The 138,589-nt window shown below is 44.7% G+C and overlaps 1 protein-coding gene across 1 annotated transcript; it reads left to right on the top strand.

Moving 5' to 3' along the window:
- Window positions 1-35,692: 35,692 nt before the first annotated feature.
- Window positions 35,693-77,647, top strand: LOC141144068 (lymphocyte antigen 6E-like). Its single transcript, XM_073629427.1, has 3 exons — window positions 35,693-35,857; window positions 63,885-64,004; window positions 77,381-77,647. Exons 1-3 carry the CDS (start codon window positions 35,722-35,724, stop codon window positions 77,587-77,589), a joined length of 465 nt encoding a protein of 154 aa, XP_073485528.1. The 5' UTR covers window positions 35,693-35,721; the 3' UTR covers window positions 77,590-77,647.
- Window positions 77,648-138,589: the final 60,942 nt, after the last annotated feature.

The raw sequence follows: 138,589 nt of genomic DNA, 5'->3' as shown, positions 1-138,589 counted from the left end.
TTCCTTTTTTCTCTCTTTCATCTTTCTCTCTTTTTTCTTCTTCTTCTCCTTTATCTGTCTGTCTCTTCTTCTTCTTCTCCTTCTCCCCCCTTTTCCCTTCTCCCTTTTTCCCTTTTCCCTTTTCCCTTCTCCCTTTTCCCTTCTCCCTTCTTACTCCCCATCCTTCTCCAGTCCCCTTGGAATGCATCTATTTAATCCCCTTCTACCCTCATGCCAGCACAAATCCTCTGTAGAGCTGCCTCTGTGGGATGGCACCAAGACCTTAGGCTTCTAAAACTGGGTTTTGGCCTTGTCCCTCGCACACTGAGATGTATCCAGATTCTTAATCTTGTGATAATGTACGGTAGATGTTTATAAAAATATTTGAAATTTTTGATATTGAGGAACATTTTTCAAGATTGACTATTTTTCTTAGCTCAACAACCTTTAGTGTTTGGTTACCTGTGACATTTTGCACTAAAACTGGTTATACATTATACAATTTTCTTATACAAATCTTTAGATTTACCCAAAACCATATAATATGAGGTCAAAGCTAAACACAATTTGTATGCAAGCAGCCAGGCTTTGCACTACATAATGGAAGGTAAATCTAAATGAAATAGAAACAGAAAAATTGTATAATGTATGGCCAGTATTAGTCAATGATCTGTGAAGGCTTTGGGTGATCTGGCTCAGGTCAGCCTCATGTGCCCTGGCTGTAAAAACCATTGAATACCTCAATTATCGCTATTAGATTACTTCATTGGAGAATTCAATCTCAAGGAGCTCACTTTCACTCTTATTTGCCAAAATGTCCAATTTAGCAAGCTTGAACAGAAATTCAATGTGCAAGATGACGCTGACAACCTACATCAAATACTGACGGTTGTTGCAATTTCACTCTGCTAAGTAAACTATTATGCCTTCCTATTATGACACCTGCACTGTCATGTTCTCAATCACTTCATTGAACGCATTGAATATATTTTTCGAAGTTGCCTTGTTACAAGGGAATGTATCCAGCAATGATGTAACTATTACTGGAGTTCTTTTTCATGATGCGTGACAAAAATTGGGAAGAGTTAATCCGGTTGTCGCTACTTCCGTCAGTAGCAATAGCAAACCAGCCATCTTCTGTATCCGACAATGCATTCAGCAACAATTTTAAATGCAGGGAAAACCAATAAAAATACTTCTATTATCTCTTTAGATTGACTTCTCCAATGAAGCAATCTCCAGCAGCTCACTTTCCACTTTTTTGTTTGCTAAAATGTCCAATCTTACAAGCTTGACAAAGTGAATGTGCAAGATGACACGGACAAATACTAGAGGTGGTTGCAATTTCACTGCTAATGATACTATTATGCCTTCCTATTATGGCAACTGAACTGTCATTGCTGTCCGCTACACTTTTTTTTTTTTTTTTCCCAATTAGGCCTGTCTCAATCGATTTATTGATATTGAATATATTTTCCGCAGTTGCCTCGTTACAGGGGAACATAACCTGCAATGATGTAACAATATTCATGATGCGTGAGAAGAATTGGGAAGAGTTTATTCTGTCACTACTTCCATTGGTAGCAATAGCAAACCAGCCATTTTTTTTTCCTGTCGGTACACCGCTCCAGTGTATAAGCCCTCGTGGCTTTCACATTGGAGAGACAGCGGCTCTTTCAGGGCGCTTTGCAGGTGCTATTTTTAGCGTTATAGTGCCTGCAAAGCGCCCCAGTGTGAAAGGTGAAAGGGGTCCAAGATGAACATTTTTCTCAGCTGAAAAGTTTGATATTTTCTATTGAGAATTAAAATGGTTGAGATTTGGAAATCATTGCATTCTGCTTTATGTGCACATAACATACCAAGTTTTCAGGATATTGGGTTGTAGTTTTTCAGGTTTGACCATTAGTGGACCAAAGTGTTAAACTTTTTGTTGTGCTAAAATTAAAACATTTATCAAATGTTATAACACTCGATGTGCAGTTGTAAACCACTATGATAGCTTAAGGTTCTTTAGTCTGTAAAATTTTTTGTGCAATTGTTAGATATTCTATATTGCACTTAGGAAGTACTTTGAATGTTTGGATATTGCATCTGTGTGGCATTCTACATGTAGCCATACAAGAGAGTGAAAAGAACAGTGACTTGTACCCCTTTCACACTGAGGCACTTTGCAGGCGCTATAGCGTTTAAAATAGCGCCTGCAGAGCGCCCTGAAAAAGCAGCTCAATTCACTTAAAATAACGCTGCTTTACAGCTGATGCCTGGGGCGGCACAGTGTGAAAGGGGTCTTTAGCTTCTTCTGAACTGTCTCTTGAAATTCAGATATTGCCTGAACAAGAAATCATATTATTTGAACAGGAAATCATAGAGGAGGAACTCATTGAGAGTGCACCGGCTGAGGAAGATAAACGCCAAGGTTCTCAGACTTTAGCACAATTAAAACCAACCAAAAAAAGGTCATGCAGCTTTATGTGCACATAACATACCAAGTTTTCAGGATATTGGGTTGTAGTTTTTCAGGTTTGACCATTAGTGGACCAAAGTGTTAAACTTTTTGTTGTGCTAAAATTAAAACATTTATCAAATGTTATAACACTCAGCGTGTGGTGGTAAACCACTATCATAGCTTAAGGTTCTTTTTGTCTGTAAAATTTTTTGGGCAATTGTTAGATATTCTATACTGCACTTAGCAAGTTCTAAAGGCATATTTTGTCAGCCATTCAGCATTTTTTTATTTTTGGTTGCTTTTAATTGTGCTAAAGTATGAGAACCTTTGCGTTATCTTCCTCAGCCGGTGCACTCTCAATGAGCTCCTCAATGATTTCCTGTTCAAGCAATATGATTTCTTGTTCAGGCAATCCAATTTCTTATTCAGACAATTTCTGAATGTCAAGAGACATTTCAGAAGAAGCTAAAGACCCCTTCCACACTGTGCCGCCCCAGGCGTCAGCTGTAAAGCGGCGCTATTTTAAGTGAATTGAGCTGCTCTTTCAGGGCGCTCTGCAGGCGCTATTTTAAACGCTATAACGCCTGCAGAGCGCCTCAGTGTGAAAGGGGTTCAAGTCACTGTTTTCACTCTCCTGTATGGCTACATGTAGAATGCCACACAGATGCAATATCCAAACATTCAAAGAACTTCCTAAGTGCTTCCTAAGTGCAATATAGAATATCTGTAGCCATACAGGAGAGTGAAAAGAACAGTGACTTAGACCCTTTTCACACTGAGGCACTATAGCATTAAAAATAGCGCCAGCAGAGCGCCCTGAAAAAGCTGCTCCATTCACTCCAGTACACTGGAACGGTTAGTTGACAGGGCATCAGAAAGTCCTGCCAGCAGCTTCTTTGGAGCGGTGAACTAACCGCTCGTCACCCATTGAAATCAATGGGGCAGCGCTGCTATACCACCGGCAAAACGCCGCTGCCGCAGTGTTTTTCGGGTGGATTTAACCTCTTTTCGGCGGCTAGCGGGGGTTAAAATAGCGACGCTTTACTGCTGACGCCTGGGACAGCACAGTGTGAAAGGGGTCTTTAGCTACTCTGTTCTTGATGCCCTGTGTTGCTATAGCACACAATAGCTGTATCTGTAAGGGCTGAGCTGCTGAACAGCAAGAATTCCATAAGGCTAAGGCTAGGTTCACACTAGTGCAAATTGGATGCAGATTTCCCTACATCCAATTCACATGATCAGAGATTGTGGGAGCGGGTTCACACATCTGTGTGGTGGCTACAGAGTGGCTTGGACAGAAGTCCTGTGCATCTTCGGCTCAGTTTCAGGGATGACTTCAGGCACAAATTCAGCCCCCAATTTGTCCTGGACACTGTGAACAGGAAAGCACCAGACCCCTGCTGCGAGCCGCATCCGCAAGCAGTGTGAACCCAGCCTAAGTCACACAGATATAACTGTTAAGCAGGTCACCAATGTAGGGCAGCAGCTATAGAGAACAGCTGCAACCATTGTTTCGACAATCTACATTCTTAGCCAGGCACCTTCATACAGAAATACTGTATTTTGTACAGTTGCGCTTCAAAAATATTTCCCATTGCACTATGTTTAAAGTGGAACCATGCAAAATCCAAAATCCCTACATCTATAGACAACAGGGATCAAACACTAACCTCTCTCTGTCCCTGTAAAGAAAATATGAATAAACATAACTTTTTTGGAAGCCGGTCTGACCTGCTGCGACCCAATCTCCACATCCGAAGCTCTGCAGAAGACACAAGCTGCTGTGAAATGAATGGGATGTGACATCCCCCTTATGCCCCGTACACACGGTCGGACTTTGTTCGGACATTCCGACAACAAAATCCTAGGATTTTTTCCGACGGATGTTGGCTCAAACTTGTCTTGCATACACACGGTCACACAAAGTTGTCGGAAAATCCGATCGTTCTGAACGCGGTGACGAAAAACACGTACGTCGGGACTATAAACGGGGCAGTGGCCAATAGTTTTCATCTCTTTATTTATTCTGAGCATGCGTGGCACTTTGTCCGTCGGATTTGTGTACACACGATCGGAATTTCCGACAACGGATTTTGTTGTCGGAAAATTTTATATCCTGCTCTCAAACTTTGTGTGTCGGAAAATCCGATGGAAAATGTGTGATGGAGCTCACACACGGTCGGAATTTCCGACAACAAGGTCCTATCACACATTTTCCGTCGGAAAATCCGACCGTGTGAACGGGGCATTAGAGTTACTATGGGGCTTCTGTCTGTCTCCTCTACACCTGTCTACACAGAGAAGCCACAGCTGACAGCTCAGCGTGGGATCCGGTAAGAGCGGGTCAGATTGGCTTCCAAAAAGGTATGTATACTTATCTTTTCTTTACAGAGATAGATAGGTTAGTGTTCGATTCCCTGGTGTCTATAGATGCAGGCATTTTAGATTTTACATTGACTTCAACTTTAATGCAAATCTTGCACTTTTTGGGGCCTGAAGTGATTTATTTATATTTGATTCATTTTATTTTTTGTACTCGGACATGTTAATTCAGGCTGCTTGTATCAAACAGTGTGAAGATAAAAGCACTTGGGGAAAATGTTATAGCAATTTTCACTACTACTGTCTGTGATGGCTGCTATTTTTTCTGTAGCTGGTAATAGTTTATTCTCATTTTAGTTGATTTTTTTGGCACTGTATCTGCATTGTGAAAGTTTGTTACTATTTATACATTTTGTACTTTATTGCCCTGTGAGGTGTTGCTACCGTAATCTGAAATGTTTTTTTTTTTTCATTTATGACCATTTTGACAATGTTTGTTAAAAATTTAAAATGGACAAAATAAAATATTTTTCAAATATACAAGGTTTGGTTCTTCTGTCTTGGTGTAGTTCTTGGAAGGTGTTCTTACTAGAATACTGAGTTTTTGGATAGATTAAGCTTTGGCAACAACACCCGGAAGCTGGTTGGTTTCTAAGCAGAGCTGCATCAGATTTTGTACCATCCAGTTTGTTACTAAACCCCCTTTAGGAGGTAAACCATCTCATGGATGGTGTGATAAACAGCACCATGGGCTACGAAAAGAAAGGAGGTAGATTTTCTCTACATCTTTTGTGATCCCTATTTTGGAGGATTTATTCCACTGTCCTATTTTTACAATGGGAGATACACTACCCTACATTCTACGGGCCTCTGTACAATGCCCTATATCTTAGACCTGCTGTACATACTACAGTCCTCTGTAAAATGCAATATCAACATTTCCTATTTAACATTACCACATTCTCCACTATGCAAGCTATATCAATTCGACGAGCAGCAGAACCAAGGGACTCTGTTGGGGGCACCTGATGGCATCTGGGGGCAAGTGCGACTCAGGGATCCCACTGATTCTGCATTATGGTGAGTTGAACTATTTTATTTTATATTGCAATGTAATAGAAATAATGCACTTCAATTATCACAGCACCATGGTTGGTATGGTGTCTGGATGACTGCATACTTGCCAACAGTCCCAATTTTATATATATATATATATTTTTTTTTTTTTTTTTTCCCCGGTAAAATCCCGATTTTGGGACCCTTGTCCCGATCGGAGCTCGTCCCGATTAATTTCCTAGGATTTTGTCTGTCCCGGGAAAATCGGGAATGTTTTAGGGAAAAACATTCCCCTCCCCTTGTGTTCAGTGGAGAGGGGAGGGACTGGCTGCCCCCCTCTCCACTGAACACACGAGAAAACAGGGAACTGTAGCTGTCGCACTGCTGGGGGACACAGATTGCTCTGTAAGGAGGGCTCAGCTGCTGCTGCCAGGAACCTTGAAGTAAGGTGGGCTCTGTTGCTTGGGGGCACAGATCGCTCTGTAAGGAGGGCTGCCAGCTGCTGGTGACACTGATGTAAGGAGGGCATTGTTGCTGGGGGACACAGATCTGTAAGGAGGGCTCCGCTGCCAGGGACACTAGATGTAAAGGAGGGCTCAGCTGCTGGGGACACCAGATGTAAGGAGGGGCTCTGCTGCCAGGGACACAGATCTGTAAGGAGGGCCTCTGCTTCTAGGGGTACCTGATGTATAGATGGACTCTGTTGGGGGCACCTGATGTAAGGATGGACTCTGTTCGGGGCACCTGATGCAAGGACAGACTCTGTTGGGGGCACCTGTTGGCAGGCGACGTGGCAGGTGACACACTCAGGGGTCCCACTGATTCTGCATTATGGTGAGTTGAATGATTTCATTCTATATTACAATGTAATAATAGAAATAATGCTCTTCAATTACACTGACGCCATAACAACCATGGTCCCGGGATGATTGAAGCGCTAACACCAGGTGTTTGGAGTATCTTTAGCTGCTAAGTGTTAAAATCTGGAATACACATCTATTGTGGTGTAGGATCTGGGGCTGCCGTCCCTCCATCCCTTTCCCGCTCCATCCCTCATTCATCTCACGCTAACCACACCCCCTTTGAGCCACGCCCATTTAAGTCACACCCACTATTCACGTAAACCACACCCATTTTTTGGCGCAGTGCGCTGCGCGCGCCGTATGTCTACTTTTCTATGTCACACCCACAAATGCATGCCCCGCCCCCTAATTATAATGTGACTCCGCCCACGGCCAAAAAAGTGTCCCTAAAAATTTTTTTGCAATGTTGGCAATTATGTGAGAGATGAAAAAGTTTGATGGAAAATCAGGTCACCTGTTGTCTGTTTAGTGTTCTGCAGAAGTCTGTTGTATATTTTCGCTTTGTGCATTCACTGAAGTGCTGAGCGGAAGTGTAATACTTCTAATCCAATATGAATACTTTATCCAAGATGATAGTTGCCAATGCAATCCCAGCCTGTGCATCCCCTTGGTAAGGCCTAAATTTATACTGAGTTTCGGTGGGGGTATTGCCAATTAATTAGTCAGGATTGCATAGGAGGAACACATGGCTAACAGAATGAACTTCTCACACCAGGGCTCACTACAAGACACAGCAAAAAGGTCAGAGCCGTAAAGATAGGAACAGCTCATAATTTAGACAATAAGAAAGTAAAATAAACATTACTGTGCTATGGACAGAGGTAAAGAATTTGAAGGCAGCATAGATCACCAAAAGCACATACACAGAATTAGCAAGCAGATCCCAGTTTCAATTAAAGGTGGAAGATGTGGTTGAGCTGACACATACCCATAGGAGGGGTAGAGAAGAGTCGCGTTAGATAGTGCTGAGCGGAAATGCAATGCCCTGTACACACGATAGGATTTTTCGACGGAAAATGTGCGATCTGAGTTTGTTATTGGAAATTCCGACCGTGCGTGGGCTCCATCTGACTTTTTCCATTGGAATTTCCCACACACAAAGTTTGAGAGTTGGCTATAAAATTTTTTGACAACAAAATCCATTCACGTAAATTCCAACCGTGTGTGGACAATTCTGACGCAGTGCCACGCATGCTCAGAATAAATTCCGAGACGGAACTGCTCGGTCTGGTAAAATTAGCGTTCGTAATGGATATAGCACTTTCGTCACGCTGCAATGTTTTAAATTATTTAATGCAGCGCACTCTCTTCTTTATAATACTAGAAGAATGAAGTTGTTTTGCTGCTTATATTCACACAGACTTCTCACAAACTTCATTCTTTATTATTTCTCATGTTTTCATGAATATAATATTTGTATTTGTCAGATCTACCAAATTTTTTCGGGGTTTTATGTTTTTATATTTTTGTTAATTTGTTGTTTTTTTTTTTTAATCAAGATCTCCTGTTTTTGTTTTGTTTTGTTTTTTTGATGATCTCCATAATTATTTTTGTGGGTTTTGTGTGTCAAGTTACCACAACAACATTATTATACTGTATTTTATAATCTCAAGGAGATTGGTTGGTGTTGGTGTCCCTTGTTAATTTCACGTTGTATTTTGGAAATGTACCTGCCTACTTACAAACAAACTGTCTTTTTTTAAGTAAAACACATAGGCAAGTATTTGTAAAAAATAAATAGCCATTTATTCTGGGTCATAACAAAATAAGGAGGAAGGCAACACTGGATAAACTGGTGAAATTAGCGAAGCCTTTGGCCCCGAGGGCAGACATCAATAATTTTACAGTCAAAATTTGTGGCCTGAGGAGTCCTTATAATAGTGAGCACAATCTGGTCCAGGACTACAAGAGATCAGGAACAGCAACAGATGACACATATGTCCCCAGGCTGCATCTTTTGCCAGACCAGACTGAACCCAGGCCATCACTCTCTTGTCTTCCTTCCAAGCTGTGGCTCTCATGTTGGAGGTGTGGCAGGAGGTGGAGAAGGAGGACCTGGAGGAGGAGGTGGAGGACCATGGTTGAACTCACAAACATGGCTTTGGCTTGTGAGTTGGCCCCTCAACCCCTTATTTAGGGCTTGTAAGATGAGATTCTCACATATTAGGCATTGGCCCTCCTCCATTTCAAGCATTTTGCAGGCTGTAATACAGGCAAAGTCCTCTTGAAGACTTGGGGGGGTTTCTGTGGGCCGCAGTAGCCGTCCAAAATAGGCCAATTGCTGCCTCCTCCAGGTTACTCCTCTTCCTGCCACTTTTTTGTGTAAGGCGGAGAGGACGGACCTGGGTATCGGGCAGGCTCCTGGCTGCCACTTACCCCCGCCACCTCCTTGCTGCCACTTAACCCCCGCCACCTCCTGGCTGAGACTTTCCTGTGTATGAAAAAGGGACATAGTTATAGTTTTTGGTTCATCAATCACACACAATTTTCAGCTCATGATTGTTGCAAATTGAATGTTAATAGAAAAGGGGGGGCGTGGTTTGCCTTGTGAGAAGATGGCTGCTTGACTCCCTAGCTCCCTCTCACCACAGCCTATAATTCGCTGTTAACGGGGTTCCTGGCTATCATCTACCCCTCAATAATGGGAACATCCTCCCGTGGAACATCGCACAGTAGATCCCGGTCACCGAGAGAACCTGCGAACAACACAAACCAAACCATACCAGGGATCTTCCGGTCCCAGCGGACTGCAATGGCGTCTCATCATCCCGCCACGACTTCGCCCTTACCTCCTGCCGACATCATTCTAACCCCCACCGACAACACCCGCTCTCTACCAGAACAATCTCCGCTCTCCCACCGGCAACCGAGCCTCCTAGACCTGCAGACAGTGGCGGCTGATATAAAAGACACACTGTTCTCTGCGATCACAGACCTGCGTCATGAGCTGCAGGCCATCACAGGCCGCATACAACGTGTGGAGGAAAAGTCTGCCCACCAACAAGCCGCAGTAAAGATCATCCACAATAAGGTAAACTTCCACACAATACAACTACGAGATCTTCAACGCCATGTTGAAGATCTCGACAACAGGGGCCGAAGACATAACCTGCGGGTAAGAGGTATACCCGAATCGGTTGAACAAGACAGAATTATCCCGGTGGTGACAGGCCTGTTTAACCACCTTCTAGAACGCCCAGAATCCACAACCATTACTATGGAGCGCATACATAGAGCGCTTCGCCCGAAAGGGAGAGACACTGACCCCCCAAGGAACATTATCTGCCATGTGAATGATTTTTCTGTCAAAGAAGAAATACTGCAAAAAGCCCGCGAAAACATGACACTGAAATACGATGGCTACCCCATCCACATATATCAAGACCTTTCTGCCATTACACTGCGACACCGCAAGGATTTACGCCCCCTGCTGGAGGTCTTGAGAGCGAAAAGCATCCGTTATCGTTGGAAGTTTCCTTTCGGCCTCTCCGCCTCACACCGAGGCCGCACAGCTCTACTCAGAGTTCCGAAGGAATTGGATGCGTTCTGCCGCACACTGGATATACCATTCACCCCTGTCCCCAACTGGTACTCTGAATTCGACCTACAACATCCCAATGGATTCCCTCAGACAGAAGAACCAATGGACGTGCTCAACGCCAGCTTCCGCAGGAGATGTTCACCTTCAACCGTCAGAACCGACTCCTCTCCAGGTTCCCGTCACCCACCATCCAGCCCCATGACGGCACCCCTGCCTCGCCGAGCCCGCCGAGACCGTTAAGGGTATCCACCTCTGTCGAACAAGAAACCTTTACCGCAACATCTACCCACGCTATACACCGCTAAGAAGATTGGAAGACCCACCTCATCGCACCACATATACTAGACCTCGGACTCCCACGCAACTGACATCAACGAAGGAAGAACAGCCAAGAACTGATCACAGACACGGACATTATACCGAGACACTTCTTCACCCTTGAACACCGACGGACATCTATCAAGCACTTCCAATACCAGCTTCAACACTTTCATCTCCTCCGACAGACATATTGCTGATCACCTACCGACCGACATCTACAGAGACGTATGTATCACCTGCACTACCTGCATGAACTTTACCATTATATAGTCTGCCTCACTTCTCAAACAAAGTTACTATTTAAACATCACCACACACACACACATCTTACACCCAGGATAGCCCCCTGTGGATGCGGGAGTATACACACTTGCTGACTATCCCAGTTCACAACTTTATTTCCCCACTTCATCTTCATCTTTTTAAAACCAACCTCATTTACAACACACCGTTTTACATTACACCTACACTAAAGTCACCGCCACATCCTACATGAACAGATAAAGATAAATGCACGATACCTTGTAAAAACACACTTCCCCTAGCCACACGTTGCTCCCCATTCCTACTAACAATCGGGTAGATAACAGATCTCATACCCTACCCACCGAAACACGAAACAAACAACGCTAATCACAATTGGAATTTATTACATGTAAACTTTGCCATTCACACATGTTGCTTTCTCCACTACCCCCCCCCCCCAGGAAACACATTAACTATTTCTATAATATATTGCACTTCTCTTAATCCAAAGATACACCCTCCCTTGCAGACTAGCAGAAATGGAAGCATGCAGGCGCACATACTGGTATTCATTACCCATGCCAAGACATTTTCAAAAATTACTTGAACTCTTGATTACAGATTGTATGTGCTTTATAGATTTGACATTCCCATTATTACTTCCCTCAATCACCACATACCAGGCACACACAGCCAATGTCATATACACATAAAACACCCCCTCCAAGACTCTCCGCAAACGAATAAAAACCAACACACAGCAAACACGCTAATCTGGTTATACTCAGATAAGCCGCTTATACTTTTGGTTTATTATGCTTTTATTGTATTTTATTGGTTACAAAAATTGTTATAATTGTTATAATTGTTATCATTGTTATAACTGATTGAATACACACGTCTTTCTTGTGCACTCTCTCGGAAATGCTCAAATGCTGCAGACAAAACGGTCATTCGTTGTCTATGTCTAGACAAATAGCACTGAATAGTACATGCTACTCTTTTTGCAAATACCCTCCTCTCCATCCCACTCTCCTACCAGCCTGCTCACAGGTAACACATGCAATGTCACACCTTATAACACCAATACCTTACCTAACCACCTACAAACCGCAATCTACTACACTTATCACACCAGTTTTCTACACATAAGCCAATACATTCCTATAATTGCTCAGTATATACGCCACCTACTAATACCCATTACCACATATATACCCCCAGTCTCATGACATAAGGCTGCTGATGAGATGGACCAATTTGGTCAAATCTATATATACCTTTTCTTCTATCATTATCTTCTACTGACTCCATACCTCTCATTTGTCAAACCAACCCCCACTCAGTGGACAAACATACTTCACTTAACCCCTACACACACTTTTATACGATTGAAACCACTGAATTTTTACCGGTGAATACATATTTGTGGCTTGGACCACCGTTTAGGTGACCAGAACGCCGGCCCCTTTTACCTGCCCCCTCTGCAAGCTTTCCCCTGCCTTACTACCCAGACCTTACCCCACCCCACACTCAACCTCCTGCCACAGCCCACACCATACCGTAAGACTACATAAAAATTACCGTCACCATGTTACCAAAAACCATAACAAAAGATAAACCAGTACTCAAAATAGTATCCCTTAATGTTCAGGGACTTAATACACCAGAAAAACGTTCCAAACTCCTCCTTACCATGAGCAGACTAAAAGCAAATATCATATTTTTACAAGAAACACACTTCCGTTCCAACAATATTCCGAAACTATGTAATGCTCAGTTCCCAACAGTATTGCATGCCACAAACCCCCTACACAAAACGAAAGGTGTATCGATTCTCATTGCAAAAAACTGTCCCTTCCAGATCCAAGACTCGCTTCCAGACGCAGATGGCAGATATCTTTTCATAAAAGGCTCTCTACATAACAAAACGATAACACTAGCAAACATCTATGCACCTAACAAGCACCAAGTCCCTTTCTTTCGGTCTGTAACAAATGCTCTCACGATGTTCAAAGAAGGCGCTCTTGTATTAGGTGGCGACTTTAATGTCCAACTGACACATCATCAGGATCCTCTACACTTTCCTATAAGGCCCTCAGAGAAATCAAATCCCTATTTACAAGACTACTACTCCATGACGCATGGCGTACGATACATCCAGACACTAAAGATTACACCTTCTATTCCAAACCACACGCCAGATATTCCAGATTAGACTATATTTTTCTATCACAAAATGAATTGCACCGGATTCAGCAAGCATCCATTGAACCCATGACCATTTCAGATCACCATCCTGTCTCATTATCACTTCAATTCCCCGAAACAACACCAAGCTCGAGAATTTGGAGATTAAACCCATCGTTACTCACTGATCCCTCCATCACAATGGCAATAGATTCCACCCTACAAAATTTCTTCAAAGAAAATAACCCAGAAGACACATCCCCGTTAACTAACTGGGAAGCACACAAAAGCGTAATTAGGGGCGCCTTTCTCGCAGCTGCAGCAAAACGAAACAAAGAAAGAAGAAAACAACACTTAGATTTGATAGCTAAGATTCACAAACTTGAAAAAGTCCACAAACAATCTCAAGCACACACCATTCTTCATGACCTGATACAAGCTAGAAAAGATCTTCTAGAACTACTAGACAAACAAATACAACGCAAATATATCCTATCCAAGAAAAAATTTTATGAATTTGGCAACAAAGCAAGCAGAATGCTAGCCAGGGCCCTGCAAATATCTAAATCAGACACGACAATACACCATATCATAGACCCCGCAGGCAATAAACTAAATAAAACCCCAGACATTGCCCAACAATTTGTGAAATATTACAGTAAATTATACAATCTAGATAAACCCACCCCCCCCCTCTGGCGACCTCACACGCACTCAATTGATATCAGAATTTTTAAAAAAATACAGCCCATCCCCTATATCGGAATCTGTAGCCCAGGAATTAAACACCCCACTTACCCGCACTGAAGTCGAACAAGCCTTAAAGCAGATGAAAACGGGCAAAAGCCCAGGCCCAGATGGCCTCACTGCAGGCTACTACAAAACGTATGCAGACCTGCTTATACCGGCCTTCTTAAAAGCTTTCAACTCTTTCACACAACCAATTGAGCCCCCAAGAGACCTCCTTTCAGCCCACATAACTGTAATTCCCAAACCTGACAAAGACCACTCCCTAGTCTCCAACTACAGACCTATCTCACTCCTCAATGTTGACCTCAAATGGTATGCAAAATTCTTAGCTAACCGAATCCTACCTAACTAGTTGGCCTTGAACAAGTAGGTTTTGTCCCCGGAAGAGAAGCGAGAGATAATACTCTCAAAACGCTCAACATCCACCATTGGCTTACTTCTACCAAAAACAAAGGCTTTATGCTTTCCCTTGACGCGGAGAAGGCTTTCGACAGGGTGGCATGGGACTACATGCAAGAAACTCTTAAAACTATAGGCCTTCCGCAAATAATGCTGAACTACATATCAGCTTTATACTCCAGTCCCACTGCAAAAGTCAAAATAAACGGCCACCTGTCGGATGCCTTCTCCGTGTCGAATGGAACACGTCAAGGCTGCTCACTGTCCCCTTTAATCTTTATTCTTTCTCTGGAACCTCTTCTTCGTTGTCTCAATTCTAACCCAGACATCATAGGAATACAAATCAAAAAACGCACCTATAAACTAGCAGCATTCGCGGATGACATCCTCCTATTCCTCACTGACCCACTTACCACGATCCCAAACCTGCTTAAAGACTTCCGAACCTTCCATACCCTCTCCAATTTCCAAATCAATTTCTCAAAATCCAATGCTCTGAACATCACCCTACCACCAGATATTTGTCAACAATGCCAACTCAACTTCCCGTTCACATGGAAGAAAAATGCACTTCCATACTTAGGCATCCAAGTGCCGACCTCTCTAACTAATTTGTACTCCATGAACCATGCCCCTCTTCTTAAAAAAATACAAGCGGACTTAAAGAAATGGTCCTCCGGTTACTTCTCCTGGTTCGGCAGGGCAGCCATTATCAAAATGAACACGTTACCCAGAATTCTATACCTCCTACAAACTATCCCGATCAAACTACCATCCATATGCTTTACTACATACCGAAAAGCTTGCACGAAGTTTATATGGGGTAAAACGCGACCACGACTGAGCTTCTCAAGACTGACCGCACCCAAACTACTAGGAGGCATAGGTACCCCAGACATACGCAAATATCAACAAGCATGTCACTTGACTAGGATCATTGATTGGAACATACACTCCGCACACAAAGATTGTGTTCACTTAGAACAAGCATTTTCAACAATACCCATTCAAAACTTACCGTGGATTGAATCCCGCACATTGTTCCTTGAACACGCCCAACACCCACTCATCAACCCTACACTAACTTCTTTCAGGGACACCTGTCACAAACACAATATCTCCTCAGTAAAAGGACCGATGACACCCATTAGACAAAACCCTGACTTCTCCCCGGGAATGCATGCATCATTCCTGACATCTATATGGCCCCACCAGACTATCAGAGCCGAACATTTCTTTGAAGGAGGCCACCTCCTATCACAAACTGCTTTAGCCGCGAAACTTAAAATAGACGCCTTCCCTTTTTGGACATATGTCCAATTACGTAATTTCTTCAACAAACCAACACCCAAACCGAACTGGTCCAGAACCACTACTCCATTTGAAAACCTATGCCTAAGTAACTGCACCCAAACCCATCTGATCTCACAAACGTACACCCTCCTCTTCAGTGAACACAACTTGACAACACATTGGACTAATAGACAATGGGAACGAGACCTCTCAATACAATTAAGCGATCAAGAATGGGCTAATGTCCACTCCTTAATCCACAAAGGTTCGATGAACGTGCAAGTCCAAGAATCCGCATATAAACTATGCTCCAGATGGTATAGAACCCCACTCCTTTTGCACCGCTTCAATCCAACAATTCCCCAAACTTGTTGGAGATGTAACGCAGACATAGGTTCATTCATACATATCTGGTGGTCATGCTCCAAAATCCAACCTTTCTGGAAAGAAGTGCACTCCCTCATCACACGAATCACCACTTACACCCTAAACTTTGATCCCGCAATGTTTCTATTACATCATTCTCCCTCTCACATACCAGCTTACCATCATTCCCTGACCATGCATCTGGTGAACACTGCAAGAATGTGCATACCCCCTAAATGGCGCTCACCTGAACCACCTACCATCAAGGACTGGTTCCATCGTATACAGCATACACAAACAATGGAAGACCTTATCCACCAATCCAACGACACTCAAGCAAAGTACACCAGAACATGGGCATTGTGGATACACTTTACCACAACAGATGTATACAAACAATCCATGACATGATTACCCTCACTGGGCTGTGGCAGGAACTAAACACCTCCCGATTCCCACATCCCACTCTGTCCCTGGACTTTTCCATATATGTTTCTACATATCAATTTAATCAGGGACTTATTGTCCTCTTCAAATTTTTCCCTCTTCCCACTACCCCACCCCAATGAAATTCAATATTCATCCGTAACCATGAACCAGACTGTTAAATACTGCACTAATCTGTTAACTTATCATACCAACCTCCCCTACCTGAATACCTCTTAGGCCTTTCTCATACCCTGTCTCAACCCTAGCTGGTACCCAGACATTGGATACCACACTGATATGATCTATCGAAAATGCTGAATTTACCCAGAGTTAAACCCCATACAGTACCCACTGAGATATCAGGATTTACCTATACTTTTATTCATACACAATAACATATTTGTTACCAAAAAGAACACACATTAAAGTCCTCAGATCTAATGTAATAAAAAATTGTATCTCCCTGCTTTTTCTATTACTCACAGCATAAAATGTTTGTACTGTTACTGTTTAAATCTTCAAAACAAAGCGGCTGCGTCCGCATTACTGTATTTACAAGCAATTTCTTTTGACTTTTATGTAACATGTTGACCCATGTTTGAAAATTCCAATAAAAACTTGATTGAAAAAAAAAAAAAAAAGAAAAGACTATTATTCTGAGCCCAGCATTTTTCATTCTTGTCACAATCATTTGTGGCCACTACTGTCTGTTGATATGTAAAACACTTTGTGAAATCAGAAATTAGTTATCAAAACTAACATATATTTTACATCATTAATTTGACAAACAGAAATATTTTGAAGAATGCTATACCTGACTCAAGCTGGGCTCCTCCACATGTTGTTGCCTGGAAGGCCCAGGTTGGGCGTCGGAAGCCTCAGCTGGGGGGGAAGGAAGACTGGAGAGTGCTGGCCTGGGTTCTCTCTGGTCTGCCAGAAAATGCAGTCTGTTATAGTACCACAGCCTGGGGAGATAAATGTCATCTGCTGCAGCTGCTGATCTCAGGGAATCCTGGGCCTTTTTGTGCTCCCTAAGATAAGAGCTCCTCATGCCACCAATTAGGGCCTTCAAATAAAGGCTTTCTGCTGTGGGGACCACCGGCTTTACAAATTGCACCAATTGATCCAGCGCTGCCTTGCTCTTTGTTAGGGATGAGCCGAACACCCCCCGAACCTGCGAACAGACCGAAAATTTGCACGAACGTTAGAACCCCATTAAAGTCTATGGGACTCGAACGTTCGAAATCAAAAGTGCTAATTTTAGAGGATAATTTGCATGGTATTGTCCTAAAAATGGTATGGGGACCCGGGTCCTGCCCCAGGGCACATCTATCAATACAAAAAAAAGTTTTAAAAATGGGCGTTTTTTCGGGAGCAGTGATTTTAATGATGCTTAAAGCGAAAAAAAAAGGTGAAATATTCCTTTAAATATCATACCTGGGGGTGTCTATAGTATGCCTGTACATTGGCACATGTTTCCCATGTTTAGAACAGTCCCTGCACAAAATGACATTTTTAAAGTAATAACAGTAATTTAAAACTGCTTACGGCTTTAATGTAAAGTCCGGTCCCGGTAATATGGATGAAAACCAGTGAGACAATCGGCATGGGTACTCCCCCCATCCCCAGTCTATTACCAGGCCCTTTGGGTCTTGTTTGGATATTAAGGGGAACCCCGCACCCAAATTAACAAAAAGGAAAAGCGTGGAGCCCCAGGCCCTCTGAACAGCAGTATACAGGTGGTGCAAACAAGACAGGGACTGTAGGTTTGTTGTTAAGTAGAATCTGTTTGTAGTTTTGAACTGGTTCATTTTTAAAGTGTAGCTCCAGCCAAAAAATCTATTTTAAAGCTTTTTGGAAAACATAGGGAAGGGTTATCACCCCTGTAACATTTGTTTTGCTGTCTGAGCACCTCTTCAGAAAATTTCACCTCACTTTCTGTCCCAATGACAAATGTTTTTGAAAATTTGGGGGTTTTAGTGAAACAAGGATTGGTGATAAAGCATCAGTGGAGAGGAGACACGTTTTGCCCATATTAACTCTTACAGGAGAGAATTTAGGGGTAGATTTCATCTCACTTCCTGTTGTCTCCTTCCGTTTGCAAGTAGGAGTCCTTTGTAAGTTAGATGTTTGAAAGTAGGGGCCTGCCCTATATACTCTGCAGAAATTGGGGCCTTAGGTGTTGGTGTTGCCACGACACTGTAAGCCCTCACAGTTACTCTTGGTGGGCGCAGGAATGGGCCCTGCTGTGAAATATTAGATCAAGAATTGTAATTACATGCACCTGTTGAACAGGGGCAGAAAGATTGGGCCTTTGTTGGTGGTGGTGCTGGTGCCACAACACGGTAAGTCCTCACAGTTACTCTTGGTGGGCGCAGAAACAGGCCCTGCTGTGAAATATTAGATCAAGAATTATAATTACATGTCCCTGCTGAACAGAGGCAGAAAAATTGGGTCTTAGGCACTGGTGCCACAACACTGCAACCCCTCACAGATACTCTAGTTGGAGCGCAGGAACAAGCCCTGCTGCAAAGTATTGCATCAAAAACTGTAATTACACGCCCCTGTTAAACAGGGGCTGAAAAATTGTAGCTGCCTGCCTGTGGTATTAATACAGGATCAGAAGAACACCACCAATTTTATTCAGGTAGCTTTAGGTGCACACTGTGCAGAGGACACAGTACACTAACTGTAAATACTGTAGCTGCCTGCCTGTGGTATTAATAGGAGCAGGACAACAGCAATTGTCTCCAGGTAACTTCAGGTGCACACTGTGCAGAGGTCACAGTACACTAACTGTAAATACTGTAGCTGCCTGCCTGTGGTATTAATATAGGATCAGAAGAACACCACCAATTTTATTCAGGTAGATTTAGGTGCACACTGTGCATAGGACACAGTACACTAAATGTAAATACTGTAGCTGCCTGCCTGTGGTATTAATAGGATCAGAAGTACACCACTAATTTTCTTCAGGTAGCTTTAGGTGCACACTGTGCAGAGGACGCACTACACTAACTTGTAAATGCTGCAGCTGCCTGCGGTACTGTACTAATAGGTTCAGAAGAACACCACTAATTTTCTTCAGGTAGCTTTAGGTGCACACTGTGCAGAGGACGCACTACACTAACTTGTATGTACTACAGCTTCTTGCGGTACTGTACTAATAGGATCAGAAGAACACCACTAATTTTCTTTAGGTAGCTTTAGGTGCACACTGTGCAGAGGACGCACTACACTAACTTGTAAATACTACAGCTGCCTGCCGTACTGTACTAATAGGATGAGAAGAACACCACTAATTTTATTCAGGTAGCTTTAGATGCACACTGTGCAGAGGATGCACTACACTAACTGTAAATACTGTAGCTGCCTGCCTGTGGTATTAATAGGATCAGAAGAACACCACTAATTTTCTTCAGGTAGCTTTAGGTGCACACTGTGCAGAGGATGCACTACACTAACTTGTAAATGCTGCAGCTGCCTGCGGTACTGTACTAATAGGTTCAGAAGAACACCACTAATTTTCTTCAGGTAGCTTTAGGTGCACACTGTGCAGAGGACGCACTACACTAACTTGTATATACTACAGCTGCCTGCGGTACTGTACTAATAGGATCAGAAGAACACCACTAATTTTCTTCAGGTAGCTTTAGGTGCACACTATGCAGAGGACGCACTACACTAACTTGTAAATACTACAGCTGCCTGCGGTACTGTACTAATAGGATCAGAAGAACACCACTAATTTTTTTCAGGTAGCTTTAGGTGCACACTGTGCAGAGGTCGCACTACACTAACTTGTAAATACTGCAGCTGCCTGCGGTACTGTACTAATAGGATCAGAAGAACACCACTAATTTTCTTCAGGTAGCTTTAGGTGCACACTGCAGAGGAAGCACTACACTAACTTGTAAATACTACAGCTGCCTGTGGTACTGTACTAATAGGATCAGAACAACACCACTAATTTTCTTCAGGTAGCTTTAGGTGCACACTGTGCAGAGGACGCACTACACTAACTTGTAAATACTACAGCTGCCTCTGGTACTGTACTAATAGGATCAGAAGAACACCACTAATTTTCTTCAGGTAGCTTTAGGTGCACACTGTGCAGAGGACACACTACACTAACTTGTAAATGCTGCAGCTGCCTGCGGTACTGTACTAATAGGTTTAGAAGAAAACCACTAATTTTCTTCAGGTAGCTTTAGGTGCATACTGTGCAGAGGACGCACTACACTAACTTGTAAATACTACAGCTGCCTGCGGTACTGTACTAATAGGATCAGAAGAACACCACTAATTTTCTTCAGGTAGCTTTAGGTGCACTCTGTGCAGAGGACGCACTACACTAACTGTATATACTGTAGCTAATAGGGCTAAAAGGATCAGAAGAACACCAGCAATTTTCTTCAGGTAGCTGTAAATACTGTAAAAACACCTGCCTGCCTGTCAGTAGTAGGAAGAGAATAACAGGAACGGATCTAGCTAAACTGAATACAGTGTATATATATATATATACATCCTAGGTGTTGTATATGTATGTGTATATATATATATATATATATATATATATATATATACACACACATACATATACAACACCTAGGATGTATATATATATACACAATACACTGTAAGTGCAGCTAACTGACTCGCCTGCCTACTCTATCTAACTTAAATCAAATGACACTGTCTCTCTGTCTATCTATCTCTCTCTCTCAACGCCGGAACACACTACACAGGGCCGCCGTGCAGGCAGCCTTATATAGTGTGGGTCATGTACTAAACCCCCTGAGCCATAATTGGCCAAAGCCATCCTGGCTTTGGCCAATGACGACTCTCTGTACAGACGGCGCTGTGATTGGCCAATCATCAGTCAGCAATGCACTGCGATGCCGCAGTGAATTATGGGCCATTACGCGCCACTCGAACTTGGCGCGAATGGCCCATATCATTCATAATTCGGCGAACGACCGAACAGGCGATGTTCGAGTCGAACATGCGTTCGATTCGAACACGAAGCTCATCTGTACTCTTTGTTTGATTCTTATAATCAGGGTGGTTTACCTGCCATAGACAGGGCAGCTCCCTGAACATATCAATGAATATTGGCATGAATTCATGATCATTGACTAGATCTATTTTCTCTGCAAGACACAACACAAGACAAACCCTAATGTCAGGCTAAACTCTCATAATCTTATCCCAATATAGGCCTCGATCTATAAGCAGTATAGGCCCAAGTTAAAATTGTACCTTCGTTATCACGATCTGCGCGTGTTATGCTTTGAAACTTCCGCCCGCCCCTGACGCTTTTTCTAGTCTATTCCCCACCCCTTCTCTTTCGGCGCAGTGGGGGAGAGCACATGGCGGAGACAGAGCAGGTGCATGATAATAGCAGCAACAAGGAGGAGGAAAGCCCAGAGCCAGAAACGTCACAATCCCGCAGGAGATTTAAGGCATCGAATACGTCCTTTGTAGAGATGGTGGATATGGTGAATATGGTGGACATCTTGAAGAGGGCCGACTACTACGGGAAGTATGGACCTTACCCAAACCCAAATGTCAGAAAGCCAAGATCATGACTAAAGTTGTGAAGAGTCTGCACAGAAAGTTTGGGGTATGACGATCCAAGGATCAACTGAGGAAACGGTGGTCGGACCTCAAATTAAGGGAGCACAATCAGTATAGAAGGATCAGGAGAGTGCTGCAAAAAAGTAAGTAGTTGTCCTGTGTTCCTATTCTTTATTTTTATTACGTTCATGCTGCTCCATGTGCTTTTCTTTACTGTTGTACAGTTTAAAATGGCAACTTTCATGTTCATGGACACATTATTCGTTCATAGGAAACATTGTTCGTTCGGCCACTAAAACACCATGTTTTGGATAGATGCAGTTCAGTACATTTTTTCTGGCCTACGTCTCTTAAAAAAAGTTGGTTGTCTAGATGGGTTTGTAACTAGAATGAAATGCAAACTAGATTCTGTGTAAGGAGAGGACACATCTGGACACTGGAGCACTAGCGTGGGACAACAGAACACCCTTTTTATTAGGGGGCCCACACAGGTGCTCCAGTGAATACTATAGGGGTGTCTCCATCTGTGAAGCTTGCACAAAACAGGTAAGTATTCAAGCTTTACAAAGGTCCAAAAATATTTCTTCAGCTTGGAACTCTGCCAAAACAGACAATTGTACAACACTTCCAAGCAATGTTTCATATTCCTATTTCTGCTATCAAATATCTGTGTGCTAAGTATACCTATTTTTTTTCACATAGGGGAGAAAAGACTCAGAGGACACCCCTCATCAGAGGACACCAGGGACCCCCCACCTCAGGAAGAACGTGAAATCCCCCAAACCCAACCAGAGGATGAGGAGTGAGACGTTGTAGAAATTGTGACCACAACAGGTGAGTGTCTGCGACCACAGCTTCAGGTAATAGATGGATGACTGCATATTTATAATACATGGTGTGTTTTTTTTTAGGTGATCGGGATGTTGTGGAAGAAGAATGTCATTTCACAAGTGAAAGTGCCCAGATTCTCATTGGGGAGATAATGGGGTGTAATAGGGATTTAGAAAACCTAAAGCAAAACATCAATGATGTTCAAAACAAAATGAAAAACATCATCATCTAAAACACCCAGAAATCCCTAAATTTCTTCAGCTTTTTTGTTTTTTTTCTGACTAATTTTTTATGTATTAAAAAGCCAAATTTTGAAGATGCACACAGTGTGTCAACATGTGCCATCACGGAAGATTAATGTACGCGTTTTGTGGGTGCAACCCCTTCCTCGATTATAAAGTAGATGAGAGAAAGGTGTTTCACCCCCAAAACACGTCCCTTGATCCCCCATGATGGCAGCTAGCACATGTTGACATTAGGCAATTTGTGTGCATCTTCAAAATTTGACTTTTCCGGGGGTGACATCACCCCATATGATGAACGCAATATCAAACACAGTTTGTACATACTCATGTCTGATATTGCCTTCACTTTCTAAAATTTGAACTTTGTAAGTTCCAGAGCTGTGTCTTGTTTTATGGTTTTAAACATACCTGTTTTACCTATTAAAGGCTATTTAGAATAAATGTGAACTAACAAAATTGTATACAACAAACATGTTGGTTTGTTAAAAAACCTTTTTATAAACGCACATGTGATTGTGCTTTAGGTAAAAATTTGGATAATGACCAATGTGTGGCTTCTTCTTTCAATGCTCAAAAGCAGTTTTTGTAGTAAAGTTATTTTTTTCTGTGGCAATAGGGGCTATTTACGAAAGGCAAATCCACTTTGCACTACAAGTGCAAACTACAAGTGCAAAGTGCACTTGGAAGTGCAGTCGCTGTAGATCTGAGGGGGACATGCAAGGAAATTAAAAAAACAGCATTTTAGCTTACACATAATTGGATGATAAAATCAGCAGAGCTTCCCCTCATTTCAGATCTACCCTTCAGATCTACAGCGACTGAACTTCCAAGTGCACTTGTAGTGCAAAGTGGATTTGCCTTTCATAAATAACCCCCAATGTGTGTTATTTACTAAAGGCAAATCCACTTTGCACTACAAGTGCAGTTTCAAGTGCACTTGTAGTGCAAAGTGTATTTTCCTTTAGTAAATAACACCCACAGTGCTTTATAATTTTACACAATCACGCCATTTTCATGACTACCCAAATTTCGGCCATGGTGCTGAAAATGATGAATATTTTTGTCAGTAATGCATTACATACATTAACAACAAAAACAAGGTGTGTGTAGCAGACCCACAACATACTTTTATAATATTAGCCGAAGAAGAGATTGTCACCTCATGTCTGAAATAAATTTTGTTTGCACCGTTGAATCAAAAGGCCAACTAAATAATACCATTAAAAGAAAACCAAGGAGACAGCTAAAAGAAAGGCAAGATAAAATATTTCTTAAGTTTAAAAGTTATTTTTTATTAAAAAATGTCTCAGACATTGTCTGGCATATTGATGGCCCCCCTACCCACAAAGTATTCCATGTATCTTAGACGGACCTCGGGGGCACTCTGGGGGGGCAAGCCAGGACGGCCAGTTTCAAGCGCCGTCAGCGTTTGTTTATTATGAATTACGGCCTCAGGCCCAACTGAGGCAGCATAGTTGAGAGAATTTCTCCTTAAAAAGTTGTGTAGAACACAGCGAGCCAGGATGATGTGATTGAGTTTATATTCTGCCATCTGTATGGGTGTAAAAAATAAGCGGTAATTAAAAACCCTCTGTTCCATGGTGAGGGTCCTCATCGGGAATGGCCGCATAAGGTGGTCCCTCAGTGCAAATGCTTCATCCGCAACGAAGACGAATGGGAGTCCTTCCGCATTGTCTTCTGGAGGTGGCAAGCCCAAGCTGCGATTCTGGAGACGCCTGTAGAACTCTGTCTGGGCGATGACTGCACCATCCGACATCCGGCCATTCTTCCCCACGTCCACATACAGGAACTCGTAAGTAGCCGACACTACCGCCAACATCACAATACTATTGAACCCCTTGTAATTATAATAGTATGACCCAGAGTTGGGGGGTGGGACTATGTGGACATGTTTCCCATCAATTACCCCTCCGCAGTTGGGAAAGTCCCTCCACTGGGCAAAGTGGGAGGCCACAGTCTGCCATTCCTGTGGCGTGGAAGGAAACCGTGGGGTCAAACAAGAAAAAAAATTAGTAATTTTGCACAAAAACATTGAAAACAGATTAGACACAAACATTCTTGGCCAACATCAGTATAACATTTATTGTAGGGAGTATTTAAAGACAAAAGTATAAGGTCCACCTATCAGATTCCTCACCCCCTCTGATGGCCCATTGCACAAATTTTAGGGGGGGGGGGGAATGTTTTGGACAGGTAACCCTCTCCACTTCATTGAGAGCTGAATGCATAAATAATGTGTGTTACTTTGGACAGCCCCTCCTTACTTTACACTATTGGACGCCCACTGGACAGGTAAGAAGTGTCATAATTCAAATATATGAATACACACTGTAAAAATTTTAGCACATTTTTACATTCTGCTATTACCTACCAAGATAATAATAGGAGAAAAAAAAATTAAACAGTACCATTTGAAAGTATTCAGGCAGGCCCTTTAACTACATGCTTTGGGTAATTCATCCATAAATATGACCACAAAAGAGGTTGTTATAGTGTGTATAGGTTTGGCAAAGTCAGCAGATAGAGGATTGGTATTGGCTGACTTAGCAGTTGGGGGGGAGGGAGGGTTCCAAATGATTTTGGCACCCCAAAAAAAAGCCTCTGGCACTCTGCATGAATTTAAGGACACAAATAACATTTTTACACATTTTAGGGGGTGTTTAGGGTAAAGCACTACAATGGAGCTGACAAAATACATTGTTAAGTTACTAGACGAGGTGGATATGGGCCCAGGATAGCATGCTGGGGAGGTTAGTGATGGCAAATATGCAGGAAGGACAAAAAACAAACTTTTAAAAATTCCACCATGCATGTGGAAAAGGGGACATTCACAGCATATTACAATCATGGTAATTAGGGAATGAGGAAAGAAATACAATACATTATCAAACATTAAATACAATAAAATATCATGTTAAAGGATAAATCTTACCTTAATATACTCCTTCTGCAGGACCTGAATGATGGCAGAACAGGTCTCTGGGATAATGATCCCCAGAGCCTGGGGGGAGATGCCTGTCGAGAACTTGAGGTCCTGCAGACTTCTCCCCTTCGCCAAGTACCGCAACGTGGCGACTAGCCTCTGCTCCGGAGTGATGGCTTGCCTCATGCAGGTATTCTGCCTGCTGATATAGGGGGTCAGCAAAGACAACAAACGGGGTACGTCATCCTGAAAAAGTTCCTAAAATCATCAGGATTATTCTCACGGATCTCACGGAGCAAAGGCATGTGACCGAATTGGGCACTCTGGAGCAACCAATTCTTGGTCCATGAACTCCTCCCCACCCTGTTCATGGACTGGGCTTGTGTCAAAGTAAGAACCCCAGCACCAAGCCCTCACACAGCATGAACTCTACAATGAGTACGTACACGCAACATGGCTAGAAAACGGTCGGCTGGTCAGAACGATATAACAGAACGCACTGAAGAACAGCAAGGCCTGTGAAGAGCGACCTGAAAAACAGCAACGAACGTACAAGAACACAATGAATAAATCAATGCGAACTCACTGCATGCACTGAAGACCGGATACAAACCCACAAGCACAAACTGAACAGCAGAAAAATGATCTGAAAACCACGAGTCTGAAAAGCGCAAATCGTCTCTCACCAACCTTTTACTAACACGAGATTAGCAAACGGAGCCAAAAGGGTGGCGCGCTTGGTATTGAACTGCCCTTTTACAACCTCATCATACGTGTTGTACGTCACCGCATTCTTGACGTTCGGAAATTCCGAGAACTTTGTGCGACCGTGTGTATGCAAGACAAGTTTGACCCAACTTCCGTCGGAAAAAATCCATGGATTTTGTTGTCGGAATGTCCGATCAATGTCCGATCGTGTGTACAGGGCATAATACTTAATCCAATATGAGTACTTTATCCAAGATGATAGTTGCCAATACAATACCAGCCTGTGCAAACCCCTGCCTGTCAATGTATGGGTGATTGGAGAAGACAATGCAATGTATGGGTGATTGGAGCGGACAATGTAATGTATTAGTGATTGGAGAAGACAATGCAATGTATGGGTGATTGGAGCGGACAATGCAATGTATTAGTGATTGGAGAAGACAATGCAATGTATGGGTGATTGGAGCGGACAATGCAATGTATGGGTGATTGGAGCGGACAATGCAATGTATTAGTGATTGGATAGGGATGAGCTTCGTGTTCGAGTCGAACCCATGTTCGACTCGAACATCGGCTGTTCGATCGTTCGTCGAATTGCAAATGATATGGGCCGTTCGCGCCAAATTCGTGTGGCGCGTCACGGCCCATAATTCACTGCGGCATCGCAGTGCATTGCTTGCTGATGGTTGGCCAAGCATGCACTATGACCCGCATGCTTGGCCAATCACAGCGCCGCCTTAACAGAGAGCCATAATTGGCCAAAGCCAAGGAGGCTTTGGCCAATTATGGCTCAGGGGATTTAGTACACGCCCCACACTATATAAGGTCGCCTGCACGGCGGCCCTGTGCAGTGTGTTCCGGTGTGCTTAGAGAGAGAGAGAGACAGTGTCATTTCATTTGAGTTAGCTAGATTAGGCAGGACAGTCAGTCAGTTAGCTGCACTTAAAGTGTATTGTGTATATATATGCATCCCAGGTGTTGCATATATATATATATATCCACTGTATTCAGTTTAGCTAGATCCGTTCCTGTTATCTTCTAGACTATTTACATTTAGTACAGTGCGTCCTGCTCACAGTGTTCAGCTAGATCCGTTCCTGTTATATTCCTACTGACAGGCAGGCTTGTCTTGTTACAGTATTTTGAAGAAAATTACTGGTGTTCTTTTGATCCTATTAGTGCCACAGTCAGGCAGCTAGACTATTTACATTTAGTGCAGTGCGTCCTGCTCACAGTGTTCAGCTAGATCCGTTCCTGTTATCTTCTTACTGACAGGCAGGCTTGTCTTGTTACAGTATTTTAAAGAAAATTACTGGTGTTCTTTTGATCCTATTAGTACCACATTCAGGCAGCTAGACTATTTACAGTTAGTGCAGTGCGTCCTGCCCACAGTGTTCTGCTAAACCTACAAGTAAGTGGGGTGCGTCCTGCTCACAGTGTTCAGCTAAACCTACAAGTTAGTGGGGTGCGTCCACCTCACAGTGTTCAGCTAAACCTACAAGCTAGTGTAGTGCGTCCTGCTCACAGTGTTCAGCTAGATCCGTTTCTGTTATCTTCTTACTGACAGGCAGGCTTGTCTTGTTACAGTAAATACAGCTACCTGAAGAAAATTGCTGGTGTTCTTTTGATCCTATTAGTACCACAGTCAGGCAGCTAGACTATTTACAGTTAGTGCAGTGCGTCCTGCTCACAGTGTTCTGCTAAACCTACAAGTTAGTGGGGTGCGTCCTGCTCACAGTGTTCAGCTAAACCTACAAGTTATTGGGGTGCGTCCACCTCACAGTGTTCAGCTAAACCTACAAGCTAGTGTAGTGCGTCCTGCTCACAGTGTTCAGCTAGATCCGTTTCTGTTATCTTCTTACTGACAGGCAGGCTTGTCTTGTTACAGTAAATACAGCTACCTGAAGAAAATTGCTGGTGTTCTTTTGATCCTATTAGTACCACAGTCAGGCAGATAGACTATTTACAGTTAGTGCAGTGCGTCCTGCTCACAGTGTTCTGCTAAACCTACAAGTTAGTGGGGTGCGTGCTGCTCACAGTGTTCAGCAAAACCTACAAGTTAGTGGGGTGCGTCCACCTCACAGTGTTCAGCTAAACCTACAAGCTAGTGGGGTGCGTCCTGCTCACAGTGTTCAGCTAGATCCGTTCCTGTTATCTTCTTACTGACAGGCAGGCTTGTCTTGTTACAGTATTTTAAAGAAAATTGCTGGTGTTCTTTTGATCCTATTAGTACCACAGTCAGGCAGCTAGACTATTTACAGTTAGTGCAGTGCGTCCTGCTCACAGTGTTCTGCTAAACCTACAAGTTAGTGGGGTGCGTCCTGCTCACAGTGCTCAGCTAAACCTACAAGTTAGTGGGGTGCGTCCACCTCACAGTGTTCAGCTAAACCTACAAGCTAGTGGGGTGCGTCCTGCTCACAGTGTTCAGCTAGATCCGTTCCTGTTATCTTCTTACTGACAGGCAGGCTTGTCTTGTTACAGTATTTTAAAGAAAATTGCTGGTGTTCTTTTGATCCTATTAGTACCACAGTCAGGCAGCTAGACTATTTACGGTTAGTGCAGTGCGTCCTGCTCACAGTGTTCTGCTAAACCTACAAGTTAGTGGGGTGCGTCCTGCTCACAGTGTTCAGCTAAACCTACAAGTTAGTGGGGTGCGTCCACCTCACAGTGTTCAGCTAAACCTACAAGCTAGTGGGGTGCGTCCTGCTCACAGTGTTCAGCTAGATCCGTTCCTGTTATCTTCTTACTGACAGGCAGGCTTGTCTTGTTACAGTATTTTAAAGAAAATTGCTGATGTTCTTTTGATCCTATTAGTACCACAGTCAGGCAGCTAGACTATTTACAGTTAGTGCAGTGCGTCCTGCTCACAGTGTTCTGCTAAACCTACAAGTTAGTGGGGTGCGTCCTGCTCACAGTGTTCAGCTAAACCTACAAGTTAGTGGGGTGCGTCCACCTCACAGTGTTCAGCTAAACCTACAAGCTAGTGGGGTGCGTCCTGCTCACAGTGTTCAGCTAGATCCGTTTCTGTTATCTTCTTACTGACAGGCAGGCTTGTCTTGTTACAGTAAATACAGCTACCTGAAGAAAATTGCTGGTGTTCTTTGATCCTATTAGTACCACAGTCAGGCAGCTAGACTATTTACAGTTAGTGCAGTGCGTCCTGCTCACAGTGTTCTGCTAAACCTACAAGTTAGTGGGGTGCGTCCTGCTCACAGTGTTCAGCTAAACCTACAAGTTAGTGGGGTGCGTCCACCTCACAGTGTTCAGCTAAACCTACAAGCTAGTGGGGTGCGTCCTGCTCACAGTGTTCAGCTAGATCCGTTCCTGTTATCTTCTTACTGACAGGCAGGCTTGTCTTGTTACAGTATTTTAAAGAAAATTGCTGGTGTTCTTTTGATCCTATTAGTACCACAGTCAGGCAGCTAGACTATTTACAGTTAGTGCAGTGCGTCTTGCTCACAGTGTTCTGCTAAACCTACAAGTTAGTGGGGTGCGTCCACCTCACAGTGTTCAGCTAAAGCTACCTGTAGAAGGTTGGTGGTGTTCTCATACTACAGGCAGGCAGTTGATTTTGCTAGCTGCAGTATCAGTACATATATATATATATATATATATATATATATATATATATATATATATATCCCAGCTTAGTGCAGCTACAGGCCATTAGTATGTCTGGAAGGCCAAGAAGGAGAGGCAGACAGTCACAAGCCAATAAGAGAGGGCAAGCAGGCTCTGTGTCTAGTGCTGGTCGTGGAGACGGTGCATCCTCATCAGCACGTGGCCATGGGACATGCTTGGCCTTTTTTTCGGCAGCTGGCCATGTTGAGCCGCAACATGCGGAAGACTTGGTCGAGTGGATGACCAAGCCGTCCTCATCCTCCTCATCCTCTCTCACCCATGCCCAGGGTACTTTGTCTGGCAAAGCAGCGGCCTCTTCCCTCGGCTCAATGTCATCAGTGACTCCTTCCCTAGCCCCACCATGTCCTCCTGAGGAGTCCCTCGAACTGTTTGACCACAGTGTTGGGTACATGCTCCAGGAGGATGCCCAGCGTTTGGAAGGCTCTGATGATGATACTGAGCTCGATGAAGGCAGTAACACGAGCACGGACAGAGGGGGTGCCCAAGAAGGACAGCAATCTGGCAGTCATGCTCCCCCTGCTGCAGTATACTGCCAGGTTTGCTCCAGTGATGAGGAGGGAGGGGATGATGAGGTCACTGACTTAACGTGGGTGCCTGATAGGAGAGAGGAGAAGGAGGAGGAGGCGGCACATCACCAACGAGGCAGGATGCCCTCCAGGGGCCAGCCTAAGGGCAGCACATTGACTGCATCACACCCCAAAGCTCCACATGTGCAGGGCGCTGCAGTCTCTGCGCGTTATTCAAAAAGTTCTTTGGTGTGGGCCTTTTTTGAGACGAGTGCATCAGATCGCACCGCTGCTATTTGCAACATATGTCTCAAGCGTATCTCGCGTGGCCAAAACATCTCCCGCTTGGGTACCACATGCTTGACCAGACATATGTTGACCTGCCATGCAGTTCGTTAGCAAGCGTATCTAAAAGACCCACACCAAAGAACAAAGAGGACCTCTGCTTGCTCCTCATCAGCTGAGATTTCCAACCCCACTAGACCTTCAGTCCTCTCTGAGACCTGCACTGAGAGTAATGAAGGTGTAGAATTAGGTGTGTCACAGCCACGTACTTGTGGGCAATCTGATTTTGGTACACCGACGTCAGATTTTACCAGGCAAATTTCCCTGCCCCAGCTGCTGCACCGCCGAAAGAAGTTTGCTCCCAGCCATCCACATGCCCAGCGGTTGAATGCTAGCTTGGCAAAATTGCTAGCACTTCAACTGCTGCCTTTTCAGTTGGTAGACTCTGCCCCCTTCCGTGAGTTTGTGGAATGTGCAGTTCCTCAGTGGCAGGTACCCAAACGCCACTTTTTCTCACGGAAGGCGATTCCGGCTCTCTACCAGCATGTGGAAGGCAATGTCCATGCCTCGCTGGACAGGGCGGTCAGCGGTAAGGTGCATATTACCGCTGACTCATGGTCCAGCAGGCATGGACAGGGACGTTACCTAAGTTTCACGGCGCATTGGGTGACTCTGCTGGCAGCTGGGAAGGATGCAGGACAAGGTGCAGTAGTGTTGGAGGTTGTTCCGCCACCACGCCTCCAAAATGCTAATGATTGTGACACACCTCTCTCCTCCACCCCCTCCTCTTCTTCTTCCTCCATGGCCTCTTGCTCGGAACCAGCGGTGCTCCGTAGTCGTTCAAGGGGCTACGCAAGTACGCAGGCCAAAAGATGCCATGCGGTGCTTGAGCTGGTGTGCTTGGGGGACAGGAGCCACACTGGGGCAGAGGTTCTGTCAGCTCTGCAGGGGCAGGTTCAGAGGTGGTTGACGCCACGCCAACTTAAGGCAGGAATGGTGGTTTGCGACAATGGCACCAACCTCCTCTCTGCCCTCCGACAGGGACAAATGACCCATGTGCCCTGTTTGGCTCACGTCCTTAACTTGGTGGTGCAGCGGTTCTTGGGCAGGTACCCGGGCTTACAGGATGTCCTGAGGCAGGCCAGGAAAGTCTGTGTGCATTTCCGCCGGTCATATAATGCCAGTGCTCGGCTGACGGACCTCCAAAAGGAGTTTAACCTGCCCAAGAACCGCCTAATCTGTGACATGCCCACCAGGTGGAACTCAACGTTGGCCATGCTGCAGTGGCTGCACACGCAGCAGAGGGCCATCAATGAGTACCTGTGCGACTATGGCACCAGGACAGGGTCAGGGGAGCTTGTTTTTTTTTCCCCACGCCAGTGGGCCATGATCAGGGATGCATGCACTGTCCTGTCACCATTTGAGGAGGCCACGAGGATGGTGAGCAGTGACAGTGCATGCATCAGTGACACTGTCCCCCTTGTCCACCTGTTGGAGCACACTCTGCGTGGAATAATGGACAGGGCACTTGAGGCAGAACAGAGGCAGGAAGAGGAGGACTTCCTTAGCTCTCAAGGCCCCCTTTATCCAGACAGTGTTCCTGCGTGCCCGCCGATCACACAGGAAGAGGACGAGGAGGAAGAGGAGGAGGAGGAGGAGGAAGATTGTGTCAGTATGGAGGTGGAGCCTGGCACTCAGCATCAGCAGCAGTCTTTAAGGGATCAGTCCCAAGAAACACATGGACTTGTACGTGGCTGGGAGGAGGTGGCTGCGGACCATGTCGTCCTTAGTGACCCAGAGGACTCCGGACCGAATGCCTCAGCAAACCTACGCTGCATGGCCTCCCTGATCCTGCAAAGCCTGCGTAAGGATCCTCGTATTCGTGGTATCAAGGAGAAGGACCAATACTGGCTGGCAACCCTCCTTGATCCACGTTACAAGGGTAAGGTTGCGGACCTTATCTTGCCATCGCAGAGGGAGCAGAGGATGAAACATCTTCGGGAGGCCTTGCAGAAAGGTCTGTGCAACGCGTTCCCAGAGACTGGGAGGTTACAAACTCCTGTTTCTGGACAACGTGTTGCTGAGGCTTCGGTCAGTCAAAGAAGGAGCGGTGGAGAAGGTGGCCGTCTGACCGATGCGCTCAGACAATTTTTTAGTCCGCAGCCCCAAGGTATGATTGGTTCCAGCAACCATCGCCAGCGTCTGTTTTACATGGTGCAGGAATACCTAGGGGCAAAATCTGACTTGGACACCTTTCCCAAAATCCTCTGGGTTACTGGGTCTTGAGGATGGATCACTGGCCAGAGCTTGCACAGTAGGCAATTGAGCTACTGGCCTGTCCTGCATCCAGCGTTCTTTCTGGAACGCACATTCAGTGCTGCTAGAGGCTTTGTAATCGATCACAGGGTGCGTTTGTCCACCGACTCAGTAGATCGACTGACCTTCATAAAAATGAATGAGTCTTGGATCACCACCAGCTACCAAGCACCTGATGCTGATGTAACTGAATAATTTTTTTTGAAATCTCAGATCCCTTCAAAGACTGCCTATGCTGATGCTGAGTGACTATTCCTGAGTAATTATCCTCTTCCTCCTCAATCATCACGCTGATAGCTTGTAAGAGCATTTTTGGTTCTGGGCGCCACCACCAGTGCCTAAGGCACAATTTTTCAGCCCCTGTTTAACAGGGGCGTGTAATTACGATTTTTGATGTAATACTTTGCAGCAGGGCTCGTTCCTGCATTCCAACTAGAGTGTCTGTGAGGGGTTGCAGTGTTGTGGCACCAGCACCAGTGCCTAAGGCCTAATTTTTCAGCTCCTGTTCAACAGGGGCATGTAATTACAATTCTTGATCTAATATTTCACAGCAGAGCCCTGTGAGGGCTTACAGTGTTGTGGCCACAGCAACACCTAAGGCCCAAATTTCTGCTGAGTATATAGGGCAGGACCCTACTTTCAAACAACTAATTTACAAACGACTCCTACTTGCAAACGGAAGGAGACAACAGGAAGTGAGAATAAATCTACCCCTAGGAAGGGAAATTCTCTCCTGTAAGAGTTAATATGGGAAAAACATTTCTCCTTTCCACTGATGCTTTCCAATCCATTGGGACAAAAAGTGAGGTGAAATCTTCTGAAGAGGAGGAAAGACAGCAAAACAAATGTCACAGGGGTGATAACCCTTCCCTATGTTTTCCAAAAAGCTTAAAAAAGATTTTTTGGCTGGAGCTAAACACGTTAAAAATGTACCCGTTCAAAATTACAAAGAGATTCTACTTAACAACAAACCTACAGCCTGTATACTGCTGTTCAGAGTATATAGGGCCTGGTGGCCCCACACCTTTCCTTATTTTAATTTGGGTGCGGGGTTCCCCTTAATATCCATACAAGACCCAAAGAGCCTGGTAATGGACTGGGGGGTACCCATGCCGTTTGTCTCACTGATTTTCATCCATATTGCCAGGACCCGACATTACATTAAACCCGCAAGCAGTTTTAAATGAGATTTTTTCCTTTAAAAATGACATTTGGTGCAGGGACTGTTCTAAACACGGGAAACACGCGTCACTTTACAGGCATACTATAGACACCCCTCAGGTACAATATTTAAAGGAATATTTCACTTTTTTTTTTTTTTTACTTTAAGCATCATTAAAATCACTGCTCCCGAAAAAACGGCCGTTTTTAAAAGTTTTTTTTGCATTGATACATGTCCCCTGGGGTAGGACCCGGGTCCCCAAACCCTTTTTAGGACAATACCATGCAAATTAGCCTTTAAAATGAGCACTTTTGATTTCGAACGTTCGAGTCCCATAGACGTCAATGGGGTTCTAACGTTCGTGCGAACTTTCGGTCCGTTCGCAGGTTCTGGTGCGAACCGAACCGGGGGGTGTTCGGCTCATCCCTATGATTGGAGAAGACAATGCAATGTATGGGTGATTGGAGCGGACAATGCAATGTATGGGTGATTGGAGAAGACAATGCAATGTATGGGTGAGTGGAAAAGACAATGCAATGTATGGGTGATTGGAGCAGACAATGCAATGTGTGGGTGCCATTCACAGCGGACAATGCAATGTGTGGGTGCCATTCACAGCGGGCAACACCTGGATGGATGCTCAGCACCAGCGATGAGATGTCATCATGGGATCTTCATTGATAGGATGATGGCCACAGAGTGAAGATGCTGTGGGTGAAACAGCCGGCAACCCAGTGGCAACACGCCTGGATGGATTTGATGCCCGCACCAGCGTTGTCATTGGCTGCCCCCCCACACCACACACACACCACACCAGCTCACCAATCAGGGGAGGATTCAATGCACCCAGATAGTTAGGGCAGCAGGTTTCTGTATTTAGAAGTGAAAGCAGTGAGAGCCTGAGAGGAAACCCCACACAGGGCTAGCACAGGAGGTGGCTGAAAGGCGGCATGGGGGAGGCAAAAGCTCTGCCTCCCCCATGTCGCCCCTGGGAAGGTGTCACCCTCTCTGGCAGGATGTTACCGGGTTGCGCTCCGCACCCCCCACACCCCCCATAGTGATGCTACTGGGGTAATGAAAACTGTTGCTCACTCCTAACAATACAGCATGTTGTAGATTTCAGTTGGTCACAATGAGGAAGGATTGTTTTTTCACCTTTGTTAACGTCAAGTTTATCAGGTAGATGTTATCTCTGTGATGACAGCGATGAGCAAAAACTGGAAGATATTTATTTTTCCCTCTTTTTACAGGTCCGCATACCAAAGGGTCACAGAGGCAGAACAACCCATTGGTATGACGATATGAGAGGGGTGAGGGTGGGCATGGGTGTATATATAAGGTATGGGTCTTGGGATGCCACACTCACAAGCCTCCTCCAGCTTACAATGGCAGCACACACAAGCATCCTACTGCTGGCAGCTCTCTGTATAGGATCAGGTAAGGGGCACCGGACATCATTAATAGTGTGATTTTTTTTTTCTGGGGAATTTTACAATTTTATAATAATTTTCTAAAAACAAATTAGCAACAAGCGATCTGTGTAAATTAGATATGTGCAATACCGATAGGTTAAGATAAGATTAGAGAAGATACAATAAGATGTATTGTCATTGTGAATAAAATCCACAACAAAACTACAAAAAAGGAAGGGCCCCAACACAGTTTTAAAACCACAACCAATTGTGCACATATTCATAAAACATTTTACAAAAATATTACAAACACCCCCCCTCCCAAAAAAAAAAAAAAAATCATTCTCCCCAAAGATTTGTTACTTAACCCCCCCACCCGGGCCTAAGGGTAAAACAATTTGTAATGCCTAAGCACAATTTTGCAACTTTGACATGTATTAGTAAACTCTACATATCCTCACAAGTACTTTGTGCATCCAGGTGGATTATATTGTGTTTTTTCAGGACAAATTGGGCTTTCATTTGGTGGTAAATGGTAAATGGTAATGGATATGAGGTTATAAAGAAGTGAGGTTTTGTTAATCTGCTTATTGCGGCCACATCCCCTAATTTTAGAAAATAGAGATATCCCCTATTGACCACAGGACTTTATAGGCTCAATGACTGTACAAACGTATGAATGGAATTACAAGCCGTGCTTGACGAGGAATCCCTAAGGTTAAGGGATAAATATAGAACACAGTGGTATCAGTATGGAAATAAGACTGGGAAAATACTGGCTAAAGCATTGAAAGACCAACAACCCTCAACCTCCATAGTAAAAAATTTAAAAACAAATGTGGATTTGACATATGATCCAAAAGAAATATCAAAAGAATTTCATACATATTATTCTAATCTGTATAATATTAAAACACATCAAGGGAATAAGGAAAAGGAAAAGGAGCTGGAGGGGATTCAAAAATACATTGAGGAGACAGCTCTGCCTACGTTCCCTAAAGAAACAATTGAGGATCTGGAAAAAGATATCTCAACAGAAGAGATTCAAAAAGCTTTTGCAGAATTGGTCCTAGGGAAAAGTCCCGGACCTGATGGTTATACTACTAAATTTTATAAGACTTTCCAGGATATAATTACTAATACACAAAGTTTTGTACCACAAAGCACAGAAGCTCATATCACCTTAATTCCAAAGCCAGAGAAAGATCATACACTATGTAAAATTATCGACCAATTTCCTTAACTAATATAGATATAAGATTATATTCTAAAATCATCTCAAAAAGATTAACACCAATCTTACCTAATCATATAAAGTTAGATCAAACGGGGTTTACGAAAGGAAGAGAAACTAAAGATAATATTAAAAAAGACTTGTACACTGGTGGAATATGTTCAAAGAACCGTCATCCAGACATGTCTTTTGGCCTTTGATGCAGAAAAAGCATTTGATAGGGTAGGATGGCGGTTCTTGGAAGAAACAATAATACAGTTAGGTATGGGTCCAAGAATGCTTTGTAGGATTGTTGCATTGTACTCCAACTCAAGAACTAAAGTGAGAACAAATGGAATATTATCAGAAGATATAAAAATATCAAATGGAACCCGTCAGGGATGTCCCCTTTCCCCCTTGTTATTTATACTAGTAATGGAACATCTAATCACAGCAATAAGAAAAAATAAAGATATTAAAGGGATAAAGGTGAAAGATAAAGAATATAAGACTGCTGTATATGCAGATGATTTGTTAATAGCATCATAGATCATAATAAAGAAACTAAACAATGGGTTAATCTAGAAGAAGAAATAATAGGACCTCAACTAAAGGTTCTCCCATGGATAAAACCCCACTTAAGACCAAAAAAAATGCATTAACAAATTTTGTAAGCGCTACATTAAAAATATGGAATACAATAATACAAGGGGGGGATCTCTCTACAATGATCGGACCCTGACACCTTTGTTTTTCAATCCCGAATTTCCCCCAGCTCTGGAAGCCACAAATTATTTCAAATGGAATAAAATTGAGCACGTAAGAATGGTACAGGTCCTTATGGATGGGAAACTACCAAAAGCTGCAGAATATGGGATTTGAAAACAAAAATAAATGGTTACAATACCAACAATTAAGGACATTCATAGAGGTGAAAATACCTAAGATAAACAGACCTTTAACTAAATTTGAAAAAATACTAGTTGAAGAACAAGTTCCAACTAAAAAACTATCGAAGATGGTTGTCAGGGGGTGAGAGGATTCTGGAATAAGATATTTGGGATCGATCAAAAAGTGTCAGGAGTAGAAGAGATCCCAAATATGAAAATCTTGTTATTTTCTCTGATACCAAACTCAATAAAAGAAATTAAGACAGATATCCTCCACCACATGACATCCGCAGCTAGAACACTAATAGCAAGAAATTGGAAAGATATAAAGTGCCCAACAATAGCGGAATGGATTTGTGAAATGAACGAAATTCAGTATATGGAAAAACAGATAAGAGATGAAGGGTACATAATAAATCAATTGCCAGAAATATGGCAAAAATGGGATGAGTTTCGGTTATCAAAAGGAATGTTAGAATTTTTATAAGTGGAGAGAACAGACAATAATGGGGTGTGGTTTTTTTTTGAAAATTAAAAAAAAAATCTTTTTTTTTTTTAGTGTGTAAGTGGTATGAATGTATCAGGTGTATGGAATAGTGGAAGAGGTGAGGGTAGGAATATAGAAATAGAGAAGATGAGGGATAGTGATCAAGATCATTTATTTATCTATGGTTATGTATATGAAGATAACATTATATGTATTTTTGAAAGTGATATGAAAGTGGTATAGATGTTAATGTCTATTTTTTTAAAAAAGAGAAAATCTAATAAAGAGAAAATTGAAAACAAACGTATGAAACATTAATAATTCAATATTTATTAGGATCAAAAGATGAATAAAATGGTGAAATTAAAAATGTACATACATAACATGTGAATGATCATAGGCATGCGCAGCCTATTGGATTAGGGTGTGCACCCCAAAACTCAAAACACGCACGTGTGGGTATGTGTGTGTAATATATATATATATATATATATATATATATATATATATATATATATATATATATATATATATATATATATATATATATTATATATTATATATAGGGGGAGATGGAATCAGTTGGCAGTGGTGGGGGGGGAGGGCAATGGGATCAGTGGCAGTGCTGGGGGGATGGAATGAGTGGAAGTGCTGGAGGGCATGGGATCAGTGGCAGTGCTGGAGAGGTGTGGGGGGGTGATCTGTGGCTAGGATCTAGGGGGTTGATGGGATCAGTGGCAGTTGTGGTGGGGGGTAATGGGATCAGTACTGGGGTGGGTGGGATGAGTGGCAGTGGTGGGAGGGTGGGGATGAGTGGCAGTGCTAAGGGATTGATGGGATCAGTGGCAGTGCTAGGGGATTGATGGGATCAGTGGCAGTGTTGGAAAGTTGATGGGATCCATGGTGTTGATGGTGGTTGTGGTGGGGGGGGGGAATAGGATCAGTGGCAGTACTGGGGGAATGGGATGAGTGGCAAGGTTGGGGGGATCATTGGCAGTGCTGGGGGTTGATGGGATCAGTGGCGGTGGTGGGGGTTGTGGTGGCGGGAATTTGTGGCAGTAATGGGGGGGTGGGATGAGTGGCAGTGGAAGGGGAGGTGGGATCAGTGGGAATGCTGGGGGAGGTGGGATCAGTAGCAATGCTGGAGGAGGGGGGAGATGAGTGGCAGTGTTGAAGGGCATAAGATCAGTGGCAGCAGTTGTGGAGGGGTGGGATCAGTGACAGTGCTGAGTGGGGGAGATAGGATGAGTGGCAGTGCTGGGGGGCATGGGATCAGTGGCAGCAGTGTGGTGGGGGGCTGGGATCAGTGGCAGCAGTGTGGTGGGGGGATGGGATCAGTGGCAGTGCTGAGTGGGGGAGATAGGATGAGTGGCAGTGCCGGGGGCATGTGATCTGTGGCAGCAGTGTGGTGGGGGCATGGGATCAGAGACAGTACTGGGGGGTATGGGATCAGTGGCAGTACTGGGAGGCATGGGATCAGTGGCAGTACTGGGAGGCATGGGATCAGTACTGGGAGGCATGGGATCAGTGGCAGTACTGGGAGGCATGGGATCAGTGGCAGCAGTGCTGAGGGAATAGGATTAGTGGCAGTGCTAGGGGGGGAGATAGGAGTGTGTAGCAGTGCTGAGAAGCATGGGATCAGTGGCAGTGCTGGGTGGGGGGATGGATGGATCGTGACAGTGCTGGGTGGGGGGGATGGATGGGATCGGTGGCAGTGCTGGGTGGGGGGATGGATGGATCTGACAGTGCTGGGCGGGGGATGGATGGGATCGGTGGCAGTGCTAGGTGGGGGGGATGGATGGGATTGTGGCAGTGCTGGGTGGGGGGATGGATGGGATCGGTGGCAGTGCTGGGTGGGGGATGGATGGGATCGGTGGCAGTGCTGGGTGGGGGGGTGGATGGGATCAGTGGCAGTGTTGGGTGGGGGGATGGATGGGATGGATGGGATTGGTGGCAGTGCTGGGTGGGGGGATGGATGGGATTGATGGCAGTGCTGGGTGGGGGGATGGATGGGATTGGTGGCAGTGCTGGGTGGGGGTTGGATGGGATCGGTGGCAGTGCTGGATGGGGGGAGTGGATGGGATCGGTGGCAGTGCTGGGTGGGGGGGATGGATGGGATCGGTGGCAGTGCTGGGTGGGGGATGGATGGGATCTGTGGCAGTGCTGGGTGGGAGGGATGGATGGGATCGGTGGCAGTGCTGGGTGGGGGGATGGATGGGATCGGTGGCAGTGCTGGGTGGGGGGGATGGATGGGATCGGTGGCAGTGCTGGGTGGGGGGGATGGATGGGATCGGTGGCAGTGCTGGGTGGGGGGATGGATGGGATCAGTGGCAGTGCTGGGTGGGGGGATGGATGGGATCGGTGGCAATGCTGGGTGGGGGGGATGGATGGGATCGGTGGCAGTGCTAGGTGGGGGATGGATGGGATCCGTGGCAGTGCTGGGTGGGGGGATGGATGGGATCGGTGGCAGTGCTGGGTGGGGGATGGATGGGATCAGTGGCAGTGCTGGGTGGGGGGATGGATGGGATCGGTGGCAGTGCTGGGTGGGGCGGCATATAGAACAAGCGATGCTCTGCATTTTCCTCCATACAGCACCTGAATGCTCACTTCCCCTCCTCTTCCTCCCAAAAGCATTCAACGGGTGCAGGGAGACAAATGCAGAGCATCGGTTGTTCTATATGCTGCCCCTCTCATCCAGGTGTAGACAAGTATGGCAGGGGAGCCGCAGGCCACTCAAAGCATGGGGCCAGGTCGCAAATGCAAGCCTTATAGTTACACTTCTGCTTGCACATTTCGGTACACTGAATGGCACTGGTGCCGGGGTGATTAGGGTGTGCCCAGGCACACCGGGCACCCCCGTGCGCACGCCTACGTGAATGATATATTATACCACAGAAGAAATACAAAATATCTGGAATGTCATGAACTCAAGTTGTTGCATAAACCAAACCGCCAACGAGCTTCAGAGTTCTTAAAACTCCTTCTTCAGGGAGAGTTTAGCAATTGTTTTACATGTAGTCTCTAAAACAAATCATATTTTGAAGCGGAGGTCAGCAACCTGTAGATCGGGATCTACTAGTAGATCTTAGACAGGTAACTGGTAGATCGCGGTCTGGGCTTGCTGACCCCCCATTCCAGAGCATCAAACAGAGTGCAGTGCAGAGGGACTACTTGTAAAGTTGGAGCTTTAGTAGGGAGGGAGCAAGAGCCACATAAGCCGATGCCTCCTCTGTAGGGATGAGCCCGATGTTCGAGTCGAACGTAAGCTCGACTCAAATATAAGGTGTTCGCCTGTTTGCCGAACAGCGAACAATATGCAGTGTTCACGGCAAATTCGAAAGCCGCCGGAAGACAATTAAAGTCTATGGGACACTAACATGAAAAATCAAAAGTGCTAATTTTAAAGGCTTATATGCAAGCTATTGCCATAAAAAGTGTTTGGGGACCCGGGTCCTGCCCCAGGGGACATGTATCAATGCAATTTGTTTTTTAAAAACGCCCGTTTTTTTGGGAGCAGTCATTTTGTTAATGCTTAAAGTAAAACAATAAAAATGAAATATTCCTTTAAATAAATTAAATAAATAAATGCCTGGGGGTGTCTATAGTATGCCTGTAAAGTGGCGCATCTTTCCCATGTTTAGAACGATACCACAGCAAAATGATATTTCTAAAGGAAAAATTGTCATTTAAAACTGTAATGAATTGTCGGGTCTTGGCAATATAGATAAAACTAATTGAAAAAAAAGAGCATGGGTCGCCCCCCCCCCAGTCCATTACCGGGCCCTTTGGGTCTGGTATGAATATTAAGGGGAACCCCGAGCCAATTTTTTTTTTTAATGCGTGGGGGTCCCCCTAAACTCCATACCAGGCCCTTCAGGTCTGATATGGAAATTAAGGGGAACCCTGCGCCAAAATTGAAAAAAAATGGCGTAGAGGTCCCCCCCAAAATCCATACCGGACCCTTATCCGAGCACGCAACCTGGCAGGCCGCAGGAAACCATACCAGGCCACATGCCCTCAACATGGAGAGGGTGCTTTGGGGTCTGACCCCAAAGCACCTTGTCCCCATGTTGATGGGGACAAGGGCCTCCTCCCCACAACTCTTCCCTGGAGGTTGTGGGGGTATGAGTGTGGGGGGCTTATCGGAATCTGGAAGCCCCTTTAACAAGGGGACCCCAGATCCTGGCATCCCCCCTGTGTGAATTTGTAATTGGGTACACCGTACCCCTACCATTTCACAAAAAAAGTGCCAAAAATGGTAAAAAAGACAAGAGACAGCTTGGGGCAAGTCCTTTATTAAAAAATACAAAAATAAAAATGTCCCCCTATGTAAGTTCACGCCGCCAGATGGACCGAAAAACTAGACCAAAGCACCCTACTGTCATTAACAGGTGTGACCAGAACCATGTGATCTGCGACAATGGACACCAAAATGTATATAAGTGAGTAATATAAAGTTTATTAAGATAAGTGGTAAATAAGTAACACCCCAAATACAAATAGTGCTCAACCAACCAACAGAAACCCACAGACAACAAATAATTCCAAACAGCCAGGGGAAGCACCAAAATCAAACACGTTAGCCAGGCCAGGGTTATACACAGCAGATCAGCAGATAGAAAAAGGGATGTTTCCGAAACATAAACGTAAGCCAGGCCAATGTCATACTCAGGGAGTCAGTAGATGAGGGCAGGGAACAAAACAAGACAGGGAGAGGATGGATTAGACTGCAGGGCAGGGATGCAAGGTAACGGGTGGGACCGGATGGGGATCAGGAAAGGGAGACAGGATCGGGTAAACCGGTAACAGGTTCAGGTTCAGGGTACAGGAACAGGCTCAGGCTCAGGATAAAAAAGTTGGCCACTGCCCCCACCTATTACTGGCCTTCACAGCAAGGAGCTGTGCTCCTTGCTGTGAAGGCCAGTTATAGGTGGGGACAGTGGCCAGTTTTTTGTTACTGTTCGTATGGTCCGGGGCCACACTGGGCACCTTCGCTGCCATTGTGCTCTTGCTGGGTGACCTGTTCCTTTAAGGGGGCTTGGGCTGCCTCCAGGCTCACCTGCCCCACATCTATCCATTCCATGCATTTGCTTCCACTGTGGAGACACTTATAAATTTGTAGTGTTAGGACTACAAGCAACACAGGGTGCCGTGACGAGGCCTTGCAGCTTTTACATGCGTTTGCAAATGTGTGCTAACTAAACCCCTGCTTTTAACAGAGGGTTAGACAGGTAATTTGGTTGGTCAGCAGACTGGTTGGTGAGTTGAGCTATGGAATAGTTTTTGTCTTTCAGGCTCAGGATCAGGATCAGATAACAGGCTAGCAGATCAGGCAACAAAGACGAAACCAAGGCAAACATTTGAATGCTTGCCGGGTATTTATATGCCTGTAATTGGCCTCAAGTGATGCCTGATTGCAGGAGGCGCTGTCTGCTCCACACTGCCAGGATCCATCCGCTGGTGGACGCCAGTACTGCGGCCCAAAGATGACATAACATCAAAAGCTCCTCTGACAGTTCCAAACTGCCAGGAGACACCTGCTGGTGGACCTCAGTACTGCAGGCCAAATGACAGATATTACCAGCGGATGGAACTTTTCTTGACAGTACCCCCGTCTCAAAGGAGTGGCCTCCGAACACTCCAACTGGTTGTAATTGTCCATAGTCTATGGCATCAAGCAGAACAACGGATGGGGTATGTCAGGCTGGGCAACAGGCACTTCAGGCTGGGCATCAGGCACTTCAGGCTGGGCATCAGGCACATCAGGGCAGACAGTGGGCACATCAGGGCAGAGAACGGGCACATCAGGGCAGACAGCAGGCTTCGGGTCATCAAGCTGGGCAGCAGGCTCCAGGTCATCGAGCTGGGCAGCAGGCTCCAGGTCATCGAGCTGGGCAGCAGGCTCCAGGTCATTGAGCTGGGCAGCAGGCTCTGGGTCATCGAGCTGGGTAGCAGGCTCCAGGTCATCCAGCTGGGCAGCAGGCTCCCGGTCATCGACCTGGGCAGCAGGCTCCCAGTCAACGAGCTGGGCAGCAGGCTCCAGGTCATCAGGCTGGGCGGCAGGCTCCGGGTCATTGGTCTGGGCGGCAGGCTCTGGGTCATCGAGCTGGGCGGCAGACACTGGAACATTAGGCCGAGCAGCGAGTGCCGTAACGGCAAGCTGGGTAACAGGCACCGGCTCAGCAAGCTGAGTAACGGGTCCCGGCCCAGTGAAGTGCACGGACACTTCAAGCTGGGCTGCAGGCACGGCACTTTAAGCTGGGCAGTAGGCACAGGCACTTCAAGCTGGGCAGCAGGCAAGGGCACTTCAAGCTGGGCAGCAGACAGGGGCAAATCAAGCTGGGTAGCAGACAGAGGCAAGTCAGGCTGGGCAGCAGACAGTGGCACATCAGGCTGGGCAGCAGACAGGAACACATCAGGCTGGGCAGCAGACAGAGGCTCATCAGGCTTGGCAGCAGACAGGAATACATAAGGCTGGGCAGCAGACAGAGGCTCATCAGGTTGGGCAGCAGACAGGGATACATCAGGCTGGGCAGCAGACAGTAATATATCAGGCTGGGCAGTTAACACTGGCATGACAGGCTGAACATTAGACACTGACACATCAGGTTGAACAGTAGGCACATCAGACTGGTCGGCAGGTATTGAAACATTGGACTGGAACATGGGCACAGGAACATCAGACTGGGGCACAGGAATTTCAAGCTGGATAGTAGGCAGAGAGTTGACAGGATTAGGTGGGTCATCAGGTTCAGCTGGCATGAAGGCAGACTGGCACAGGTTGGTTGGTGTGGAAGCAGGTTGGGTTACTGGCAGGATCGTGTGAGTGGGGAAGAACTTCCTTTTCTTCTTGGGTTTAGCCACTGAATTTTTATAGGTGACTGCAAGGCTGTAAGAAAGGGATGGAGCTGGTTGAAAAGAAGGGCTGGAATGTGGTAAAGCAAAGGAAACAGTGGTTAGAGGAGGTTTCTGTGGGGTTGTTACAGGCAGTAGGGAAGAGGCAGGTGGATTAAAGGCAGGATATGTGCAGCGGGTAGAAACGGGATATTGGTATTTGGTTGGAAGTGAAGTCTATTGGGCTGAGACTGAGGTTGCCGTGAGAGATGGGGGAAAAGACGTTTGGGCAGGCAGGTGTCTAATAGCAGGTCCAGGTTGTGGAGAGTTGACAGAGGTTGGAAATAATAAGTCCGACCATGTCTGTAGTACAGGTTGAACAAAAGTGGGTTCACATACTGCCTGTCTAACCAGGGACTGCACTGAATATATACAAACCACTAGCACCTGTTTAGGACAAGCTGAATAATGCTCCAGAAAGTATACAGCATCATCCTCCAACAGCCATACCAGAGACTCCACCTTATCACTACTGAAGGGGGGAGAAAAATCGTCACTTCCTTTAGGACTGCTAGACAAGGCTAGCTCAGCACACACCTGTATCAGGGGCTGAACGTTTTTAAACAGTAATCTACCCTGTTCAACCAGAGAATGGGCCAGACGGATACACTCCAGGAGCTGATCCCTGGCCCACTCTTTCAATACCAGATGACAATAATTGTTATCCAACACCAGTGAGGCAAGGAGAACAACTGTTTCTGATTGCATTTTAGTAGCAGTAACAGCACTACAATGGTTCCTCTGTGCAGTCACTTCTGGTCAGTGATGGCCTTGGTTTTCTGTCATGAACAGGTGTGACCAGAACCATGTGATCTGCGACAGAGGACACCAAAACGTATATAAGTGAGTAATATAAAGTCTATTAAGATAAGTGGTAAATAAGTAACACCCCAAATACAAATAGTGCTCAACCAACCAACCAACAGAAACCCACAGACAACAGATAATTACATACAGCCAAGGGAAGTACCAAAATCAAACACATTAGCCAGGCCAGGGTCATACACAGCAGATCAGCAAATGGACAAAGGGATGTTCCAGAAACATAAACGTAAGCCAGGCCAAGGTCATACACAGGGAGTCAGTAGATGAGGACAGGGAACAAAACAAGACAGGGAGAGGATGGATGGATGGATCAGACTGCAGGGCAGGGATGCAAGGTAACAGGTGGGACCGGATGGGGATCAGGAAAGGGAGACAAGATCAGGTACACCGGTAACAGGTTCAGGTTCAGGGTACAGGAACAGGCTCAGGATCAGATAACAGGCTAGCAGGTCAGGACGCAAGGACGAAACCAAGGCAAACATTTGAGTGCTTGCTGGGTATTTATATGCCTGTAATTGGCCTCAAGTGACACCTGATTGCAGGAGGTGCTGTCTGCTCCACACTGCCACTCTGCACAAAAGCTACCTGAAGACAATTGCTGGTGTTCTGATCCTATTAATACCACAGGCAAGCAGCTGCAGTATTTACAGTTAGTGTACTGTGTCCTATGCACAGTGTGCACCTAAAGCTACCTGAAGACAATTGCTGTTGTTCTTCTGATCCTATTAGTACCACAGGCAGGCAGCTGCAGTATTTACAGTTAGTGTACTGTGTCCTTTGTACAGTGTGCACCTAAAGCTACCTGAAGACAATTTCTGGTGTTCTTCTGAATCTAATAGTACCACAGGCAGGCTGCTGCAGTATTTACAATTAGGTAATGTGTCCTCTGCACAGTGTGCACCTAAAGCTACCTGAAGACAATTTCTGGTGTTCTGATCCTATTAATACCACAGGCAGGCAGTTGATTCTGCTAGCTGCAGTATATGATCAGGGATGCATGCACTGTCCTGTCACCATTTGAGGAGGCCACGAGGATGGTGATCAGTGACAGTGCATACATCAGTGACATTGCGTGGAATAATGGACAGGGCACTTGGAGCAGAACAGAGGGAGGAAGACGAGGACTTGCTTACCTCTCAAGGCCCCCTTTATCCAGACAGTGTTCCTGCGTGTCCGCCGATCACACAGGAAGAGGACGAGGAGGAGGAGGATTGTGTCAGCATTGAGGTTGAGCCTGGCACTCAGCATCAGCAGCAGTCTTCAAGGGATCATTTACAGTCTGAAGAAACCCATGGACTTGTACATGGCTGGGAGGAGGTGGCTTCGGATCATGTCATCCTTAGTGACCCAGAGGACTCTGGACCAAATGCCTCAGCAAACCTACGTTGCATGGCCTCCCTGATCCTACAAAGCCTGTGGAAGAATCCTCGTATTCGTGGTATCAAGGGGAGGGATCATTACTGTCTGGCAACCCTCCTTGTTTCACGTTACAAGGGTAAGGTTGCGGACCTTATCTTGCCGTCGCAGAGGGAGCAGAGGATGAAACATCTTCGGGAGGCCTTGCAGAAAGGTTTGTGCAACGCGTTTCCAGAGACTGGGAGGTTACAGCTTCCTGGTCCTCCTGGACAACGTGTTGCTGGGGCTTCGGCCAGTCACAGAAGGAGCGGTGGAGAAGGTGGCCATCTGACCGATGCGTTCAGACAATTTTTTAGTCCGCAGCCCAAGGTATGATTGGTTCCAGCAACCATCGCCAGCATCTGATTCACATAGTGCAGGATTACCTAGGGCAAGATCAGACTTGGACACCTTTCCCACCGAAAATTCTCTGGGTAACTGGGTCTTGAGGATGGATTACTGGCCAGAGCTTGCACAGTATGCAATTGAGCGAATGGCCTGTCCTACATCCTGCATCGTTCGGAACGCACATTCAGTGCTGCTGGAGGCTTTGTAACCGATCACAGGGTGCGCCTATCCACCGAATCGGTCGATTGGCTGACCTTCATAAAAATGAATCAGTCTTGGATCACCAGTTACCAAGCACCTGATACTGATGTAACCGAATAATTTTTTTTAAATGTCAGATCCCTTCAAGACTGCCTATGCTGATGCTGAGTGACTATCCTGTTATGCTGTGTGACAATCCTCTTCCTCCTCAATTTTCATGTTGATAGCTTGTAAGAACATTTTTGGTTCTGGGCACCGCCACCAGTGGCTAAGGCCCAATTTTTCTGCCCAGGGCGTGTAATTACAATTTTTGATGCAATACTTTGCAGCAGGGCTCATTCCTGCGCTCCAACTATAGTATCTGTGAGGGGTTGCAGTGTTGTGGCACCAGTGCCTAAGGCCCAATTTTTCTGCCCCTGTTCAACAGGGACATGTAATTACAATTCTTGATCTAATATTTCACAGCAGGGCCCATTCCTGCGCCCACCAAGAGTAACTGTGAGGGCTTACAGTGTTGTGGCAACACCACCACCACCAAAGGGCCAATTTTTCTGCCCCTGTTCAATAGGTGCATGTAATTACAATTCTTGATATAATATTTCACAGCAGGGCCCGTTCGCGCGCCCACCAAGAGTAACTGTGAGGGCTTACAGTGTTGTTGCACCAGCACCACCACCACCACCACCAAAGGCCCAATTTTTCTACCACTGTTCAACAATGACATGTAATTACAATTCTTGATCTAATATTTCACAGCAGGGCCCGTTCCTGTGCTCACCAAGAGTAACTGTGAGGGCTTACAGTGTTGTGGCAACACCAACACCTAAGTCCCCAATTTCTGCAGAGTATATAGGGCAGGACCCTACTTTCAAACATCCAACTTACAAACGACTCCTACTTGCAAACTGAAGAAGACAACAGGAAGTGAGATGAAATCTAACCCTAGGAATGGGAAATTCTCTCCTGTAAGAGTTAATATGGGAAAAACGTGTCTTCTCTCCACTGATGCTTTATCACCAATCCTTGTTTCACTAAAAACCCTACATTTTCAAAAAACATTTGTCATTGGGACAGAAAGTGAGGTGAAATCTTCTGAAGAGGAGCACAGACAGCAAAACGAATGTCACAGGGGTGATAACCCTTCCCTATGTTTTCCAAAAGGCTTAAAAAAAGATTTTTTGGCTGGAGCTACACTTTATAAATGTACCAGTTCAAAATTACAAACAGATTCTACTTAACAACAAACCTACAGTCCCTGTCTTGTTTGCACCACCTGTATACTGCTGTTCGGAGTATATAGGGCCTGGGGGCTCCACGCCTTTATTTTTTGTAATTTGGTTGCGGGGTTCCCCTTAATATCCATACAAGACCCAAAGGGCCTGGTAATGGACTGGGGGGTGGGGGGTACCCATGCCATTTGTCTCACTGATTTTCATCCATATTGCCAGGACCCGACATTACATTAAAGCCGCAAGCAGTTTTAACCACTTCAGCCCTGGAAGAATTTACCCCCTTCCTGACCAGAGCACTTTTTGCGATTCGGCACTGCGTTGCTTTAACTGACAATTGCGTGGTCGTGCGACGTGGCTCCCAAACAAAATTGACGTCCTTTTTTCCCCACAAATAGAGCTTTCTTTTGGTGGTATTTGATCACCTCTGTGATTTTTATTTTTTGCGCTATAAACAAAAAAAGAGCGACAATTTTGAAAAAAATGCATTATTTTTTACTTTTTGCTATAATAAATATCCCCCAAAAATATATAAAAAAAATATTTTTTTCCTCAGTTTAGGCCGATATGTATTCTTCTACATATTTTTGGTAAAAAAAAATTTGCAATAAGCGATTATTGATCGGTTTGCGCAAAAGTTATAGCGTTTACAAAATAGGGGATAGTTTTATGGCATTTTTATTAGTAATTTTTTTTTTTGTAAATGGCGGCGATCAGCGATTTTTATTGTGACTGCGACATTATGGCGGACACATTGGACACTTTTGACACATTTTTGGGACCATTGCCATTTATACAGCAATCAGTGCTATACAAATGCACTGATTCCTGTGTAAATGACACTGGCAGTGAAGAGGTTAACCACTAGGTGGCAGTGTAGGGGTTAAGTGTGTCCTAACTGTGAGGGGGATGGGCTGTGTGTGACATGTGACTGATCTCTGCTCCGATGACAGGGAGCAGAGATCTGTGACACTGTCACTGGGCAGAACAGGGAGATTCTTGTTTACATTAGCATCTCCCCGTTCTTCCTCCCCGTGAGGCGATCGCGGGTATCCCCGCGGCTATCGAGTCCGCGGGACCCGCGACCCAACTCACGGAGCTTGCCGCGCGCCTGCTGGCCGCCTCTTAAAGGGGAACGCACAGGTACGTGGTTTTGCCTGTACGAGCCCTTCTGCCGCAGTATATCTGCGTGAGACGGTCGGCAAGCTGTTAAATTACTTTTATTCCTTTAGAAATGTCATTTTGTGCAGGGACTGTTCTAAGCACGGGAAACACGCGCCACTTTACAGGCATACTATAGACACCCCCCAGGTACAATATTTAAAGGAATATTTCACTTTTTTTTTTCACTCTAAGCATCATTAAAATCACTGCTCCCGAAAAAATGGCCGTTTTTAAAGCTTTTTTTTCCATTGATCCATGTCCCCTGGGGCAGGACCCGGGTCCCTAAACCCTTTTTTAGCACAATAACTTGCACATTAGCCTTTAAAATTAGCACTTTTAATTTCGAACATTCGAGTCCCATAGACTTCAATGGGGTTCTAAAGTTTGCACAAACTTTTGGTCCGTTCGCAGGTTCTGGTTCAAAACGAACCGGGGGGGGGGGGGTGTCCGGCTCATCCCTATTTAAGATTATTAATACATAAGAGCCGTCGGCGTCGGCGGTAAAACGCCGCTATTATTAGCGGCGTTTTACCGCCAGTATGCGGCCGCTAGCGGGGAGGTTTTACCCCCCGCTAGCGGCCGAGAAGGGGTTAAATACCACCGCAAAGCGCCTCTGCAGAGGCGCATTGCCGGCGGTATAGCCGCGCCGTCCCATTGATTTCAATGGGCAGGAGCGGTAAAGGAGCGGTATACACTCCGCTCCTTCACCGCTCCGAAGATGCTGCTGGCAGGACTTTTTTTACCGTCCTGCCAGCGCATCGCTCCAGTGTGCAAGCCCTCGGGGCTTTCACACTGGAATGCAAGGAGCGGCACTTTCGGGGCGGTTTGCAGGCGCTATTATTAGCGCAATAGCGCCTGCAAACCGCCCCAGTGTGCAAGGGCTCTAAGGGGGATATGATCTCCATGTATTAATACATAAGTGGTCCATATAGTGAACTTGGTGTTGAGTTATTCACTTACAGGTCATTACAGGGGACAAGTGGGTACTCTTTACACCTGGTGATAAAAGAGACTGAACTTCCACATATGGAAAGGCTTCTGCACAGTAAGTGCTGTGAAAATGTGAAATAGACTCCCTCAAGAACAAGTTCCGGCCCGCTCAGTAGATTGTTTTAACCACTTGCCCACCAGCCGTCACAGTTTTTCTGCAAAAGAATGGCACAGCTGGGCGAAACAACGTTATGTAACGTCGCTTCGCCCTGTGGCCACTAGGGGCGCATCGGCCCCTGGAGCCGATGCGAGTGCCCGGCGGACTCGATGAAAAAAAAAAAAATCATAAAAATGCCATAAATCTTTCTCCTATTTTGTAGACGCTATAACTTTTGCGCAAACCAATCAATATACACTTATTTCGATTTTTATTACCAAAAATATGTAGAAGAATATGCATCGGCTTAAACTGATGAAAAAATTAGCTTTCTTTAAAAATAAAATGGGTATATTTATTATAGCAAAAAGTACAAAATATTGAGTTTTTTTCAAAACTGTCGCTTTTTTTTGTTTATAGCGCAAAAAATAAAAACCACAGAGGTGATCAAATACCACCAAAAGAAAGCTCTATTTGTGGGGAAAAAAAGGACGTCAATTTTGTTTGGGTACAGCATCGCATGACCGCGCTTTTGTCAGTTAAAGCGACTCAGTGCCGAATCGCAAAAAATGGGCCGGTCATTCAGCAGCCAAATCTTCCGGGACTGAAGCGGTTAAAAAAAGAGCTGGATGCATTTCTGAATGCACAAAAAATAACTGGATACTGGCGCTTATAGGTAAAAACTTCAGGGGTAGTTGATCCAGAGAATATCCGGTTACTTTCAGGGGGGGATCAGGAAAAGAAAAAAATTCTCTGCCGTTAGCACAAATTTGATCAAGCTTTATTGTTTTTTTGTTTTTTTTGTTTTTTTTTAGCCTTCCTCTGGATCAATTGGGGTATTGAATTGTATATATGGATGTTTTCTATTTGTACGTTATACTTTTTTTCTATTGATTGAACAAGATGGATTTGTGTCTTTTTTTAGCGAGACTAACTACATGACTACCATATGTAACCTTTGTTACCAACAAGGGTGGATGGAACTTTTTTGAGGAGTGCCTTATGCCGCGTACACACGACCGGACTTTACGGCATACTTGGTTCGGCGGACCGGAGCCCGTTGGACAATTCGATCGTGTGTGGGCTCCAGAGGACTTTTTTCCCCAAAAAGTTCGACGGACCTAGAAATAAAACATGTTTCAAATCTTTTCGACGGACTCGAGTCCAGTCGAAAAGTCCGCTCGTCTGTATGCTAGTCCGACGGACAAAAACCGACGCTAGGGCAGCTATTGGCTACTGGCTATGAACTTCCTTGTTTTAGTCCGGTCGTACATCATCACGTACAAATCCGTCGGACTTTCATTGATCGTGTGTAGGCAAGTCCGTTCATTCGTAAAGTCCGTCGAAAAATCCGCAGGACAAAGTCTGCCGTAAAGTCCGCTAGTATGTACGCGGCATTAGACTATAATAGATATAATAATAGAAATGATTCGATTTTTCTTTCTCTGCTTTCTTTAAGCCAGCATACCAAGGTGTCACAAGGGCATGGCCCATTGGTATGCCGATATGAGGGAGGGGTGGGCTTAATATATATATTTAAGGCATGGGTCTCGGAACACCACATTCACAAGCCTCCTCCAGCTTACAATGGCACCACACGTAAGCATCCTACTGCTGGCAGCTCTCTGTATTGGATCAGGTAAGGGACATCATTAATATTATGATTTTTTTTTCTGGGGAATTTTCCCATTTTATAATACATTAAAAAAAAACTTTTTTTAGCAACAAGCAATTTATAAAAACAAGATACTTGCAATTCCCTTTGAGATGACTGCAGTGCAGTACCATTGGTATCCTGCTCAATGGCTGCAAGCATGCTGTAGTCTGGGGTTGGAAGAGAGAGCCCTTAGGTCCTCCTCCATTTATTTCTTTTGCCTCTACCCCCAGGCATTACCAACATCCCCCAGTTACATCCCATTGCCTCTCAGGATCTCTTCCAAGCCTACCACCTCTATGCCCTTTTCCTTTCCATCCACTCTGGACCCCTCTATATCCCTACCTACCCCAACTTGACCCTCTCCTACTTAGTTGCACTGGAATATGATTTTCCTCCACACATCACTTTCACACTTGCAGCTGGTTGTCTTTTGTGCTAAAAATGGCCTTACACCTGTTGAATTTTGTTAGAAAATAGTCCTATTTAGAACGTTTGCTCAGTTAGAGAGGGACGATTCGACAATTCGTTTTGACCAAGCAAGCAAAACAAATTAAAGGGCAACGATGGAAAATCTTTGTAGAATCCAATGGGAACACATTTCTAATTGTTGAATTCACTCACGTCGATAAAAAATTGTTATTAATCGGACAGCCCTTGTCCCTCCTACTTCCTTGGTCCTCCCTTTCCTTTCCACCTTCTCCCTTGTCTAACCCCCTTCTTTTCTTTCTCTTCTTACCTTCTCTTTTTTGCAGCCAGTTTTTCTTTTCCATGGGTCTATCCTATTAGTATAGGCCTGCCGGTAGGGACTGACTTGACAGGATGCCAACCACATCTGTCTCACAAGACCGAATTGTCCTACCTACACACGGTAGTTGCTCCCCTTTTCCCATTCCTTTTTATTTTTAGGGTCCCTAGTGCCCATTTTTTTTTTTGCTTTGCACTAGGTCTGTTTTCCTTTGAGTCTCATGCCATAGGGCCAGGACCATCTTCAATATTGATTGGACCCTGGGCAAACATTTTCTTGACCCCCCGCTCTGAGACATACAGTAATTAGCAGCTAGACTCATAATGAGTTTAATGCAGCAGACCAGGCAGCGATTTCGATTGGTTGCCAGAGGTTACAGCATATCATTACCACTCGCTGACTGGTTGCTAGAGGTTACAACATATCATTACCACTCGCTGACTGGTTGCTAGAGGTTACAGCACATCATCACCGCTCACTGATTAGTTGCTAGAGGTTATAGCACATCATTTCCGCTTGCTAATTGATTGCTAGAGATTACTGCACATCCTTACCACTCATTGATTGGTTGCTAGAGGTTACAGAACATCATTACTGCTCACTGATTGGTTTCTAGAGGTTACTGCAAATCATTATTTCTCACTGGTTGCTAGAGGTTACTGTACATAATTACTTCTGCATCAGGTTGTGAGTGTGACCAAACTGCACTCACATTGAGGGTTGTCCTATCTATAGAGTGCAGGATTGAGGGTCACACTACATAAGGAGTGCATAGTTAAAAAGAGCAGAACTCCAGCGGGTAGCGCGGGGCTGGAGGAGGCGGGTAGCGCAGGCCCAGGACCCCCAACATTGACGAGACCCTGGGCAGATGCCCCTTTTGCTCTGCGTTAAAGACGGCCCTGCATAGGGCATTGGTTTGCACAGCCTATAGCATTAGGGTGCGCACCCCAGAGCACAAACACACATATAGTAGTGCAGTAGAGCAGAGATTGGTGTCAGTAGGGCAGTGCATGGTGTCAGTTGTTTTTATTTTTATTATTTAAAAATATTTTTTACAATTTAATTTTTTAAATGATTTTTCACAATATTATTTTGTATTTTTTTTTTTTACAGTTTTTTCAGGAGCCCCATTGGGGGCTGTGGTGAAATATCAGGGGTCTAAACAGAGAGAAAGGGACACTGGAGGACAGAGGTTCCCCAGTTTCTTTCTCTGCAGCCTTAGCTGCACTTGAAGGGGAACTGCTGTTTGCTGAGCGGCTTCCTGTTCATTCACAAACTGAAACATAGTAAACATAGTTTGCTATGCTTCCGTTAAGAATGAACACAGGAGCGAATGCTCACTGTGTTCATTCATTCATCCTGAAACATCCCCTGCAGCAGCCAGCAGGAAAGGACGGAGAGACGGGGGGGGCGCCAAGAAGCAGGGGAAATCGGCAATGCACAGGGTGATGAGGGTGTGCCCAGGCACACCCTGTGCGCATGCCTATGCCATAGGGTATTTTTCAATGGTTCTGACACTTTACTAATATGCAGTTATATCATGCTGTTTCTTTCTCAATTATAAGTACTGTACTGTTTAACAGTTCTAATGTGTGTACCTCTCCACTTACCCCATGGGCTGCGTCCCCGTCATTGGACTGCACCAATGTGCATCCTGTTTTGTCCCCTTTTCTTTCGGGGATAATTCTTACTTATCCTCTACCTTTGTATGCTTACTTTATTCTTTACTAAAACAAGAACAAGAAAAAAAATGTTAGGCGCATGCACTTGTCAAGTCAGTTTATTTCGGAAGTAGAACTTTCCTTCTATGATAATGGAGACATTGACATGGCACTTGAATGAAAAGCCATTAGAAATCAGTCAATCCCATGAAGGGATCATCAAATGGGTCAGATGAGAGATTTTTATACTTTCTATTATGAACGAAATTCTACAATGATTAATAAATGTACCATGCCTGATATTATATCGGAGTTTTTCAGGGCTTTTTTTCCAGCGGGAATGCGGGGGAACGCAGTTCCGGTGTCTTGCCGAGAAAGTTCCCCAGGCGGATAAGGACCCCCCTGTAGTGCGCAGGCGCAGCGCTTGCGCAGTAGGAACAACAAGGGAGCCGCCGAAAAGAGCCAAAGAAGAACAGCTGATCGTCAGCTGTACACGGCGCCTGCGCACTACATTCTAACCTAAGTCCATGTTAAAGCCCCACCATCCAAGTGGACATAGAGTTAGAATATTAAAATGCCGAGCGCAGTGAGGCCGTGCCCGAAGCGTGGCGAGTGTAGCGAGCCCGCGAGGGGCCTGTTACAAAGTGGGTTTTTTTTTACTATAGTCTTGGCACGCAGGCGCCGTGTACAGCTGACTCAGGTTTTCAGCTTCGGCTCTTTTCGGCGGCTCCCTTCCTGTTCCTACTGCGCAAGCGCTGCGCCTGCGCACTACAGGGGGGTCATTATCCGCCAAGAGGAACTTTCTCAGCAGAACACTGGCACCTCCACAACTGAATGTATTTTTTGGCAAAGATTGCTGGGGTGTGCTGGAGGGTCTATTGATGCTGGCTTCTGGGGATCTGTTGTCATTGTTGGGAGTCTATTGTTATTGGGCAGGTCTATTGTTGCTGGCAGGGGGTCTACTGTTGCTGGTAAAGATCTACTATTGAGGGAGAGGTCTACTGTTGCTGGCTGCTGGAGAATCTGTTGTTGCAGGTGGGGTCTATTGTTGTTGGGGTGGTATTTTGTTGCGGGGGAAAGGTCTGTTGTTGTGTGGGGGGGTCTATTGTTGCTGGAGGGTCTACTGTTGCTGGGGTGGGGTCTATCAAATTAAAGAAAATTTACTTAGTAGCACAAAATGATACTTGGTTTTGTATTCTCTAAAAGGGACGATTTTGGGAAGTGGATAGGGGTTGGAGCCAAGAGACAGTGTTCAGAGGTGGGTAGGGGCCAGAGACGAAGGGCGACTCAGAAGGAGGGAGTTCCTGCACCCTAGAAAAAAAGCCCTGGAATTTTTACACGTCCTGATATACTCATCCTTGGGATTTACCTGACCACTGTGCTGCTTCTACAATGTATAAATGAAAAATAAGAAGAAATATAAGAAGAAGATGGATTATAAAACAATTTATTATATTTAACATGTTATAACATATAGGGCTACATTTACAAAACTTTTTTCTGTTGTTCTGGTGCTTTTTTCATTGATACAAATTCAAAAGCACTCACAATACATTTTATATCAGATCTGTATATAGTAATAGTATATAGTGATATTATATCCCTATTAACCGCTTCAGCCCCGGGAGGTTTTAACCCCTTCCTGACCAGAGCACTTTTTGCGATTCGGCACTGCATCGCTTTAACTGACAATTGCGCGGCCGTGCGACGTTGCACCCGAACAAAATTGACAGACAATTTTGACACATTTTTGGGACCCCTAGTGGCCAAATCAGGAAGCGACGTAGCATGACGCCGATTCGCACAGCCGAGCCATGTTGACGCAGTACAAGTGCGGCGGCTGGTCGGCAAGTGGTTAATCTTTCTTTTAATCAACCCTTACGAAAAAGAATTAAACTTAAAAAAACAATTCACAAAGATTCACCACACAGGTTATCAACCCTTAACCACTTTGCCTCTGGAAGAATTCTTTTCATTTTTCGCACCCACGGTAAAATCTGCATTTTTATTAAAAATTTAAAAAAATGTATTTGCCATAATAGAGAAAGTGGAGCATCTACAATACATGTGATGAACAAAGAAGTTGCTGTATATAAGATTCAAAAGTATTAGGATCATACTTGTAATAGTATATAGTTGCATAAATAATTAGTCTATTGTGCCCTGTTGGTCATCATGGTTTAATGACTATTCTGACAGACTGCTTTTGTAACTGTGTATTCTAAACAGTGGTTTTTTTTTAGTTTTTTTTTTTTTTTTGTATTGTACTTTACTAAAATTCTTCAATAAAGAATAAAGTTAGAAAAAAAAATTACAACTCGTAAACAGAACTCTGCACTTTTGACAAGTAAAAAGTTATGTAAAATCCTCAGAACATTATATATTTTGGGAACACAGAGGACCCATGGAATAAAAAGATGGAAAATATAATTTTTATATTGTTACACAATATTTGTGCAATTGTTTAGCAAATCTATATTTTTCAAGAACATTAACAAGATTCCTCCAGAAAAAAAAAAAAAAAAAAGAATTTAAAGGTGACAATATTTTTCAAATTAAGTAAAAAACATTAAAATATTTTTTTATTATGCCTATTAAAATTTGACAGAAATTTTTCACTCTTTGTTATATTGCAGCCATTTGCTAAAATTATTTACGTTCATTTTTTTTTTCTCATTAATGTACACACAGCACCCCATATTGACACAGAATTGTTGACTTTTTTGCAGATTTATTAAAAAAGAAAAACTGAAATATCACATGGTCCTAAGTATTCAGACCCTTTGCTCAGTATTTAGTAGAAGCCCCTTTTGATCTAATACAGCCATGAGTTTTTTTGGGAAAGATGCAACAAGTTTTTCACACCTGAATTTGGGGATCCTCTGCCATTCCTCCTTGCAGATCCTCTTCAGTTCTGTCAGGTTGGATGGTAAACGTTGGTGGACGGCCATTTTTAGGTCTCTCCAGAGATGCTCAATTGGGTTTAAGTCAGGGCTCTGGCTGGGCCATTCAAGAACAGTCCCGGAGTTGTTGTGAAGCCACTCCTTCATTATTTTAGCTGTGTGCTTAGGGTCATTGTCTTGTTGGAAGGTAAACCTTCGGCCCAGTCTGAGGTCCTGAGCACTCTGGAGAAGGTTTTCGTCCAGGATATCCCTGTATTTGGCCGCATTCATCTTTCCCTCGATTGCAACCAGTCGTCCTGTCTCTGCAGCTGAAAAACACATCCACAGCATGATGCTGCCACCACCATGCTTCACTGTTGGGACTGTATTGGACAGGTGATGAGCAGTGCCTGGTTTTCTCCACACATACCGCTTAGAATTAAGGCCAAAAAGTTCTATCTTGTTCTCATCAGCCCAGAGAATCTTATTTCTCACCATCTTGGAGTCCTTCAGGTGTTTTTTTTAGCAAATTCCATGCAGGCTTTCATGTGTCTTGCACTGAGGAGAGGCTTCCGTCGGGCCGCTCTGCCATAAAGCCCCGACTGGTGGAGGGCTGTAGTGATGGTTGACTTTGTACAACTTTCTCCCATTTCCCGACTGCATCTCTGGAGCTCAGCCACGGTGATCTTTGGGTTCTTCTTTACCTCTCTCACCAAGGCTCTTCTCCACCGATAGCTCAGTTTGGCTGGACGGCCAGCTCTAGGAAGGGTTCTGGTCGCCCCAAACGTCTCCCATTTAAGGATTATGGAGGCCACTGTGTTCTTAGGAGCCTTAAGTGCAGCAGAAATCTTTTTGTAACCTTGGCCAGATCTGTGTCTTGCCACAATTCTGTCTCTGAGTTCTTCAGGCAGTTCCTTTGACCTCATGATTCTCATTTGCTCTGACATGCACTGTGAGCTGTAAGGTCTTATATAGACAGGTGTGTGGCTTTCCTAATCAAGTCCAATCAGTATAATCAAACACAGCTGGACTCAAATGAAGGTGTAGAACCATCTCAAGGATGATCAGAAGAAATGGACAGCATCTGAGTTAAATATATGAGTGTCACAGCAAAGGGTCTGAATACTTAGGACCATGTGATATTTCAGTTTTTCTTTTTTAATAAACCTGCAAACATGTCAACAATTCTGTGTTTTTCTGTCAATATGGGGTGCTGTGTGTACAATATGGGGTGCTGTGTGTACAATATGGGGTGCTGTGTGTACATTAAAGAGGAAAAAAATTAACTTAAATGATTTTAGCAAATGGCTGCAATATAACAAAGAGTGAAAAATTTAAGGGGGTCTGAATACTTTCCATCCCCACTGTATGTACATGTCAGAACATAGTGTACATGCACCATTTAACTATTTTATTGTAAATAAAGAAGGAGAAATGAGGTATCCACATCCATCACGTTTCACAGGTCAATGTCCTCTTCAGGAAAGAAAGGAAAAAGAATTTCTCCATATCTGTAACATAAGCTATTTCCCAATATTACATCATGAATACAACAATACCTAAGTTGTGAACGCACAACCTACCTACAACAAAAGCAACATGTTCATATATACTACCACCATTTAAAAGAAAGACAGAGAAGACATCACCACAGGTAGGTGGTTCCAGGAGTTCAGTATTAAACCATTCCATGGTCTAAGGGAGTGTGGGGAGGGGGGGGGGGGCAATATCAAACTGGGAAACAGGCAGATAGCTCTGGTTGAAATGCGCCCCCACTAAACAGAATACATTTCTATCATAGTGGTTTAATAAATACCATTGGGGATGGACCGAGCCCCGCCCCCCCCCCGGTTCAGTTTACACCAGAACATGAGAAAAGGCAAAAAGTTCTAGCGAACATGCGAACCCTACCAAAGTCTATGGGACACGAACATGAAAAATCAAAAGTGTTCCTTTTAAAGGCTTATATGCAAGTTATTGCCATGAAAAGTATATGTGGACCCGGTTCCTGCCCCAGGGGACATGTATCAATGCCAAAAAAAGTTTTTAAAACAATTGTTTTTAAAGGAGCAGTGATTTTAATGATGCTTAAAGTGAAACAATAAAAATGAAATATTCATTTTTAAATATCATGCCTGGGGGGTCCCCTCAGTCTGCCTGTACAGTGGCACATCTGTGCGATGTATAGAACATGTTGCAGCAATAATGACATTTCCAAAGGAAAACAATGTCTTTTAAACTTGCTTGCAGCTGTAATGTATTGCCAGCTCCCGGCAAAACAGATAAAAAAAAATGAAAAAAAAAAAAGTCATGGAGTCCCCCCTCCAGTTCATATCAAGCCCTTCGGGTCCGATGTAGATTTTAAGGAGAACCTCATGCCACAAAAAAAAAAAAACGGCGTGGGGTCCCAAGCATGCAGCCTGGCAGGTCAGGAAAAGGGAGGGACAAGCGAGCACCCCCCTCCTGAACAATAACAGGCCACATGCCCTCAACATGAGGGCATGCACCATGCACCAAAGCACCATCTTGATAGGGTCAAGGGCCTCTTCCTAACAAACCTTGGCTGTGGGTGTAAGGGTCTGCGGGCGGGGGGCTTTTCGGAATCTGGTAGCCCCCTTTGACAAGGGGTCCCTCAGATCCTGCCCCCCGCAATGTGAATGGGTATCGGGTACATCATACCCCTACCCATTCACCAAAAAAGTCAAAAAGTAAAAACCAGAAGAGACAGTTTTTTGACAAATCCTTTTAAAAAAATTTTTAAAAAGTGTCCCCGTGATGTAAATCCACCGTCAATCACGCTGCTCTCTCTTTACTTTGACAGCTCTTATATAGACAAGGCCCCCTTCTGATGCCATGTAAGCAGCTTTATATAGTGTGGGGCGTGGACTTAGCCCCTGAGCCATGATTGGCCAAAGGCACCCTTCCTTTGGCCAATCATGGCTCTCAATGTACACCACACTGTGGTTGGCCAAAGCATGCAGGTCAGGGGCATGCTTTGGCCAATCAGCAGCCTTCGATGCACTGCAATCTTGCAGTGCATTATGGGCCCAATTTGGACATTTTCACTTAGGGGTGTACTGACTTTTGTTGCCAGCGGTTTAGACATTAATGGCTGTGTGTTGAGTTATTTTGAGGGGACAGCAAATTTACACTGTTATACAAGCTGTACACTCACTACTTTACATTGTAGACAAGTGTCATTTCTTCAGTGTTGTCACATGAAAAGATAGAAGAAAATATTTACAAAAATGTGAGGGGTGTACTTACTTTTGTGAGATACTGTATATAGATATAGATATATTTTTTCTTTATTTTTCTTCATTATACTCTTAAAGATATTAATAGTAATGTGGCATCATTTCCAAATCTACGTGATATAAAAAAAAGCTTAACAAACTTCATTTGGTTGCATATTAGTGAAGATCGCACATAATTAAAGATATACTTGGAACAAATTGTTACAGACTTAACACAATCTGTTTGGTTGGTTACTTTCTGATAGGGATGTCACGTAAATAAGAGTAATATAGATATCCCAGTAATAAATAAGCCAACAGACTGAGACTGAACAGCAAAATAAGATCCATATAATTAAGATTACTATCTACATAACAATATAAATAGTCCCAAGTAAAGGAAATTACCCCATTATCCCGTTTTGTGAGTCCTCACCGCCAACAAAATATTCTGCCTTCCTCCAGCCTGATTCCATATAGAGGGCATACCATTTTTATATTTTCCAGAATCGGTCAGAATCCCCCCCCCACCACTTTATCTAGATGTTTTGGTGCCAAAATGTCACCTGCATGATGACTTCACCATGCACGCATGCGCAATGACGTCACAACACCACGACACAATGTGACATAGAAAAGACATGTGAGAGATGGAGAAGATGGGGGCAGTGTAAGTGGGGGGTTGCATGCAAAGGTCAGAGCTGAAGAGGGATGCAAGTGAGATGTGGATGGGGAATGCAGAGGTAAGCAGCTGTGGAAGAATGCTGAACTCTGCTCTCTGCATGCAGTGCACCCCAAACTCTGCACTCTGCATGTATCCCTCCCTCCCAACTTTACACTCGGCATGTAATACACGCCTGATATTTAATGCCTCTTTAAGACCATCCCACTGTCATAGAAATGTGACCACCTCCAGTATTTGATGCAGTTTGCAGGGTGTGTGTGTTCGTGGTTTTGGGGGGTCATGGCTGAGTTCCTCCACTTATTTACTGGGAAAAAAAGCCCTGACCATGACATATTACACACTATTATTCTATATTCTTTAGTTCACTGCAGCACGCAGCTGGTGCACTTTGTGATTGATGTGTCCTTTGGACTCAGCTAATCACAGATTAGGGCCAATCACAGCGGCCCTTTACCACGTGATCAGCTGTGTCTAATCACAGCTGATCATGATGTAAACATACTTGATGGTTATTGACATTCCTTTCCTTGCGCTTTCACAATGCAGAGAGAGGAGAGCCGGTAACCGGCAAGTGTGAAAGGGGACATCTGCACTGATCATCAGGGCAATGATCATCAGTGTCCTGATGATCAGTGCAGTCCCAACAGTGCCCATCAGTGCTGCTAATCAGTGCCCATCAGTGCCACCTCATCAGTGCCCATCAATGCAGCCTATCAGTGCCCATCAGTGCTGCCAATCAGTGCTTCCTATCAGTGCCCGTTAGTTCTCATCAGTGCAGCCTATCAGTGCCCATCAGTGCTGTCAATCAGTGCCCATCAGTGCAGCCTATCAGTGCCCATCAGTGCTGTCAATCAGTGCCCATCAGTGCAGCCTATCAGTGCCCATCAGTGCAGCCTATCAGTGCTGTCAATCAGTGCCCATCAGTGCAGCCTATTAGTGCCCATCAGTGCTGCCTTATCAGTGCTTATCAGTGAAGGAGAAAAATTACCTGTTTGCTAAATTTTATAACAAACTAAGAAAAAATATTTTTTATTTTCTCTCAAAATGTTCGGTCTTTTTTTTTATTTATTTAGCAAAAAATTGAAAACCCAGCGGTGATTAAATACCACCAAAAGAAAGCTCTATTTGTGCGAAATAAATTATAAAAACTTCATATGGATACAGTGTTGCATGACCGCACAATTGTCATTCAAAGTGCAACAGCACTGAAAGCTGAAAATTGGCCTGGGTAGGAAGGGGATGAAAGTGCACGGTAGTGGTTAAGAAAGGCTAATCTAAAGTCAAGCCTAAATAACCCACCCCAACACCACATACATAGTGGTGAATCCATCCAGTCCTCCACTAACTGTTAATTGTCAGATTTTTTTTTTGTCGGCTTTTTTTAGTATAAATGTAGAAGTTTTATCTGCTTTTATCTAAAGATGGAGTCACACCTTAAATTGTTCTTTTACAGCCTATTCCCTGCAATGTTACACATGCACTGAACAAACCAGCAACAACAACTGCAAGACAGCGACGACCTGCCCCTCCGGAAATGGCTACTGCCAGACGGCTGTAGGAACTGTTTCAGTAGGTAAGACTTCTTAACAAAACATTACTCATCCGGCCATTAAAGAGGTTATCTACATATCTACTTCAGCCAACCACCTTGTGAATCTCCAATGGTTAGATGGTAAAAGCCATCCAGGGTCTTGGTTTTCACAGTGTCACACACCATGCCCCCCCTAGGTTTATGTGGAATTATGTGTAGAGCAGGCATCTTGGTCCCAATATCTCATGGATTGTACACCATGGTCATTCTGAATCCTGCCTACTACATGGGGAGGCCAATAAGATCCTTTACCATGATCTAGATGTGCTAGGGTTCTGAAATTTTGCAGGTTTATACATTGATATCTTAGTAATATGCATGCCAGTTTTTGTTTTTTTAGGTTGTGGTGAATTATAGTTAGAGCCAAGAGAAATGGAGTAGGTGTCATGCCGAACAAAAGTTGAATACCGAGCCGTGATTAGGTTCCTCCATCTTTAAGGGAAGTCTGCCCAAAAAATCCATAAAGAGATGTCAGCAGTGTATGCATGAAAGCTGGGTATATCAATATGATCCTGAGACTAAAGAAATGAGTAAAACATGGAAACGTGTAGAAGACATGTACAATTCCTTTAGTTCTGAATTAGTTTTTTAACAAATTTTGACATTTCGGAATTTTGACATTTCAGAATTTCGGAATTTTGACATTTCGGAATTTCGGAATTTTAACATTTCGGAATTTTGACATTTCGGAATTTCAAAATTTTGACATTTCGGAATTTCGGAATTTTGACATTTTGGAATTTCGACATTTCGGAATTTCGGAATTTCGGAATTTTGACATTTCGGAATTTTGAAATGTTGACATTTCGGAATTTTGACATTTTGGAATTTCGGAATTTTTACATTTCGGAATTTTGACATTTCAGAATTTTGAAATTTTGGAATTTCGAAATTTTTACATTTCAGAATTTTGGAATTTTGACATTTCGGAAATTTTAAAATTTGGGAATTTTGACATTTCAGAATTTTGACATTTTGGAATTTCGGATTTTTGAAATTTCGGAAATTGGAATTTGGAAGTTAGGAAATGAGAAATTTCGGAAATTAGAAAATTCGAAATTAGGAAATTTGAATATTCAAAATTTCATAAATTAAAAAATTCAAAAATTTTGACATTTGAAAATCCAAGAATAGGGATGAGCTTAGTGTTCGAGTCGAACGAATGTTCGAGTCGAACATCGTGTGTTCGGTGGTTCACCGAATTGCGAAGGTTATGGGCCGTTCGCGCTAAATTCGAGTGATGTGTCACAGCCCATAATTCACTGTGGCATTGAAGTGTATTGCTGGCTGATGATTGGCCAAGCATGCACTATGACCTGCATGCTTGGCCAACCACAGCGCTGTCTGTACAGAGAGCCATAATTGGCCAAAGCCAAGGTGGCTTTGGCCAATTATGGCTCGGGGGGTTTAGTACACGCCCCACACTATATAAGGCTGCCTGCACAGCGGCCCTGTGTAGTGTGTTCCGTGTGAGAGATAGATAGACAGAGAGACAGTGTAATTTGATTTAAGTTAGATAGAGTAGGCAGGTCGAGTCAGTTAGCTGCACTTACAGTGTATTGTGTATATATATGCATCCCAGGTGTTGTATAAATATATATATATATATATATATATATATATATATATATATATATATATATATATATACACTGTATTTAGTTTAGCTAGATCCTGTTCTTCTCTTCCTAATATACTGCCAGGCAGGCAGGTGTTTTTACAGTATTTCCAGTTACTGTACTGTGTACCCTGCCCAGTTGCATCTACAGTATAGCTACGTGAAGTCAGATGCTTGTGTAGGCTCTTGACGTATTTCCAGTTACTGTACTGTGTACCCTGCACAGTTGCACCTACAGTATAGCTACCTGAAGCCAGGTGCTTGTGCAGGCTCTTGAAGTATTTCCAGTTACTGTACTGTGTACCCTGCACAGTTGCACCTACAGTATAGCTACCTGAAGCCAGGTGCTTGTGTGGGCTCTTGACATATTTCCAGTCACTGTACTGTGTACCCTGCACAGTTGCACCTACAGTAAAGCTACCTGAAGCCAGGTGCTTGTGTAGGCTCTTGACATATTTCCAGTTACTGTACTGTGTACCCTGCACAGTTGCACCTACAGTATAGCTACCTGAAGCCAGGTGCTGTGTGGGCTCTTGATGTATTTCCAGTTACTGTACTGTGTACCCTGCACAGTTGCACCTACAGTATAGCTACCTGAAGCCAGGTGCTTGTGTGCTTCTTGTGATCCTATTAATAGCACAGGCAGGCTCTTGACGTATTTCCAGGTACTGTACTGTGTATTCTGCACAGTTGCACCTACAGTATAGCTACCTGAAGCTAGGTGCTTGTGTGGGCTCTTGATGTATTTCCAGTTACTATACTGTGTACCCTGCACAGTTGCACCTACAGTATAGCTACCTGAAGCCAGGTGCTTGTGTAGGCTCTTGACGTATTTTCAGTTACTGTACTGTGTACCCTGCACAGTTGCACCTACAGTATAGCTACCTGAAGCCAGGTGCTTGTGAAGGCTCTAGACATATTTCCAGTTACTGTACTGTGTACCCTGCACAGTTGCACCTACAGTATAGCTACCTGAAGCCAGGTGCTTGTGAAGGCTCTAGACGTATTTTCAGTTACTGTACTGTGTACCCTGCACAGTTGCACCTACAGTATAGCTACCTGAATCCAGGTGCTTGTGTAGGCTCTTGACGTATTTCCAGTTACTGTACTGTGTACCCTGCACAGTTGCACCTACACTATAGCTACCTGAAGCCAGGTGCTTGTGTAGACTCTTGACGTATTTCCAGTTACTGTACTGTGTACCCTGCACAGTTGCACCTACAGTATAGCTACCTGAAGCCAGGTGCTTGTGTAGGCTCTTGACGTATTTCCAATTACTGTACTGTGTACCCTACACAGTTGCACCTACAGTATAGCTACCTGAAGCCAGGTGCTTGGGTAGGCTCTTGACGTATTTCCAGTTACTGTACTGTGTACCCTGCACAGTTGCACCTACAGTATAGCTACCTGAAGACAAGTGCAGGTGTTCTCATGCTAATAATACTACAGACAGGCAGTTGATTCTGCTAGCTGCAGTATAATCGTTATATATATACATCCCAGGTTTGTGCAGCTACATCTCACTGCAGGCCAATAGTATGTCTGGAAGGCCAACAAGGAGAGGCAGACAGTCACAAGCCAATAAAAGAGGGCAAGCAGGCTCTGTGTCTAGCCCCACTATGTCCTCCTGAAGAGTCCCCCGAACTGGTTGACCACAGTGTTGGGTACATGCTCCAGGAGAATGTGCAGAATTTTGAAGGCTCCGATGATGGTACTCAGCTAGAGGAAGGCAGTAACATGAACCCAGACAGAGGGGGTGCCCAAGAGGGACAGCAATCTTGCAGTCATGTTCCCCCTGCTGCAGCATACTGCCAGGTTTGCTCCAGTAATGAGGAAGGAGGGCATGATGAGGTCACTGACTCCATGTGGGTGCCTGATAGGAGAGAGGAGGAGGAGGCACATCACCAACAAGGCAGAATGCCCTCCAGGGGCCAGCCTAAGGGCAGCACACCGACTGCATCACACTGCAGAGCTCCGCATGTGCAGGGCGCTGCTGTTTCTGCGCATTATTCCCAAAGTTCTTTGGTGTGGGCCTTTTTTGAGACGAGTGCATCAGATCGCACTGCTGCTATTTGCAACATATGTCTCAATCGTATCTTTCGTAGCCAAAACATCTCCCGCTTGGGCACCACATGCTTGACCAGACATATGTTGACCTGCCATGCAGTTCATTGGCAAGCATACCTAAAAGACCCACACCAAAGAACAAAGAGGACCTCTCCTTGCTCCTCATCAGCTGGGATTGTCAACCCCACTATACCTTCAGTCCTCTCTGAGACCTGCACTGAGAGGAATGAAGGTATAGAATTAGGTGTGTCACAGCCAAGTACTTGCGGGCAATCTGCTATCGGTACACCGACGTCAGATTGTACCAGGCAAATTTCCCTGCCCCAGTTGCTGCACTGCAGAAAGAAGTTCGCTCCCAGCCATCCACATGCCCAGCGGTTGAATGCTAGCTTGGCAAAATTGCTAGCACTTCAACTGCTACCTTTTCATTTGGTAGACTCTGCCCCCTTCCGTGAGTTTGTGGAATGTGTAGTTCCTCAGTGGCAAGTTCCCAAACGCCACTTTTTCTCACGGAAGGCAATTCCGACTCTCTACCGGCATGTGGAAGGCAATGTCTTGGCCTCGCTAGACAGGGCGGTCAGCGGTAAGGTGCATATTACCGCTGACTTATGGTCCAGCAGGCATGGATGCATTGGGTGACTCTGCATTGGGTGACTCTGCCAGCTCATTGGGTGACTCTGCTGGCAGCTGGGACAGATGCAGGACAAGGTGCAGTAGTGTTGGAGGTTGTTCCGCCACCACGCCTCCAAAATGCCACTACTGGTGATTCTGACACACTTCTCTCCTCCACCTTTGTGGTGCTTTGTCCTTGGAACCAGCGGTGCTCCGTAGGCATTCAAGGGGCTACGCAAGTACGCAGGCCAAAAGATGCCATGCGGTGCTTGAGCTGGTGTGCTTGGGGGACAGGAGCCACACTGGGGCAGAAATTCTGTCATCTCTGCAGGGGCAGGTTCAGAGATGGTTGACGCCACGCCAACTTAAGGCAGGAATAGTGGTTTGCGACAATGGCACCAACCTCCTCTCCGCCCTCCGACAGGGACAACTGACCCATGTGCCCTGTTTGGCTCACGTCCTTAACTTGGTGGTGCAGCGGTTCTTGGGCAGGTACCTGGGCTTACAGGATGTCCTGAGGCAGGCCAGGAAAGTCTGTGCAAGAACCGCCTAATCTGTGACATGCCCACTAGGTGGAACTCAATGTTGGACATGCTGCAGCGGCTGCACACGTAGCAGAGGGCCATCACTGAGTACCTGTGCGACTATTGGCACCGGGACAGGGTCACAGGAGCTTGGTTTTTTCCCCACGCCAGTGGGCCATGATCAGGGATGCATGCACTGTCCTGTCACCATTTGAGGAGGCCACGAGGATGGTGAGCAGTGAAAGTGCATGCATCAGTGACACTGTCCCCCTTGTCCACCTGTTGGAGCACACGCTGCGTGGAATAATGGACAGGGCACTTGAGGCAGAACAGAGTAAGGAAAAGGAGGACTTCCTTACCCCTCAAGGCCCCCTTTATCCAGACAGTGTTCCTGCGTTCCCGCTGATCACACAGGAAGAGGACGAGGAGGAGGAGGATTGTGTCAGCATGGAGGTGGAGCCTGGCACTCAGCATCAGCAGCAGTCTTTAAGGGATCATTTACAGTCCCAAGAAACCCATGGACTTGTACGTGGCTGGGAGGAGGTGGCTGCAAATCATGTCATCCTTAGTGACCCAGAGGACTCCGGACCGAATGTCTCAGCAAACCTATGCTGCATGGCCTCCCTGATCCTGCAAAGCCTGCGGAAGTATCCTTGTATTCGTGGTATCAAGGAGGGGGATCGTTACTGGCTGGCAACCCTCCTTGATCCACGTTACAAGGGTAAGGTTGCGGACCTTATCTTGCCGTCGCAGAGGGAGCAGAGGATGAATCATCTTCGGGAGGCCTTGCAGAAAGGTCTGTGCAACGCATTCCCAGAGACTGGGAGGTTACAAACTCCTGTTCCTGGACAATGTGTTGCTAAGGCTTCGGTCAGTCAAAGAAGGAGCTGTCTGACCGATGGAGGAGGTGGCCGTCTGACCGATGCGTTCAGACAATTTTTTAGTCCACAGCCCCAAGGTATGATTGGTTCTAGCAACCATCGCCAGCATCTGTTTTACATGGTGCAGGAATACCTAGGGGCAAGATCTGACTTGGACACCTTTCCTGCCGAAAATCCTCTGGGTTACTGGGTCTTGAGGATGGATCACTGGCCAGAGCTTGCACAGTATGCAATTAGGCTACTGGCCTGTCCTGCATCCAGCGTTCTTTCGAAATGCACATTCAGTGCTGCTGGAGGCTTTGCAACCGATCACAGGGTGCGCCTGGCCACCGACTCGGTCGATCGACTGACCTTCATTAAAATGAATCAGTCTTGGATCACCACCAGATACCAAGCACCTGATACTGATGTAACCGAATACATTTTTTTAAAATGTCAGATCCCTTCAATACTGCCTATGCTGATGCTGAGTGACTATCCTGTTATGCTGAGTGACTATCCTCTTCCTTCTCAATGATCATGCTGATAGCTTGTAAGAATATTTTTGTTTCTAGGCACCGCCACCAGTGGCTAAGGCCCAATTTTTCAGCCCCTGTTTAACAGGGGCGTGTAATTACATTGTTGATGCAATTCTTTGAAGCAGAGCTCGTTCCTGCGCTCCAGCTAGAATATCTGTGAGGAGTTGCAGTGTTGTGGCACCAGCACCAGTGCCTAAGGCCCAACTTTTCAGCCCCTGTTTAACAGAGGCGTGTAATTACAATGTTTGATGCAATTCTTTGCAGCAGGGCTCGTTCCTGCGCTCCAACTAGAGTATCTGTGAAGGGTTGCAGTGTTGTGGCACCAGCACCAATGCCTAAGGCCCAATTTTTCTGTCCCTGTTCAACAGGTGCATGTAATTACAATTCTTGATCTAAAATTTCACAGCAGGGCCCGTTCCAGCGCCCACCAAGAGTAACTGTGAGGACTTAAAGTGTTGTGGCACCAGCACCACCGCCATCACCAAAGGCCCAATTTTTCTGCCCCTGTTCAACAGGGGCATGTAATTACAATTCTTGATCTAATACTTCACAGCAGGGCCTTGTGAGGGCTTACAGTGTTGTGTCAACACCAACACCTAAGGCCACAATTTCTACAGAGTATATAGGGCAGGCCCCTACTTTCAAACATCCAACTTACAAACGACTCCTACTTGCAAACGGAAGGAGACAACAGGAAGTGAGATGAAATCTACCCCTAGGAAGGGAAATTCTCTCTTGTAAGAGTTAATATGGGAAAAACTTTTCTCCTTTCCACTGATGCTTTATCACCAATCCTTGTTTCACTAAAAACCCCAAATTTTCTAAAAACATTTGTCATTGTGACAGAAAGTGAGGTGAAATCTTCTGAAGAGGAGCACAGACAGCAAAACAAATGTCACAGGGGTGATAACCCTTCCCTATGTTTTCTAAAAAGCTTAAAATAGATTTTTTGGCTGGAGCTAAACACTTTAAAAATGTACCAATTCAAAATTGCAAACAGATTCTACTTAACAACAAACCTACAGTCCCTGTCTTGTTTGCACCGCCTGTATACTGCTGTTCAGAGTATATAGGGTCTGAGGGCACAAAGACCTTTCCTTTTTTTAATTTCCATACAAGCCCCAAAGGGCCTGGTAATGGACTGGGGGAACCCATGCTGTTTGTCTCACTGATTTTCATCCCTATTACCGGGACCCGACATTACATTAAAGCTGTAAGCAGTTTTAAATTACTTTTATTTCTTTAAAAATGTCACTTTGTTGCAGGGACTGTTCTAAGCACGGGAAACATGCGCCACTTTACAGGCATACTATAGACACCCCCCCAGGTACGATATTTAAAGGAATATTTCACTTTTTTTTTTTCACTTTAAGCATTATTAAAATCACTGCTCCCGAAAAAACTGCCGTTTTTAAAACTTTTTTTTGCATTGATACATGTCCCCTGGTGCAGGTCCCGGGTCCCCAAACCCTTTTTAGGACAATACCATGCAAATTAGCCTTTAAAATTAGCACTTTTGATTTTGAACGTTCGAATCTCATAGACTTCAATGGGGTTCTAAAGTTCGCGCAAACTTTCGGTCTGTTCGCAGGTTCTGGTGCGAACCGAAGTGGCGGGTGTTCGGCTCATCCCTATCCAAGAATAAGAATGAAAATCTGAAAACCCTAAAATCTGAAATTATAACTAAGTAATAATATTAAATTATAGGTATTGGAATTTCCTTTCAAATTTGGCTGTTAGTAAACGTAACGAGTACGAATTTATCCAAAGTTATGAATTATCTGAAATAATGAATGCCGCATCTAAATAAATGGAACGTAACGATCTAATAATAATAAATAACAATAATAGTAATAATAATAATAATAATAATAAAACCTTTTTATTATTATTATTTATTATTAATTTGTTCCATTCCATTTGTTTAGATGCAGCATTCGTTATTCCGGATAATTCGTAACTTCAGATAAATTTGTATTTGTTACGTTTAGTACCAACCAAATTTGAAAGGAAATTCCAATATCTATAATTTAATAGTTATTATTTCGAATTTTACAGATTTTCTTTTTTTATTTCAGATTTTTGAGTTTTCGTATTTTAGAATTTTCGAAAATCCGAAAATTCAGAATTCGGAAATTCGAAATCCGAAAATCCGAAAGTTCGAAAAATTCGAAATTAGGAAAATTTGAAATTCGGAAATTCGGAAATCCGAAATTCGGAAATTTGAATTTTCAAAAAAAGCAAAAAAAATGAATGAAATGAAAAGGAGCTGCTTTTGTATGTTCAGTCCATTACTCTTCCTTGCAACCCCAATAACAGCCTCAGCCCCCTCTGGCACACCTGGCAATAGTGTAAGTGTAATGACCAATGAGAAACACACGCGTTATAATAAAACACAGAAACTGTCTTTACTGCAATATTTCTGTAGAAGAATAACAAACAGTAACAGTATATATCCAAGTTATCAAGTGGAGAGCAATAACTGAGATTAAGAGCAATATAGCTCCCAATCCTATATTCAAGCTGCTCTCAGGGGGTTCCAAACCTGAGAATGTCTCAGAGAGCAGAGGCACACTTAAAGCGGGGGTCCACCTATCTATCTTTTTTTTTTTTTGGAGTTCATTCGCAAACTTTTCTTCTCATTATTATCTACTCATATGTTCTGTGTAATAAGTCCGCCTGTGTCCGTTTTCGTTGTAAAGAATAACTTATAAAATTCACTGAAGGCAGTTTCCATCTTCATTGTGGGCATTTGAAGCCCACAAGCATGTATTTCCTGGATGTGGTGAATGCTGTGCTCCCAGCATTCACTGAGATGTTGTGATGACGCTGTTGCACAATGCATGCTGGGAAGCCTGAGACTAGCTTCCAGGGGACTGTGGGAGCTAGAAACACGCCTACTCCCATGGGAGGAAAACCAGGAAGTGCTAAGAAGATTAGAAAAAAAAAGGTAATTACGGCGATTTAAATTTTTTTACACAGCATGTCAGCATCTAGGCAAGGAAGAGAATGCATAGAGATAATGTTCAAAATTTGGGTGGAACCCCGCTTTAAATGGCAAATGAAGCACAATAAAACACTTAAAAATCGGATCGGTTACCTTTACTAAGGTTGGCTCTATGAGTCTAGGCGGGAGGAGAGCATAGGAATGACCTTCTTTGTGTCAGGCCTCTCTCTTCTGTCTCCTGACACCACAGGCCCAACTTTAAACACTTTATTCAAATCAACAAGTAATGGCTTAACTTTCTAAATAAACTGTCCCACACACCCAATGCATATACAAAGCCCTGAATAAGTGTGTGCGGATCCATATGGCATTAGTAGCTTCAGTCCTTTTGAAGAAAAGATAAAACTTTGTCTTCAGCTAGCCAGTTTCGTTGGTGCACTTACACTCCTGGATAGCAGGGCCAAACAACATAACTTGCCCAGATTATCAAGTGAAGCAGGCAGGATCTTTCTCAGCAAGGTGAGAGGACAATGATGTCTGTATACAGTGTCCCAGAAATGGATAGCCTTATCCTTTATCCCTGTGGCACTACAAGTGTCAGCAAGATGACGACTAGCAATGATGTCTCCTATGGCTTCCAATACCACCTCTACACTGACGACACCCAAATCTATTTCTCTACCCCTCAGCTCACTCCCTGTCTCCTCACGTATCACTAATTTACTATCAGATATATCAGTCTGGATGTCACACCGCTTCCTCAAACTCAATCTATCCAAAACCAAACTTATAATTTTTCCTCCCCATATACCCCTTTCCCTGATCTCTCTATCAAAATCGATGGCACAACTATAAGCCCATCCCCACATGTCAAGGTTCTAGTTATAGTCCTGGACTCTGAACTCTCCTTTAAGCACCATGTCCAATCGCTGTCCAAATCCTGCCGCCCCAACCTCCGCAACATCTCCAAAATACGCCCCTTTCTAACCAATGACACAACAAAGCTCTTAATTCACTCGCTGGTCATCTCTCGCCTCGACTACTGCAACTCCCTTCTCATTGGCTTACCTCTACATAGTCTATCACCTCTTCAATCCATCATAAATGCTGCTGCCAGACTTATCCACCTTACCAATCGCTCTGTCTCTGCTACCCCTCTCTGTCAATCACTCCACTGGCTTTTGCTCGGCCAAAGAATTAAATTCAAAATACTAACAACTACGTACAAAGCCATCCACAATTTAGCCCCCAGCTACATCACTAGCCTAGTCTCTAAATACCAACCTACTCGTTCTCTTCGTTCCTCTCAAGACCTTCTGCTCTCTAACTCCCTCATCACCTCCTCCCATGCTCGCCTCCAGGACTTGTCCAAAGCCTCTCCAATCCTATGGAATGCCCTACCCCGATCTGTCCACTTATCTCCTACTCTATTAGCTTTTAGACGATCCCTGCAAACCCTTCTCTTCAGAGAAGTCTACCCTACCTACACTTAACAACAACTGTTTTTTCATTTTCTCCATCACCCCAACCCCCACATTTATTACCTTTTGTTTCCGCTTGACCCTCCTGTCTAGATTGTGCGCTCTAACGAGCAGGGCCCTCTGATTCCTCCTGTATTGATTTGTATTGTAAGTGTACTGTCTGCCCTCATGTTGTAAAGCGCTGCTATATAAATCCTGTATAATTATAATAATAATAATAATAATAATAATGTCTGTATACAGTGTCCATTTAACTCCTTCTGTGGCACAGTGTCCCCGTTTCCTGCAAATGGGCAAAAAGCCCTCTCACCACATCCTGCAATAAAGGCCCAAACGAAACCTCCTGGAATAGGCAAGCTCTCCTGGCGACCAGACTGGTCACCCCACACTGGAACGCTTCACTGTCGGTGCAGGTGTGCCTGCATATGCACCTGTGGTCCCCCTCTCTCAGGCTGGATGCCCCGACAGGCGGCAGAATCCTGAATCACGCGGGGAGATCACCTGAGAGACAGCATCTCTCCTTCAGGTCTGATCTCTTTCCCTGCCTTGTGCCGACTGAGAACCTCCTCAGGAATTAAAATGGAGTCTTTACTTTCCTGCCCACAGAGAATGCTGGTCTCGGTAGTTCCTGTCACTATACAAGGCTATGGGGCTGCTCTGTGCTGGAACTTCATATTCCAGAGTTTTGAAGCTGCTTCCTGCAGCTTGTTAAAGTCCATCTGATTGGCTCCTGTAATTTCTCCTACAATTGGCTCTCCTCCTCCTGCCAATAGGGACCCAGGGGAGGCTGCAGAGTGAACAGCTCTGTGTGAGTCAGCAAGGAGAGGGGGGGGGGGAGAAACTCCTCATAGCTGAAGACACTCTGATCTTTCCCTTTCAGCTTATTTGTGTTAATGTAAGTCTTGGGCTGCAGCACCTGCTACACATGCTTCATCACCCGCCCCCAAAAAGGCTAAGGTGCAACATTCATCCATTAATCACGGCTCGGTATTCAATTTTGTCCGGCATGACACCTACTCCGTTTCTCTTGGCTCCAACAATAATTCACCACGACCTACAAGAACAAGAACTTATTGGGCCCCCTCGTAGCAATGTATTGCTGACCTTGAGGTCAAATCAAGTCAGTCCCTTAAGGGCCGGTTCACACTAGGAATCACACAGGAATGGCCTGCGTGTTTCTGTGCGATTCACATGTGGCTCAATGTGGTGCAATTTGAGCCCCTTCATTTTGAATAGGCTCAAATCGCACTGGACCACACACTACTGCACTATTTGAGCTACTTTTGGAAAAGCACTGCTATTGGATTGGATGGTACTTCTGTACATTGTGATCCGGTGGAGGCAAACACACTGCCCTTGTGACCTGCATCTGGGGTGTCGTTGACTTAACATTGGCACCTGCTGAAGATGGCAACTGCTATGCATTTTGAACATGGTGCAGGAAAAGAAATGCGGGCATCCTGTAACACTTTTTGGTGTGAACGGGGCCTTAGAATTCTGCACACTCTTAAGGCACCCCTTAAAATGTAAAAAAATGTAACTAATAGTTTTAAGTAGCAGCATCTACACATGTAGGACACCTAACATTAGAGGTGATTTATTAGGTACACCACAGCACCTGCTGTACCACTAGACATGTGCAATTAGTTTAGTTTAAATTTTGACAAATTCATTAATTCCGAAATTTCCGAATTTTTCAATTTCCGAATTTCCGAATTTTTCAATTTCTGAAATTTCCGAATTTGGAAATTCGAATATTCGTAATTTCATAAACTTAAAAATTCTAAAATTTAGAAATTTGAAAATCCAAAAATAAGAATGAAAATCTGAAAATTCAAAAGAATAAAAATCTGAAAATTTGAAAACCCGAAAATCTGAAATAATAACTAATATTAAATTATAGGTATTGGAATTTCCTTTCAACTTTGGCTGTTAGTGAACGTAACGAGTACGAATTTATCCGAAGTTACGAATTATCTGAAATAACGAATGCTGAACAGCCAAATTTGAAAGTAAATTCCAGTACCTACAATTTAATAGTTAGTTATTATTTAGAATTTTACTGATTTTCTTTCTTTTTTCAGATTTTCGGATTTTCGAATTTTTGAATTTCAGAAAATCCGGAAATCCGAAAATTCAAAATTTTGAAATGTGAAAATCCGAATTCTCGTTTTTCCGAATTTTCAAAATTCCGAATAAAGCAAAAAAGACGAAAACTAAAACATTTTTTGTCAGTGCACATGTCTATGTACCGCCCTATACAAGCCTATGAGAATGCAAATGTAGCTGAAGCAAATCAGAAGGTTAACTGCAGGTCCAATGCACATGTCAGTGAATTCTAAATGATCTCAGAAGCATCTCAAACTGAAGTCGAAAGTGTCTTACATTTGCCCATGGAAGCTCTTTGACACAGTTCAGGAACCTATAGCGAGTCTTAGATGGTAGGGGGGCTAGCTGGACTTACACAGTAAAAGTCAAGATTGAACATACATTCAGGTGCTGGATCTATTGATCATTGGAAAATATGGATTTCACCAAAGGTTTCCTCATCATATTCTTAGATTGGATTGGCCTGGTTTGTGACATGCACACTTTAAGAGGTACAAAGTCTCTAAGTGATAAGAGATTACATAGTACTGGTTCCAGGTTTCATCCAGATAAAATATTATATTAGAGTTTAAAGAATGTTCCATATGTTTTCTCTCTGTAGGTGGAATAACTGCAACCATGATTACCAAGACGTGTGAAACCAGCTGCACAGCTGGCACTATCACCGTTAGTGGGGTTGTAGGCACCGTGTCCTGCTGCACCACTGACCTGTGCAACGTCAGCGGAGCCATCAGCATCAAGTCCAGCTATGCCGCCATTGTCCTGGTGATGGGAATCATCCTGATGTTCTTCAGTGACTCACTTCTCTAATATATGATGTGAGGTAACAGATTGTCCAACCTTCATCAATAAAACTGTTGTAACAAAACTCTTGGTGTTGTGTGTCTGTATCTTGCCGTGTCTTCAATATTGGATATCAGAACATCTCCATATGGAGCCCATCTGATATTACATGATGCCGTATGCAAAAAAACCCATGGGGCCATTTCTTCCCCTCAAGGACTTTTTTAATACTATTATCTGAAATCCAACAAGAAGCACTATACTTAAATGGTCAGTCCACCCAAAAGTGATACATACAGTAAGTGGAACCCAGTGGGATAACATTTTAAACCCCGATGAAGGGGGTCCTTTTGAATACCCAATTCACTGGACTGTTTTGGGCATTCTGATTAATAAACATATTTGAAGTTTAGAGATCTTTCACACCAAAATAATGGGGGGAGCAGGGCTCAAACTAGGTGAAAATGACATCACCTAAATTGAATGCAGAAAGAGTAGTGGCATCAAGGTATTCCTCGAAAAATAAGCATTGATGGAATATTAAAACGTATTTCAAAATTAAAAGGTATGTTCACAAATGTAGAAAGCCTAGCAAACAAAATCGATGAACTAGAACAGTGATATCTCCAAACTGTGGCCCGGGGGCCAGATGAGGCCCTTTGCTTGCTTTTATCTGGCCCTTGAGACATTATTCCCCCCCAATGTTGCTGACAGTTTCTGCCACAGACACCAACAATGGGGCACTATTCCTAACACTGATACGAATGATGGGGCACTATTCCTCCCACTGATACCAAGGATGGGGCACTATTCCTCCCACTGATACCAATGATGGGGGCACTATTCCTCCCACTGACACCAAGGATGGGGCACTAATCCTCTCACTGACACCAATGATGAGGCAGGATTCCTCTCACTGACACCAATGATGGGGCACTAATCCTCCTGTTGACACCAATGATGGGGCACTAATCCTCTCATTGACACCAATGATGGGGCACTAATCCTTCCATTGACACCAATGATGGGGCACTAATCCTCCCGTTGACACCAATGATGGGGCACTAATCCTCCCATTGACACCAATGATGGGGCACTAATCCTCCCATTGACACCAATGATGGGGCACTAATCCTCCCATTGACACCAATGATGGGGCACTTTTCCTCCCACTAACACCAATGATGGCGCACTAATCTTCCCATTGACACCAATGATGGGGCACTATTCCTCCGCCTAATACCAATCACGGAGCTTTGTTTACTCCAACTGATGCCAGGACATTCTTTTTTTCCTACTGGCCACAGCGTGGCCCCCTAAATTTTGAAGGACCGTAAACTGACCCTTTGTTTAGAAAGTTTAGAGACCCCTGAACTAGAACGTCAGTTATTCCAGGAGCACTTTGACTTTGTGTGAACAACCTGATTGGACAGCTCACACAACTGCAAACATTAAGGGTTACACTGTATTTCGGAGGGACAGGATTGGCAGAAGGGGTGGAGGGGTACGTAAGTAAGTGTAGAGTGATCTGAAAGTGAGTTGTGATGGTGAAGAGTCATTATGGCTGGAGCTCTATAACCACTTAAAGTTGTTCTAAAACCTTTACAATCACTTTACACTACAGGCAAGCCTATAATAAGGCTTACCTGTAGCTACACTGGATATCTCCTAAACCTGCATGGCTTAGGAGATATCCCCTGTATTTGCATGTGCCGACGTCATCGGCACATGCCCACTTAAGCAAACTGAAGCAAGGGCATGTACGTGCCCTTGCTTCAGTTGTACTGTGCCGTTACCGGTGGCTCCCGCGCATGCTTGGGAGTGACGTCATCGCAGCTCTGGCCAATCACAGCGCTGGAGCCGCTATACCTGGAATTAACCCCACCGGGGGATTTCGGCCGCCGGAGCGGGGAACAAGGACCGCTGCGGGGGCTTCGATCTCAGGTAAGTAATTCATAAGGAGCTAATATGCTATGCATACTACCTCATTATGCCTTTGTCTTGCAGGTTTTTTTTTTTTTTTTTTTTTTAGGATTTTTTTTAAAATGGGTTTACAACCACTTTAAGGAGCACCCACAGCCTTTCTACTGTGACCAGGTGGCCCCACTGCCCTGAATCATGTACATGTACACTATGTGATCTATCATTTCTGGGTAAAGGCCGCACGCCCACGCTGCCCGATCTCTACTGTCATTCCGTATAAATGATTCATTGCTAAGACTTGCTGATTGGCTTAGCGAAAATACAGAGCCCTGTGTTTACTTACAACACAGAGCTCTGTTCAGAGAGTAGAGATGTGGCTGTGTTTTCTCCCTGAATATGTATCAATATAGCATTTATTATAAAAAGCAATATCCACTGACATGAAAGACTGCACATCTACGTTCAAGCATGTCTCTGGATTGGAAGAGAGGAGGGGGACTGCAGGTCTCAGCAAGTCCATATGCGGCTGGCAGCACATCAAATCCAATGAGGGTGGTGTGAGGTGGTGGGGCACAGCCGTTTCTCCTTAAACTCCTCCAAGTGGCAGAGATGAGGTCACCGCTGAGATCGTCCGGCCGAGTGTGGGTTCCGGGAGTGAGGGAAGTGGGACGCCCGGTCCTGTCAAAGGCTGCGCCGTGGTATGTGGTAGCCTCGTCTGGCGTCCAAGGTATGGAGATGACACGGCTGTGTGAGGGGAGCCAGAACGAGGCTTGAGAAGCACAGCAGAGCGTGGCGCAGGGCCGTGACATCACAAATGTGCGACGCGTTTCAGAGAATTCATGCTATGCATGGAAAACATAGCAGCACTCCTTTTTCAAGCATGGGGTGTGTGGATACGGGGCACAATCTTTATAGTCTCAGCAGGGGGAGGGGCCAAAATGAATACATACATTGTTTAAAAACATTATTTAAAAAGCACAAGAAGCTTGAGGGCAAACAGCACATTAAAAGGACAAAAAAATTGGATAACATGGCAAAAAATGATGATGAAAAATAATCAATAAATAAATGAGTAAAAACAATGGGAAATAAACCATAATATATTGAGAAATGCATAAAAAAAAAGGTGGAGATGGACATCATACTGATGTGGATAATAAAGTAAAGTACTTTATTAGTATGATGCCCATCTCCACCTTTTTTTTTTATTCTTTTTTTTTTTTTTTTATGCATTTCTCAATTTATATTTTATTATTTATTTATTTATTTATTTATTTATTTTTACTTTCTTCTATAAAACAAAAAAAAATTGAAAAAAATCTGATTTCTTCATAAATGTAGGTCCATATGTATGGTGCTATATATTTTTGGTAAAAAAAGGAAATCCCAGTAAGCGTATATTGATTGGTTTGTGCAAAAGTTATAGAGGGTTATTTCCGAAAGGCCAATCCACTTTGCACTACAAGTGCACTTGGAAGTGCAGTCGCTTTAAATCTGAGGGGAAGATCTGAAATGATGGGGAAGCTCTGCTGATTTTATCATCCAATCATGTACAAGCTAAAATGCTGTTTTTTTTTTAATTTTTTTCTTGCATGTCCCCCTCAGATCTACAGTGACTGCACTTCCAAGTGCACTTGTAGTGCAAAGTGGATTTGCCTTTCGGAAATAACCCCCATAGTGTCTACAAACTATGGTGTATATACTGGATTTTTTTTATATACTAGTTATGATGGCGATCAGCAACTTATAGCGGGACTGCTATATTGCGGTGGACAATGGTACACTGGCTGACACTTTTTTGGAACCAGTGATACCAATACAGTGATCAGTGCTAAAAATATGCACTGTCACTATACTAATGACACTGGCTGGAAAGGGGTTACACTTGTAGGGTAATCAAAGGGTTAAATGTGTGCTTAGCTTAGTGTTTATGTGTACTATGTGTGTTTTTTTTTACTAAGAGAAGTAATGGATTTTATTCCCTGCTTTGCGGGGAAGGAAAATCCATTACTGCCCCGCTGACAGGACAGAGCTCTTTGGTGGTAGGTTATGGTAATAGCAACAAATATACAGTTTAAAAAAAAAACATTTTTTTTCTATTTTGTTTTCCTTTAATAATAAGAAACTAAATAAAAAAATATCTGGAGATATCCATTAATATTTTAATATTTACCCCAATCTTAAGTGGCATACAAGTCACAGACAAAGACCAACCATAAAAATACCCAATACTCACAAATAGTGAAGCACTACACCATAGATAACCAATACCTAAAGAACCAAACACACAGTACAATCAGACCATCATAAACTGGATAGGTTATTAGCGAATAAACGTGTCAAATATTACCGCTGTCAGGGGCTTGAACAATGGCTGATCTCTCTCAGGCTCCCACTATGTACCTGACTTCCAAATACCCCGCAGGTGTCTCTCTGTCAGGTCTCCACCTCCCCATCTTGTCCTAGGAGTGTCAGGGCTGGGCTCAGCCCTCCCTTCTCAGAGCTCAGGCTGCTCAGCTGTTGGTTAATTGCCAACACTTTTCATTCCACAGTGATTCACCTGATGATCATATCCTGCTCGTCAATCAGCCTGCTGGCTGTTTAGGCTGCTTGCATCAGATCTCTTGTGCCTTCGCCTTGGTCAACATATCCGGATACTCTCTGCTGTGTTTTCCTGTTTAAGACTTTTGCCTGGCTGACTTCCCTTCTGGTTCCTGATCCTGTTTTCTGCCTCTGACTACGCTGATCTCTGGATCCCTGTTTTACTGGCTTGTTCTGACTACCTGCTCTGGTTACCGAACCCTGGTTATGTTTTGACTACGTTTGCACTGTTTGTACCATTTTAATATTTTATTAAAGTGTTTTTTTTTGTTTTTGTTTTTTTACAAAGGTGCTTTATTGTTGTCATGTAGGTTGAATAAACAGCATAACCATTGGTACAGTACATAGCATTACATGAAAAAGCATTTATGCAAATACAAGTCTGAAAGGACAGTGCGCAGCAAAACATGCAGCAAGAGTTCACAATCAGAAGAGCAGATATATACAGTAGGTACAATCCAAGCAGGTATCTAGTAGCATATATCAACAATGACTTATATTAGGATATATGGTCCTCCCCATTATATTATTCAGAGGTCCATGGGGCCCAAACTTTATCATATTTCAACTGTCAATCTTTGTTTATATAATTGATCCTATACATAGGTAGGGCAGCTCTAACCAGTGCTTTCCAGGAGGAGATAGAGGGGGGTCTGGTAAATAGCATTTGAGAAGTATTTCTTTTTTTAGCGTAAAAGAGAAGGTATGAGATTAGCAATTTTAAATGATGGGAACGTTGCTCGTCATCATGAACCCCCAGTAGGGCTAGCTCAGGTGACATTGGAAGGGATAGTTGCAGTCTGGAGTTTATTTCCCCAAAAATCTTGGTCCAGTAGGTGGAGATGATGGGACAGTCCCAGAACATATGGAAGAAGGTTCCTATATGTGCTTTACATCTGGGACACTCAGGGTCTTTGTCTGGGAACATTCTATGAAGTCTTTGGGGCGTAAAGTGTATTCTGTGCAGGAATTTTACCTGTATAAGTTTGTCTCTAGAGGAGATAACTAATTTGGGGCCATATTCCAAACAATCCTCCCATCCCTCCCTGTCCAGAGAGGGGATGTCACTGTGCCACCTTTCCCATAATTGTTCTATTTTGGGGGAATCATTACCCAATAATGTACCATATAGAGTAGAAAGGGGTTTGGTTAGATCCCCAGGGGCAAGGAGCTCTTCTATGGGGTCAGCTTTGAGTACAATCGGCTGGGGGAATTGAGCCCTAGTGGCATGTTTAAGTTGCAGGTATCTGAATTCCATCCAGTTTGTTAAATTATATTTGGCCTTCAGGTCTGCGAACTGCAGTAGGGTACCCTGGGGCATGATGTGATTCAGGGTTGTGATACCATACCCGGCCCACAGATGTGGATCTGGGATGGAACGAAGGTGTGCTAGGGTAGGGTTACCCCATAAAGTTTGTGCCGGGGACCGATGATCCGGCCACTGAAAGCACCATCAGGCATCGGTCCACACTCGCCACGTCACCTTAGTTGACCCCGATGTCGTCTCATATGCCCCCGGTCCCCTGTAGGGGAAGCTGCGGAGCCTCGCCAGTGAGCCCAGGCAGTTTGCCTCCAGGCAGACCGCCACATTAGATCTAGATCCTTAATACCACCACTGAATCGTCATCAGCACCGCCGCCCAATAATATACTTGAAAGTTAGGAAGGGCTAGCGCACCTACATGGGCAGGCAACCAGAGCATGGATCTGGCCAACCGCGGTATTGCCCCATTCCAGATAATGGAACCTATGCATTTGTCTATATCTTTTAAGAAGCTGACTGGGATCCATACCGGACAATTCCTAAATAAGTATAAAAAATTGGGTAGTATAATAATTTTGAGTAGATTGATGCGACCTAGTATATTCAGAGGTAGGTTTGCCCATGTCGAGCATTTAGATTTAAGGGTTAATAAGACTGGCATCAGATTTTTCACCATGAAGTCCGAATGGTGTTTTGTTACCAGGACCCCCAATTAGCGGAATTCCTCGACCCAACATAAAGGGGTGGAGGCCGCTCCACGGATGGCTCCCTCGTCCAGGGTGAAAAGAATTGATTTGGCCCAATTAATCCTAATACCCGAGTACCCACCAAATGTGTCAAAAATACGTACAGCAGCTAGGAGCGAGGGGCCCGCGTCATTGAGGTATAATAACGCGTCGTCTGCATACAGGGACAGCCGCTCTTCCAGCTTACCCAACCGTAAGCCCAGCACATCTGGAGCGCACCTGACTAAGATTACCAGGGGCTCCAGGGCCAGGGTGAAAAGACTGGGGGAGAGCGGGCATCCCTGCCTCGTACCATGAAAAAAGGGCAAATGGCTCTGACAGCCAGCTGTTTGTGCGAACCCGTGCTCTTGGCGTTTGTTATAGAAGTTGGATGCCATGTATAAATTTGGGGCCGAAGCCAAAGTGACGCAAGACCTCCCATAGATAGGTCCATTCGATCGAGTCGAATGCCTTTTCTGCATCTAATGAGGCAATTACCCTGGTACCTTGATTATCATGTGTTATAGAAGTGTTTAGAAACAGCCGTCTGATGTTAATGTCAGTGCTCTTACGAGGCATGAATCCTGTCTGGTCAATATCAAGCAGATCCTCTATCACCTGGGAGAGCCTATTAGCAGGGATTTTCGCAAAGATCTTGGCATCAACATTCAAAAGGGGAATAGGCCTATATGATGAAAGGTCTAGGGGGTCTTTACCAGGCTTGGGGACAAGAATTATAACAGCTTCATTCATGGAGTCTGGCAGGGCCTCAAGAGAGTCAAAGTTAGCAAATAGCCCCTTTAATTTGGGAGTTAGGAGCTCCGCAAAATTGGAATAGAATTCGGAGGGCAAACCATCTGCCCCGGGAGCCCCGCTCTTCAGACCACCCATGACTAATTGCACTTCCTCCAAGGTGATATTCTCCTCCAGCTTCCCCCTGTCCCCCCACAGACAAGACAGGAAAGGTCACTGAATCTAGAAAGGCCATCAAGTCATAGTCCAGATATTCTACCCTAGAGGTGTATAGGTCCTCAAAAAAAAATCTTTAAATCTGGTATTGATGTCAGAGGGGGAGGTGAGAAGCTGATTCCGACTGTCCTTAATAGACCCAGTAGGGGTAGAGGGGATGTTACCCCTTGCCAGCCACGCCGGGAGCTTCCCTTTCTCCCCCCCAAACTCAAACACCTGTTGGGCCGAATATAGAAGGGCCTTATTCGTGTCAGCAAGTCTGGCTTCAGACAAATTGCGTAACGCCTGCTGCCAGCCTGATATTAAGCCTCAGTCGGGTTAGATATGTAGTCAGCTTCTAGTTTGATAGCCCTGCCCTCTAGCTTCTCCAGGTTCTGGGCTCTTTCTCGTTTAATGCGTGATATCTTGGAGATAAATTCCCCTCTTGCCCAGGCCTTAAAAGAGTCCCAGAGTAACGGGGGGGGGGGGCTGAGTCCACATTGTCAGTCCAGAAGTTGCATATGGATGCAGTGAGAGCCTCTCTTCAGATGCCCAGTAGCTAGATAGTCACCACAGGCGGGACTCAGGGGGAGCAGTTAATGCTAAAGATAGGCATAAGGGAGCGTGATCGGAGGTCCCCCTGGGAAGCATAGATACCTCTTGGACACATTGTAAAGCCGGTTCACTTCAGACCCAAAAGCCAAGTCAATTCTAGACAGTGTTTTAAAAGTTGAGGAGTGGCAGGTATATTCCCTTTGCGTCGGGCGCGTGTATCTCCAGACATCCGTGAGGGCAAATGTGTCCGCCCAGTGCCGGAGGAGAGGAGAGTCACGAGTCGACGCACACATCCTATCCACATCAGAGTTTGGGACCATATTAAAATCACCTAGCAAAAGGACCAATCTGGTATCCACCTGGACCACCTCCTGCATAATTTCATGGAGGATTTGGACCGAGGCCAGCGGGGGAAGATAAAGCCAACCAAAACAACATCTCTATCATAAATGTTAGCATGTACAATAACATACCTGCCCTCCTTATCAGTCTTGATAGCTATGGGTTTAAAAGGCAGAGATTTCCGGACCAAGATGCTGACCCCACGAGCATAAGCAGAATAAGTAGTGTGATAATTTAACCCCACCCATGGTTTTTTAAGGCAAATAGTATTGTGGCCCTGAAGATGGGTCTCCTGCAAAATACAAATGTGAGGATTGTGTTTCCGCAGGAAACGGAACACCAGGGAGCGCTTAACCGCCGAGTTTAGGCCCCTAACTTTCCATGAGGTGACAGTGATCTGTGACATTTGGGGCATGTGGGGAAGAGCCGTGTAGGGGTAAGAGGCTCGCGGGGCAGCATTCTGGCCCCAAGCGTGGGAGACTCTGCAACACATATAATACCGCACCAAAATTCTTTGAGTATAAACAGCACAAGGCACCTGTAGTAACAAAAACAAAACACCTTTAACATGCCCATAATATTCCCCAACCCTCCCCCACCCTGCATCCCAATCTCCAACCTAGGAATGCTTAAAACCCTAGACATTACACACCCAATGCTAGGGGGGCATGTACCAGTGGGTGTATTCACACACTGAGAGGGGAGCGCCCGTGCATAATGGGAGAGGCTCCACCGCATATGTATCAGAATATCAATATAAGTGTTAGGCTTTGTCCTCTTTTAGCTGGTGCATTCAACATTCAAGAATAAACCATTCACCCTCCATGCATGTGAAAAAAAGGGAAATAGCAGGAAATCAGTCATACAGTGTAAAAATTATCCCCTGATCGTCACCATTCTGGATTAAGTGCAAAGGATAAATATTCTGCAGCTATATTTCACAGTCTGTGCAGAATTACAAGGCCGCAGTACCTTTTACCTGACACTAGAGTCTGTCAGCAGATTAGGAATTGATTCAAAGAAAGTCTTTTCAGTTTGGTCATTCTGTAACATGAGGAGTAAGACTTTGTGCAGGCAGAGAAGTCAATGAATAGGACAAACATTTCAGTAGGGAACATCATCTCAGCATTAACAGCAAAGAAGGGTTATTATATAAAGTACGGACAAGCTGATTGGTCATAGCGGAACAAGTTCAGACCAGGGGCACACTTCTTCAAACGTTGCAAACAATCGGGTCAGGCACAACAGGTGCAACAGAGGTAACAGTTACATGGGACTCAACCCCAAACATGGAGGACGATCACCCCCTCATAGCCTCCACACCACCCCACATTCATGACTCCCCTGCCAGGTAGTTCATGAGCAGGAGAGGGGGAGGGGGATTGCAATTCACAGCCGTGTTATTTACAAAGGCAGGGAGGCCACCAGCCATCAGCAGTGCGGGGGGGGGGGGGGATCCATCTTTGGGAGAAGTAAAGAATCTGGTTATTTCACCATCCTGAACCCATAGTCGTGCAGGAAAAAGGGCACTGTACTTGATACCCTTTTCCTGCATAGCAGCTTTAACCTGGTCAAATGAGCGTCTCATTTTTTGCGTTTCAACTGAGTAGTCTGGAAAAATCAAGATCTTGTTGTTTTGGTAAATCAGTACTCCCTGTACCCTGGTTGCCCTGAGTACCTCATCCCGGTCCCTGAAGTTCAGGAATTTGGAGTATAAAAGCACGTGGTGGGGATCCCGGTGGGCCCGGTTTAGGGGGAATGCGATGAGCACGTTCCACTGCATAGAAGTGCAAAAATTGGGCCAGCGGCAGAAGGGTTTTGAGGAGCTTTTCCACAAACTCAGTCGGGTGACAACCCTCCAGCCTCTCCGCCATGCCCACAATGTGGAGGTTGTTCCTTCGGTTGCGATTCTCTGTGTCTTCTGCTTTATACTCAAGGGCCCTGATTTTAGTGTGCAGCATACATAAATCAGTATTATGACCAGGGGCGTTGCTAGGTCTACAAAAGATCTAGGGCTAGAGCCCATAGCAGTGTAGTAAAGAAAGTCATACGCTTGGGCGGACATACACATGTATATAATATATGTGTGTGTGTGTATATATCCCCAGAGAGCCCCCCTTACATCACGGTCCCCAGAGAGCCTTCCCCTTAAATCAGGGTCCCCAGAGAGCCTCCCCCTTAAATCAGGGTCCCCAGAGAGCCTCCCCCTTAAATCAGGGTCCCCAGAGAGCCTCCCCCCTGCATCAGGGTCCCCAGAGAGCCCCCCACTTACATCAGGGTCCCCAGAGAGCCTCCCCTCCCTTTGGGGACTCCTGCAGAGACTCGAGGGCTATGGGCCCCAAAAGCCACCCCCTAGCGATGCCACTGATTATGACCCTTTACATGGCTTATGTGCTGCTCTGCAGTATTGATTCTGGAACGCATTTTGTCCATGTCCTGCTTGATTAATCCCACATCTAGCTGTACAGCCTCCACTTTAGTGGTTAGGGAGGTAACAGAGGCATGGCAATTAGTGATGGCTGCCAGGACCTCAGTGAGGCCCGTCTGGGGTGACGAGGGCTGCTCCTGGCTCTCTGTTTGGGATGCCATGTTTGTGGATGGGCATCCTCCGGTCCCCACGCGGTCCCTGCGGACCGTGACGGATTCCTCCTGCACAGGGGGAAACTATATTTCTTACCCCGTCATTTTGATGCCCAGGATGGACAGCGTCACATGGGGATGATCGCTGCCTCTGTAGGTGCACTATAGCCACCAGGAGGAGAAGAAGAAGCCTCGGATGTCTGCGGAGCTCACTCAGAGACATTAGCTCAGTGCGCCATCTTGGACACGCCCTAAAGTGTTATTTTTACTGCACTTCTGTCTCAGTCTGATTCATGGCTCCTGTCAAGGAGCTTCTATTCACCATCATTGAGAAATCTCTGTGTATTAGCAAATGCAGGTGTAGCAATGCCCCCTAGGGAGTTGCTTAGAATTGCATGTTCCTCTGCGCCACCCTGACCCTGTGAACTTTCCAGCCATCCTGACACTATAGGTTCAGACACGTTGTGTATACCTTTAAATAATACACTGACACCAGGTATATTGATTAGCTCTCTCTGGTTTTACTTACTCAAAACGAGAGTCTTGTAAAAGGGTATCAGCCAGCCAAATCCTGGATAAACAGCCAAGACTCGGTCAAAAAGTCCCCAAAAGCAATTCAATATATAATATATAATATCAAGGCTAGGGATGAGCTTCGAGTTCGAGTCAAACTCATGTTCGACTCGAACATTGGCTGTTCGCCAGTTCGCCAAACAGCGAACAATTTGGGGTGTTCGCGGCAAATTCAAAAGCCGTGGAACACCCTTTAAAAGTCTATGGGAGAAATCAAAAGTGCTAATTTTAAAGGCTTATATGCATGGTATTGTCATAAAAAGTGTTTGGGGACCTGGGTCCTGCCCCAGGGGACATGTATCAATGCAAAAAAAAGTTTTAAAAATGGCCATTTTTTCGGGAGCAATGATTTTAATAATGCTTAAAGTCAAACAATAAAAGTGTAATATTCCTTTAAATTTCGTACCTGGGGGGTCTCTATAGTATGCCTGTAAAGGGGCGCATGTTTCCCGTGTTAAGAACAGTCTGACAGCAAAATGACATTTCAAAGGAAAAAAAGTCATTTAAAAGGCGGTCCGACAATACACATAAAAGTTCATTGATAAAATCTGCATGGGATTTCCCCACAGGGAAACCCCGAACCAAAATAAAAAAAAAAAACTGGCGTGGGGGTCCCCCTATATTCCATACCAGGCCCTTCAGGTCTGGTATGGATATTAAGAGGAACCCACGCCAAAATTTAAAAAAAAAATGACGTAGGGGTCCCCCTCAAAATTCATACCAGACCCTTCAGGTCTGGTATGGATTTTAAAGGGAACCCTGCGCCAAAATTTAAAAAAAATTGGCGTGGGGTCCCCCCAAAAATCCATACCAGACCCTTATCCAAGCACGCAACCTGGCAGGCCGTAGGAAAAGAGGGGGGATGAGAGAGCGCCCCCCTCCTAAACCGTACCAGGCCACATGCCCTCAACATTGGGAGGGTGCTTTGGGGTAGCCCACCAAAGCACCTTGTCCCCATGTTAATGAGGACAAGGGCCTCATCCCCACAACCCTTGGCCGGTGGTTGTGGGGATCTGTGGGCAGGGGGCTTATCGGAATCTGGAAGCCCCCTTTAACAAGGGGACCCCCAGATCCTGCCCCCCCCTGTGTGAAATGGTAAGGGGGTACTTGTACCCCTACCATTTCACAAAAAAACTGTCAAAAATGTTAAAAATGACAAGAGACAGATTTTGACAATTTCTTTATTTAAAGTCTTCTTTTTTCCATCTTCTATCTTCTTTTTTCTTTCTTCTATCTTCCTTCAGTTTCTTCCTCCATCTTCTTCTTCCTCCGATCCTCTGCTTCTTTCTCCGGTGTTCTCGTCCGGCATCTCCCTCCGCGGCGTCTTTTTCTCTTCATCTTCTTCTCTTCATCTTCTTATCTTCATCTTCTTCTCTTCATCTTCTTTTCGGGCCGCTCCGCATCCATGATTGGATGGGAGGCTCCCGCTGTGTGACGCTTCTCTCGTCATCTTTTTCGCTTCATCTGTTTTTATTCATCTTCTTATCTTCATCTTCTTGTCTTCATCTTCTTTTCGGGCCGCTCCACATCCATGATGGCATGGAGGGAGGCTCCCACTGTGTGACGCTTCTCCTCTTCTGACGGTTCTTAAATAATGGAGGGTGGGGCCATCCGGTGACCACGCCCCCCTCTGATGCACGGGGACTTGACGGGGACTTCCCTGTGGCATTCCCTGAGATGTCAGAGGGGCGGGTGACCTGGTACGGTTCAGGAGGGGGGGCCGCTCTCTCGTCCCCCCCTCTTTTCCTGCAGCCTGCCAGGTTGCGTGCTCGGATAAGGATATGGTATGGATTTTTGGGGGGACCCCACGGCAATTTTTTTAAAATTTTGGCACGGAGTTCCCCTTAAAATCCATACCAGACCTGAAGGGTCTGGTATAAATTTTCAGGGGGACCCCTACATCATTTTTTTTTAAATTTTGGCGCAGGGTTCCCCTTAATATCCATACCAGACCTGAAGGGCCTGGTATGGAATTTAGGGGGACCCCCACGCCAGTTTTTTTTTAAATTTTGGTTCGGGGTTCCCCTGTGGGGAAATCCCATGCAGTTTTTATCAATGAACTTTTATGTGTATTGTCAGACCGGCAATTCATTAGAAGGCGCGAGTAGTTTTAAATGACTTTTTTTCCTTTGAAATGTCATTTTGCTGTCAGACTGTTCTAAACAGGGGAAACATGTGCCCCTTTACAGGCATACTATAGACACCCCCCAGGTACGAAGTTTAAAGGAATATTACACTTTTATTGTTTGACTTTAAGCATTATTAAAATCACTGCTCCCGAAAAAACGTCCGTTTTTAAAACTTTTTTTGCATTGATACATGTCCCCTGGGGCAGGACCCAGGTCCCCAAACACTTTTTAGGACAATACCATGCAAATTAGCCTTTAAAATGAGCACTTTTGATTTGGAACGTTCGAGTCCCATAGACTTCAATGGGGTTCTAACATTCGTGCAAAGTTTTGGTCTGTTCGCAAGTTCTGGTGCGAACCGAACCGGGAGGTGTTTGGCTCATCCCTAATCAAGGCATACAGAAAGCAGACAATAAATGAATGGATGTAAAAATGGTTACTGGTTGCTGAGTAGGGATGGGCTGAACATCCGTTCGGTTTGCACCAGAACATGCAAAATTTGTTTGAAGATGCAAACACCGTTAAAGTCTATGGGACATGAACATGAAAAATCAAAAGTGCTAATTTTAAAGGCTTATATGCATGGTATTGTCTTAAAAAGTGTTTGGGGACCTGGGTCCTGCCCCAGGGGACATGTATCAATGCAAAAAAAGTTTTAAAAACGTCAGTTTTTTCGTGAGCAGTGATTTTAATAATGCTTAAAGTGAAACAATAAAAGTGTAATATTCCTTTAAATTACCTGAGGGGTGTCTATAGTATGCCTGTAAAGGGGCACACGTTTCCCGTGTTTAGAACAGTCTGACAGCAAAATGACATTTCCAAAGGAAAAAAAGTCATTTAAAACTACTCGCGGCTATAATGAATTGTCGGCCCGGCAATACAATGTAATACAATACAATAAAAGTTCATTAATAAAACCGGCATAGAATTTCTCCACAGGGGAACCCCGAACCATAATTAAAAAAAAAATGCTTGGGGGTCCCTCTCAAAATCCATACCAGATCCTTCAGATCTGGTATGGATTTTAAGAGGAACCCCACGCCAAAATTTTTTTTAAAAATGGCGTGGGGTCCCCCCAAAAATCCATACCAGACCCTTATCCATGCACGCAACCTGGCAGGCCGAAGGAAAAGAGGGGGGGACGAGAGAGTGCCCCCCCTCCTGAACCGTACCAGGCCACATGCCCTCAACATTGGGAGGGTGCTTTGGGGTAGCCCCCGAAATCACCTTGTCCCCATGTTGATGGGGAGAAAGGCCTCATCCCCACAACCCTTGCCCGGTGGATGTGGGGGTCTGCGGGCGGGGGGCTTATCGGAATCTGGAAGCCCCCTTTAACAAGGGGACCCCAGATCCCGGCCCCCCCCCTGTGTGAATTGTTAATGGGGTACAAATGTACCCCTACCATTTCACAAAAAAGTGTCAAAAAGGTTAAAAAACACAAGAGACGGTTTTTGACAAGTCCTTTATTAATTTGTTCTTCTTTCCGCTTCTTCTTCCATCTTCTTTTTTCTGGTCTTTCTTCGGTGTTCTTCTTCTTCCTCCATCTTCTTCTTCTCCATCTTCTTCTTCCTCCGGCTTCTTCTCTGCTCCGTCCGCACGATCCGCCTTAGTGGGAGTCTTCCGCCATGTGAAGCTTTGGTTCTTCTGACACTTCTTATATAACGGAGGACGGGACCACCTCCTCTAATGCACGGGAACTTCACGGGGACTTCCCTATGGCTTTCCCCGTGTTGTCAGAGGGGGGCGGGGTCACCTAGTTACCAATTCACACGGGGGGGCTGGGATCTGGGGGTCCCCTTGTTAAAGGGGGCTTCCAGATTCCGATAAGCCCCCCCGCCCGCAGACCCCCACAACCACAGGACAAGGGTTGTGAGGATGAGGCCCTTCTCCCCATCAACATAGGGACAAGGTGTTTTGGGGGGCTACCCCAAAGCACCCTCCCAATGTTGAGGGCATGTGGCCTGGTACGGTTCAGGAGGGGGGCCTGCCAGGTTGCATGCTCGGATAAGGGTCTGGTATAGATTTTTGGGGGGCCCCACGCCATTTTTTTGTTACATTTTGGCACGGGGTTCCCCTTAAAATCCATACCAGACCTAAAGGGTCTGGTATGGATTTTGAGGGGGACCCCCACGCCATTTTTTTTATTTTGGCGCGGGGTTCCCCTTAATATCCATACCAGACCTAAAGGGCCTGGTATGGAATTTAGGGGGACCCCCTTGCATTTTTTTAAAAAATGTTGGTTCGGGGTTCCCCTGTGGGGAAATTCCATGCCGTTTTTATCAATGAACTGTTATGTGTATTGCCGGACCGACAATTCATTATAGCCGCAAGTAGTTTTAAATGACTTTTTTTCATTTGGAAATATCATTTAGCTGTCAGACTGTTCTAAACACGGGAAACATGCGCCCCTTTACAGGCATACTATAGACACCCCCCAGGTACAAAATTTAAAGGAATATTACACTTTTATTGTTTCACTTTAAGCATTATTTAACTCACTGCTCCCGAAAAAACGGACTTTTTTAAAACTTTTTTTTGCATTGATACATGTCACCTGAGACTACAGTTCCCACAATACCCTGGCAATGGCTTGTAAAGCCTGGACATCACCCATGGGCTCCTATGGCTCATCCATTGTCTGCGCTCCCTCCTATCCCCTGCAGCCACTACTGGCTGATACAAGAGAGCAGGATCATGTAACTTGACCAGAGCAGGCTGAAATTAAGTAAGTATCTTTCTTACATAGGTTACTAAGCATAGGTGTTAGGAGGGAGGAGGGGACAGTACTAAGAGTAGTTAGGATTACCATATATACTCGAGTATAAGCCGAGTTTTTCAGCACATTATTTTGTGCTGAAAATGCACCCCTCGGCTTATACTCGAGTCAAGCACTTTTCTGCAGCAGAGAATGACATTTTCTGAACCGAATTTGGGGCCCCGTATCTCAGGGCCACTTGGTGCTAAGAACCCCAAATTTGGTGTACTAACCCAGTGGAACTAGCACTAAAACATATCCAAAGTTTGGGTTCCTAGCACCAAGTGGCTCCGAGATTTCGGTTTGGAAAATGTCATTCTCTGCTGCAGAAAAGTGCTTGACATTTTCCAAACTGACTTTGGGGATATGTTGTAGTGCTAGTTCCACTGGGTTTGCACACCAAATTTGGGGTTCCTAGCACCAAGTGTCCCCGAGATACGGGGTCCCAAAGTCGGTCAACTGTGTCCATCTGCAGCAATGTCATTTCGGGACCCTTTAGGTCCAGAAACCCCAAATTTTGGCTGCAGCTAGGGGGCATCCAGGAACCCTTAACTAACGAGTTTGAAGTTCGGGGGACCTATGGCTGCAAATGGGCACAGTGAGGCTGCAAATGGGTACAGTGAGGCTGCAAATGGGCATTGTTGACCCTCTTTTCCACTTACAGTAGCTGCGCATTTCTCACTCTAGGCTTATACTCGAGTCAATACATTTTCCCAGTTTTTTGTGGTAAAATTAGGTGCCTCGGCTTATATTTGGGTCGGCTTATACTCGCGTATATATATGGTTAGCTGGAATTCCACTTTAAATAGATAAAACATGGAGAAATGTGGAAGTTTTGTAAAATTGTATTGTGCATTTTTTTTTTTTTGTTGCCCTGACATACACTTTACCTCCTTCACCCCCAGCCTACAGCAGAATGACACCTGGGCAGTGGCTTTCCGTTCTGAGTGGACGTCGTTGGGCCGCACAGCGGCACGATCTATCACTGGCTGTGTCCAATCACAGCAGGTCACATGACAATTGTAAACAATGGATGACTTCCGTTCATGCCATCCGTTGTGTACAATTGTGTTGCTAGCCGTGATTGGTCGGTGTGATCAAAAAACAAAAAAATTGCAGCGCTGTGTGACACTGAACCTTACAAATGCATAGATAGAGCCATATAAACAATGAAACTCAATATTGCTTAAAAAAAGTAACAATGACCATAAAAAAATATATTTTGTGTGTATCAAGCAAGTTCACAGTGAAAAAAAAATGTTATCGAGTGTCCAAAAGGAACATTTTTTTCTCCCAAATTTCATCAATCCACAGAGACAAAAGTGCAAACTGGGGTATTATCTGTATTGCTGTCCAAAAGGTGACTCTAGTGATGATAATCTTGTTCTGAAGGGGGGGGGCTTCCCACACGTTGGGCTAACTTTACTGTTTCTTTTTTTTTATTATTCATTGAAGTGTATTTTTTCCCAAAAAATTGCGTTTGAAAGACCTCTGGGCAAATAGTGTGACATAAAATATTGCAGCAATTGCCATTTTATTCCCTAGGGTCTCTGCTAAAATATACATATAATGTTTGGAAGTTCCAAGTAATTTTCTAGCAAAAAATATTGATTTTAACTTAAGAAAGAAGTGTCAGAAAAAGATTTAGACTTTAAGTGGTTAAACTTCCTGCATTTACACCTTGTTAAAAACTTGGCAGACTGCCCGGATTTTTCCTTTACACACAGAAGTTTATCCCTTTGATCCAAGAAGTGTTATGCCGCGTACACACAAGCGGACTTTTCCACCGGACTGGTCCGACGCACCGAGTTCAGCAGACAATTCGACCATGTGTGGGCTTCATTGGACCTGCAGAGGACTTTTTCGATCGAAAATCTGACGGACTTTAGATTTGGAACATGTTTCAAATCTTTACGTCGGAACTCCGCCAGACCAAGTTCCTATCGAAAAATCCGCTCGTCTGTATCCTAGTCCAACGGATGAAAACCGACGCTAGGGCAACTATTGGCTACTGGCTATCAACTTCCTTACTTTAGTCCGGTCGTACGTCATCACGTACAAATCCGTCGGACTTTGGTGTGATTGTGTGTAGGCAAGTCCGTTCATTCGGAAAGTCCGTCGAAAGTCCGTCGGACCCATCCGGCCGAAAAGTCCGCTCGTGTGTACACGGCATAAGTTACAATGTTTCATGTTAAAAACTTGGCAGACTGCCCAGATGTTTTCTTTTGACAGCTGAGTGAGCAGATAAGTCTCTCCACTTGTTATATGAAAGAATCGGCAAACTCTGCAATAGAGATCGTCAGGGGGGTTGAATCGAAATCACGATCTTTTAACGATTAATTGTGCAGCTCTACTTCAAGCGCACCAAACTATAAAAGCATTAAGCATAGGATTCCTCTCCAAACGACTTCCAAACCTGTATGTGTCAGCAGCTTGTACAAACAAGCGTGTATCCGAGCTCCTCCACCGTCCTGGCCCCTCCCCTACATGTGACGACACAGGGCTAATCACTTGTCTTCCTCAGGGTGATCTCATGATCACATGGTACAGACAGGGCCAATCACAGCCCATCTGTACCAAGTGGTTAGCTCTGGCCAATCACAGCTAATCGAAACAAAACAAACTGAATGAATCAGTTTTCGTTCAATAAAATGATTGCTTATAGCAATAAAATACACTGCTATAAGCAATCATAATGTAAAAAATAAAAATAAAATCCTGATTACTTCCCCAGAGTAGTACAATGTTACTATGTTAATATTATATTGATCTGGTCATAGTGTGTTAAAGACCTGCCACAGTGAGATCACCCGGAAGTGGGAGCTGGTACCTGTCAAAACCAGGTACCTGCTCCCCCCCTTCCCCAAAAGGTGCCAAATGCGGGGGGGAGGAGGATAGACAGATAAGCAGAACTTCCCCTTTTGGGTGTAGCTCCACTTTCACCAGTCAGTGTCCCCGATCACCACCATTTATATGATGACGCTGTACTGCACTGGTGACAGAAATTGTGGAAAAAAAATTCTTCTATGTATTTATGTGTTTGCTTGGGGCCACAATGCTAAAGGTAACATCCACCCACTTACCACCTTTTATACACGGGCCTCGTTGTGCATGACCAAAATCTAAAGCATGCTAATATGGTATCATTAGAGATGAGCAACATTGAGAGAGTCTCGTACCTTTTAGCAGATTCTAACGTGTAGAGGAGGCCTCTCTTACACCCCCAGCTTAAGGGCCGCTGGTGATGAACAAATGGCCCCTGCCCCCACCTATAACTGGCCTTCACAGGAAGGAGCACGTGGAAGGGCAATCACATGAAAGACAAAAACAAAACATTCCATAGCTCAACGCACCAACCAGTCTGCCAACTGACCAAATTAACCTGTCCAACGTTAACGCAGACTGTTGGACAGGTTAATTTGGTCAGTTGGCAGACTGGTTGGTGAGTTGAGCTATGGAATGTTCTGTTTTTGTCTTTCTGCTGGTGATGAGACAGTGGCCACGAGGGCTCGGCAATCTACGGGTGCCTGTAGGTGTCCAGCTGACTGTATAGGTAAGTGGTGGGTGCTTCATCAGAGATGGGTCATATGGTCAAAACAGCAGGTGGCAACAGCAGCAGACCCAGGATTTGGCTGACAGCACTCAGGCAGTTGCTCGACTGGCAGATGACTGGCCACAGGTGCAGAAGAGGATGGCAGCACGTGGCAGGTGAAGGACCAGCTGGGACCAGGTACACTATATTACCAAAAGTATTGGGACGCCTGCCTTTACACACACATGAAATTTAATGACATCCCTGTCTTAGTCTACGGGGTTCAATATTGAGTTGGCTCCGCCCTTTGCAGCTATAACAGCTTCAACTCTTCTGGGAAGGCCGTCCACAAGGTTTAGGAGGGTGGGAATGTTTGACCATTCTTCCAGAAGTGCATTTGTGAGGTCAGGTACTGATGTTGGATGAGAAGGCCTGGCTCGAAGTCTCCGCTCTAATTCATCCCATAGGTGTTCTATGGGGTTGAGGTCAGGACTCTGTGCAGGCCAGCCAAGTTCCTCCACCCCAAACTCGCTAATCCATGTCATGCTTTGTGCACTGGTCCAAATCATTTGGCGGAGGGGGGGATTATGGTGGGGGGGTTGTTTTTCAGGGGTTGGGATTGGCCCCTTAGTTCCAGTGAAGGGAACTCTTAAGGCATCAGCATACCGAGACATTTTGGACAATTTCATGCTCCCAACTTTGTGGGAACAGTTTGGGGATGGCCTCTTCCTGTTCCAACATGACTGCGCACCAGTGCACAAAGCAAGGTCCATAAAGTCATGGATGAGCGAGTTTGGGGTGGAGAAACTTAACTGGCCTGCACAGAGCCCTGACCTCAACTCACAAAGCCCAAAAACTGTATACCGGCCACTGTATACTGCCAATCAGTGCCAACCGATGCCACCTATCAGTGCTAATCAGTGCCACCTGTTAGTGCCAATCATAGACAACCAATGCCATCTATCAGTGCCACCTGTCAGTGCCAACCAATGCCACCTATCAGTGCTAATCAGTGCCATATGTCAGTGCCCTATGTCAGTGCCACGTGTCAGTGCCAATCAATGCTACCTGTCAGTGCCAACCAATGCCACCTATCAGTGCTAATCAGTGCCATATGTCAGTGCCAATCAGTGCCACCTGTCAGTGCCAATCAGTGCCACTTATAAGTGCCAACCAATGCCACCTATCAGTGCCACCTGTCCGTTCCAATCATTGCCAACCAATGCCACCTATCAGTGCCAATCAGTGCTTCCAATCAGTGCAACCTATCTTTGCCAATCAGTGCCTATCAGAGCTGCCTATGAGTGCCCATCAGTATTGCCTATCAATGTGGCCTATCAGTGCCAACCAATGCCACCAATCAGTGCCCATCAGTGCTGCCAAGCAGTACTGCCTATCAGTGCCAACCAAAGCCACCTATCAGTGCTGCCTATCAGTGCCAATCAGTGCTTCCACTCAGTGCCACCTATCAGTGCCAATCAGTGCTCCTTATCAGTGCTCATCAGTGCTGCCAATCAGTGTTGCCTATCAGTGCCAATCAGTGCCCATCAGTTCTGCCAATCAGCGTTGCCTATCAGTATCATTCATTGTCCATCAGTGCTGCCTATCGGTGCTGCCCTTCAGTGACACGCATCATTGCTGCCTATCCATGCTTCCAATTAGTGCCAATCAGTGCCACCTATCAGCGCCACCATGCAGTGCCTATGAGTGCCCATCAGTGTTGCCAACCAGTGCAGCCTATCAGTGGCCATCAGTGCTGCCAATCAATGTCACCTATCAGTGCCAATCAGTGCTGCCAATCAGTGCCCATCAGTGCACTGAGTGCAGGGATGGGGAGATGAACTCAGCAAACAGGCACATTGTCCATGGTGGGGGACGGCCTGGTGGGGCACAACTGAAATCTGTTGATGTTTATTAATACCACATGCCAATCTTTAGTATAACAGGTCATCTCCACACTACTATTTATAATAAACTACTGGAGGTAAAATAAAAAAGTGTCAGTAAAAGGCCCACACTAAGCACTGTTATGTGTTCTCACACCACAAAAACAAAGTGTAGCGCTAACTTACTAATCAACAACTTAACAATGATGGTGGAATCTCTAATGTATGGAAATCTCAATAAACATTAATATTACCACAATAGAGGTGATATGTAACGTCACATATAATACATACCGAACTGAAAAAAGACCTAAAAAATGAAACTTAGCAGGGATGGTGGAAACCCCTCTACAGATAATTGCAATACAATTTAACTTCAAGTGCAACAACTTTTTAGTTGGGAGGTTCCCATCATTATAGCACTTTGGAATTTTTTATTTTTTTAGATTGTTACATTTAATTCTATATGTTTTAGTTATTATTATAATGTGAATTTTTGCACCTGAAGTTATTTTCCACCACCCTCGCTAAGACCCCTTTCACACTGGGGCGGTTTGCAGGCGTTATTGCGCTAAAAATACCGCCTGCAAACCGCCCCTAAACAGCCTCCACTGTTTGTTCAGTGTGAAAGCCCGAGGGCTTTCACACTGAAGCGGTGCGCTGGCAGGAGAAGAAAAAATCTCCTGCCAGCTGCATCTTTGGAGCGGTGAAGGAGCAGTGTATTAACCGCTCCTAAACCGCTCCTGCCCATTGAAATCAATGGGACAGCGCGGCTATACCGCGGCAATACCGCGGCTATAGCCGCGCTATACGAGTGGTTTTAACCCTTTTTCGGCCGCCAGCGGTCGGTTAAAACTGCACCGCTAGCGGCCGAATACCGCGGTAAAACAGCGCTAAAAATATTGCTGTTTTACTGCCGACGCCCCCTACCACCCCAGTGTGAAAGGGGCCTAAGTCAATCTCTTTATGGACCTTGCTTTGTGCACTGGTGGGCAGTCATGTTGGAACAGGAAGGGTTGGAGCAGAAAATTGTCTTGGTAGGCTGACGCTTTAAGAGTTCCCTTCACTGGAACTAAGGGGCCAAGCCCAACCCCTGAAAAATAACCCCCACACCATAATCCCCCCTCCACCAAATGATTTGGACCAGTGCACAAAGCAAGATCCATAAAGACATGGATGAGTTTGGGGTGGAGGAACTTGGCTGGCCTGCACATTAGAGTCGAAACTGCGAGCCAGGCCTTCTCATCCAAAATCAGTGCCTGACCTCACAAATGCTCTTCTGGAAGAATGGTCAAACATTCCCATAGACACACTCCTAAACCTTGTGGACGGCCTTCCCAGAAGAGTTGAAGCTGTTATAGCTGCAAAGGGTGGGCCAACTCAATATTGAACCCTACGGACTAAGACTGGGAGGTCATTAAATTTCATGTGTGTGTAAAGGCAGGCGTCCCAATACTTTTGGTAATATAGTGTAAATATATATATATATATACGCATGTGTGTTTGAGCTTTGGGGTGCACACCCTAATGCAAAAGGCTGCACACGCTTACGCTAATACATGTGAAGTAAGAAAAGAGCCATGGACACAGATGCCGTTTGAACAAAATGAAAGCTATTGTCAGTCATCTTTCACTTTGCCTACACCAGGGGTGCCCAACCACTGGCCCACAGGCCACACGTGATGTGGCCCACCACCTCCTGCTCTGGGATGGCAGGTTGGTAAGCCCAGATCACAGGTTCCCAACCCACCTTCCCCCGAGCATCAGTGTGAAGAACAGAACCGGCACTAGAGGAAGCAGATCCGATGCTTCCTGTATAGTGCTGGCTCCTGTCACAGGCGGAGTGATACCAAATGTACTCCTCCTGTGCCAGGAGCAATGCAGGAAGCATCGGCTCTGCTCTCTACTGCAGCTGCATGCTTCCTCCAGTGCCGGCTCCTGTAACACTGATGCTCGGGGATGGCAGGTCAGGAACCAGCCAGCAATACCCATCAGCAGTACCCACCAGCAGTACCAGCCAGCAATACCCACCAGCAGTACCAGCCAGCAATACCCACCAGTAGTACCCACCAGCAATACCAGCCAGCAGTACCCACCAGCAGTACACCAGCAGTACACCAGCAGTACCCACCAGCAGTACCCACCAGCAGTCCCAGCCAGCAGTACCCGCCAGCAGTCCCAGGCACCAGTACCCGCCAGCAGTCCCAGCCAGCAGTACCCACCAGCGGTACCAGCCAGCCAAACCCACCTGCAGTACCAGCCAGCCAAACCCACCAGCAGTACCAACCAGCAGTACCAGCCAGCAGTACCCACCAGCAGTACCAGCCAGCAGTACCAGCCAGCAGTACCCACCAGCAGTACCAGCCAGCCAAACCCACCTGCAGTACCAGCCAGCCAAACCCACCAGCAGTACCAACCAGCAGTACCAGCCAGCAGTACCCACCAGCAGTACCAGCCAGCAGTCCCAGCCAGCAGTACCCGCCAGCAGTACCAGCCAGTAGTATCCACCAGCAGTACCAGCCAATAGTACCCACCAGCAGTCCCAGCCAGCAGAACTCACCAGCAGTCCCAGCCAGCAGTACCCACCAGAAGTACCAGCCAGCAGTACACCAGCAGTACCAGCCAGCAGTACCCACCAGAAGTACCAGCCAGCAGTACCCACCAGCAGTACAAGCAAGCAGGACACGCCAGCAGTACCCACCAGCAGTACCAGCCAGCAGTACCCACCAGCAGTACCCAGCCAGCAGAACCAGCCAGCAGTACCCACCACCAGGACCTGCTAGCAGTACTCACCAGTGGTACCAGCCCTGGAGGACAGCCAGCAGCAGCCACCAGCCATATCCGCCTGGAGGACAGCAGCAGCCAGCGATACCTGCAGGAATCCTGAGGAAGAAGTGACGATCGATGTCAGTTGAGGAGAAGGTAAACCGCTGTGCATCAGTGTGAAAGCAGCCTTAGGCCCCTTTCACGCGATTGGTCCGATCGGGTCTGCCCGTCTGTTTTTCAGGTGGACCCAATCAGACCCCCTTATTGGACGGGTCGCCCCTGCTTCTCAAATAGTTTTGTCTTAGTCACGTGAGTAGCACAGGACCAATCAGGGCTGTGCAAACAGACCCATCCTGTTGTAATAGAAGACCCTCCTAAAGATCTCTCCCTGCAGATGCCACAGAACAGCACTTCACAAATAAGCTACTTAGAGGATTTATTTAAAAAAAAAGAAAAAACAGAATCCAGTGGCATGATATATTTGATTTGTGTGAATTAATTATGCCAATAACACTTTTTTATTTAGTATCACTTTAACCACTTCACCCCAGGAAGGTTTTACCCCCTTCATGACCAGGCCCAGCCAGCAGTACCTGCCAGCAGTCCCAGCCAGCAGTACCCACCAGCAGTACCCGCCAGCAGTCCCAGCCAGCAGTACCCACCAGCAGTACCAGCCAGCAGTACCCACCAGCAGTACCAGCCAGCCAAACCCACCAGCAGTACCAGCCAGCCAAACCCACCAGCAGTACCAACCAGCAGTCCCAGCCAGCAGTACCCGCCAGCAGTACCAGCCAGTAGTACCCACCAGCAGTACCAGCCAGCAGTACCCACCAGCAGTACCAGCCAGCCAAACCCACCAGCAGTACCAGCCAGCCAAACCCACCAGCAGTACCAGCCAGCAGTCCCAGCCAGCAGTACCCGCCAGCAGTACCAGCCAGTAGTATCCACCAGCAGTACCAGCCAATAGTACCCACCAGCAGTCCCAGCCAGCAGAACTCACCAGCAGTCCCAGCCAGCAGTACCCACCAGAAGTACCAGCCAGCAGTACACCAGCAGTATCAGCCAGCAGTACCCACCAGAAGTACCAGCCAGCAGTACCCACCAGCAGTACAAGCAAGCAGGACCCGACAGCAGTACCCACCAGCAGTACCAGCCAGCAGTACCCACCAGCAGTACCCACCAGCAGTACCAGCCAGCAGAACCAGCCAGCAGAACCAGCCAGCAGTACCCACCACCAGGACCCGCTAGCAGTACTCACCAGTAGTGCCAGCCCTGGAGGACAGCCAGCAGCAGCCACCAGCCATACCCACCTGGAGGACAGCAGCAGCCAGCGATACCTGCAGGAATCCTGAGGAAGAAGTGACGATCGATGTCAGTTGAGGAGAAGGTAAACCGCTGTGCATCAGTGTGAAAACAGCCTTAGGCCCCTTTCACGCGATTGGTCCGATCGGGTCCGCCCGTCTGTTTTTCAGGTGGACCCAATCGGACCCCCTTATTGGACGGGTCGCCCCTGCTTCTCAAATAGTTTTGTCTTAGTCACGTGAGTAGCACAGCACCAATCAGGGATGTGCAAACAGACCCATCCTGTTGTAATAGAAGACCCTCCTAAAGATCTCTCCCTGCAGATGCCACAGAACAGCACTTCACAAATAAGCTACTTAGAGGATTTATTTAAAAAAAAAAGAAAAAACAGAATCCAGTGGCATGATATATTTGATTTGTGTGAATTAATTATGCCAATTAACACTTTTTTATTTAGTATCACTTTAACCACTTCACCCCGGGAAGGTTTTACCCCCTTCATGACCAGGCCATTTTTTTTTTTGCGAATGTGGCACTGCGTTATTTTAACTGACAATTGCGCGGTCGTGCGACGCTGTACCCAAATAAAATTGATGTCATTTTATTTTCCCACAAATAGAGCTTTCTTTTGGTGATATTTGATCACTTCTGCGGTTTTTATTTTTAGCGTTATAAACAAAAAAAGAGCGACAATTTTAAAAAAGAAAACAACATTTTTTTACTTTCTGCTATAAAAACATTCCCAATAAAAAAATGTAAACAATCGAATTTCTCCATCAATTTAGGCCAATATGTATTCAGCTACATATTTCTGGTAAAAAAAAATCCCAATAAGCGTATATTTATTTAAAGTTATAGCGTCTACAAACGATGGGATATTTTTCTGGAATTTTTATTTATTTATTTCTTTACTAGTAATGACGGCGATCAGCGATTTTTAGCGGGACTGCGACATTGCGGTGGACAAATCGGACACCTAACTGACACTTTTGACACTTTTTTCGGGGACCAGTGACACTAATACAGTGATCAGTGCTAAAAAAAATATGCACTGTCACTGTACTAATGACACTGGCATTGAAGGGGTTAACACTTGGGGCGATCAAAGGTTTAAGTGTGTCCCCAGGGGGTGCTTGCTAACTGTCTGGGGGTTGCCCTGACTTGGTGAAGACAGAGATCGCTGTTCCTACTTAGCAAGAACTCCATCTTCTCCCCTGTCAGAACGGCAATCTGCCTTGTTTACATAGGCAGATCGCCATTCTGCCTCTCCCGGGAACGTTCGTGGGTGGCCAGCGGACATTGGCTCCCCCTCTATCCAATCAGCGCGTGATCGTGACTCCGGAGGCGCACGCGCCCCCTAGTGGCTACTGCATGAAACGTTGTTTAATGCAGCCGGGCCGCCTTGCTAAAAGAAAATGTGCGGAAGGCAGCCCGGAACCGGTTAAAGAACGTATACTTGCAAGAAATAACAAGGAGAGATTGTAATTATTACTGGATAGTAGTTACACCAAAGGAGACTGAAGTTACTATTCATACACTTTCATGAGAAAGATAGGATTCTGCATTTTGGACCAACCAGAGTGTCAAGACATGGATCACCTGCTGGTGGCACTGTGGTTCCAATTGCCAAAGATCCCAGTAATTAGGCTTCACCAGATGCTGGCTGCTGGGAAGGTATATAACCCCTCCCTTTGCATCAGGCCATATTCCTAATTTCTGATCCCTGCCTTATCCTGTACCGTGTATCCAGTACCTTGTATTCTGTTACCTCATCTCTGTTCCTCTTGTTCCCAGTCCCAGTCCTACTCATGCCCTGTTTATGTCAGCTTTCCTCCACTTGTATATAGTGTATGTAGTTAGCCTGTTGGGTTGGTTTTGCTGCACTGTCATGTTTATTTTTCACTTTTGCTTTGCCTATGGTGTGTTGGTTTTGTGTGCATTATTAACCACTTCAGCCCAGGAAGATTTGTCTGCTCAATGACCAGGTCATTTTTTTGCGACGGTTTTCTGCGTCGTTTTAACTGAGAATTGCGCGGTCGTGCGACGCTGTACCCAAACGAAATTGACGACCTTTTTTTCCCACAAATAAAGCTTTCTTTTGATGGTATTTGATCACCTCTGCGGTTTTTATTTTTTGCGCTATAAACAAAAGAAGAGCGACAATTTTGAAAAAAAACACATCTTTTACTTTTACTTTTTGCTATAATAAATATCCCCAATTTTTAAAAAAAAAAACGAATTTTTTTCCTCAGTTTAGGCCGATATGTATTCTTCTACATATTTTTGGTAAAAAAAATCGCAATAAGCGTATATTGATTGGTTTGCTCAAACGTTATAGCGTCTACAAAACAGGGGATAGATTTATGGAATTTTTATTATTATTTTTATTTTTTTTTACTAGTAATGGCGGCGATCAGCGATTTTTATTGGGACTGCGATAGAGCGGCAGACAAATCGGACACTTTTGACACATTTTTGGGACCAGTGACATTTATACCGCGATCAGTGCTAAAAAAAAGCATTGATTGCTGTATAAATGACACTGGCAGGGAAGGGGTTGACACTAGGGGGTGATCAAGGGGTTAACTGTGTTCCCTGTATGTGTTCTAACTGTAGGGGGGAGGGGACTGACTAGGAGAAGAGAGAGATCGGTGTTCATACTTAGTATGAACACACGATCTGTTTCCTCTCCCCTGAGAGAACCGGGATTTGTGTGTTTACACATACACATCCCCATTCTCGTTCTGTAACAAGCAATCGCGTGTGCCCGGAGGTCATCGCGTCGGGCACTCGCATCGGCTCCGGGGACACACTTTGGGCACGCGCTGCCGGGCGCGTCTTAAAGAGCCGACGTACAGCTACGACGGCTCGCGCAGGGGAGACAAACCTGCCGCAGTATAACTGCGGCGGCTGGTCCGGAAGCTGTAAACTTATTTTAATCATAATCAGTCTAATTCCAGTTTCCTAAATACAGCTACACTTTTTCCCGCTGGTTATCTCTATTCGGTTCAACGCAGAGATTTCTCAATCAGGAATGGGCGAACGGTTCGACCCCAGCATGAGTTCAGGCCGCATATTTGCTTGTTGGGCCATTTGCCGAACACCCGAATTTGCAGGGTATTCACCCCGATGAACACCCTGCAATGTACTGAGCACTGCACAGTGCATTTTGCCCGAATCAGGGAGCAGTGTAAGCTGGTTGTTAATTAAGGATCGGGGCTGGGAAGCCAACCCCATCGTCCCTAACACCAATGAGTCACCAACTTTCCTTGGGTTTCCCCCCTGCAGACAGCTGAACACTAAAAAAAAAGTGCCAGTTAAAAAATAAAGAAAAAAACAGCTGGGGTCCCCCCCCCAGTCCACACCAGGCCCTTTGGGTCCGGTATGGATTTGGAGGGGAACCCCAAGCCAAAATGAAAGAAAAAAATGGCATGGGGTTCCCCCCAAAATCCATACCAGACCCTTATCTGGGCATGCAACATGGGGGTGGGAACTTTGGGGCAGGGGGGTATGTTCTGTTAACAGGCCCTTGTCAGCAGGCTATCACAGCGATCAGGTGATTGGGAACGGGATCTGCCAGTCAGAGCTCGATCTCTGGAAACACAGTGACACATTGTGGTTGATTTACCAAAACTGGGGAGTGAAAAATCTGGTACAGCTGTGCATGGTAGCCAATCAGCTTCTAACTTCAACTTGTTCAGTTAAGCTTTGACAATAAAACCTGGAAGCTGATTGGTTTCTATGCACAGGTTCGCTCTGTGACCGCTGTGTCCTTTGGACACAGCTGATCACAGGTCGGGGTAAAAGGCCGATCGCAGCGGCCCTTTACGATGTGATCAGCTGCGTTCAATCACTTCTGCAATCACTACTATGTGTTGCAGTAACATACATTATAACACATGTCAGGAGGATGTGCATCAAATTCTGCATTTTGGTGCGAAAAAGCTCTTAAAGTCCAGGTATTTTTATTAATCAGAATGTCCAAAAAAAAAAGCCAACACATTTTAGGGATTCTAAGAGACCCCCTTTATCAGGGTTTAAATTGTTATCCCACTGAGCTCTACTTATGTATCTCTATTGGGTGGACTGACCATTTCTGAATAGTGTTTCTGGTTGGATGTCAGATAATAGTCAGTATAAAAAGTCCTTGAGAGGAAGAAATGGCACCCTGGGTATTTTTGCATAAGGCGTCATGTAACATTAGATGGGTTCCTTATGCTGGAATCTGATATCCAACAATGCAGACACGGCAAGAAGCAGACACACAACACCACGGCTTTTATTACAACAGGTAATTATTGATGTAGGTTGGACAATCTGTTATGTCACATCATATATTAGAGAAGTGAGTCACTGAAGAACATCAGGATAATTCCCATCACCAGGACAATGGCGGCATAGCTGGACTTGATGCTGATGGCTCCGCTGACGTTGCACAGGTCAGTGGTGCAGCAGGCTGTAGAGGTTGAAGCCGAGGCAATGCTGCCACTGTACGGCGTGCATTTGGCTGTACAGTTCTTGTTGATCACAGTTACAGTTATTCCAGCTACAGAGAGAGAACAAAAAGAACAATTTTTAAACTGTAGTATGATATTTTTCTCTTAAAGTGTGCATGTCACAAATTTGGCCAATTCAAGCTTAACATATGATGAAAGAATACATAAGCAGAGGAAACCTTTGGTGTAAACCATATTTCATGAAAATCAGTAGATCCAAAGCTCTAAGCAGCTGAATTTATATAGAATCCTAACTTTAACTGTGTAAATCCAGCTCGCCCCTCTCCCACTTTCTAAGGCTCCCTATGAGTTCCTTCCTGTGTTGAAGGACTTCAAAAGGAAAATGTAGGGAACTTTTGACATTAGTTTGAGATGCTTTAGAATTTTTTTGACAGATGCATTGGACCTGCATTTGACCTTCTCCTGATCTGTGTTTGCATTCCCATAGGCTTGTACAGGGCAATGTGTAAGGGTCGGGTGATGGGATGGTTGTCACGTCCTCCATGTTTTCCCTTCTCTTTGGGGTGTCACGGAAGGGTCACATGGGGGCGCTTCTTTGGGCTACGTCAGGCATTGAACTAGGTCACTAACCCCGGCACGTAGGGGAACACTTTCATCTGAAGGCATGCTCACCAATGCCTGGGACCAGGTGAGAGCCACTTTCATGTGAAGAGTCAAACCTTAAGGCGGCCTCCCAACTCAGAGATCAGCCATATGTGTGCAGTACCCAAAGTACGGAATTCCTCCTTAAAGTGGAAGTAAATCCTCCTATCGTTTTCAGCCAAGGAAGATGCCATCTCAGCCTCTGTCCAATCTTTAACTGCCATAATGCTGCACATGTGATCAGTTATGACACCAGCCATTGGATTGGTTTGACAGTTTGGTTGAGAGCACAATCAGTAACATTCCCGAGAGGTGCCGGGAATGTAACTGTTTTTTTAAACTGTTAAATCAATGGGTTTACATCCGCTTCAAGCTGCTTCGTCCCATGTCCTACACACTTGTACTGATATATGTGTTGGCTTCAGAGAGACAGGCTGAGCCTCTGCCCACTCCACCAGTCAGTGTACCTTTGTTACTTCACTCCCAGTAACAGAATGGTGTCCCGCATAGGGTGGCCCTCATGCATGCGCTCACCTATCTCTTCTCTTTCCGTACCCAGTGACCAGGCTATAGATGCGTGTAACGCTAGTCCAATCCCGGTGACTGACAGAGACGGACAGCTAGGGAGCGAGTCAAACCACCAACCCCCTTGCTACCAGAGAACCTGTCACCTAACCAGGTACCACGCCAAAAGACAGTTGCTGTTTTTCATTGTGATCACTCATGTCAACTACCTCTTCCTTCTTGTCTTGCAAAAAGGAACCTCTGCCGTAGTGATGTCATACAAACCCCGTTTTGTGGTTGTGGACTCAAGTTCTTTAATAATATGCCAAGACCTTGCATGCAACCCTTGAGTAACTTCAGACCAGGCCATGAGCAGTTGATTAAACTTTTACTGTAAACTTGGCACAACATTTATAACATGCAATACCGTTCTTTTCCTAACTATAACTAACTGTGGCTGCCCCAGGTTACCTGCACAGGTGAGTACTCTTTGAGAAAAGTCCATGCTTGGCAATGCTTGATCAGAGAAGTCCATGTTCCTGGGGTCTTCTGGTGAATTGGCATTCCATAACAGACCACAGGTCCTAGCAAGATTCTACTTGCATTTCTCCAAGTGTTCCCTGGAGCCTCCCTTAGGATTTGGACCTCTTCCCTTTTATAGAACACGGGGGGGAGGCTGGACCCCAGCGAAAACCAGCGAACACACCAGGAATAAATGGCAAAGCCTGGGCAGTTGGATGCTAACTAAATACACAGTAGGTGAAAAAACCTTGTGAGCTGCTAAAACTAGTCCTAAATAGATTGATAAATTGAATTAAAATAAAATAAAATAGACATCTGCCATCACTCCCCACACTTCCCTAGATGTGACAATGCAAAAATAGAATAACAATATGTGCGACGCTGAGACAAACCAGTGAGTGGATGACAACAAATAAATAAATAAATACAATGTGATTCAAATGGGTGGATAAACTATTAGAAATGGCCTAGTACACAAATCTATTAATAAATTAATTAATAATAAACTAACCATCCCTGTGCAAATAGTCCAAAAACGTGTAAATGACATTCAAATATTATAACGTTCAAAATAAAGTGCAAGTGCTCCGTGTACTGCGCACTATCCTTAATATATTGAGTAAATATCTTGACAGTCCATCCTAGGGAGGTGGATAAAAGTGATGCTGGTGTCTTCATGCAGTGTGCAAAATCCTGGTGTATCCCTCCACCGGATGTACCCTCACCTTAAGGGCTTTTTTGAAAAAGCCTGTGGTATGTGTATATCAACTTAGGGATTCCTCCTGTGGTTCCTCCTTCCTGTAGTAACTATTTGGCTCAGATTCCAGATCAAAAACAACTCCTTCCTCCTGGTTAACAGTGACCTCTCCTCATGTATGCCACATGTAGAAACAACAGAAGCTTGCAATAGTGTGATAACGTTTTTAAATATTTATTACGAATTACACTCCACATAAACACACTCACATTTCATTATATAAAACAAGCCTTAGTACACTCATGTATATTAGGGCGATGGTGTCACCTGAAACCAGATCTGCAGCCCCGGTTAGCGGTGTTCCCACCGTCCTGAGACTTTACTCCAAAGCACTTCCTGGTTCCTTGCGCGTCAGCCAATCAAGCTCCTCCTAACGGTTTCGTCATTACCTCATGACTTCCTCTGGGAATTGTCCCTATTTATTTATTTGTTGTTTCATCTATTCACTGGTTTGTCTCAGAGCTGCACATATTGTTATTCTATAAATACGTAGTAGGCCACCTGCCTACAAGTATTTTTCAACCGTCAACAAGCCGGCAAGTGGATCAAAACCTGACTTTTATTGTTACACAAAGCCACGGGTCTTTAATTCTGCAGGATAACAACCTTGATCACCATGTGGGCTCCTTATTGACCCTTCCCTTGCCCCTCCTTGTCAGCATTGGGGTCATGTTAGCTGCAAGAGGGAGAGTAACTGAGGGAGAAGAGAAATGCTAGAATACTAGTCAGTAGCAGTGTGCAATGGTGCATTTGCTTTGTAAAAATAAATCACCTCCAATGTTAGGTGTCCTGCATGTGTAGATGCTGCTGCGTATCATTTTAACCGCTTCTGTACCGCCCCACGTACATTTACTGTGGCAGGACAGCCCGGGTGCGCAAAATCACGTACCTGTATGTGATTTTGTGCATGCGGTTTAGGGGGCGCGCGCCGCCAGCACGCCAATCCTGCTGTGGTTGGACACAGCGGGAGCCATTCAGCGTGTCCAGCGGCCGCGATTGTTCACAGGAGAGACGGATCAGTGTTGTGCCGATGTAAACAAAGCACAACGCTGATCTGTCAGTGAGGAAAAGTGAGAGATTGTGTTTCAGCTAAGCTGAATCACTATCTCTCCTTTCCTCCAGTGTAACACTTCCCCCTACAGTTAGAAACGCCTCACAGGTAACACATTTAACCCCTTGATCGCCCCCTAGTGTTAACCCCTTCCCTGCCATTCCTATTTAACAAGAGGGCACCCAGATCCCACTCCCCACGTGAATGAGTAGGGGTACATTGTATCCCTACTCATTCACCAAAAAAAGAAATAAAATACACAGTTATTGACAATTCCTTTATTATTTTTTGTGTCCCCGTAATAGATCCAACATCAATCAGAGCACGCGTTGCACCGCTGGATCCAAAAAAGAAGGAGATAAAAAAAAACCTCTGGGCCCCACGAAGGCTCATGCCGACTGCCTGCTCCGCCGTCTGATAGTTCTTAAATAGCTAAGGGGAGGAGTGACATCACCGGGTGGTCCTGCCCTTTGTGACGTCACCACCCCAGCATGCTCCTGGCCGATGACATCACAAAGGGGCGGGGCCCCAAAAGGTGTCACTTAGTGTCCGATTTGTCCGCCACAAAATCGCAGTCCTGCTATAAGTCGCTGATCGCTGCCATTACTAGTAAAAAAAAAAATTAAAATTCTATAAATCAATCCCATAATTTGTAGACTCTTTAACTTTCATGCAAACCAATCAATATACGCTTATTGGGATTTTTTTTTTACCAAAAATATGTAGCAGAATACATATTGGCCTAAATTTATGAAGAAATTTTTTTTATACATTTTTTTTTTTTTGGATATGTATTAAAGCAGAAAGTAAAATTTATTGTTTGTTTTTTTCGAAATTGTCTGTCTTTTTTTTGTTTATAGCGCCAAAAATAAAAAACGCAGAGGTGATCAAATACCACCAATATTGGGACAAAGATGCCTGCTGTTCACATTATTCTGGCTAAACTGGGGGGGTCCTTTTTTTCTGGGTTGTGATATTATGAAAACCAACATCCGTTATGGTGTGCTGCTTTTACCATCCAACCATTGGAGATTCACAAGGTAGTTGGTTAAATGTTTTGGTATGTCTTACCTGCTGAAGCAGTTACTAATTCCGTCTCACAGTAGTTGGATCCGGAAGTACAGTTAGTCGCTGTCATGCAGTTGCTGTTGCTGATTTCATAGCTGCATGTATAACATTCCAGGGAATAGGCTGAAAGAGAACAATTTAAAGTGTGACTCCATCAATGAAAGCAGATAGAACTTCCACATTTATACTGATAAAAGCAGTAGATGACAACTACAGCACTGTTTTCAACAATATCATTTTTTTTTCTCAAATTTCTCTATTTTTGATAGATTAACTCAATCGTATATTCAGATTCAGAATACTTTATTAATCCCAAAGAGAAATTACTAAAATACAATTACATTTAACAAGACAACTCAAAGATCACAGCAATACCATATAAAACTAAATTAATGCTGTACTGTAATCAACCATACCATCCTATTAAAATAATGCAAAAAAAAAAATAAAAATAAAATAAAACTTCTTAGAATAAATAACACAGATTGAAAAAATAACAGAAAATCAAATGACCAACATGCAAATTACACCACTTTCTCTAAAATTACCCAAAAATCATTACACCAACATGATAGAAAAACAACATATACTGTAAATTTGGATCATAAACCAGATTAAATCCTCACAGGCAGCACTTACAGGGAAGAATGATATCATTTGATGCCCACAGGCAAAAATGATTTCCTGTGTTGGTCTGTGGTGCATCGTGGTTGTAACAATCTATCACTGAAAGTACTTCTCAGACTGACCAGTGTATTGTGGAGTGGGTGGGAGGAATTTTCGAAGAATGAACGTACCTTAGGCAACATTCTCCTCTCCAACACTGTTGATAAAGACTCCAACTCCAATCCAACAACATCACAGGCCTTGGGAATCAGTATATTGAGTCTGTTGGTGTCGCCTACCCTAAAGCCTCGTACGCACGATGAGAATATCGGATGAATGATAGTCAGTTTTATTTTTGCTAGTCTCATATCTAAAATGAAGAGGTTACTAAAGTTACCAAAATTCTCATACGACAAAATACAACTTTGGATGTGATGTAATGCGTTACATAGTTACATAGTAGATGAGGTTGAAAAAAAAAGACACAAGTCCATCAAGTCCAACCTATGTGTGATTATGTGTCAGTATTGCATTGTATATCCCTGTATGTTGCAGTCATTCAGGTGCTTATCTAATAGTTTTTTGAAACTATCGATGCTCCCCGCTGAGACCACCGCCTGTGGAAGGGAATTCCATATCCTTGCCGCTCTTACAGTAAAGAACCCTCTACGTAGTTTAAGGTTAAACCTCTTTTCTTCTAATTTTAATGACTGGCCACGTGTCTTATTAAACTCTCTTCCGCAAAAAAAGTTTTATCCCTATTGTGGGGTCACCAGTACGGTATTTATAAATTGAAATCATATCCCCTCTCAAGCGTCTCTTCTCCAGAGAGAATAAGTTCAGTGCTCGCAACCTTTCCTCATAACTAAGATCCTCCAGACCCTTTATTAGCTTTGTTGCCCTTCTTTGTACTCGCTCCATTTCCAGTACATCCTTCCTGAGGACTGGTGCCCAGAACTGGACAGCATACTTCAGGTGCGGCCGGACCAGAGTCTTGTAGAGCGGGAGAATTATCATTTTATCTCTGGAGTTGATCCCCTTTTTTAATGCCAATATTCTGTTTGCTTTGTTAGCAGCAGCTTGGCATTGCATGCCATTGCTGAGCCTATCATCTACTAGGACCCCCAGGTCCTTTTCCATCCTAGAATCCCCCAGAGGTTCTCCCCCCAGTCTATAGATTGCATTCAGATTTTTGCCACCCAAATGCATTATTTTACATTTTTCTTTCTTTTATCAAAAGAAAACCCCTACAGTCAACTCCCCCCCCAAAATGGAGGGGAAAACAAAAAACAAAAAAACAAAAAAAAAACAAAAACAAACCCCCCTCCTCTCCCTCCCAGAGGGGGCGCACAACCTCCATATTCTTGGAACCAATTATACAGTCCCTAGACTTCATATCCTTCATTCCTATTATTCCTAGGCAGGCGGATCTCACCCCTCAGGATTGGTCCCCAACATTCTCCTCCCTTCTACTGAATATACATATAAGTCCCAAGCTGCCCATATTTTAGTATACTGCTTTTTTCTATTTTGGGCCGAGAGCACTAAATCCTCCATAGCCCCAGCTTTTCAGGCTCTGTTAAGCCGCATTTCAATCGAGGGCGGCTTTGGGTTTTTCCAACAATATGTGATACAAGCCTTAGCAGCATTGACTACATGGCACAACACAGAGTTTTTATATGTCTGCACGGGGATGTCTGAGCAATGAAGCAAGAAAAAAGCAGGGTCGTCTGGTATTGGAGACGCAGTAAATCTTTGAGAGATCCTTTGCACCTCCAACCAGTACGTTCTAAGCTTGGAACACAACCAAAATATATGAATTAAAGTCCCCTCCTCCTCATTACATCACCAACAGCGATCTGTGGCTTCTGCAAAAAATTTACAGAGCCTGGACGGGGTATAATACCATCTCGTCAATAATTTGTAATTAGCTTCTTGGATTCACGTGCAGATCGATGAATTCAGCGAGAGGTAAATGATCTTCCGTCTTTGGACTAAAGTAAAAGTCTTATTAAGGTCTCTTTGCCACTTTCTAATCCCAGGTAGCTCAAAAATCCTCTGGGGGTGCAATTAACAGCGCATACATCTTGGATATTGTCCGAGTTAGGGGTTCTTTCTTTTCACAATATAATTCAAACGTCGTTAATTGACGTTGATAGTTCATCGCTGGTCCCAGCGTCCTAATGAAATGACACAACTGTAATGCCTGCCAGAAATGTAATTCAAATCGGCCCCCCAGTTGTGTCAATGTGGCTATTGTGGGCCAAGTCTCAGAGTGTAAAAAATGTGATGCTTGGGTGCAGCCCTTCTCCACTAGCTTATTAAACGCCCCTGGTCCCACCCCTGGGCTAAAACTTGGGTTTCCCAAAATGGGAAACAATGGTGATTGTATCGTTGAGAATATAGGGTTCCAACAAATTCTTGAACCTACACGCAAGGTAGGGCCTATAGTTGGGTGCGTTTTAAGGGCATTTGGTAGTGTTGCTTAGCACCAAGGTGTTCTCTGCAGGGGTACCAGGCTATAATGTTGTACCATGTCTATCCACAGTTTACACTCTGTATGTCTGCACCAGTCAATTATTCTGCCAAGGTGAACAGCTTAATAATATTTAAATGCATTTGGGACAGATATTCCACCATAACATTTCGGTATCATCATCAGACTTCTACTAATCCTTGGTCTTTTATTCGCCCGTATAAATTTTGTAAATAAGGTACAGATTTGACAAAAAAAAACTTGTCGGAATAGAAATTAGGAAGAGCCTGAAACAAGTACAAAAATTTTGGCAAAATACTCATTTTGATAATATTACAGTGGCCAAACTGGTAGCCCCTGGTGCCATTTATCTAAAATTAAGCGCACTGAGTTATATAATGGAGGGAAGTTTATCGTGAAAGTATTGCCTAAATTTGATGAAATATGTGTACCCAGATATTTCAGTGCTACGGAGACCCATTTAAAACTTAAATTGGGTTGTATGGTGCGACGTGCAGTTAAAGGCAATGCCACTCCCATACCCTGTTTCCCCGAAAATAAGACCTAGCGTGATTATCGGTGATGGCTGCAATATAAGCCCTACCCCCCAAATAAGCCCTAGTTAAAGTCCTTGTAGGTCTTATTTTCAGGGTAGGGCTTATTTTCGGAGAAACAGGGTAGGGCTTATTTGGGGGGTAGGGCCTATATTGCAGCCATCACTGACAATCGCGCTAGGTCTTATTTTCTGGGAAACAGGGTAGCCTCCGATTTGGTATAATTTATTTTTAAATTTGATAGGGCTCCATAGCTCTGAAACTCTTTCATAAGATTGGGCAGTGAGACGTGTGGTTTAGACATGGAAAACAGTAATGCCCTGTACACACGGTCGGATTTTCCGACGGAAAATGTGTGATAGGACCTTGTTGTCGGAAATTCCGACCGTGTGTGGGCTCCATCACACATTTTCCATCGGAATTTCCGACACACAAAGTTTGAGAGCAGGCTATAAAATTTTCCTACAACAAAATCCGTTGTCGGAAATTCGTGTGTACACAAATCCGACGCACAAAGTGCCACGCATGCTCAGACTAAATTAAGAGAGGAAAGCTATTGGCTACTGCCCCGTTTATAGTCCCGACGTACATGTTTTACGTCACCGCGTTCAGCACGATCGGATTTTCCGACAACTTTGTGTGACCGTGTGTATGCAAGACAAGTATGAGTCAACATTCGTCGGAAAAAATCCAATCCATGGGCTCGCCTTGAACGCGCTTGCGCAGTAGCGCTGGTCGCGCACCTGCGCAGTGCGGAGAAACTGACCCGGCGACGTCGGCCGCCGCCGGATGGCGACGTCAGACGCCGCCGGACGGTGGCGTCGTGGGCGTCTCCGGGTTGGGGAGCTCACTTAATGGGCCCTCGGGCCTTTTGGGTGAGCAGTGCGGCTCTCCCCACTGAAGATTTGCACACGTGGGGCTTGGTTGGAAGAGACGCCTCTGCTGTCTTACCGGGGACATCTTTGGGTACGTTTATCCTCAATTTTTACCTTGGATACTATCCCTTACCCTACGTTATCTACTATTGATACCGTCTCACGGATACTATCCTGTATCTCATGTTATATGTGATACGTTTTCATTGACAGATTTCCATGTTACCCTGTGGGCATCCCCTCATACTGCTGGGCTCCCACACCCATGTACCCCCTGTGATACCCTTCTTGGTGGACACAGTGGGTGCTCTCGCTCCCTACAGGCCATCTGACCTTTGCGTTATCAACAAGCTCTATGTGGCTTGGTACCTTATCACCCCTTGGGCTAATAATCATGGTAAGTTACAACTTATGCCTCAATATCATAGCGAGGGTGCGGGTACTTTATCTCCCTTTCTTTCCTTTGTCTCTGTGTCTTGCCTGTCCTATCTTGTTTCTCCCCCCCCCCCACCCCCTTTTCTGATCTTCTCCACCTGCCCTCCCCTTCCCCTCCCCCTCCCACCTCCAGTCCCCCTTCCCTTCCTTCCCTCTCCTCCCCTTATATCCTCCCTCCCCACCACCTTCCTTGTCCTTTCCCCTCTCCCCTCCTTCCTTGTCGTTTTCCCCTCCTCTCCCTTCCCTCTCTTCCCCCTCCCCCCCCTTTTCTCCTTCCCCTCCCCATCCCTATTATCCCTTCCCCTATTTCCCTCCCCCATTTTCATCCCTCTCCTTTTCCCTTCTTATTTCCTTCCTTCCTTTACGCCCGTATTTTTCTCCCTCTCCTATGCTAACGGCTAATCTCTTTTTGAACCTTTAACCAGCTGATATACTAGACCCCTCAATTGCTAATTGTTATCCATTCAGGGAATCCCGTACAATCCCCCTTGTCCGCCACGGGGGAGTATTGTTTGGGTGGTTGGGTGCCACACACATTCACCTAAATATAGGGTAAGCCATTTTTGTATTTACCTCCTAGGTTATGTTGGTTTTTACATGCTGCATTATGATTTCTGTATGTATTATGTTTGTATTATTTCTATTATCTTCTCATAGATTGGTCCTCCTGAGGAAGCGGTAATACCGCGAAACTAGTTGAGAACCAGACCATTCTATACCCTGTAACTACAGATGTTCCTTGGGCAATCCCGAGCCTCTGTTTTTGCAATTTTAACAAGTACACTATGTATTTTCTTTCTTTGTAATAAACCTTTTTTATTTAATTATTCATTGTTATTTATCTGTACCGATATAGTCCAGTCATTTCCAGGGTGGGAATATCACCGGGCCAACATCAGCCATTGTCCCTTTGTTCCCACTCTTTTTTATCTTTGTCCATGGATTTTGTTGTCGGAATGTCCAATCAATGTCCGACCGTGTGTACAGGGCATTAGTCATCTGTATAGGCTGAGATTTTATAATTATGATCTCCTAATTGTAGTCCCTGAATAGCAGGGTTTTGCGGAATTTTGTTCAATAATGGTTCAAGCGATAGAGCAAACAACAAGGGGGAAAGAGGACATCCCTGGCACGTACCATTTGAGATCTTAAAAGGTTTTGAAAATACCCCATTTACCTTCCCCACAGCCTGTGGGTGGGTATAAACCCCTGCAATCCAATGGAGCATGTGGTCCCCCAGACCCATATGTCTCAGGACTCCAAACACGAACTGCCAGCTGACCCTATCAAATGCATTTTCAGCATCTGTACTTAAAAAAACACAAGGGGTTTTTGTTTTATTAGCGTGATGAACTAAATTAGGCACCTTAATGGTATTATTCCTCACTTCCCGCGAGGGTATAAACACCAACTGGCAGAGTTGTGGTTGAAGTCGAGAGGCGAGTAATTTGGTAAAAAGCTTTAAGTCTACATTGAGTAGTAAGACTGGCCGGTAGCTACCGCAATCCGACGGGTCTTTCCCTTCCTTTGGGATTACCGAAATATGAGCCAGAAGTTCGTCCAGGGGAAGTGCCGTAGTCTGGCCTACTGCATTAAAAACTTTTACCATGCGCGTGCCTAACAGGGGGAAAAAGTTTTTATAATACTGTATGGTAAATCCATCAGGGCCTGGGGCCTTTCCATGCCTAACCATTTTTATCAGCGTAGTTAATTCCTCAATAGATATCGGGGCTTCCAGGCTATAACGAATCGGGGAAGGTAGCCGAGTAAGGCGTGCAGAAGAAAGATATTCCTCCACTATAGGCCTGGGTAATGATGTCAATGTCAGATTGTATAAAAAGGAGTAATATTCTCTGAACCTCTCGGTAATATCTTTAGGTAACAAAATTAATTGTCCATTCTCTCCTTTTATATGGGGTATATATATTGTCATACCTCTTTCCTTAAGCTTCCCCACCAGTGCTTTACTACACTTATCTTCCAATTCGTACATTACTTTCCTCCCTGATTGTATTGCTGCTTTTGCCTTAAAGCGAAGAAGATCTGATATCTGTTGCCTCCGGTGTGCCAAGTCATCATGCCCCCACTGATATCGTTTGTGTCCTCTTATGTTGCAACTCGAGGGTCTGAATTTCTTCTAATAATTTTGTTATCTGTGCCTCTCCTACTTTATTCAGTCGAGATCCATGTTTAATTAGGATCTCCCTTATTACTGCCTTATGTGCCTCCCATACCATGCCCGGGCCGCACCAGATAGGGAGATACAAAGCGTAACCGGTGCATGATCTGACCATGTTATGCTTCCTATTGACACATCTACAACCGAAGTAAGTAGATAATGTGGCATTAGAAATAAATCTATACGAGAGTATAGTTGATAAGGGTTAGAAAATAAGGTATAATCTCTCTCTCCTACGTGTAGGATCCGCCATACGTCTACCAACTGCATCTCGTGAAATTTCCGCACAATGCGTTTCCTAATGTCTCCTGGTATAGAGGAGGTCCCCGAGGAAGTGTCTATTCTGGGGTCCAGGGGGAAGGTTAAAATCTCCCCCAAGAATCAACTTGCCTTCCACCAATTCTGCAAGCTTAGACAAGACTTTACTTAAGAATGAGTCTTGATGTACATTTGGAGCATATATGGTAGCCAGTGTCACCTTAACACCCCCAAATTGGCCTTTAAGGAACAAGAAGCGGCCATTTATGTCAATGCATTTATCCGTTAAGGACCACGATACCCGACTAGAGATCAAAATAGACACACCTTTCGATTTTGCTTCTTGGTTATAAGCATGATACACACAGGGGAAGAATCTATTTTGAAGAAAGAGAAGTCCGCCCGCCCTAAAATGTGTTTCCTGCACATATGCCACGTCCGTACTGGAACGCTTTAATTCAATAAAAAGCGTCTTCCTCTTTTCAGAGACATTGAGTCCTCTGGCATTTATGGAGGTCACCCTCACCCCATCCATCTCCTCTGGGAATGTAGGAGAAGAATAAATAAATAAATAAATAAAAGAACCACCGACCCCCTCCCCTCCCTACTCAATTATACTCCCCCCCCCTTTACCAACCTCCAAGAGAGGCACCCAACACTGAACCTTTAATTCTACGGTTCACATGGGTACAGGCCTAATTGGGGAGTTGGTCTGAATCGGCCAAGGAGCTCTGCTCCTGACCTTTTCCTCCCGGTCGCTTAAATAGTTACCTATTGCAGCTGTACCAGCCGTACCAACCTAGTTCAATCTTTTTCTTTTATTTTCTTCTCCCTTTCTCCTCCCTACCAAAAAGGGGGAGCAGCACTTTTTATATTCCCTTTTACCCTATTTTCGTTCCCTTTCTTCCCTACTCCTACATCTCTCCCTCCTCTTTACCCATCCCTCCCCACTCCCTTCCCCCGTCTCTGACCCTCTCTCCCTCCGCACCCTCCCCTATGGGGCCTCTAGGACTCAGAGGGGAGCCATGATAGTGCCCCACATTCCAGAGTTAGGTCTTCCCATTCATATCCACCTACTTCCTCTATAGTGTACCCTAGTTATAAAGGGAAAGAGAACCCCCTCCCCCCATATCCTATTTTTATGTAGGGGTGTCTATCTGTCATGATAAATCCCCCCGAGTGTTTCTGTTTATATCTAGTGCAAAAAAAAAAAAGGGGGGGGTGACCCCACAAATATCCTGTGCCCTCCACCCCACTTCTCCCTCCCCCTATAGCATACTAAATCCCCTTATTTGCTTTTCTCTTCCTTATGTATGTGAACCACATGTTATTAAATCAGCACCCATTGTGATCCTATAATCCTGGGGTTAGCCATCGGGGTAGGCCATCCATTATTCTACATATCACGTAGCTCTGTCCTTAGTGTGGGGTCCTATTTCAGATACCAACTAGAATATACCTTTTAATATTTTTAACCCTCTGCCTTTATAATGAGGCTTCAATAACCACAAAATATATTTATACATGTATATATTTCATCCTCATCCTCCCACAAGCCTTGCATGGAACAAAACAAAACAAAACAAACACCCCCCCGCCCCCATTACCCTGCTTTTGTGAAATATCATAAGGGTGTCTGTCTATTTCATGACACCTACAAAAAAAAAAAAAGGGGGAGTGGCCTGAAGATGGCGGAGTAGAGCAGGACAGAGACACACTCCCATAGAGCTCCGGCCCCCCTCCCGGCTAAGCGGTCATTTATGCAGCTTATTTCCAGATATACTAGCCACTAATAGCCACTAATACAGTTCCCAAACCTGGAATGAAGAAGAGGGAGAAAAAACTGCAAAAGGCAGTAACACAGCCAGAAATTCAAAAGTTTTTTCCATGTAGGTGAGTGGCACTATCCTGGGGTCAAGGAGCAGAGACACCTGAGATGGAAGTCAGAGCGGAGACTAGCGGGGAGATTAGCGTGGAGACGAGTGAACCGATGCAGTTTATGCAGCAGCCCGCCTTACTCACGTTGCCAGGTATGCCGGGGACAGAGCAGGGAGTGCAGTGTGAAGGGGGTGAGTTACAGATGGGATCGCTGGAGCGGCGTGAGGCCCACCTACCCCTTCACCCCCTGGAGACCTGGATCTAAGAGCGATCTTGCAGGCTCTGCCGACGCAAACAGACCTGGAAGCAATGGTGGCGCGGCTGGAGGAGATGCTTCACAGGGATCTAAAATTGGTGCAGACGGACGTACAGCAGTTAACGGAAAGACTTGAGGATGAGACATCCTTGGTCTCCCTGGAGAAGTGAATTAATCTCCTGGAACAGGTACAGACTCTACAAAATTCCCATGCTTCTTCCTTACAGTTGCAGCTAGAGGAATCCGAGGACCGTAGCCGCCGCTTTAACCTACGGTTCAGGGGGATCCCTGAAGCGGTGAGACGTGAAACCCTACAGCCTACGGTCCTGGCAATATTCCAACAGCTAGCCATCCCTGACCACCCCCATGATTTGGAATTTGGAATTTGAGAGACTACATAGATCCCTGGGACCCCGCTCAGTAAATGTGAATAAGCCTGGAGATGTTATATGTTGTTTCCACCGATATGCATATAAGGAGTTAATAAGTCGTAAGGCGTGGGAAGCAGGAGAAGTGGATTATAAAGGGTCTTCAGTGAAAATATTGCCAGACCTATCCCGAGCTACTTTACAACGAAGGGCAATGATGCGTCCCCTCCTTGATAAAATCAAAAAGGTGGGGGGAACGTATCGGTGGGGTTACTCTATTTCACTGACGATAAGGAAAGACTCATAGTCTTTTATCTTGCGACACCCCACTGATCTTCCAGAATTGTTTGAGTTCCTAGGAGTGGAGGCCTTTGAAATCCCAAACTGGTTGCAGCCATTGCCAGGACTATTAAGAACTAAGACACCAATAAGGGTGGAAGATTCAATATCACAGATAAGGGGAAACTACAAGGGACAAGATATTGCCCCCCAAGTAGGACAAGAGGCCTGATATAGGGGATTACCCCCCCCCCGGTCAAACCATTTTGAAGAGGGTAGACTACACCCCTCTTCCTTATCAGAAGATCTGGTTTGAAAAGAGCCAGTTAAAATATTAGGGCCACACACAAGGCATGGACATTATAAATATGTTAGGAAAACATTCCCCCCCCCCCCCTTTTTTTTTTTTTTTTATCTATTTTTTTTTTTGTGACTGTTTGCTGCGTTGTGCAGTTTGGGGGGATGTAATTACCAGGGGTGTATTTTTTTTTTTGTTTGTTTTAGTAGGTGTCATGAAATAGATAGACACCCTTATGATGTTCCACAAAAGCAGAGTAATGGGGGGGGGGGGTTCTTCTTTTTTTTTTGTGATTGTTTGCTGTGTTGTGCACACTTATACACATAATAAACACTTTGGGGGGATGTAACTATCAGGGGTGTAATATTTTACATTTTTGTACATTAAACCTCATTTGCCATGTAGTTGCCCACCCCTTTAATTTGTTCAGGTCTTTTTGCAAGGTTTCCACATCCTGCGGAGAAGTTATTGCCCTGCTTAGCATCATCCCAAAATACAGAGATTGAACTGTTTATCCCATCCTCCAGATCGTTTATGAACAAATTAAACAGGATTGGTCCCAGCACAGAACCCTGGGGGACCCCACTACCCACCCCTGACCATTCTGAGTACTCCCCATTTATCACCACCCTCTGAACACGCCCTTGTAGACAGTTTTCAATCCATGTACTCACCCTATGGTCCGTGCCAACGGACCTTATTTTGTACAGTAAACGTTTATGGGGAACTGTGTCAAATGCTTTTGCAAAATCCAGATACACCACATCTACGGGCCTTCCTTTATCTAGATGGAAACTCACATCCTTACAGAAGGACTCTCTGCAGGCCAGTCATGTTCTTCTACCCCAAACTCGCTCATCCATGTCTTTATGGACCTTGCTTTGTGCACTGGTCCAAATCATTTGTTGGAGGAGGGATTATGGTGTGGGGGATGTTTCTCAGGGGTTGGGCTTGGCCATTTAGGTCAAGTGAAGGGAACTCTTAAGGCGTCAGCATACCAAGACATTTTGGACAATTTCACGCTCCCAACTTTGTGGGAACAGTTTGGGGATGTTCCCTTCATGTTCCAACATGACTGCGCACCAGTGCACAAAGCAAGGTCCATAAAGACATGGATGAGCGAGTTTGGGGTGGAGGAACTTGACTGGCCTGCACAGAGTCCTGACCTCAACCCAACAGAGCACTTTTGCAATGAATTAGAGCGGAGACTGCGAGCCAGGCCTCCTCGTCCAACCTCAGTGCCTGACCTCACAAATGCTCTTCTGGAAGAATGGTCAAACATTCCCATAGACACACTCCTAAACCTCGTGGACGGCCTTCCCAGAAGAGTTGAAGCTGTTATAGCTGCAAAGGGTGGGCCAACTCAATAGTGAACCCTACGGACTAAGACTGGGATGCCATTAAAGTTCATGTGCGTATAAAGGCAGGTGTCCCAATACTTTTGGTAATATACAGTAGTGTATATATGGAGTTTTTCTATTTGTGCGTGGGGTTTTTTTTTTTTTTCTATGTTGGTTTAATTGGATGGGCTAGTTTCTTTTTTCAACCAGATTAACTCTGTAAATATGATTCCTGTATACAAGATAAAGGGACCAAAAGAGAGGATCCAAGTCTGGCGTAGAAATCATTTGCTGCCTATTCCTCAAGTCATTGATGGATATGGCTCAGACGACACTTTAGAGCGTGACACACCCCAGCCTCAGGCGGACCTTTCATCTCATATTCCCGATGATGATACACAATACCAGATAGCTAGATCTGTGCTACTGTATAGGTGTAGAAGTCACCTTCCACCTATCACTAACGCCCGTTAGCCTAGTTAACCTTTTCTCTTCTGGTCTGGGATTCTATAGCTAGTTTTAACTTAGAACTCAATAACCAGCATTGGCTAGAGCCAGGTTAGGCATCTAATGGCCATTTCTCATAGTTACAGGTCCGGTTGCAAAAGCAGATAAAAAACAAAAAACAAAAAAAAAACAAAACAAGGGACTAAGATGCAGAGGAGATTCTGAGTTCCAGTATCACACCATGTTTTTGGCTGGAGGGAATCTATGCTCCAGGCTGGTTTGAAGATCTCCCCATCATTACTGTACTTTGTCTTCAACACTAAAACAGAAGCTGCATCGTGACCATTCTTAGTGGCCCCTGCAACTGGACTTTGTTGCAACATTTGCCTGGAGGTATCTCTAATAATAACTATATATGCCCGAGTATATGTGCAGAATTCCACCAGGACTCCTATTGGGCCCTTTGTTGATATTACCTGTTTATACATTGGATGTATGTACAGTTTTTTTCCGAATTTTTAACTTTTTTTTTTTTACTATTTATTACTCTCTTTTTTTACTATTTTTTACTTTTTTTTTTTTACTGTTGTATACTGTTTTTTACTATTTTTTTTACTTTTTATTATTGTTTTAATATATTTTAATATTTTTCTTCATTTCTCTCTCTCTCTCTCTCTCTCTCTCTCTCTCTCTCTCTCTCTCTCTCTCTCTCTCTCTATATATATATATATATTTAAAGCTTGTATTATTTCTATAATGGTGTTCATCTATATACTTATGGTTAATGCTATATGCTGGTTGCAGTAGCTGCTCTGTTCCCAATTACTTTGATCAGATTACTGATTAATCTCCTAATAAATTCCCTTCTTTTAACAGAGGCCCTGTCCTGGGTGGAGGCACTGCCACCTTTATTATCAATCCCACTCTTCCACTTAGTAAGGGTTCTGGTTCTCTTATTTACCTACAAGATTAGCGCAATATCCTGTGTGGAGAGCACCATGTCTCATAACCCATTCAAAAGAGGGAATACATTTTTTTTTTTTTTTACTTTTTTTTAAAAGATATTCTTGGTTATTATTCATCTATGCATAACGATTGCAAAATAAACACAGTGGTCAGGTAAATCTCAAGGGTCAGTATATTAGGATGCATAAACATTGTATAAGTATAATATTACTTATAATATTACTGTATTGTACAGTATAAAAGCAGGCACGGCACATCCATTATTTGTTGAGTGTAGAATTTCATTTGGACAAGAAAGCATAAAAAATTGCTCGTGCACAGGCTTAACTAATTTCAATTACTTTTTTTTTTTTAATACCGATTGTCAATGTCTTAGTTTTTTGCAGACTACTTAACTTTGACAAGCGCATGCACATAAGACTAGTAATGATTTTAGAGTTGCCATTGGATTCAACAAAATTTTTCACCCCTTATCCTTTGATTTTTTTTTTTTTTTCTGTTTACTCGATCTGCCCGAAATCGATTTTTTTTTTATTTTGCATTTTAAATCTTAGATTTATGAACAAACGTTCTAAAAAGGAGTATTTTCAAACAAAATTGGACAGAGTTTAACGCCAGCTTTATCACAAAAGACGACCGGTGGTAAGTGTGAAGGTGGCATGTAGAAGAAAATCATATTCCAGTGCAAGAATTTGAGAGAGTTAATTAAGACGGAGAGGGGCAAGGTGGTGCCGGTAAGGGGCATAGGGGGTCCAGAGTAGATGGGAAAGAGGAGGCGGGAGAGGCAGTAGGCTTGGGGAGGGTCCTGAGAGGCAATGGGATGCATCTGCGGGATCAAAAAATGAAAAGTAAAAAAAAAAAAAGGCACCAAAAAAATGTAAAATAAAGTGCGTGCACCTAGGGTCTCCAACCCCGGACAACAGCACGCCCGCAGTCATTGAGCAGGTTACAAGTTTAAGGAGGTTGTAGTGATACTGTGCCACAGTCATCTTAAAGTATTGCAAATACCTAGTTTATATACATTACTTGTTGATAGAATTTTGCTCTTCTTTTTGTTTTAATTGTGCCATAAACTTGTAAAAATGCAAAGAAAAAAATCATAGTATTAATTGTATCAGATCATTGACCCCTTACCTGCTCCTATACAGAGAGCTGCCAGCAGTAGGATGCTTGTGTGTGCTTCCATTGTAAGCCGGAGGAGGCTTGTGAGCAAAATAATGTATATATATATATATTCCCGCCCCGCCCTCCCCTTATCAACATAACAATGGGTTGTACTGCCCCACATTACAATGCTAACCTGAAGGAAGCAAAGGTTTTCCATCATATGTTTCTGTGTTTGTTTGGGGCTTCCCTTTCAAACACATCATCCGACATATTACTGGCTTTGATAAAGGTGAAATAGTTATATTGTTAGTCAGGTTGGAACAATACACCACTTCTTTTGCTCACAGCAGCAAAACAAACAGTGGCGAGAGCTTGGAGGACCCCCCTCTTTGGAGTGGGCCGAGACCAAACAAAGAATGAATAATTTTATAGTTCACGCTAAAATGGCTGCTATTGAACAAAACCAAATACCTAAATTCGGTAAACTATGGCAGCCTTGGTTAGAACACTTCCTACCATTATCGTTCAATGGCAACGTTTTATGGCCATGGTAGATGATTTGAGCTCATGCTGACTGTATGGGTCTGACTGTGACTTCTGGATCGACCCGGTGGACCCAACGCTGTATTCTGGCCTAGGCCGACAAGGCCCAGGCCTAGGGCAGCACTTTGCAGGGGGGGCAGCACGGAAAGAGTCCCCACCGGCTTGTGCTACGCTGTTAGTGTAGCACCAGTCTTATGAGGCGGACTGGGCTGAGAGGCAAATTAGTCTAGCCATAAAGCGGCCGCTCTGCTTCTGGTATGCGGGAGGCCGGCATTCCGCAACTTTTTTGACTGTCCTCTCATCCTGGACCACAAACCTTCCTCACTGTGCTATATGTTTTCTGCTGCACCATTGGCATGGTTATATCTTCTTAGCCCTCTCCATAAAGTTATCAGAAATTTGTGCTTAAAGTAGAACTATAGGCAACACTTTTTTTTTTTTTTTTTTCATTTTGGATAGAGTAAGGGAGGGTTATAGCCCCTGTCAGTTTATTTTTTAACATCTCTGTCCCGTTGCAGAGATTTCCCTTCACTTCCTGCCTCACAGCCAAACAGGAAGTGAGAGGAAATCTATGCAAATTAAGGGAATCCATTGCGCCCCCCCCCCCCGGCCCTCAGCACTAGTGTCCCCACTCGAAAATTTCAGGGCGGGTCTTAAACAGCAAGGGGTGTGGCTTTGACAGGAAGGGGTGGGTCATATTTAAATTAGGGGATGCACGAGTTTAGTCAGGTCTAGGGCAGCATAAAATCTAAATACATTACTGGGTGGACCCCTCCTTAATATGTCTTCTTCACTCTTCTCTCTCTCCCTTATTCTTCCTTTCTCTACTCTGACTCTCTTTACACCTTATGATTTAGTTGTACCTTAGGTTACAAAGATATCATTACTATTAAAATACAATTCATTAATCCAAGATTGCTCAGGAAATCTGTACTTAGTTTTTCATAATCTTTAATATTACACAATATTTGAATGTCTACATCACAATCGGTTTAGCTCATAATTGTTATTTAATTACTTTGATTTTTCATAAAGCCTTACCTCATGATTAATTCTATAATTGTAACCACATATAATTATTATATAAATACTCTAAATTGTACAATATACAGTATTAACCCCTTCCCGCCGACCGTACGCAGATATGCGTACTCGGCTTTCCGGGGTTATACCGGGATGATGCCCGCAGCTGCAGGCATTATCCCGGTACCGTTGTTTACACCCGAGTATAACAACCGATGCGGCTAAAAGCCGCTCGGTTGTTATGCCGGAGGAGCGGGAGGGGACATCCCCCCCCTCCCGCCGCCTCCCGCCGCTGTTACCGGGCCTCCCGTGCGATCGGGAGGCCCGGTGTCCAATCGGATACCTTCGGCGGCTGGGGGCGGGCTGGAACGAAGCTGTGGGCGGCTTCGTTCCAGCCTTCTCGTTGTAAACGCGGAAGCGACGTCATGATGTCACTTCCCGTTTACTCGGCTGCCAATGGCGCCGAATTTAAAAAAGTACACAGTATTCAGAATCGCCGTTTTCGGCGATCTGAATACTTTGAAGTGTAAAGGAGGGATGGGGGGTCTTTTAGACCCCCCATCCCTCCATAAAGAGTACCTGTCACCACATATTACTGTCACAAGGGATGTTTACATTGCTTGTGACAGCAATAAAAGTAAAAAAAAAACATTTTTTTTTAAAACACAATTTATAAAGTAAAAAAAAATAAATAAAAAAAATTAAAAAAAAAAAAAATTTTTTAAAGCGCCCCAGTCCCCGCGAGCTCGCGCAGCGAAGAAAACGCATACGGAAGTCGCGCCCGCATATGTAAACGGTGTTCAAATCACACATGTGAGGTATTGCCGCGATCGTCAGAGCGAGAGCAATAATTCTAGTCCTAGACCTCCTCTGTAACTCAAACCTGGTAACCGTAAAACATTTTTAAAGCGTCGCCTATGGAAATTCATAGGTACCGTAGTTTGTCGCCATTCCACGAGTGCGTGCAATTATAAAGGGTGACATGTTTGGTATCTATTTACTCGGCGTAACATCATCTTTAAATTATACAAAAAAATTGGGGTAACTTTACTGTTTGGATTTTTTAAAATTCATGAAAGTGTCCCTTTTCCAAAAATTTGCGTTTAAAACACCGCTGCACAAATACCGTGTGATAAAAAATATTGCAACAATCGTCATTTTATTCTCTAGATTCTCTGCTAAAAAAATATATATAATGTTTGGGAACTCTAAGTAATTTTCTAGCAAAAAATACGGATTTTAACTTGTAAACTCCAAATTTCAAAAATAGGCTTAGTCAAGAAAGGGTTAATTTTATTGTACTTAATCTTATTGAATTTAATAAAACATTTTTGACAAGGAAAAATACACCACTTCAACCAATAGAAGCAAATAAACAAAACAAATAGAAAACCTCCATCTACACAATCCTATACCCACATGTACACACAGTACAGTAATAAATGTTAATATCCAGTTGTTTTCTGCATTAGAAATGCATCCATCTCTAGATAGATAGAGCGGGCCAGAACCACCTCTGGAGGAAGTCTATTCCACATTTTCACAGCTCTTAACGTGAAGAAGCCTTTCCTGTATGTGGAGGTTTAATCACTTTTCCTCTAGACGTAAAGAGCACCCCTTGTCCTCTATAGCCTCGTTTTCCACCGAGCGGATCGGTTCGGGTCGGATCGGTTTGGAAGGCCTAGAATGGTCCGGCCTATTCAGGCGAGCGTTTCCACTGCAAGCCGGACCGACAGGGGCCATACGTGGGTTTAGAAAAAATGCCGTCATGGCGTCACACGTCCACCAATCAGTGTAATGTATCGTAGCTCCGCCCTAACCGAACCGTTCCATTTTCTATGGCCCCACATCTGAAGCAGGACCCTGAATGGTTGTATGGGACGCTTTCATAATGGAAACACCCAAAATAGCGTACCGAACCGATCCGCTCAGTGGAAACGAGGCATATGATGACCTAAAAAGTGAATAACTCAACACCAAGTTCACTATTTGGACCACGCATCCATAGACGGTGATCATATCCCCCTTATATAGTTATACAGTATACAGTATCTCACAAAAGTAAGTACACCCCTCACATTTTTGTAAATCTTTTCTTCTATCTTTTCATGTGACAACACTGAAGAAATGACACTTGTCTACAATGTAAAGTAGTGAGTGTACAGCTTGTATAACAGTGTAAATTTGCTGTCCCCTCAAAATAACTCAACACACAAACATTAATGTCTAAACCGCTGGCAACAAAAGTGGGTACACCCCTAAGTGGAAATGTCCAAACTGGGCCCAAAGTGTCAATATTTTGTGTGCTCACCATCAGTGGCGGCCCGTGCATTAAGGGCGCACAGACGCCGCCCCCTCTCTCCTGCCACCCCCTCTATCACCAATAGATGGATTAATGCATTGCATGAATCTATCCGTGGCCGCCGCTGCCCCCCCCCATCCAGGCACTCAGCTCCTTTTCGGGCAACAAAAAAAAATTTTAAGCACCAATCGCCACTGCCCACCATTATTTTCCAGCTCTGCCTTAACCCTCTTGGGCATGGAGGTCACCAGAGCTTCACAGGTTGTCACTGGAGTCCTCTTCCCCTCCTTCATGACGACATGACAGAGCTGGTGGATGTTAGAGACCTTGCGCTCCTCCACCTTCTGTTTGAGGATGCCCCACAGATGCTCAATAAGGTTTAGCTCTAGAGACATGCTTGGCCAGTCCATCTCCTTTACCCTCAGCTTCTTTAGCAAGGCGGTGGTCATCTTGGAGGTGTGTTTGGGGTCGTTATCATGTTGGAATACTGCCCTGCGGCTCAGTCTCCGAAGGGAGGGGATCATGCTCTGCTTCAGTATGTCACAGTACATGTTGGCATTCATGGTTCCCTCAATGATCTGTAGCTCCCCAGTGCCGGCAGCACTCATGCAGCCCCAGACCGTGACACTCCCACCACCATGCTTGACTGTAGACAAGACACACTTGTCTTTGTACTCCTCACCTGGTTGCCCCCACACACGCTTGACACCATCTGAACCAAATAAGTTTATCTTGGTCTCATCAGACCACAGGACATGGTTCCAGTAATCCATGTCCTTAGTCTGCTTGTCTTCAGCAAACTGTTTGCAGACTTTCTTGTGGATCATCTTTAGAAGAGGCTTCCTTCTGGGATGACAGCCATGCAGACCAATTTGATGCAGTGTGCGGTGTATGGTCTTAGCACTGACAGGCTGACCCCCCCACCCCTACAACCTCTGCAGCAATGCTGGCAGCATTCATATGTCTTTTTCCCAAAGACAACCTCTGGATATGACGCTGAGCACGTGCACTCAACTTCTTTGGTGGACCATGGAGAGGCCTGTTCTGAGTGGAACCTGTCCTGTTATACCGCTGTATGGTCTTGGCCACCGTGCTGCAGCTCAGTTTCAGGGTCCTGGCAATCTTCTTATAGCCTAGGCCATCTTTTTGTAGAGCAACAATTCTTTTTCTTTTTTTCAGATCTTCAGAGAGTTCTTTGCCATGAGGTGCCATGTTGAACTTCCAGTGACCAGTATGAGCGAGTGAGAGCGATAACACCAAATTTAACACACCTGCTCCCTATTCACACCTGAGACCCTGTAACACTAACGAGTCACATGACACCAGGGAGGGAGATCGGCTAATTGGGCCCAATTTGGACATTTTCACTTAGGGGTGTACTGACTTTTGTTGCCAGCGGTTTAGACACTAATGGCTGTGTGTTGAGTTATTTTGAGGGGGCAGAAAATTTACACTGTTATACAAGCTGTACACTCACTACTTTACATTGTAGACAAGTGTCATTTCTTCAGTGTTGTCACATGAAAAGATAGAAGAAAATATTTACAAAAATGTGAAGGGTGTACTCACTTTTGTGAGATGCTGTACATGGGGACCATACCCCCACATTTATTTATACATGGTGATAATATCCCCCTTATGTATTTATATATGGTGATCATTATGTATTTAACCCCTTCCCGACCAGCCACCGCAGTTGTGCTGCGACAGGTTGGCTTAACTGGGCGAAACAACGCAACTGTACGTGGGTTCGCCTTTTGACCACTAGGAGGCGCCATGCCGGAGCTGATGCGAATGCCTGGTGGGCGCGATGACCACCGGTCACCCGCGATCGCTCGTGACAGAGCGAGAACCGAGATCTGTGTGTGTAAACATGAACACTGATCTCTCTCCTCCCCTAGTCAGTCTCATCCCCCACACAGTTGGAACACACATTAGGGAACACAGTTAACCCCTTGATCGCCCCCTAGTGTTAACCCCTTCCCTGCCAGTGACATTATACAGTAATCAGTGCATTTTTATAGCACTGATCGCTGTATAATTGTCAATGGTCCCAAAAATGTGTCAAAAGTGTCCAATTTGTTCGCAGCAATAGCACAGTCCCAATAAAAATCGCAGATCACCGCCATTACTGGTTAAAAAAATATATAAATAAATAAAAATGCCATAAATCTATTCCCTATTTTGTAGATGCTATAACTTTTGTGCAAACCAATCAATATATGCTTATTGCGATTTTTTTTTTTACCAAAAATATTTAGAAGAATACATATCAGCATAAACTGAGAAAAAAAATCGTTTTTTTAAAATTTGGCATATTATAGCAAAAAGTAAAAAATATTGTGTTTTTTTTTTAAATTGTTGCTCCTCTTTTGTTTATAGCGCAAAAAATAAAAACCACAGAGGTAATCAAATACTACCAAAAGAAAGCTCTATTTGTGGGAAAAAAAGGACGTCAATTTTGTTTGGGTACAACGTCGCATGACCGCAAAATTGTCAGTTAAAAGGACGCAGTGCCGTATCACAAAAAAATGGCCTGGTCATTGAGCAGCCAAATATTCCGGGGGGCTGAAGTGGTTAAACATGGTGATCATATCTCCCCTTATGAATTTACACATGGCAATCATACCCCCCTTTATATATTTATACATGGAGATCATATCCCCCCTTATGTATTTATACATGGTGACCATACCCCCCACCTTATATATTTATACATGGTGATCATATTCCACCTTATGTATTTATACATGGAGATCACAAACCCCCTTATATATTTATACATGGCAATCATACCCCTATCTGATGTCACGAGGAAACCCATAGAGAAGTCCATCAAGTCCCTGTGCGTCAGAGGGGGGCGGGGTCATCGGGTGGCCCCGCCCTCCCTTATTTAAGAAGTGTCAGAAGAAGAGAAGCGTCACACAGCGGGAGCCTCCCATGGATGCGGAGTGGCCCAAGAACGAAGCGGGGAAGAAGACGCCGCAGAGGAAGATGCCGGACGAGAACACCGGAGCAAGAAGCAGAGGATCGGAGGAAGAACCAGAGGAAGAAGAAGATGGAGGAAGAAACCAAAGGAAGAAGGAAGGAAGAAGGAAGGAAGGAAGGAAGGAAGGAAGGAAGGAAGGAAGGAAGGAAGGAAGGAAGGAAGGAAGGAAGGAAGGAAGGAAGGAAGGAAGGAAGGAAGAAGACCCGAAGAAGATGGAAAAAAGAAGACTTTAAATAAAGGAAACTGTCTCTTGTCATTTTTAACATTTTTGACACTTTTTTTGTGAAATGGTAGGGGTACTTTTGTACCCCATTACCATTTCACATGGGGGGGCGGGATCTGGGGGTCCCCTTTTTAAAGGGGGCTTCCAGATTCCGATAAGCGCCCCGCCCACAGACCCCCACAACCACCTGCCAAGGGTTGTGGGGATGAGGCCCTTGTCCTCATCAACATGGGGACAAGGTGCTTTGGGGGGCCGCTACCCCAAGGCACCCTCTCAATGTTGAGGGCATGTGGCCTGGTACGGTTCAGGAGGGAGGGGGGGCGCGCTCTCGTCCCCCTCTCTTTTCCTGCAGTCTGCCAGGTTATGTGCTCAGATAAGGGTCTGGTATGGATTTTTGGGGGGACCCCACGCCATTTTTTTTTTAAATTTTGGCACGGGGTTCCCCTTAAAATCCATACCAGACCTGAAGGGTCTGTATGGATTTTGAGGGGGACCCCCATGCCATTTTTTTTTTAATTTTGTCGCGGGGTTCCTCTTAATATCCATACCAGACCTGAAGGGCCTGGTATGGAATTTAGGGGGACCCCCACACCATTTTTTTTTAAATTTTGGTTCGGGGTTCCCCTGTGGGGAATTCCCGTGCCGTTTTTATCAATGAACTTTTATGTGTATTGTCGGACCGACAATTCATTATAGCCGCGAGTAGTTTTAAATGACTTTTTTTCCTTTGAAATGTCATTTTGCTGTCGGACTGTTCTAAACACGGGAAACATGCGCCCCTTTACAGGCATAATATAGACACCCCCCAGGTCCGAAATTTAAAGGAATATTACACTTTTATTGTTTCACTTTAAGCATTATTAAAATCACTGCTCCCGAAAAAACGGCCATTTTTAAAACTTTTTTTTGCATTGATCCATGTCCCCTGGGGCAGGACCCAGGTCCCCAAACACTTTTTATGACAATACCATGTATATAAGCCTTTAAAATTAGCACTTTTGATTTCTCCCATAGACTTTTAAAGGGTGTTCCGCGGCTTTCGAATTTGCTGCGAACACCCCAAATTGTTCGCTCTTCGGCGAACTGGCGAACAGCCGTTGTTCGAGTCAAACATGAGTTCGACTCGAACTCGAAGCTCATCCCTAATGGTGATCATATCCTCCACTCGTAATTATTTTGCATTTGTAGCATGTTATATGACATCCTGGACTTTGAGTGGAGATTATGGGATGATGTCTGCAGCTATAGACATCATCCCACTATCTTTGTGTTCAGCAGCTGATTCTGTGTAAGGTAAAAGCAATCACAGTGGCTTAGCCGCTGGATTGCTTTACAAGTGGCAGGAGGGTTGCCCCTCACCACTCTCTGGTGTGTTGTCGCATCAGTGAACCTGAGACTGAAGCCGGAGCTACCACCTTTGTGTACCCATCCACAACTCACCTTGGTGCCCCTGTCCACAGCTCTGCATTGCGTCCCAGTCCACAGCTCTCATGTTCGTCAACTGTCCACAGCCCACCTCTGCACCTGTCTCCACATCTCATTTTCACCCACTTCTACTCTCACTTCTGCACCCCATATCCACAGCTCACCCCCATAGACAGCTGAACTTTGCACCCGGGCTCCATCCACTCATCTCGGCACCAAGCCCTCCTTCATTCACAGCTCTAACACTGTATGGGGATCTCTGGATCGGATCTGTCCTGAGGAAAGCAGACAATGCAAAGGATGCGTTAATAAGGTTTTAAATATCTACACCTAAAAAAGTCCACAACAGGGTCCTTATACAAGGAAGAGTATGGACCCCCAGGGCTGGGAGGGCTCAGAGCTGTGTGTGAAGTCCTCTGAATTTTTCATAGGGACCTTTTGAGTGTACTGGTCGGAGAGGAGTTGGATGGACCATCCATGCACTCTAATCTTTGAGCACTCAGATAATCCTTATAAGGACTCTGTTGTGGACTTTTTTATGTGGTAAAGCAGTAGTAAACCACTGCATTTAAAAAAAAAAATTCTTTCCCCTGCAAAATAATAGCATAATGTGCACTGCTTATATTTATAGTATCTATATGAGATCATCCCATTGGGATCAACACAATGGTACAAATCTCTACCAACTAAATAATGTTAACCGAGATTGCGGCTGCACGCTAAAACAGGGTATATACAGTGGGGACGGAAAGTATTCAGACCCCCTTACATTTTTCACTCTTTGTTATATTGCAGCCATTTGCTAAAATCATTTAAGTTCATTTTTTTCCTCATTAATGTACACACAGCACCCCATATTGTACACACAGCACCCCATATTGTACACACAGCACCCCATATTGACAGAAAAACACAGAATTGTTGACATTTTTGCAGATTTATTAAAAAAGAAAAACTGAAATATCACATGGTCCTAAGTATTCAGACCCTTTGCTGTGACACTCATATATTTAACTCAGGTGCTGTCCATTTCTTCTGATCATCCTTGAGATGGTTCTACACCTTCATTTGAGTCCAGCTGTGTTTGATTATACTGATTGGACTTGATTAGGAAAGCCACACACCTGTCTATATAAGACCTTACCGCTCACAGTGCATGTCAGAGCAAATGAGAATCATGAGGTCAAAGGAACTGCCTGAAGAGCTCAGAGACAGAATTGTGCAAGGCACAGATCTGGCCAAGGTTACAAAAACATTTCTGCTGCACTTAAGGTTCCTAAGAGCACAGTGGCCTCCATGATCCTTAAATGGAAGACGTTTGGGACGACCAGAACCCTTCCTAGAGCTGGCCGTTTGGCCAAACTGAGCTATCGGGGGAGAAGAGCCTTGGTGAGAGAGGTAAAGAAGAACCCAAAGATCACTGTGGCTGAGCTCCAGAGATGCATTCGGGAGATGGGAGAAAGTTGTAGAAAGTCAACCATCACTGCAGCCCTCCACCAGCCAGGGCGACGGAAGCCTCTCCTCAGTGCAAGACACATGAAAGCCCGCATGGAGTTTGCTAAAAAACACCTGAAGGACTCCAAGATAATGAGAAATAAGATTCTCTGGTCTGATGAGCCCAAGATAGAACTTTTTGGCCTTAATTCTAAGCGGTATGTGTGGAGAAAACCAGGCACTGCTCATCACCTGTCCAATACAGTCCCAACAGTGAAGCATGGTGCTGGCAGCATCATGCTGTGGGGTGTTTTTCAGCTGCAGGGACAGGATGACTGGTTGCAACCAAGGGAAAGATGAATGCAGCCAAGTACAGAGATATCCTGGACGAAAACCTTCTCCAGAGTGCTCAGCACCTCAGACTGGGCCGAAGGTTTACCTTCCAACAAGACAATGACCCTAAGCACACAGCTAAAATAATGAAGGAGTGGCTTCACAACAACTCCGTGACTGCTCTTGAATGGCCCAGCCAGAGCCCTGACTTAAACCCAATTCAGCATCTCTGGAGAGACCTAAAAATGACTGTCCACCAATGTTTACCATCCAACCTGACAGAACTGGAGAGGTTCTGCAAGGAGGAATGGCAGAGGATCCCCAAATCCAGGTGTGAAAAACTTGTTGCATCTTTCCCAAAAAGACTCATCATAAGGGGCTTCTACTAAATACTGAGCAAAGGGTCTGAATACTTAGGACCATGTGATATTTCAGTTTTTCTTTTTTAATAAATCTGAAAAAATGTCAACAATTCTGTGTTTTTCTGTCAATATGGGGTGCTGTGTGTACAATATGGGGTGCTGTGTGTACAATATGGGGTGCTGTGTGTATATTAATGAGGAAAAAAAATGAACTTAAATGATTTTAGCAAATGGCTGCAATATAACAAAGAGTGAAAAATGTAAGGGGGTCTGAATACTTTCCGTCCCCACTGTATGTTTATTCATTATTTTGAAATTTTCGACGCATAGATATATATTTTTACTGTGGGGGAGGCTCCCAAATCTATTCGGATGTGAGCCACCAGGGGGAGTACCACCGAGCGTCCTACAACCATTGTTAATCCCATTATACCAACTTTATTAGTATAGATGGTACTTTTCCATCATGCCTTCATATCCGCCCCTTTCTACTATAAAGTCTCGTATCCTAGTGACCAACGTACGCTTCCCTGAAGACGTTCACACGAAACATATGTCTGAGCGGTACGTGGTCACGTGATCTCTACCTACGTCTGGTTCTCTCGCTTGCTACTCATGCCAGGTGGAATGCACGCCGAACCCCGAGGTGATGCGATGGGATTTCGATCCTCACCATACCTAGGCAAGCGAGCAGCCCCAGTGCCGGGTAGGCACCCACAAGTACCACCCAGCATCCAGCCGTCCTATGTGAGCAGGCACAACCCTGCACAAGCACTAATGACTGTCTTTTTAAGTAAAGGAGTCATTGGTATCTGGTAAGCAGATATCTACTTTCTATCGCAAGGTGTACTCTCTTTCTCTCTTGGTGAAGGAATCTTTATTTTTGAACATCAAGCAAATAACTCAATCTGGAAAAACATTTTTCTTTGTGTGTCACTTTATATAGAGATAGCCTACTATCGAGATTGTGTTACTGTTACTGAATATTGTGTGTCACTTTTTATTATTTTTTGATGTTGCCACATGTATTTCAATTATGATTTTCACTTTTTATTTTTTATTTTTTGTGAGAAGTCATAATGTATATTATATTTATTATTTTTATTTTTTTCTCAAACACATTAATCTTCCAATTTTACCTAATTTAATCACTAGCGCCCCCTTATTTCACTCACTCACTTACAATTTGA

The sequence above is a fragment of the Aquarana catesbeiana genome, linkage group LG05, assembly GCF_042186555.1.
Source record: "Aquarana catesbeiana isolate 2022-GZ linkage group LG05, ASM4218655v1, whole genome shotgun sequence".
NCBI classification, from domain to species: Eukaryota; Metazoa; Chordata; class Amphibia; order Anura; family Ranidae; genus Aquarana; species Aquarana catesbeiana.
Note: the sequence above shows the minus strand (reverse complement) of the source record. Positions and strands in the feature narration are given on the sequence as shown.

Excerpts from the sequence above, each read along its gene's own strand:
- LOC141144068 (XM_073629427.1), top strand. The coding sequence starts at position 35,722 with ATGAGAGGGGTGAGGGTGGGCATGGGTGTATATATAAGGTATGGGTCT. Across the intron at positions 35,858-63,884 it reads AGCTCTCTGTATAGGATCAG|CCTATTCCCTGCAATGTTAC; the intron begins GTAAGGGGCACC and ends GTTCTTTTACAG. Across the intron at positions 64,005-77,380 it reads TGTAGGAACTGTTTCAGTAG|GTGGAATAACTGCAACCATG; the intron begins GTAAGACTTCTT and ends TTCTCTCTGTAG.